The 144,179-nt window shown below is 49.4% G+C and overlaps 1 protein-coding gene across 1 annotated transcript; it reads right to left on the reverse strand.

The window, feature by feature from the left end:
* Nucleotides 1-1,098: 1,098 nt before the first annotated feature.
* Nucleotides 1,099-98,181, reverse strand: LOC145539267 (uncharacterized). Its single transcript, XM_081572984.1, has 5 exons — nt 98,130-98,181; nt 60,003-60,060; nt 19,610-19,854; nt 18,773-19,399; nt 1,099-3,100 (listed from the first exon to the last, which is right to left on the reverse strand). Exons 2-4 carry the CDS (start codon nt 60,049-60,051, stop codon nt 19,292-19,294), a joined length of 402 nt encoding a protein of 133 aa, XP_081429110.1. The 5' UTR covers nt 60,052-60,060; nt 98,130-98,181; the 3' UTR covers nt 1,099-3,100; nt 18,773-19,291.
* Nucleotides 98,182-144,179: the final 45,998 nt, after the last annotated feature.

Genomic DNA, 144,179 nt, shown 5'->3' on the forward strand with positions numbered 1-144,179 from the left:
ACCAGAAGCTCTTGCCACGTGAAGTCACTGAGAAAGACAGGCGTGTGGGAGCCAGGAGGCAGGTCCTCCCCAGACACCGAGTCTGCTGCCAGCTTGAGCGTGGACTCCCAGTTTCCAGAACTGTGGGAAATAAACGCTTGCTGTTAAAAGCCATCCAGCCTATGAAAATTTTGTTCTCGCACCCCAAACTAAGACAAAATCCAACAAATGTTTCATGAAGAATCCCTACAAAACAATATGAAAATGATAGATTGTCCAGCAGAAAAAAATGGGAGAGAAGAGGTGATGCACAAAAGGAGAAATTCAAGCAGTAGTTAAACATGTGAAGAGGTGCTCAGCACCATTCATAGTTCAGGAAATGCAGACTGCAACTACTCAGTGTCTATTCACCACAGGGTTGAAATTAAACTGACAATAATACCGAATGTTTGTGAGCACTTGGAAAAATGGGAATTCTCACACACTGTTGGAAGGGATTTAAATTGTTATAAGCACCTGAGAAAACCACTTGGTATCATCTGCTAAAGTTATACATACAGTGCTCTATGATCCAAGAATTTCACTCCTGGGTATGTTCCCTATAAACATATAAGTACATGAACCACAAAAACAGGTATAAGAATGTGACTGCGACATTATTCAACATAGTCCTGATAAGCAACAAGGACCTAATGCACAGCACAAGGAACTATACTCAATATTTCATAATCATCTGTAAGAGAAATGAATCTGAAAATGAATATATATGTTTGTATAACTGATATATATATATTCATTCATACTTATAAATGAATATATAGGTTTGTATAACTAATGCTTGTGCTGTATACCTGAAACTAACAAAACACTATAAATCAACTGTAATTCAATTTAAAAATAATAAAATAAGCCCTAAAAAAAAACCAGTCCTAAACTAGAAATAAACTTATGTCTGCCAGTAGAAAAACTGTGGCTTATTTGTATTATGAAATAATATACAATATGTAATGAATATATTATATAGTTATATGCTGCAAACTGAACCACACCAACCTTTGTTAAGGGCTATTTCCTTAAGATTATAAATTTATATGAGAAAAATGAAACTACAACACCTTAAGAAGAAATTTAGGAAAACATCTTTATGAATTTGTTGTAGGACATGATTTTTAAACATGAGAAAGAGGCACAAACATAAAGGGAAAATGGATCAATTTGATTGTGTTAAAATAAAAAATATCTGTTCATAAGACCATAAATTACACAGTGATCTAGATTAGAAACATTTAAAAACAACAAAAGGTTAGTATACAGAATATGTAAAATAATTTCAAATCAATTTTTAAAACACAAACATAATTAATTCAATAGAAAAATCGAATGCAAGTTTCACAAACATATAAAAACAGTCTTAGCTTCACTAATAATCTGGAAATGGTGGCTAGAATCACAATGAGACACACTTCATACTTATCAGTTGAGAAGAAACGAAGAAATCTTACAGTAGCAACTCCTAACAGGAAGTGGGAGAAATTGAGTTTTTGGTGGGAGTGTAATTGCTTTGAAAGCAGAGTAAGTTCTGGGGATCTAATGCACAACATGGTGATCACAGTTAATAAAACTGTGTTACACACTTGAAAGTTGCTAAGAAAGTGCATCTGAAATGTTCTCACCACCAAAAAGAAATGGTAATTATGTGACATGGCGGAGGTGTTAACTATAACCATGGCATCATTTTGCAAAACATAAATGTATCAAATCAACATTTTGTACACCTTAAACTTACCCAAAGTTATATGTCAATTATATCTCAATAGAGATGAAGGTAAAAATGGATATCAGTCGGTATTATTTCATTAACTGGAAAGAAGTACATAACTTATGCCCTGAAAAAAAACATGTATATGAATATACATAAAAGCATGTATATATGAAATGTCTGCTTTTACGTACCAAGAGACAAATTCAAAAATATTTACAGCAGTATTTTGTAACAGAAAAAGTCTGAACATAAGCCACTGACAGCAGATTGGATAAATAATCCCATCACCATTTAACAGAATGCTGTAAAGCAGTAAAAATGAACGCATTAAGATTCTTTCCATTCGTTGCCATGGATGGATCTCACAAACATAACATTAAGTAAGGAGGGAAACTACAGAAAAATGCACACAGCATGATTACAATTAAAGTCCACAATTCTGGAAAAAAGTAAGTAAAGTATTACTTAGGGATTGCTACACATGTAATAGTGAAGGACAGGAAGCCTGGTTTGCTGAGTCCGTGGGGTCACAAAAAGTCGGACGCGATTGAGAGACTGAACAACAACAAGACGTGTAATAAAAAATCAAGAGAAGCAAGGATGGTAACCACAAAACTGGACTTGGCGACGATCTTAGACAGGAGGGGAGGAAGACGCTGTGAGGGGCACGGTGGGCTTCAGAGAATCACTCATGTTCTCTCTCATAACTCGGGTGGTGAGGACATGAGACTTTGCTTCATTAGTGTTACTTTTACACACCATATATGCTATAGATCTAGTTCCATCATAAAGCGTACCCACCCTTACTCTCAATTGTCCCTTTGGTCGATCCTCGGCTACCCCGTTTCCCTGGGAGAATCCCCGATGCTGTGCGTGTCCAGCACTCAGCTCTCCCCAGCCTGTCTGCCCGGCTCCCATGAGGATGTCGCTCAGTTACCCTCGGTCAACAGAGCCCCATCAACCCCCGCCCCGCGCTGCATGGGTTCTCACGTGCTGCCGAAACCGATAATGGAGACGTCATGAATGTGAAATGACGCACTGAAGCGCGTTCAGGGAACCTTTGATTACGGGTCTCCTGGGTGTCATTCACCCTTTCGTCAAGCTACAAGCAATACCAGACGCCTCGAATGATCTCGCGGTCGACCTTGGACAACACATTTTGGATTCACGATGGCTCTGCCTTCCACAGTAGCCTCAGACGTGCACAGCAGCGAACGCTTCCATCCCCGCATGTCAGAAATGTCCACAATGGAAGGCAGAAGTCAGGCGCTGGCTCACTTCTCCACACAGGTACTCGGGGAGCCTCGATGATCCAGAATTTCTCTGAATCTCAGGGACTGCGGTGGGTGCAGTACTCTACTGAAAATCAAAATGGCCAAAGATTCAAAGATGGTGCATAGGACCCGGCCAGCAAGCAAAATAAACTCTTCCTTCTTATTACTGAAAACAGCTGGAATTCTGGAGGAATCTGGAAACACACTAGAAGAAAGGGACTGGCTAAGGACAATAACAGGGAGCTGTGGGCAGGGACGAGTGACAGCAGCTGGAGGCAGTGGGGGAGGCGCAGTGCAGGGCAAGGGGGCGGTGAAGACCCTGAGTTGTGCTTTCAGCTCACCTCAGCAAGGAGGCGGGACCCACAGCCTTCAGTGGGGGCGGGCCAGCTCTGAGGAGCAACCTGGCCCTGGAGGCATCAGCCCGGCCCACTAGAAGCCCTTGACTCTGCAGGCACCACGGTGGGGGCGAGCGTCCTGCTCGATGCAGCCACCGCCTGGGATGGCCTGGATGCCATGATGGCTCCATTCAGCAGGAAGTCTGTGAGGGCCAGTGTCTCACGTTAACCAGGCAGGAGATCGGGCCCTCCTACATCCACAGACCATCAGATGCACACACAAACCTAACTGATAGGAGGCGCTGCCTGAATTTGGCCTCCTCTTGCTGGCCAAGGGCAAACAGCTCTCTCTCGACATCTCTCCTGCAGCCTCCCTCTGCTCTACTGGCTGGAGTCTCTGAGGCCAAGCCAGGTGAAGGAGAAAATTAAAAGGATTAGAGATGTGCCCAGCAGGCTACATGGAGATCCCCTGAAAGTTTTGGGAGAGGTCTGGAGGCAGGCAGGCCTGTAGTAGAAATGGATAAGAGAAGAAGGGTCTGGGTCTCCTTGACCCATAACTTGCTTTATGAAAAATGCAAGTCAAAAACTGAAATATTTGGAAATATATTTTTTAAAGTAATTCTGAACACTGTTCTGAGATAGCTCATGAACTTGACATATTAGGTTACAGACACAATTCTAGAAAATTGAGCTTCTAATGTTATAAAAACTGTCCTAATAGCTATCTAACTAACCAACCTGAAAATCAAGTTAGAGGACTAGATCAAGTTAAGATCTGAACCAATAAAGCATAAAATACCCCTTTGCCTTCCATTTTGATTCTGATAAATCATTAAATCCTTCCTCAAGTGTCACCTTACCTTCCTCAACTAAGTCTGCAGTCTGGAAGATTCCAAGTCATTGATTAGCAGCAACGAATAACAGTTAAATAACTGGTTGGTTTCACCATCACCACCATCAGTCTATCATCACCACCATCACTGCCACCACCTCCACCACCACCACCATCATCATCATCATCATCGCTATCACCATCACCATCATCACCATCACTACCATCATCATCACCATCATCACCATTACCATCATTATCACCATCAACATCATCACCATCATCACCATCACCATCATCACCATGATCATCATCACTACCACCACCATCATCAACACCACCATCACCATCACTGTCACCATCATCACCACCACCATCATCAAAATCACCATCATCACCACCACCATCACCATCACGATCACCATCATCACCATCACGGTCACCATCATTACCACCATCACCATCGTCACTACCATTGTTGTCATTATCATCACTATCATCATCACAATGAATGTTTCCCTTTAAAAGGCTACCAATGACTCTTGTCTGTAGATGTGATTATTGTCCCTATTATTATTCCCATTTAAATTATGGGAAATTAAAATTCAGAAAGTTTAGGAAATGTCTTCAAATCATCCATCTTGTAAACGAAACTAGAATTTAAAGCTAGAATTGTCTGAGTCCAAAGCCCTCAGTCCCAACCACGGGACAAGTTGTGCGACGTCAGCTCCGCGGATGCCAGCCTCCCTTCCCCTACCTGACTGCCAGCCCCCTGGGGACACAACAGGACTCTACTGGTAACAAATCCCATGAGACTTAGCACAGAAATGGGCAAACAGATGACTCTAACTATTTTCTGATTAACGTAAGGCACTATTAGACACGTGGGGATTTTAAACCATATGGAACTGTGTTTGTTTCCTCATTACACTGACTTCATCACAAATTGATTGGTGGCACTCCTTTAGGAAGATAGATATACTTCATTAAATGCATATATTAGCTGCTGAAATTACACACACTTTATTACTCAACCTGAAAATTGCAATAATTTGTTTTTTATTTAAGCACTTTCTTGATGGAACTATTGCTCTTGAAAGGTTTGCAAATGCATCTGGTTGTAATCATTTAAATATATTCCCACTTTAAATATACTAATGTGGTAACTTTTCTCTTTTAGAAGAAACAAATCACTAAAAAGCCAATCTTTCTAAGAATTTAGACAATATGTGAAAGCTTTCTTTCTTCACAAAGGTCCACTTTTTAAATAGCCCTGGAAAATACAATATTTCAGTTTATTGAAGCCCAGTGATTGAACACAAAGCTGACCCTTTACTGTGTGAAAGGATAACAGGAAAACCAATACAGAAACACTTGTACACAGGCAGAAGGAAAGCTAACAGGCCAGCCTGGCTGAGTCCCACGTTTAGGGAGTCTAACAAAATATGATCAAAGCGCCATGAAAATTCTAGATGTAGGAGGGGACAAAACTGATGCAAAAGAAAATGAAAAATTATATAGTCTAATAACGATTGAATAAATCAGACAATGTTTTTGATTAATTAAAAATCCTCTAGTCCCAAAAAAGTTTAACTGAAGTCTTTCACATATCAGCTGTCAAGCTAAAAAATACACAGTCTAAAAGTTGAGAATCATGCCCTATTCATCAGACATATTGAGAACTGAAGCCTGGGAGGAAGCCTCTAAGATTGATCTGAGGGACTGCTCCGAAGAGAGGAGGGAGGAGCCAGGATATACAGGGCTTTTTTCTTCCAACAAAAATCAGGCAGTTGGAACATCAGAAGATTACTGTTAATTAAGGAAAAGCCAGACATCTTCAGTTAATGAACTTAGTGCTTTTCTGTGGATGGCAAGATGCAAGAGTCTGGGCTCACTGAAATCATGCCTCTGAAATGCACCTTAGCGAGACTGGGCCAGAGCCCTGCTTTCTCCACCATGACTCCCCCAAGGGTGCACCATCGGGTGGAGGCTGCAGTGGCCGCTGGCTTGATGGCCACCACACCCATGGTTTACTAACACAGCTGCCGGCATTCCTGGTCCACACAAGATGCATTAGATTCTCCGAGTTGAAAAACACTGATAATTTTCCAATTGTTCAGGCAGCACGAAACAACGGAAGTGTGATGAGTCACAGTGATGATGACGGGCAAGGAGGAGGAGGAAGGAGTAAATGGAACAAAGATCCAGAGGAGACGGCAGTGGCAGGGAGCAGGGAGGGAGGTCCCCCGGTCCCCCACTGGAGACGAGGTGTCTTCAGGGGCTGCGGGGCACAGAATTTGTAGGAGGATGAGTGCAACATCACCTGTTGTCTTAAATTCTGTCTCAGAACCAGAGCTGAGGACAGAGACACATCAAGGACTCGGGAAGCTTCACATCCCACAAGTGGTACAAACACCTGGGAGAAAGCAGGCCCTCAACCCCCCCCCCCCAGGAAGTGAGCCTGCGGCCCTGCTCAGCCCCCTCCCCTGCCCAGGCCACAGACACTGCAGCCCAGAGGTGGCCAGGGAGGGTTGAGACTTGTGCCCTCCGCCTAAGGGCGCGGGGGCTCCTTTTGGCCCCCAGGCAAAGGCTTAAAGAGATGCTGGCTCACGACATAAACAAAGGTTGAAGAAGTAAAGTCACTCAGTCATGTCCAACTCTTTGCGACCCCATGGACTGTAGCCCACCAGGCTCCTCTGTCCATAGGATTTTCCAGGCAGGATACTGGAGTGGCTTTTCTAAACGCTGGTTAACTGCCTCCTGCTCCTCCTTGAACAGGGACAGTGGCAGAGAGGAGAGTGGGGGTCAGTGGAGCCCTGGGCCGCCTCTCTGGGTGAGTGCACGCTGGGTGACGACGGGCTGGGCTCTGCTATCTTACGAGCCTCACCCAAGTGGACAGCCCCCTGTGCAAGGGGAGGCAAGGAGTGTGCAGCTCTGAGGCAGGGGGAGGGCGGAGGGAGGAGGTTCTCCAAGACATGGATGGGGGCTGGGGAGGCCCTAAGGGCACCCCCACACGTTTCACAGAGGCATCTACCTGCCAGAGGGCAGCAGTGGACACCCGCCTTTCAGAGGGCAGGTGTCAGAGAGGCAGCCAGAATCTGCAAACCACGCTGACAGCAGCAGGCGGCTGAGGACGCTGCCCCCCTCCAGCCTCGCACACCAGTGGACACAGAGCCTGGGGCCGGCGGCGGGCGGGCCAGCCTGGACCAGGCTTCTCCCCCTGAGGCTGCCCGGGGCCTCCTGCAGGCGAGGAGTAGTGAGACTGGAGCTCAAGCTGGGTTCGCTGCAGGAGGGAAAACAGAAAACAGGCGGCAACACATGCTGAAGACGGTGCTTAGAAAAGAGGAGCGCCGTTTCACGGCCGTCCTCCAGGGAGTTGGTCAGCCACATGTTAGCGCTCGGATCGCTGGTGGATGGGATCGGAAAAGAACACAGACAGACAAGTAACGTCCACCTGTGCTGGGAGCTGGGCGACCAGGGAAGCACCGAGCTGAAGACTTTGTCCAGCAAAGCTCGAAGCCCAGGTTGGACACAGAGAAGCAAATCACATGCAAGATTTCCCCGTGAATCAAAAACCACCATAGAAACAAGTTATAATCACGTCTGTTTTCTTCTAAGTGTAGTAACTCAGTTGTTTACATGCTCATGTCTAGTTTCAACTTTCCACAAGTCCGACCAGGGGTAGTTCTAACACCATCCTGTCCAAGGTATCACAAGTCCAGGTGAGTGAGGACCTCTGCAGGTGCCTGCCTGCAGCTCTGGTCTGTCCATGGGTTTGGAGACAGGACAGTTCAGCAGGCAAGTTGTTTCTGGAGCCAGATTGCTATGGTTCAAATCACACCCATCATTTACTCACTGAACGCTGAAGAAGTGATGTTTTTGAACTGTAGTGCTGGAGAAGACTCTTGGGAGTCCCTTAGACTGAAAGATCAAAGCAGTCAATCCTAAAGGAAATCAACCCTGAACATTCATTGGAACAAATGATGCTGAAGCTGAAGCTCCAATACTTTGGCCACGTGATGCAAAGAGCTGACTCATTGGAAAAGACCCTGATGCTGGGAAAGACTGAGGCAAAAAGAGAAGGGGGTGACAGGGGATGAGATGGTTGGATGGCATCACAGACTAAATGGATATGAGTTTGAGCAAGCTCTGGGCGATCCTGAAGGACAGGGAAGTGCTGCAGTCTATAGGGTCACAAAGAGCCGGACATGACTAAGCAACTGAACAGCAGCCACCCACGCACTGCAGGCCGGGACGGGCTATACACCAGCACCAGACCGCCTGTGCTCGCTCTCCCATCGTGAGTCATTACTGGCACTTTCTCAACTTCATATGAAGTTGATGCAAATGCAGCTTCGAGCCCTCACCCACTGGATCACCCCTCACACGGTGCTCAGGAGAATTCCTGGAGCTGCTAGGGACCCCAAAGTCAGGTTACACTGCAGGGGAGTGGCGGGTGGAGGGCTGAGTGCCGGAGGGGTCTTCAGCCACCTGCTTCCCCATGCAGGGCTCCCACATATCCATCTCAGTGTCTCTCCCACGTCTGCACAAGCAATTAAACTAAATGTCACTTCACCCCGCTGAGGCATCCCAATCTACGCCACATGCCAGCCTGATTAAGCTCAGAGGGCCCAGAACCCACTGGGATGACATACGTTGGGTGGGTGAGTACGCACCCACCCAAGTGAGAAGAACTACACCCTCAAAGCCGGCGACAGAGTCTGCAGACCGGCATCCATTCATCAGCTAAAGCCCGCAACGTGGAGGAAAGACAGAGAATGTTTTGCTCAATTTAGAGCCTACTTGAAATTAATGGAGAATAAATGTTCTAAATTCAAACCTTTCAAGGGACAGTTTCCATTAAGCCTGGGCTCTGCTTCATTTCTGATCCATTGTTGCAAAGAGTAACAGCTGTTTGGGGCACTATAACTGTAATCGAACCACTGAGGCCATAAACTTGAAAAAGAAAACTCTCTCTCTGATGGTCATCAGGAGAGAAGGGCAGTCAACAGCACACTGGATGAAACCCCATCCCCCGGGAGTGGCTGTCAAATCTGCTGCAGTTAAATGTCACTCTGTAGAGATGCAAATCCATCACAGGGCTTCCCATCAGTGCGGAAGGCAACACTGGCCACACAGAGGCCCAGCAAAGGAGCGCCAGCCTGGCAGGGAGGAGACACTGTCCCGACAGGTCTGGTGGGCTGGAGAAGGGCACAGAGACGGCCTCCTTCAGCTCGTCCACGTGCAGGGTCTGGCTCCTACATCCAGGACCCGGGGACACAGGTGCAAATGAGCTCATATGCTCCTTCCTGCAAGTTTACTTCACAGCAAGGGAAGCAGAGCGGAAATAAATACTTAAACACAGTAAGGTTTTCCTTTAACAGCATTCACATCTGCGAGGCATCGAATGCAGCCTTAGGGAGAGACTCTAAGGTGCAACTTACGGGAGCCAAGGAGGGCAGGGGTGGTCAACATGGAGACCTCCAGGGGGAGGGTCTCCCAAGCACAGCAGCTGGAGAGTGCAGGATTCTGGTGGGGAGTGCTGAGGGGAGGAGAGACCCTGGAGGGCGGGAAGGGCTGGAGAGTGTGGGCAGGCCGTCAGGGCGATGCCACACATCAGAGGGTTTGGGCAGGAGAGGGGCACCGTCTGGTTTGTGCTGTTAGAGACACCTCGCTGGGGTGTCCCAGGGCCCAAGAGGATGGGAGGAAAGCAGACAGGAGGTGACCAGGACGATCCAGGGGGAGCATGATTCGGGGCTCAGATAAAGGAGGATGAAGACTCCCAGGCCTAGAACTGGACTAGACGTGGGCGAGGGTTCTGGCCTCAGCTCTGCATCCTTGGTGCCCCCCGCCTCCCCCCAGAATGGGCACTCCAGGGGAGGGACAGGCTTCGCCCATGGGCTTGCTTGTTGCCAAGTTTGGGGTGATAATCATTAAGAGAGGGACGCAAGGGGAGGAGAGGGTGAGTGGAGTCTGGGAGACATGTTCAGGTTATGGTTCCTGGAGACTTTCCAGTGGCACTGTCAGGAGGCAGGTGGACGGGAGTCCGGCTTGGAGGAGGTCTGAATGGTGAGGGAAGCGTTGCTGTCACGGTGTCTGGAAGGCACAGGGAACCCTGAGGATGTCTTTTACCCACGGGAGACAAAACCAGCGAGATGAGAACAGGATTCTGCCCAGTGCCCAGTGAGGGAAGAGCAGAGGCAGGAGAGGACCAAGACAAGAGCCCTGGGAGCAGGAATCCCACTGAGAGGAGCACCATGAACTCCCCATCTAGTTCCCCCTGCGATTTCCTCCCAGCCCAGGACAGTCCACTGCCACCTGTCAGCCTCTGAGAAAGCATGGCCTTTCCTGCCTTTGATACAGCCCCTGCCCTGCACCAGGAGCACAGACACAGGGGGATGGCTGTGTCCAAGGTAGATGAGAAGTAAGATAAAGACTAAAATGTTCTTTTGGATGGAGCAACACAGAAAATACTGGTTTCCTTAAGAAGGAAGTCTGGGTGATGTGATTGCAGTAGAAGTCCACTGGAGGGGAGAAAGGATGGATACAAGGATGATTCTTTCAGAAAGTCTGGCACAATGAATCCCCCTGAGTCAGGGACTGTAACTTTTTCATTTCTATCTTCTATCAAATTACCAAGTGTATGATAGTGAAAGTTGCTCAGCCATGTCCATCTCTTTGCAACCCCATGGACCGTATCCTGCCAGGCTCCTCTGTCCATGGACTTCTCCAAGCAAGAATGCTGGAGTGAGTAGCCATTCCCTTCTCCAGGGGATCTTCCTACCCAGGATGAACTCGGGGCTCCTGCACTGCTGGCAGATTCTTTATCTCTGAGCCACCAGGGAAGCCCAGTGCATAGCAGGAGGTATGCAAATGCTTGATGGCTGAATGAATGAATGAATTTCCACATAGGCTCACAGCAGAGAGAGGTGAAAACAGGTGTCCAAGTCAGAAGGGGGTGAGAATGAGCAGCAATGTGGGCTCTGAGGGGAAAGCCCTGGGGACAATCACGGTTCCCAAAGTGGTGTGTAGAGAAGGGTAGTCCATGTGGGAGACGAGGCTGGACGCAGACTCGGTCCACACGGGTGAGACCCTGCGGCCACCCGGGGACTCGCGTACTGAACTCAGGAGGTCGTGCGGGAATGTCCAAGGCCCTGGGGCAGAAAACACCACGGTGGGGGAACACAGATAGCTCCGGTGAGAATATGAAATGGAAGACCTCAAAGCTAAAATCAGAATCTATTTCTCGTTGGTGTCCACAAATAGCACGTCACTTGTCTTCCAAGTGGAGGTAAACAAACAAGAAACGTACAGAAATCACCCTTCTAGGCCCCACAAGCAAACCACAGCAGTGGCCGAGGCTGCAACCTGAGAAACGTGGCCGCCCCGTGACTGAACCACAGGCTCCAGGGGACCCTTGGGCTCGACTCCAGGCCAGGGTCGTAATCTGGATGGAAGCCACGGAACTGGTGCTCAGACACTGAGGTGGTGGTTCAGTCACTCAGTCATGTCCGACTCTTTGCAACCCCATGGACTGTAGACCACCAGGCTCCTCTGTCACTGGGATTCTCCAGGCAAGGATACTGGAGCGGGTTGCCACCTCCTTCTCCAGGGGATCTTTGCAACCCAGGGATCAAACCCAGGTCTCCTGCATTGCAGGCAGATTGTTTACTGACTGAGCTATGCGAGAAGCCTGACGTCCCTTTGAAATAAAAATGCAAATGGCCTCATCCACAGTTTGGTCTCTAGTCAAGCCAGACATGCTGGTCTTTAAGCTGAGATGCCTTGAAGACCTGCCTGATGCCTGGACCGATGGAAATGCAGGTGGAGACTTGACCTACTTGACACCTACTGTGTCACATGGGTACCGCGCTGGGTGGGCACCCTCCACCCTTCCACTGGCTGATGGTTCTGGGAGCTTCACACAGTCCCCTAGCCTGCTCTGTCCGAGATCCCAGGAAAGAAGATGGAACCACTGTGCTCATCTCATCTGCACACTTTGCTATTAGAAACCGGTCTCAGGCTGGTAGAATCAGAAACCATCCGTGAGACTTCCTGCCACGGCGATCCTGGCATGTTAAAAAGCAGTTCACTCCAGTCAAGGGAAATCCAACTTCAGGAACGGAAATCTCAGGTCAGCTTCACTAGCTCCCCTCCAGTTTCATGTCTTCTCTTTGAAACCCAGCATCAGAAGAAAATGAAAGTGTGGCTTTTGGTTGGGCTTGAATTTGATAGAGGTAAAAATAGTTTGGTTAATTTCAAGAAATCCAGCACCAGCCAGTTCAGTCCTAGTGTCACCAACAGGAGTTTCTTTGGAGGTCCCTACAACGTAACAATGATAAGGCCAGTGGAAATACAACCAGAAGGCCTGGGAGCTGTCTCCCGGGAGCCACAGTGGGACACGGCAGGGACGATCGCGGACGTGGTCCGTCAGCCTGAGACTAGCGTCAGCACGGTCATGGCACATCGGGCGGGCTCCGTGCCCCATGTGAGGGCTGCCAAGCAGACAGGGCTTCCTGAGGCTGAGGAATTAGGAGGTGAGCCAGGGGCACAGATGGGGCCTGGGGAGGGGGTGTCCTTCATCAACCAAACGAGTCTTAACTTAAGGGAGTCAGTCTTCATGAAATTAGCCCCCAAAACTTACAACCCTGGTATGTCACACCCCCCCGTCTTGCTGAATGACTACAGGAAGAGCTAAACTTTTTAATTTTATTGGGAATGTTACTATAGCTGCCTTCCAAATTCAGCAGTAAGAGAGAAAGAAGGAGAGAGTGGTTAAAAATGCAGAAAAAGAACAGGAGTAACTGTTCAGGGAGGGGTTTCCCCCAGCCCAGTGAGACACAGCCCCCTGAGATCAGGAGGAACCAGCCAACCTACAGAGAACTACCACAAAGGAAGGGGCGAAAAGCCAGTCTCAGGCTCATGAGCTTAAAGTACTTGATTTTAGTCTTGAAAAGAGAAAGGGATCATGACTTCTGACTTCACGTGCAAATAAAGTTTTTAGGTAGAATTAGCCCATTAATACCGCAACCCACATCCTTGAGCCTTAATTCCATCACATTCTGTGTTCACAGGGCAAGAAGTGTGGGCGTAGAAGCATCCGATAAAAGTTGGGTGGACGGAGAGATGACCAGCCTCAGTGTCCACCACCCCATCCCATAGCTCAGAGCCTTTTACAAGAAGACCTGGCCATCAACTCGGCCAATTCCCGACTCTTGGGTCCAGCTGATGGAGCTCATCGGTCACCAACATCAAAGCCTCTCTCCTGGACAAGAACCATTTCTGTCCCCAGAGCAGCGTGCACTTTGACCCTCTGCTTTGGTGGGACTTGATTTGGTCACGGGTACAACACACTTAGAAGGTGTGACTGAGCTGGAACGGCCCAGGGAGCCGGCAGTTGTTTTTAAAACCCAGCTCGTGTTTGATGACATATTTAACTGAAAGGCGCGCAGAACTCGTAGATGGAACGTCTGACTCTGGAGGAAGTCGTAGTGGCGGTGGATCCCACGGGGGCACTTACAGCAGGACTCGCCGTCTGCTCCCACCAGGCCGTCGAACTCTGAGAGATGCCCCACCAGTGACGAGGCAGGAAGAGCCGCATTTTCAGAGCCCGTTTATAGTGGGTCCCCACAGGGCGTCCCCTCTCTGTCCACTGTGGAATATTTTCAAGTTTAAGTTAACCTCTACTGAGACTCCGAGTTCAATATCACGGATCAAATCTGATGATGGAAACTCAGGAGGAGTTACTGCCTTTTCAGAGCTATCCACATGAGAAATTCAGGGCAAGGTCCTGTTGCATAAACACGGTGTCTCACCCAATACAAAATCACTCAAATCAGGCAGAGGGTGGAGGCGTGCAGTGGGGAGAAGTGAGATCTTAAGAACAAGATTCCCCCTGCCCGGGACGCCCCTCACTGCCGCAGAGAGGAGTGGGTGACCCCAGGAGTCGCATCTGACCTGGGCCTGTGGCGCCACCTCCAGGAGATCCAGCCGCCGCTCAGCTCACCGGCTCCCAGCGCCCTCTGCAAGGCCCTGCGGGCCTGGAGCCCTCTCTGTGGGTCAGCCGTTGGGCCCCTGTGCCCACAGGGTTGGTGCAGAGCCGGGAGGAAAGTAGTGAAGCACCAGGGTCTGCTGAGGGCCCCCGGGGGCAGGGGTGGCGGTGAGACTTGTGTGGCCTGGGGACTGGGGTGGGCCTCCTAGGGACCCCCGATCTGTGCCTCAAATCACTGTGCTTATCCCTGCAGATCATTTGGATTAAACCTCGCTTTAAAAGTAGAAAGGAGATTTAGAAGGAAATGACAAAGAGACCTGAGCACAGCCAGAGGGGAGGAAAGTGACGGGCCCGAATCGCCACCTCTCGTCCACGCACCATCTTTGCCTCCTGACTTCTCGGCCGAGAAGTGTGAGAGTAGAGACTCACAGGGAATGGTCTCCACGTCCTTTCCAGCTTCTAAAATCTCCCCATGACCACGCTGCTCTCTGAAACGAAAACAGGATTCGTTCGTGGACTGGAAGTGGCGTTTGAAAGGCGCCATGCTTCTTTATAGCAAAAGCAGTTCTCAGTCGCTTTGGAGGAGGGTTGACAGCTCAAGGACCACCTTCTCTTCCCACAAAGCTTCGGCTTCTCCGCCAGGTGAGGGGGATCTGCAGCCCCCGGCCAGCATCCTGTCTCTGCTCAGCCTCCGTGGGGACAAATGACCGCATCCATGGCATCTGAGCTTCAGAGAACACCGTCCCAATACATTGTCAAAGGTAGTTTCACTTTTCAGAATGGGTGACAGGGTCAGGACGTTCTCAAATTCTTTTCCAAAAGAACTTATTATGGAAATAAATGCTCTTTCTACTACAACATTATCAACTTTGATTTTGAAGCAAACAGCAATCAGTTCCTGTTACCTGGGGGAGAGCAGCTTGAACTGGATGCTGCCTGCTCGCTCCCCGCGCCCTCCAAGGAGACACCTTCAACTTCAGAGTCTTGATGATGTGATTCATTTAGAAGAGCCACCTCCACTCATCAGTCTGATTGGAAATCCAGCCAAACCTCATGCGCTTTCACAGGGCAGATCCCCAAGCTGAGGTTTGCAAGCAGCCCCAACGTCCAGGGCAAACCTTGGCCTGCCCCCGAGTCAGCCCCTCCCAGCCCCTGCCTACCAGCCGCTGCACACGATGACCGGGTAGAGACAGTCCTCCTGGGATGCCCAGCTCCCTGACCGGGTAGAGGCGGTCCTGCTGGGATGCCCAGCTCCCTGACCGGGTAGAGGCGGTCCTGCTGGGATGCCCAGCTCCCTGACCGGGTAGAGGCGGTCCTGCTGGGATGCCCCGCTCCCTGAGTGAGTAGAGGCGGTCCTGCTGGGATGCCCAGCTCCCTGAGTGGGTAGAGGTGGTCCTGCTGGGGTGCCCAACTCCCTGACCGGGTAGAGGTGGTCCTGGGATGCCCAGCTCCCTACCAACCTGCTGCAGGTGTGGGGGTGCCCTGTGGGAGACGGTGCTGGTGCAGGGGCCTCCATTTTCAGACAACTCAGAAGACAGCCCAGGATCTCTGTACTTTCAGGATAGTTTGCTCTTTACACTTCTCTCAACTACAGTTAAACTACGATTCATGAATTATTTGATATAATGTCTGTCTTCTCCCACCGGATGAAGGTCTGTCGAGGCAGCAACCTGTCTCCTTAATCTCATTCTCCTCATGGGCAGAAGCTCGGCATCTGATGTAGAGCAGACATCTAAGTGAATGGACAAACCAGCGCATCGCCGAATCGGTCCGTGAATCTGGGCTCTACAGTGAGACCCATTTAAACCAGTGCATCGCCGAATCGGTCCGTGAATCTGGGCTCTACAGTGAGACCCATTTAAACCAATGCATCGCCGAATCGGTCCGTGAATCTGGGCTCTACAGTGAGACCCGTTTAAACCAGTGCATCGCCGAATCGGTCCGTGAATCTGGGCTCTACAGTGAAACCCGTTTAAACCAGTGCATCGCCGAATCGGTCCGTGAATCTGGGCTCTACAGTGAAACCCGTTTAAACCAGTGCATCGCCGAATCGGTCCGTGAATCTGGGCTCTACAGTGAAACCCATTTAAACCAGTGCATCGCCGAATCGGTCCGTGAATCTGGGCTCTACAGTGAAACCCGTTTTCTCTCTGGGCGGTCTGGAGGTGAGCATCACTGCAGTCGTCAGAAACGGCAGGGATGCGCCCTCCGTATCAGGATGAGATCGTGACAGATTCCTCCCACAATTCAGCGGGTTTGGATCCCGTGGCCGACTCACTCCCATGAGGCCCCATGATGGTGGGTCCCAGACTCATCTCACAGGAAGAATCCACACCCAGGACAGTCCCCTTCTTTGCTCATCCTGGGGATGCGGGGGGACATGTGTGCAGCCCACCTGGGCCAGTGTGGACAGGCTTCTTCTGGACTGCACCAGTCCCCTTTTGGCCTCTCAGCCCACAGGTGCCTGACACATACACACATACTCACACTCACACACACACACTCACACACACACACTCACACACACATACTCACACGTACATACACACTCACACACGCATACCCCCACACACATACACTCACACACACACAAACACACACTCACAGACACATACTCTCACACACACTCACATATACACTCACAGACACACTCTCACTCTCACACACACACACACTGTCACACACATACTCACACATGCTCACATACACACACTCACACACACTCAAACACACACACTCTCACATTCATACATTCACACACATGCACTCACACACACACTCATACAGACACACATGCACTCACAGACACGTGCTTATACACACACAGGCACTCAGACATGCACTCACACACATGTGCTCACACACACACATGAACACACAGACACTCACACACATGCTCACACACACACGCACACACACATGCTCACAGACATGTACTCACACACATCTGCTCACACACGTGTTTGCACACACACTCACACACACATGCTCACACATGTGCACTCATACACACGCGTTCACACACATGCGATCATACACACATGCACTCACACGCACGTACTCATACACATGCGTTCACACACATGCGATCATACACACATGCACTCACACGCACGTACTCATATACATGCACTCACATACACACGCACACACACACGCATTCACACACACTCACACAGATATACACACATGCATGCTTGCTTTCTTGGCAGCTTACTGCTCCTCCTGTTCACAAATCTTGGAGAAGTCACAGGTGTTTGTGGGAAGGCCAAGATGTATAGCTTAGTAACAGAAAAACGCGAAAAGACCTTCTGTTACCGAAATAGGAAACTAAATGTTAATTCTTTTCTCAAAAGAGGAAAAGTCATTTCCCAGAGGTCTCAATCCAAGTGAAAAGGTCACCTTCAGATGAGCAGCTGGAAACAGCTCCTCGTCCTGGGAGGCTCAGCAGGTGACTCTCCCCAGGTGATCGCTCTGTCACGTGGCACCTGTAGGGGCTGTTCTGCTGCTGCTGGCAAAGGACCACACCCTGGACGCATGCCCATGGGCACCTTTCACGTGCTTGGGGAGTGGGAGGAGCTGAAGAGCAAGGACTCGGCCCCAGTGTCAAGCAGGGAAAACCCCACAGCAGCTGGACGGCAGCCTGGAGCCGCAAAGCCACCCCCTCATGGCTGCGTGTGTCCCCCTGCCCTTCCTTCTGTGCCTGCGGTCATGGGCTGTCTCATTCCTGCCCCTCACCCTCTGCAGGAAGGCCGGGGCCGGCCCACGGAGACCCCAGGAGGACAAGAGACAGCCTCGGGCTGACCGCCTCCAAATGCCCTGCCCTCTGTCCATGTGACAGCTCACGCCAGAGCCTCACTCCCTGCCACCCTCGCCCAGCGGCTGGAGGCCTGCGGTTCCGTGATGCTCATAAAGAGAAAAATATGTTCTCAATAAGGGCAACACTTAATATTCACAAGTAACAAATCACAGCGCGGGTAGCACAACCGCACTGAGAACTTAATAACAGGAGGTTAATAACCATAAAATACTAGGACCGTTTTCCTGCGGGACTGGGAGGCAGCTCCAGCTGTTCACAAGAGCAGCCTGTTTGGAGAAGAAGCCTTGACGGAGTGAAGCATCTCAGTGCCCACCTTGGCACTGAAGTGTGTCCAGGTGCAGACCTCTAGTGGAGCTGTGAACAGGCACGGATTTGGGTTTTTAAGTTTTACTTCGGCTGCAAGACAGATAAAACACGAAAGATGGCAAACTAGAAGAATGCTCGTAATGTATCATAAAGTCAACCTCAAAAATGGGCTTTTGTTAAGTTGCACTATTTGCAGGTTTGTAAGTATTTTCAGCAAGAAAGTGCCTGGGGCTCTTCACCAGCCCTCTCGACGCCTTGTCTTGGGCACCAGGTGATGGAGCACAGCCATGGCCCTGACCACTGTGCTTGCCGGCCTCTGTGTACTGGAATGACGGGGGTTTCTTCCTCACTGGGGACGAGTCTTTTCAAATATTCGAGCACCAAGCCTATCCTGTCCACCCCACGCATGGAAAACTAATAATCATAATTAAAGTCAAACATGGCAACAAAGAAGCAATTGATCCGTAACAAACCTGCCAGAACGCTCATTTCCAAACCACTGACGCTCCTGAGGCGGTCGTCTGCGGAGCTGCGGTCGGGTCCTCACTGGAGGCAGATCTCATTCTCAGAGCAGGGCTAGGAGCTCCCAACTGGGTATGGACGCGAAGGAGAGTGACAGAGGTGTCAACAGCATGTGAGCTGAGTTATTGAGGCTGGGACCGGCGAGGCTGTCAATTCCTCCCAAGGTCGTTCTGGAAAGACGTTTGTAGAACGCAATGCCTCCTTCAAAATTCAAAACCTTCTTCGCTGTACGGGCTCAGGTATATTTGATGAAAATAGTCTTGTTTTGTACAGGGTCAGGAGGAAATTGTCGGGGGCAAGTTTTCTTCGCACACCCAGAGAGCTCACACACACTCCAAAGAGAAGCTCAAATCAAAGTTGCTTCCCACATGGATTCCTGCAATACTCTGGGCAGAAATTTATAGCATTTTCCTGGGAGAGCTTGCAGGAGGTTGCCCTTTGACACCCTGCCACTATATTGAAGTCTCTGTTCAAGGAGCTTGATGGGGGCAGCACTCGGATGAGTGGTTCGGAGCATCCTCTGGCCGTGAAGGAGCCTCATGGTGGCTGAGGGGACGTCCCTCGTGCAACAAACAAATCTGAGGGTAAGCAGATCATTTAATCAGGAGTTTGCCAAGCAGTGCCCAGTCCCAGGCAGGGGCAAGGCTTGGGGCCACCAGTCACCATGGCTGCAGCCACAGAATGGACACCCGGTGGTCCAGCCCAGCACTGACCCAGGAGGTGCAGACAGCGGCCCCTGGACTCACCACCGGGAATGCAGCCCACAGGCGGGCACCGTGCCCACACACCTCATTGGGCAGCGCCTCACAGACACTGCAGGGTGAGCGGACGTTCTTTGTGAGGATGGACCGTGGTATCTGGAACAGTCTCCACCACGGAAAGGAAGCGTGGCGGGGAGGAGACGGGGTGGCCACGGGCCTTCCGCAAGTCCTGTCTACAGCTTCAGGCGAGTGGACGTCTGAAGGGAGGACTAAGGGGTCTGAGCCAGCCATGCCCGGGAGCCGTGGGGCCGGGGGTCCAGGAGAGTGAGGGCCTGAGCAGCGGGAAAAAGACAGTTCCTCAGGAGGGATGCTCTGCAAAAGACCCGCCCCACACTCCTCATTAGTCAAGTCACCAAAAGTACAGAAAGACCGAGAAACTGTCACAGCTGCAGGAGCCAAGGGGGACGTGAGGCTGAATGAGTGTGGTGTCCAGGGTCGCCTCCAGGGCAGAAAAATGACGTCAGGCAAACATGAAGGAGAGCAGAGTAAAACACAATCTTTAACTGATGACGCTACATCAGCATTATGAATTAGGTGTGGCGAATGTACCCTAGGAATGTGCGATGCTAACAGCAGGGGGTTCTGGGTGTGGAGTATGCTGAATATGTCTACATAGCTTAGCCACTCTTCTGTAAATCTAAAATTATTCTAAAATAGAAAGGCTGTTCAAACTTGAAGTATAAATCCATCACGTCTGTGCCTGTTGTGGGTGGTTTGGGAGGGGCGCCTCTGACCCAGGACTCAGCCCCCAGCTCTGCCTTCTCAGTCTGGCTGAAGCCTGGTACCCACAGGGCATCCTCACCTGCCCACTCAGGGACCCCTTGGGATTTGCAAGTTGATCTCTGAAAATGTTCATTACAGGTTCCAACAGCAGAAAGGGATATAAATTCTGGCATATTATAATATAGTTTACAGTGAAACTGTTACGTCATTATTAAACACATCACATGGAATCTGAATGCCAAGGCTTACCATACCCACCATCTCCCCATCTTAAAAATTCACAGACAAGTTCTTAACAGCCAGAAATCTTTCACATGTCTGTTTGCTTCCTCTTAAACTCGTATGCCCATTCCCCGTCTCCCACGGAACTTTATCCCCACGGGGTCGACGTTTACGCTTGGAATTGTGCTGTTCCTCATCCTCTCACTCTCCTCTGCATGAGAACATTGATATGAATATAACTGTTTGTTTCCAGTGACCATGAGACTCTAATGTCAAAAATAACTTTCTTCCGGATTGAATTTTGCTACGCTGTTACGCTGTTACAAGTACGCAACTAATCAGAAGAACATAAATGTTATCCGTATCTCGATGAACACATAGCAAGCATAAAACGCATCTTTATTAGAAGTGCCTCATTGGATGAAATGGACGGGGCTGATTCTTCCACACGGTTCATTTATCCTCGGGTGACTCCATTCTGCTAGGAGGGGGCTGGGGGCAAGGACTGATTCTGCGTCCGTTGATTTCCTGTAGGTGTGTGAGCTGAGAAAGCGTGAGGATGAGCGTGGCGCTCAGACCCAGGGTCTGCTCAGCTGTGCTCCCAGTCACCTGGCCCTCACACAGCAGCTCAGGGCAGGCGAGGTGGACCCCACATACGGGTGTGGGCACACCACTGCCCCCCGCCTCCACACAGAGCACCCCCGGGAGGCAGCCTCGCTCTCTGTCACCAGAGGATCCTGGCACACACGCACCCCCTCCCAAAAGACGCAGCGCCTGTCCCACTCCCGGGAAAGAGCCCTTTGGCTGTTGGTGTCGAAAACACTGATTTTGTCAAGTTTCTCCACTCCCCAGGCAGAAACGTCAGTCCCTCCACATCCCTTCCGCACTTCGGGAGGAGACAGCCCAGAGGAGGTCAGTGCCAAACCCACTCTGTCCTGCGAAGGGCTCTCCTCACAGCCCAGGTGACCTCTGGTGCCCAGCATCCTGGAGGGGAGGGTCAGCCTCGAGGCAAACGTGGGCATCTGGAGGGCACCAGGCGGTGGGCCAGGTGTCTCTGTGGGGCGGAAGGAGTCCCAGGAAATAGGGACGGGGGTCTTCCCAACTGTGCACAGCCACGATGTCTCCGGGCACGGTCAGAGCTGCAGAGGTCAATAAGGAAACAGCATGGTCTGCCTGGACCTCTAGAACTTTCTCCCACAGGCCCTCTAGAGTAGGCCAGGCTGTGGGGAAGGGGCAGCCTGGGCTCCTGGTCCAGCGGGTGAAGGGACCATGAGTGAGGAGGCCAGGACCCTGAGAGAGGCCTCAGCAGAGGGGCTGGCAGAGGTGGTTACAGGACAGAGCGGCCGAGCCCTTACCAACCCGGGCCCTGGACCCCAGTCCAGCTCTGAGCCTCGGTGAAGGCCGATGGTGAGCCTTCCTGATCCTGGCAGCCTCAGCCCTGAATGACAGGCCCCCTGTGTAGACTTTCCAAAGACGAAACCCTGTCAGGCAGAGGCAGTGAAGGGCAGTCACAGCTGATGCCCGTGCGGCCCTCGCGGGGTGTCAGCACAGCCCAGGGCTCTCCTAGACTCACTCACCAGCCCCGGGAAGGACCCCCGCACCACCCCCCAACCCACATGGAGAGCCCGCACTGGGCAGACCGGGGACACAGCAGAAAGTCAAGTGCAACTTCACAAGGGTCCCCGACACCAGCTTAGGGCCATCGTCAGAGCAAGACGCAGGCACATGCCAGTCCCCGGGGGAAACGTCTACACCTTCTGCAGCCCTGGTGGCTGGGCCAGGAGGCAGCCACACCATACCCAGGGCAGACACGTGCCCAGGGCGCCCGAGGGTGGCCACTGCCTGCTCCCACCCTTCCAGGACACACCCAAAGCACATCCATTGGCAGAGCCCCAGGCCTCCCACCTGGAGGTCTAGAAATCCAGCTTGGGACAGAGGGCCCCAGGGGACACATTTCAAGTCCCTAGGTCTCAGTACGCCTTCTACTTTTGGTGGCAGCAAAATAATTACTCATAATAGTATTGATAGATTAGGGCTTCCCAGGTGGCTCAGTGGTAAACAACCCGTTCGCCAATGCAGGAGACGCAGATTCAATCCCTGGGTTGGGAAGATCCCCTGGAGGAGGGCATGGCAACCCACTCCAGTATTCTTCCCTGGAGAATCCCATGGACAGAGGAGCCTGGCGGGTTAGAGCCCACAGGGGTCGCAAAAGTCGGACACGACTGAGCATGCACACACACGCACACAATCACAGATCAGCAGTTCTGCCTCTGGAATCAAAGGCAGTCACGGTGCTGGCTGCGCGTGATGACAGAGCAGGCACAGTCCCGCTGGGCAGGAAGGTGCTGCGTGGAGGCTAGCACCCAGCCGGGGCCAGCCGGAGGACCATCCCCTCGCAGGCCCCGGGCACACGCTGACCTGCCTGATGCGTCCAGTGTAGCAGAGACCACAAGAACCACACGCTACAGAAACCCACCACTGACAGCAACAGCACAAGCCTCAGGGAAGTCCTGAGTAGATGGTCCACTGGGTTTTGGAAAGGCTTTTAGGCTGAGAAGTAACAGCAGCCTAATTTTTCTTACATCTGATAAGCTTATTCTTGCAATTTGAAGCAACCAAACACAGAATTGCATTTGCCATTTTAGCTGAGCTACAAATCCCATAACTGCTCCTTTAAAAGAGACTGAGGGTTTGTGATACTGCCTAAAGAATCAAAGGACAATTATTGGCAAAAAACAAAAAGCTTAAAAGCAATCCTAGGCATACCAGTCCCTTGCCACAGAGATCTCTTAAATAAAAGGAGTCAGGACAAGAGGAAACTATAGGCTTACATTTCCTTTGTCTTGGGTCCTGACTCCTCACGTATTTGCAACCTTCCGTCTGTGCCAGGGACATGGGTCTGGACTGCTAACAACGCCTGCAGCTTTGCGGGGCTCCCTTGGAGTTGAGCGTCGTAATTAAAATTCGCAGCAGATGCTACGTAATCTATGTACAGAGGGAAAACAGAGAAACAAAGAAACACACCAGCCCCAGTAAACAGCTAAAGAGAATTTCAGATAACAAAACAAACAGAAAGGGAATGGCGGAACAGAATCACCATGACAATGGAAGGAAAAGATCCGCCCGGGGGCGCCTCCAGGGTCCCCCCCTCACCCAGGCGCTGCTCAGATGGGCAGGACATGAGCCAGGGGAGATGCCACAGGTGCCACGTCTTTGTCCCTGGAAGGGACCGTGTGCCCTGAAAGGCTTGCTCTTCTGCCAACCATCAACCTAAATTCTAGAAGAAAATGGAAAGACTGGGCAATTTCCTATTTTCCGCAGTTGCCGAACAGTGGACAAGTCGCTTCCCTGACCACCAAGACCACGAGCCCCCAGCCCTGTGTTACAGGGAGAAGGACCCTGAGCCAGGCGGGGCCCCCAGGGTCTTCCTTTGAAGGCTCTGCTCACAGGGTGCCTCCTTCACGGCCCCGACCCTGATCCCTCCCCTCCCAGGCCCTTCCAGCTCAGCAAGGACATCTGCTGAGAGGGTGTGGGCAGGGTTCATGCGACGGCCTGGGAAGTGAGAAGTGAGAACCTCACAGTGGCTCAGGACAGTCGTCCATCGGCAGGCACTGGCCCAGCGGGGGGTCACCCGTTCTCCGTGCTGGAACCGTCCCCAGGGACAGGCTACTTGGAGACCCTCTCCTCCATTCCCTGGCAGCCCTGCCCCAAGGAGGGAGGCGGCAGAATGAGAGACAAGTTCGGTCCTTCAGAAAATAGCATCTGAGGGTTCTTAGCGCTTCCACCACGCCGCTTAGATGAGTGCATTCATTTGGCTTAAAGTGTAACCATGACGTTCTGCAAACATCTATTCAAATACATGCTCCAAGATCACCTTATCAAGGAGACCAGGCCCATGTTCTAGGGGAAAAAGCAGCTCCCCATATCCGGGCCCTGCCACCTGCCCCCCTCCCCTGCAGACCCTCGGCCGTGTTGGGCAGAGGACATGCTGACGGATAGGAGGCCGTGTGTCCCCATCCACCGGGGCTCTGCTGGGCTTGTCACGGGGCGCTCGGCATGGAGAACAGAGCTCAGCAAGTGTTTGTGACATGGAGGAGAAGGGGCAGCAATTACTGCTGTTCGCTGCCCCTGAATCTGCGAGGATTTAAGATGTTCAGTCCAGGTTTGCTTTAAACAAGAGCCGCGCATAGATCTTCACAGAGATACAGAGCTTCCAGGCAGCTCAAGGTCCTTCCGTGCTTTCCAGAACATAACATCGCCGATGCCACAATCCTGAAGGTCCACCAAGACGTGGAGGAGCCAGGCTCACCAAGGCTGCAGGCGAGCCGGTCCATCCAGGCCCCCGTGCCAACCCCAGGCGCTTCCCGCATGCCCAGACCCAGCGCAGAGTTGGGATCACAGCCAGTTGTTGCCCAAAGAACCACCTCAGGCTCCCAGAGGGCCTCCGCCTTGCTCTGGCTTGCTTGTAAAAAGTGATTTTTCTCAAGCAAACATCGGCCTCCTCCTCTCACTGGAGGTTGAAATAGCTCTCCTCACTTCAAAAGGCACTGTTGTTTACCACCAGTTCCTACTGCATGCAAATGTCTCTGAAAACAGAGATACAATCACAGCAGATAATTGAAATTTCAAAATACCAAGAACCTAGAGTTTTAAGGATTTGGCTTTATAACAGAAACAAACAAAGGCCCGCCATATTGGCAAATAAAAGCTGACAGTTAAGAGAATTCGATTTGCATACCAAATATTTCATATTGATTGACACTGGATTAACTGGCAGCCAAGTCTGCTCTAAGTCGGCCATAACTGGGGAGAAGGCAGGGATGGACCCATCCAGCCCTTCTCCATGCTGTGGCCATGGAGCTGAGCGCTAGCCCCCCAGAGCTCACCTGCTCAGCTGCTGAGGCAAGTGCAGAACCTGTGAAGCGCAGGGAGGCAGAGAGTGAAGCCACATCACCTACCGCCCCACCTGGGTCACGTCCACGGGGACCTGCCCCCCCACAGGTGGGTAAATTCGGGGCGTTCACACTACCACGTGGCTCCCAGGGCCACTTCAGAGCTTGGGTGATGGGGACACGGCCAGGAAACCAGGAGGATTTTACAGTAAGGGAAGGGCTTGCTTGGACGTCTCTAAGACCACAAAGCGGGGCGTCTCCTCTCGGCCACCTCCTCAGCATCCTCGCATCCTCCCCCACCCCCACTGTCCCCTCACGGGGGCAGCTGCCCGGGCCCTGAGCTCTGGGCACAGTGTGGGCTCCTGCAGGTGGTCAGCAGGGCAAGTGGCCACTGAGAAGGACTCTCCTCCCCGCAGGCTGGAGCCGATGCCACTTCCTTGCACAACCCCAGGGGGCGCCACTGTTCTCAAAGCATCCAGCACCAAGGGTCCTGCCTGGAAGAAGCCCACCCAGACAGAGGGGCAGGGCTGTGCCTGGGAGGAGTGAGGGAAAAAGCAGACCAGTCAAGCAAGTGGAGGTGGGGAAGACAGCGTCACAGAATGAGCCTCGTCTCTGCAGACATGGAATCAGAGTATATGGACTTGGGACTCCACGTAAGTGCTCTGAGCAGAGATGTGTCCTAGCCCACAGCCGCCTGAACCATCCACCCCCTCCAATCAGGAGGCAGCAAAACAGGGTTCCAGAACCATCTATGCTGCTTCCTGGTGACCTGAGCTCACATCACTCTTCCCTAAACGCGTATTTCATGCATTGGAGGGGCGGGGGGTCCTCCCCCGTCATTTACTGATTGTGGAAAGAAGGGCCTCTTCATGAGTTATTGCACCAATTCATGGACCAGGTGATTCTCTTGGGCAGAGCAGAGAAGCAGAATCCTATCTTTGTGGATTCCGTGGACAGGACGACTCTGTGGAATTCCACAGAAAGGAGAGCAGCAAGGCTTGGGCCCTGGCTGGGGGCGAGGGTGGCAATGGAAGGGAAGGGGTCCTACCAGATGCAGCCCAGAGCCCCAGGCACAGACCCCAGGGAAACTCTGAGATCAAAGAATCTAATGAAGAATAAAACTTTGCAGAGAACAGCGTGGCCACACCGCACTGAGGCTGTGCTGCTCCTGTCTGGTTTGCGGCTCCCAAGTTCTCAACGCCACAGTCCTGCTCAAAGCAAAATGTGACGTTCATGATATTAATCACCTGTCAACTTACTGCAGAGGCAATTATAACGCAGTTGATTATCGCCATCTAACACGTCTTTGAAAGATTTGGCCCATGCCAAAGTAGCCTGCGAGATTTCTCTCCATCTGATTACCTTTGAGGGCTTCCCAGGTGGTGTGAGTGGTAAGGAACCTGCCTGCCGATGCAGGAGACATAAGAGGCGCAGGTTCAATCCCTGGGTCGGGAGGATCCCCTGGAGGAGGGCATGGCAACCCGCTCCGCCTGGAGAATCCCCATGGACAGAGGAGCCTGGTGAGCTATAGTCGGTGGGGTCGCAAAGAATCAGACACAACTGAAGCAACTTAGCATGCATGCACGCAATCACTTCTGAATGCAGCCCGCAACTTCACTCCCCGGAATCCTGATGCTCTGAAGCCACCAAGTGAAACCGAGGCATAATCTTAAGAATTTCATGGAAACAGGACATGAAACCAGGATTTAGCCAAGCAAGCTCGAAATGAGCCTACTTTAATTCTCTTTTTCTGAAAAGTTCTTTAATTAAAACACACTTCCTGAAATAGTTTTAAAAAACAAATATGTTCTGAAAAAAATAAAACTTGAGCATTAATCTAACTCTTATATCTCAGAGGGAAGGAAAAGCCACGATCCCCATCACTCTAGAGAAGGGTGAAGACTGCCCACAAGACCAATCCCAGGGTGCCTCTTCCAGGAAGCCTTCCCGATTTTCCCCAGGCACAACTCCTCTTCCCAGCCCCCTCTGACCGAGACAGCATTTTGCCTTTCTGAGACATGATAGAATATGCTTTGGAAAGTATGAAGTGCTGTATGAACATCCCATGTGGTTGCCACCTGTTCCCTGCTATCCCGCTTCAGCTGAGCTCAGATAACAAGGGATATTAGCCAAGAAGAAATCTCCCCCAAAGGAGGTCAGTAATGGCAGGCAGGCTGGCACGGGGAGAGTGAGGGGCTGGAGGCCAGCGGCCCTGCCTCTGCAGCCAGTGGTCCCATGTCTGGACAAGGCGGGCAGGTGCCAGGAGCAGCGGCTGTGGCCAAGGCTGGGACATCTCTGCCGTCCACTGGATGGAGTGTTCTTGTTTAGGACAAGTGACATAAAGTGGCAGGCTCCCTCCTCCCCCCAGCTTTTCTGGAACCAGAGACAGAGAGAGGGGGTTCGGATGAGCCTCTTGGGTCAGGACGAAGGAGGGAGACCGCCTGGGGGTGAGGCGGCCTGCTGGCCCCAGTTGCACCAGCAAACGCTGTGACCCTGAGCAAGTCACAGTCCCCAGCGGGTGGGGCCACAGGAGGCCATCCCCAAGGTCCGACCCGCTTCGAGAGCGACGGATCTAAGCAGGGCCCGCAGGAGGATTCTCTCACCATAACGTATGTTGTATTTATTTGAAGTAAAGAATCAAGATAAATAATCAGCAGAGCTCTTCTCTAGGGGCAGAGAGCCGGGTGCAAGGAGGGTGCTCACAACTATTTACTACCTTTTACGCTAGGTTTTACATTCTAAATTCTATTTCCCACAGCAAGAATATTGTGGGCTTCCCTGGTGGCTCAAACAGTAAAGAATCTTCCTGCAATTCAGGAAACCCAGGTTCAATCCCTGGGTCGGAAAGAGCCCACCCCGGAGAAGGGAATGGCTACCCACTCCAGCATCCACGCGCCCCATGACCCCCCCCCCCAGATCCCTGCTCTCAGACGTCTTTGCTGGGGTTCAGGGAAAGCTCCGGAGGGCAGGCGAGGAGCAAGAACAAGGTGAAAACCTGAGCCCATGTGATCTCTGCTCAAAAGTCCAACCCCGGGCACTGCGCTCAGGCTGAAGCCCCCGGTGATGCTGCAAACTGGGGGCGCCGTGAGCGTGGTGGGCAATCTTCACGGAGCACCTAGCCGGCTGCAGGCCCAGGATAAGCGTCCAGGAGGGGATCCATCATCAGGCCCTTCAGAGACAGAGGCTCAAGCTCCCTGAACCCCCAAGAGCGTCCCCAGGGCTCAGTCTCTGGTGCTGGAGCCAGGCCAGGAGCCCACTCCCCCGCCCACAGAGGGCAGGGCTGAGAGAAAGGGCATCGGATCCATGTACCCCCTGTAACAAGTTCCTCCCTGAGTCCCACAGCGAGCGTCACCACTGCCTGGGCACGCGGACCACACCACACCCTCACAGTTTTGAGTTAAAATCTTGGCAACATGAGCTGCCAGGTCTCATGGTGCCCATGTCAAAGGACTTGGGCATTGATTCTACTGGTTTAGATGTGATGGACGCTTGCGCTGCTTTCAGGCATTTAATTCATGTTACAGGTCAGATCTGTGGTTATCGGGAGACTGTAGTTAAAAGGGTGATGAGCGATGAAAGAGCCGCAGTCAAACCAGAGAATACTTGGCTGCTTCCGAAGGTGATCAATGGGGCAATGTGTCGCTCCGTTTTCATTGTATCTAATGATGCTCTGACTTTAAGTAAACTGTCCTTGCAAATATGATCATGTAATTGGGGCATCTGTCTTGCTTGTTATTTGGCAAACGTGTCCTTTCAGCGCCAGTCCAAATGAAATTTGGGGAATTTGGCTAATCACAGTCTAACAGATGTTTTGTCCAGTTCTACACGATCTTAATTTTAACAGACACAAATCCCTCCACTCCTTGATGCTCTAACTAGCATCTCTCCACGCTGATATGGAACAGAGAAGGTGAGAAAACAAAAATTTTATCACATTGAGTCTTGATCCCGTAGCTTTAATTAATTTAACCAGGGCCCCACTAGACCTCGATAGCAGCAATTATTTGAAGTGAACCTCGAAAAACTATTTCTGTACTGTACTCAGCAGCCTCCCAAAGCCGACATTTAAATATTCTACAGCGGAAGTTCACTGCTCACCCACATGGGCTCTAATGTAAAAGTCCATGAACACACAGAAATGGGAGTTTATTCCAACACACAGGAGATGCAAAAGGCAAGCACGCTTGCAAAAGACACTCTTCTAATCCTTACCAAGGACAGCGAGAACCTCATCGAAAGGGCAGTAACATCAGAGCCCTGCTACGAAGGCTCAAGGTAAAAACCAAACATTTTAATTATCCCTTTCTGCGGGAAAATCGGTTCTCTCTGCTTCGGACTGTAATTACCCAGGCGTCACGGTCTGCCTCTCTCCCAAGTGCTGGCTCTTTACCGGAGGTGACTGGCTTCTGGAAACAGAGTTCCCACTTTGCTCTGAATAAAAGTGAGACCTTTTTAAAAGCACATGTGTGAGGGAGATTAAAGGGAGCTAATAACACCATCACATCACGAGCTGAACGGAAAAGACACATTTTGACTAAGAAAGGAGACACTTCGGGCTCTAAGAAAAGCTTCCAGCGCACATTGTCTTGGCTTATCCTGTAACAAAATTATGCCTCTTTTCATGCATAAATTGGAAGAGTTTTCTATCATTGTGCTCGAAAAAACGCACCAGTCTTCTTGGTTTCCCGATTTTTAACAACAAGAATGTCCGCCCAGCCCCACCCGGGCTCCCTGGACAACTGCAGTGACAGCCAGCGCCCAGGCCTGGAGCTCCCCCGCTGCGGACCAGCCCTGGGATGCGGGCATGTCAGTCACCTCTTGACTCCTCGTCTCTTTATCCCAAAATGGGGACAGTAGAGCACCCACCTCCGGGGGTGCTGGGAGGAGCAGACGAGCTGATGGACACTTGGGGACCAGTGGGCGTTGCGCTTATTTCCACGGAGGACCCTCCCTGGAGGAGCCGCCAGATGGGTCAGGCCAGAACCCACGGCCCTGGCCACCCCCTGCCCTGTGCGTCCCTCCCCCACCCCTCCAGTAGCCTCAGAGCCCCCGACAGTCCCCCGCCCCCCACACGCTTCCCCCACCGTCATGAATGAAGGACACCCAAGCGACCATGGCCACGGCACCAGGAAGGAAGAGCAGCAAGCTGGGGACTCCATCTCTAAGCCCCACGGGGGTGCCCCATCAGCCTCAGCCATGTCCGCCACCCTCTGGAATCGAGCACAGACAGATATTCCTCGACGTCTATGCCCCCGCAGGTCAGCCTGGTACACGGCGGCTGACCCATCAGCCCGAGACGGACACACACGCGTGTCTGCACTCCCAGGACTCTTAAAAAAAAAACAACTTTCTTGAACCACACTAAATTCATTCTGACTTTTAAAATACTGATGTGAAAGCTATCTGTGTCGATGTGTTGAGATTTCTTAGTCTGCTTTTAAGTAACTGTGAAAACACCCAATTGAAAAAGAGATTTGCTTCTGCCATGGCACCTAGGAAGCATGTAGTGCAAAGAACTCAGGCTTGGAGGCCAGAATGTGCATCCCAACAGGAGTCCGGGACCCCAGCCGACAGGGGTGCAGAGAGAAGGCCCCAGAGGCACTCTGGTGATGGCCGTGGTGCAGGGCAGAACATCAATTTTATCAATAATTGCTGACCCAGTACTTTTCAAAAAGAGAGTGTCAAGGGCACAGTAAGAAGTGACCCTGAGGGGCTTCCCTGGTGGTCTAGCAGTGAAGACTCTGCGCTTGCAATGCAGGGGGTGTTGGTTCGACCCCTGTCAGAGAATTTAGACCCCACATGCCCAGTGGCTCGGCCAAAAGAAAGAAGTGACAGTGGTGTCCACTGACCAGCCAGCTTCCAGTCCCCAACATCAGAAAGGACAAAGCAGCGTCTCAGAGGGCCTGCCGCTCACCCCCAGGCAGCACACACGAGGTCTTCAGCAGAGCCGTGCCCACCGGGCCCCAGGGGTGGGCGATCAGCTGCCCGCAGCATCCTGGACCTGCACTCCAGGAGGCCTGAGGGCCTGCGCTGGGGTGAAGGGAGGAGGCACGGCCCCCACACCCAGGTCCGAGAAGCCTGAATCCCTGGGTCCCAAACACACTTAAGCCAAATTTCATTTCTTCCATGTTCTGGACTGCAGTGAGTAAAGCAGAGAAGGTGACGAAGGGGGACCCAGCTTAGAGTCCATCTTATGACCCTGAAAGTTTCTCCAGAGCCTCTTGGGATACACAGGATCCAGCTGCAAAGCCAAGATTGAGGACCGACCTAACAGAGAACCACTATAAGCCAGCCGCACACTTCACAACCCACCGCAGACGGACGGACACTTCCAGCCTGCGGCCCTGCGTTCCCAAGCCAAATCTGAATCAGGTTCTCTCCCCTTAAGGGACACAGGAAACAGTTTGACATGTGGCTAGGAATGAAATTCTGCAGCCTGAAAGGGTGACGATCATATCCTGGGGATTGGGAAGAAAAGTCCACTGAACTGATGCTCATGACACTACAAAAATGTTTTGTAAAACATCAGACTCAGGCTACCTGAGACTCAGGCTTCCCTGGTGACTCAGACAGTAAAGCGTCTGCCTGCAATGCACAAGACCTGGGTTCGATCCCTGGGTTGGGAAGATCCCTTGGAGAAGGTAATGGCAACCCATCCCAGTACTCTTGCCTGGAGAATCCCATGGATGGAGGAGCCTGGTGGGCTACAGTCCATGGGGTCGCAAAGGGTCGGACACGACTGAACGACTTCACTTCAGGCTATCTGATCTCAATTCATGATAAAGTTATAACAATTAAAATAGTGCAATGTTGGTATAAAGATAGACAATTAGATCAACTGAACAAAATAGACTCTATAGATATATGGACAACACAACTGAATCTTGACAAAGATACAATGCAAATAAGGAGAAAAAGGCAGTCTTTTTAAAAACAGTTCTAGAACAACTGGGTAGCCAAGTACAAAAAATAAAAAGAACTTCAATCCATACAGCAAACTATATACAGAAATTAATTCAAATTGGGCAAAAGACTTAGATATAAAACCCAAAATTACAACACTTCCAAAGAAATATAAGATAAAATCTTAGTGACCTTGAGTTAGACAAAGATTTCTTAGATATGACACTATAACCGCAATCCATAAAATAATAAATCAATAAATGGGACCTCATCAAAATTTAAAGCTTCTGCTATTCAATAGACACTGTCAAGGAAATGAAAAGGCAAAGCACAGCTTGGAGAAAATACTTCAAAGTATTTGCTGTTGTTCAGTTGTTCAACTTTGTGACCCCATGGACTGCAGCACACCAGGCTTCCCTGTCCTTCACTATCTCCCGGCGTTTGCTCAAACTCATGTCCATTGAGTTGATGATGCCATCCAGCCATCTCATCCTCTGCCGCCCCCTTCTCCTCCTGCCCTCAATCTTTCCCCAAATCAGGGTCTTTTTCAATGAGTTGGCTCTTCAGATCAGGCGGCCAAAGGATTGTAGCTTTAGCATCAGTCCTTCCAATGAATATTCAGGGTTGATTTCCTTTAGGATTGACTGGTTTGATCTCCTTGCTGTCTAAGGCACTCTCAAGAATCTTCTCCAGCACCACAGTTCAAAAGCATCAATTCTTCAACACTCAGCCTTCTTTATGGTCCAACTCTTACATCCATACATGATTTCCAGAAAGACCATAGCTTTGACTAGATGAACTTTTGTCAGAGAAGTAATATCTCTGCTTCTTAATATGCTGTCCAGGTTTGTCATAGCTTCTCTGCCAAGGAACAAGCGTCTTTTAATTTCATGACTGCAGTCACAGTCCACAGTGATTTTGGAGCCCAAGAAAATAAAATCTGTCAGTGTTTCCATTGTTTCTCCATCTATTTGCCATGAAGTGATGGGACCAGATTTCCAAATTTGTTGGCATATTGAGTGCAGCACTTCAACAACACCATCTTTTAGGATTTGAAATAGGTCAGCTGGAATTCCGTTAGCTTTGTTCATAGTGATGCTTTCTAAGGCCCACTTGACTTCACACTCCAGGATGTCTGGTTCTAGGTGAGTGACCACACCATCATAGTTATCTGGGTCATTAAGACCTTTTTTGCACAGTTCTTCTGGTATTCTTACCACCCTCTTCTTATTATCTTCTGCTTCTCTTAGGTCCACACTATTTCTGTCCTTTTTTGTGCCCATCTTTGCATGAAATGTTCCCTTGATATCTCTAATTTTCTTGAAGGGATCTCTAGTCTTTCAAACTATATATCAAAAAAAGTGATTTGCATCCAGAATATATAAAGAGCTCTCAAAACTCAACAGAGAGAAAATATTTGCAAATTATGTGACTGACAGGGCATAATTTCCAAAATATACAAATAGCTCACACAACTCAACAACACAAAAAAATGAACAACCCAATCAAAAAAATGGGCAGAAGGCTTAAATAGACATTTCTTCAAATAAGACATATAGATGACCAGCAGACACATAAAAGATGCTCGACATCACTAATTATTAGATAAATTCAAATCAAAACTACAGTGAGCTATCACCTCACACTAGTTAGAAAGATCACCATCAAAAAGTACACAAGTAACAAATACTGGAGAGAGTGTGGAGGAAAAGGAGCCCTTCTACACTACTGGTAGGAATGTAAGTTGAGGCAGCCACTACAGGGCACAGTGTGGAGGTTTGCCAGAAAACTAAAAATAGAATTACAATATGATCCAGCAATCTCACTCCTGGGCATATATCCAGACAAAACTCTAGTTCAAAAAGATGCATGCGGCTCTATGTTCAGAGCAGCACTGTTCACAACAGCCGAGAAATGGGGACAACGTAAATGTTCACTGACAGATGAATGAATACAGAAGACAGGGTACACGTATACAATGGCATCCTACGCAGGCATTTAAAAAGAAAGAAAGAATGCCATTTGCAGCAGCATGGATGGACCTAGAGATTGTCATACTAAGTGAAGTAAGTCAGACAGAGAAAGACAAATATCATATGAAATCGCTTATATGTAGAATCTAAAATAGGACACAAAACTCAACCATGAAAAAAAGTGGACAGAAGATATACAGATTCTCCATCAAAGAGGAGATATTGATGGCAAATCAGCACACGAAAAGATGTTCCACACCATGGATCATTGAGGAAATACAAATTAAAACCACAGTGAGAGACACTGCAGCCTATCAGAGCCGCTGAATCAGTCAGACTGGCACTCTTAAGAGACTGTGGAGAAACGGGAATGGAAAATGGTGCAACCACTTCAGAAAACAGTTTCTTCAATGGTTAAAGTTTAAAGGTTTGGCAACCTAGGATTCAGCTGTTCCACTCACAGATGTTTTTATTCAAGAAATGAAACCACACATCCATACAAAGTCCTGTGCATGAATTTTCAGAGCCATTTTATTTGCAAGAGCCAGAAGCTGTAAACAACCCAAATATTCCTCAGCAGGTGAATGGATAAGGTAATTGTGATGTATCTATGCCATGGAGTTCAACTCAGCAATAAAAAGGATGCAGCCTCGATGCTCTCATCAGCATGGATGAACCTGAGAACAGTTAGTTTGATTGAAAGAAGCTGGACGAGAAAGAACACATACCCTCGAGTTCCATCTTTATAAATTCAGAAGATTCAAACTATGATACGGTGACAGAAAGCAGGTTGGTGGAGGCCTAGAGGCACGAGGGGGTTCAGAAAGGGGAGGGAGGGATCTCCAGGGGCACAGGAAGCTTTCAAAGGTGAGGCTGTTTTTCTTGATAGCAGTGGTGGTTTCAGGAGTACATGCACCTGCCAAACATTAATTGTGTCTGTTTACCGCGTATCAATTAGACCTCAAAAAAGCTGTGAAAACCATGCTTGTGAAAATAACAAATACTAGCTTTTAAATAACAGTCTTGTAAACTCTGCAAGAGCTTTGTAAAATGCTTATGATAAGCTGTTATAAGATGAACAGAAATTTAAATCGTATTCCTAGGTTAGTTATGTTTATGAAAGAAAAACAGCTTTGTTGGCCAAGAAATGACTTGGCCGTGCTTATATCTGTGTGGTGAGGCTGGGACAATATTTTTCCCAAATTCTGATCATGTGTTGATGCCTGTTTTAGTCCAGCAGCACCTGTTTCTCAGGAGGGGAAGGCTGGGGGAGGAGGGTGTGTTTCCACGTCTCAAACACAAGGGCCGGGTCTGTGCCCTCGGAGGTGGGCGGGGGGGGTTATGCACAGAGCACAGGAAGTCTGCAGCTCCCTGCTGATGGCTGGTGCCCATTTTTCGTGACCAGGAAAACCAGCCCCTGCCCTCCACCCCTCACCAGCCCCCACCCGCGCCTGGTCCTAACCCAGTCTGCCCTCAGCACTGCAGCCCAAACGCGCTCAGGATTTGCTTGTCAGCTGCCAGGCCTGACGTCTCAAATTTACCTCCTCACTCAGCCTTTTGAGAGATTGATGTGCTCAAGGAAAATAGAGTCTTGCCCTTCAAAACCACCATCAGCTTGAACGGTGACTTCAGACTACTGCAAACAGCTCCGCTGAGACTTCCCAGGATCCTGGAGGAGCTCAGTTAGGGTCCCAGAGGTAACAGTGTGAAAAGAGAAAAAGCAGAGCTGGTTCCCACTCAGCAACCAAAGACTAGTTCTTGCTCTTGAATAATTAAAACACACTGATTTAAAAAAAAAGGGGGGGGGTGGGAGGAAGCAATAATACTAAAAGCTCATTAATGAAGAACTTCACCCCGGGCCAGACACGGTGCTGAGCGTCTCAAGTATGTTTACCCACTGATTCTCCCCACTTGTCAAGCCCTGCATCCAGAGCCCAGAGAAGCACAGAGATGCTAACGGTCTCGGTATAGCAGCAAGGCGGGAGACAGGATGGGAGCCCTGGGAGCCTGTGTCCCTGCAAACACCCAGAACTGCCATCCGGGTGACCCAGACCACGGACAGAGGGGGCCAGCGCCTTCGCCCTACTCAGGGAGCATCAGCATAGGTTCCGCCTCCCCACCCCCCACCCTGAAATGGGCTGGGTGATGCGGGGCCCGCAAACGCCACCGGCAAGTGCCAGCTTCACGGCTCGAAGCCCGCCTGTCTGCGTTTGCCCAAGTCGCTCCCAGTTCCTTCCGCCCCCTCTCTTTCTCATGTCTCTCTTCTCCAGATCACGAGCCACGGCATACTCCCTGATGCTGATCCCCAGAACTTAAAACAGTAGCTTTAGAATCGCTAGTCCATGCTAACCCATGCCCCTGTGAGAAGCAAGCCCGCAGACGTAGAGGTCAGACGTGGCTGGTTTTTGTCTCTGTTCAGAAGTCACCTGGTGAGTCCCCCCGCGTGCCCCTCGCCCTGCCCTGATGCGGGTTGCAAAGCACATCAGTTTACTTTTTCCTGTGTTCTGTTCCAGACTGCCCCACCCGCCGTCCTTGTTGATCTGCCTGTTCCCTTACCGGAGCAGCAAAATACAACAGGGTTCCGAAGCTGGCAACAGTGAGATGGGGGTGGGGACACAGCACCCCCTGCTCCCCTTTCCTCCTGTTCTTTCAGCCAATCCCACCCACTCAGGGAGGCACCAGCCCCAGGGTCTCTGCGTTACCCTTCTTTGCCTGCGTGCGGTTGGTCTGTTTCACAAACGAACAAACGCAGGTATGTTTTCCTAATCGCCCCCTTTCTTACTTATACAAACAACAGCATACTGCATTCTTCTGCACTTTGCTTTTTCCCCACTTAATAGTATATCCTGGATATGATTCCATACCCGTTTATGGGAACCTTTCTCATTATTTTTTAAAGCTGTATAGTAAATACTTCATGGTTTGCATATGTCAGGGATTATTCAGCCACCCTCCTATGTAGGAGCATTTAGGTTGTTTTCCATATTTTATAATTGCAAACAATGATTACAGGGATTGTATTATAAATGTGTGCTTTCATATTTTTGGAAGTGTATCATCAGTGTAAATTTCTAGAATGGAGATTACTAGGGCAAAAAAAGAACACGAATTTTTTTCAGCTTTTGCTAAATTCCCTTCCATAAAAGTACAAAAATTTACATTCCCGTCAGCAAAATATGTTTCCCACAACCTCGCCAGCAGAGTGGGGATATTTATTTTCACATTTTTGTCCATCCATTAAGAGAGAAATGAGCCCCCGGTGTAGTTTTATTTTGCATTTATTGCTTTACAAGGTTGAAATCTTTTCGTATGTTTAAGGGCACAATTAATACCTCACCTCTGGTCCAATGTTGAACAGTGGTGGGGAGCGTGGGTATCTTTAACTGTTCATTTTGGGAAATCTCTCCCCATTTAGTAAGTTGCATGTTGTAGGACTAAAGCATACATATTTTATCACGTTAATAAAGTGCCTGTCAGTTTCTACTTTCTTGAGTATTTTTATCAGGGCAAGTTATTAAATTTTCTAAGACTCGTCCAGCATCTAAGGAAAAAACCATATCTTTCCCTTTTAGATCCATTAATATATATTGTGTTCTATTAACGGATTCTTCAGTATTAGACCAACATTGAATTAACGGGAAAAAGTCCCACTTAGAGTATGATGCCATTTCCTTAACGTGATACCTGACTTGGCGTATTTCTGCCTTCCTCTTCAATGTTTCATTCAATTTTTTGGTTTACTTTGTGGTTCCTTTCCTAGCTTTCTGGGAAAAAAACTAATTTATTTATTTCCATCCTTTTATTTTTATCTACAAAAATATTTAAGGCTTTCTGTTTTCCTCTGATCGTGGTTTTAAATATAAACCGAAGATTTTGATACAAAGTGTTTCCATCATCATTTTTTATGAATTTGTAATTTTGGTTTGAATTCCCCTATAATTCAAGAGTTAACTGAGTTTTGACTGCTTGATGGAAGGGCCTCTTTCTGTCTGCTAGTACTCTGTACTTTTATTTCATTGTTATCAGAGAATGCTCTTTGTGACATTCCTGCTCCATGGAACTCACTACTGTTTTCAACAGAGCCTGACAAGCGGTCAGTTTTTGTTAACATTTCACGTGCGTTTTACGTGAATATGTGTTGATGATTATAAGAGTGCAAATTACAAAACAATATATCCAAAAATCTACTGTACTGACTATGCTCTCTAGGTCCTCTGCGTTCTGAGTCATCACCTCTTTATCTCGTACTAGGAGTGACATCTCAGCATCTTCCTTTTCTATGTCAGTCTCCTTGAATCTCTTCTAGCTTTTGCCCTTTAAAGGTAGTTGTTTACCTGTTCAGAAAGTGAATATTCATAATTATTATGACTTCATTGTGAAGAGTGACTTTTAGCAGTACAATATGTTTTTGCTTACATTTAATGCTTTGTGTTTGGATTTCTTCTAGGTCTAATGACTTTATTTTTATATCCAATGACCGTACATGTCATTACTTTCATCATCCTTGAGGCTTTAGGTATGTCTCTCGCTTTCAGCTCATATTTAAGACTTTCTTTCTGAAGCAAATTGAAAATCATCTTCTCCTACATGGTGAGTTAAACCCATTCACCTGTGTTGATAAGACTGATATATTTGGTTTAAACTCTGTCATATTATTTTTAGCAGCTTTATTGAGATATAAATTGCAAATCACATATTCACACACTTGAAGTGTAAAACTCAATGACTTTTAGTGAACTTACAGCACTATCTGATGAATGCAACAATCCAATTCTCAAATATTCCCATTACCCTCAAAACTGCTCGCCCATTTGAACTCACTCACTATTTCCACCCTTAGCAGAAGCAACTCTGCTAGTGAAAGAAGAGGCTGAAGCAGCTGGCTTAAAACTCAACATTCAAAAAACTAAGATCATAGCATCCGATCCCATCACTTCATGGCAAATAGATGGGGAAACAATGGAAACACTGACAGACTTCATTTTCTTGGGCTCCAAAATCACTGCAGATGCTGACTGCAGCCATGAGATTAAAAGACACTTGCTCTTTGGAATGATAGCTATGACAAACCTAGACAGCATACTAAAAAAGCAGAGAGATTACTTTGCTGACAAAGGTCTGTGTAGTGAAAGCTATGGTTTTTCCTGTAGTCACGCGTGGATGTGAGAGTTGGACCATAAAGAAGACTGAGCGTTTTCAAACTGAGGTGTTGGAGAAGACTCTTGAGAGTCCCTTGGACAGCAAGGATATCAAACCAGTCAATCCTAAAGGAAATTAATCCTGAATATTCCTTGAAAGGACTGATGCTGAAGCTGAAGCTGAAGTTCCAATACTTTGGCTACCTTATGCGAAGAGCTGACTCATTAGAAAAGACCCTGATGCTGGGAAAGATTGAGGGCAGGAGGAGAAGGGGACGACAGAGGATGAGATGGTTGGATGGCGTCACCGACTCAATGGGCATGAGTTTGAGTGAACTCCAGGAGTTGGTGATGGACTGGGAGGCCTGGCGTGCTGCAGTCCATGGGGTCGCAAAGAGTTGGACACAAAGGAGTAACTGAAAAACGACAATAAGCAGAGGCAAGTACGGATCTACTTCCTGTCTCCACAGATTTATCTTTTCTGGATATTTCATACAAATGGGACCACACAGTATGTGTATTCTTCGCCTGTCTTTTGTAACTTAGAATAATGTTATTGAGATTCATCTATACTGTAGGAAGGACCAGTGTGTCTTTCCTCTTTCTTTTTGAACAAAGAAACATTGTACACGTATATCACACTTTACTTACCTATCCGCCAGGTGGTGGAGACGGGTCCCTAGCACTTTCTGGCTTTTATGAGTGATGCTACCAGAAACATTCACGAACAAGGCTTCGTGTGGACATACGCCACCTTTACTCCTGGACGGATACCGACGAGTAGGACTGTGGGGTCTTACAGTGAATACATGCCTGACTTTTTAACCCCCTGGCAAACCATGTTCCAAGGTAGTTACACCACTGCCCTCGCCACCGGCAGGGTGGGGCTTCCTCTGTCTTCACACCCTGTCAACGTTTGTATCATCTGCTGTACTAGCGTCCCCGCAATGCGTGTGTTTACCTACTGCTATGTTTGAGGTGACTTTATTAAAAGTCCAATTTTCAGTTCCTCTTTCATACGTTGTGTGTATGGTATTTTATCCAAGAAATCTCTGCTGAACCCAAGGTCCTGAGCACATTTCCCTTAAAATTTTCTTTCAAAAATTCTGTAATTTTAGATCTGGCATTTAGCGCTATGATCCATTTCATATTAATTGTAAATGATATGACAAAGGTCTACGTTTGCCCTCGTGCACATGGACATCCAATTGCCCCGGCACCACTTATTGAAATAATACATTATTTGAACCTCTTAATTACTGTACATACTATGTTTGTTATTTTGTTATTTAAGTGATGTGTTTTCTTTGCTCTTTTACTTCTATTTTATTTATTTTGGCAGTTATGACAGTCTACATTTTTGTTTTAGAGGTTATCTTTGCTCATATCTTTTTAGCTGGTCTTATTTTCATTGATTGTTTGAAGTCCCATGTTTTATTTCCTTTTTATAGTAGCTTTGTATAGATAAAGATTGTCTGTGCTTTCGCATTTATGAAGCCAGGGGTGAAGATTTAGAGGGTTTATAAGATACCTAGTTGGCTTTCTGTTTGCTGTCGGTGTAGTGAAGTATGGTTCTCTGCCGAACGGATTATTTTCTCTTTGTGGAGAAAGGAGTGCATGCCCTTTGTTTTTCATGCAGGATCCCAGATTACCTCGGCTTCCTTCTCTCTTCCTGTGTTGTGTTCACAGGGCACCTCTCCTTCTGTTAACCCCTCACTCTTCCCAGAGCATTTACCTTTCAAGGCTGCTTCTGCACATCCAGGGCACACTTTCAAGTCTCTTTTCTGTCGCAAGTACTTTGATCTGGCATAAAGCTTTGTATTTTCATACTGAGAGTGACTTTCTCTTTCCAGCAGTGGCTTCAGATCAAGTTCAGACCCACCACCAGGTCCCTCCGCTCTGCGACCTGTGCTTACTCTCTGCAAAAGCAGGAAGAGCGTGGGAGTCAGCTCACTGCAGTCAGGGACTCTTTCCCTAACTGCTGGGTCCTGGTATTCGAGCCCTCGCTGTCTCCTAGTCACGCTGAGGACACTGGGTTTGCACAGCTTTGTGTTTCTTACTCTTCTTCCCTTTCCTGGGCCGCTCGGGGATGCGTTGGATGGTTTCAGTTTATGCAGTCATCATTGCCTCAGCTACCCAGAATTACCCAAGAAATTTATTCTTTAAAACTCTGAAAACTTATACTGGAAAAGGAATACAGGCATTTATCTAATATGTGTGAATAAATTTAAGATTATTAAAAGTAAAAACTGTCTTTCCTAAGTAGACATTCCTCCAGAGAAAATATACAAATGGCCAACAGGCACATGAAAACATGCTCAACTCAGCATCATTAAAATAATTATTGTTGCTGTTCAGCCACTAAATCGTGTCTGACTCTTTGCCACCCCGTGGACTGCAGCACACTGGGTGCCCCTGTTCTTCACTGTCTCCCGGAATTTGCTCAGATCAGTGTCCAGTGAGTCGGTGATGCCATCCAACCATCTCATCCTCTGTTGCCCCCTTCTCCTTTTGCCTTCCATCTTTCCCAGCAACACAGTCTTTTCAAATGAGTCAGTTCTTCGCATCAGGGGGCCAAATTATTGGAGTTTCAGCTTCAGCATCAGTCCTTCCAATGAATATTCAGAACTGATTTCCTTTAGGATGCACTGGTTAGATCTCCTTGCAGTCCAAGGGACTCTCAAAAGTCTTCTCCAACACCACAGTTCAAAAGCATCAATTCTTCGGGGCTCAGCCTTCTTTATGGTCCAACTGTCATATCTGTGCATGACCACTGGGAAAATCATAACTTTGACTAGATGTACCTTTGTCAGAAAAGTGATGTGTCTGCTTTTTAATATGCTAGGTTTGATATGTCTAGGTTTGTCATGGCTTTTCATTAGAGAAATGCAAATCTAAACCATCTCACACTGATCAGAACAGCCATCATTAAAAGCACCGCAAATAACAGACGCTGGAGAGGATGTGGTGAAAGGGACCCTCCTACAGTGCTGATGGGAGTATAAATTGATGCAGTCACTATGGAGGTGCCTCAAAACACACTAAACATAGAATTACCATACAATTCAGCAGTCCTACTCCCGGGAAGACAGTCAGGCAAAATCCTAATTCAAAAAGATACGCGCACCTTTGTGTTCATAGCTGCACTATTTACAACAGTCAAGACGTGGAAGCAACTAAGCGTCCATCAGCATTGGTGTTTCCAAAAGTAGGTGTAACAGTGGAGTCGGAGGCATGATTTTTGGTCCTAAACAAATCACATTTTTTAATTGAAATATAGTTAATTTACAATGTTGTGTTAATTTCAGCTGTATAGCAAAGTGGTTCACTTACAGATGTGTGCACATCCTCCTGTATGTCCTTCTCACAATGGCTGATCATAGGACGCTGAAGGCGATTCTCTGTGCTCTACGGGAGCACCTTGTCGCTTATCCATCCTACACACGAAACGCTTACCTTTGCGAAGCCCACACTCTCAGTCCTTCCCTCCCCGCACGTCTCTTCTCTACGTCTGTGAGTCTGTTTCTGTTTTGTAGATAGATTCATTTTGTGTCATAGTTTAGATTCCACGTGTAAGTGATACCGTATGGTATTTATCTTTCTCTTTCTGAGTTTCTTCACATAGTACAATAATCTCTACCATGTTGCTGCAAATGCCATTATTTCATTCTTTTATGGCTGAGTAATATTCCATTGTGTGTGTGTGTGTGTGTGTGTGTGTGTGACATCTTCTTTATCCATTCATCTGTCAGTGGACATTTAGGTTGGTTCCATGTCTTGGGTATTGTAAGCAGTGCTGCTGTGAACACTGGGGTGCACGGATCTTTCCAAGCTAGAATGTCTGTCTCTTACAGATGTCTGCCCAGGAGTGGGATTACTGGATCATATGGCAGCTCTACTCTCAGTTTATAAAATACTGCTGTGTTTGCTCTTAATTCCTTTCTGTATCCCCAAACTCCCACCTGGTATCATTTTTCTCTGCTTGTATAATAATAGTTTGTTTTTCTTCCACTGTTGTGTCTGTTGATTTTTCATTTCTCTTAAAATCTTTATTTGCCTTCATTTTTCAAAGATGTTGTCACAGCTTACAGAAGTCTAGGAGGCAGTTATTTTTCTTGAGTACATTAAACTTTATTTTTTCCTGTTATCTGAGTTTCATCAGTTTGTTTAAAAGTCAGCTGTCAATCTTATCATTCGTTCTCTGAAAATTATGTGTTGGGAGGGGGAGGTCGTTTTTGGCTCCTTTTAAGATTTTTCTCTTTTTTTATTTTAGCAGTTTTGCTATAATGTGCTTAAGTGTGGTTGTTTTTGTATTTATCCTAAATTTGATAATGTTCCCTGAATTCATCACTCAGTGTCTTTTATTATTTCCGCTCTTGTCTCCTGAGCCCCAGTTTTAAGTATAATATTATCTTCAGCCGTGAGGAAGTGCCGATATTCAACCATTCTTTCCTCCTGTTCTCCTGTAGCTCCTCCTAATAGTTTGCCACTTTGGGGATTACTTTTTTCCACCCTTTTGTCTCTCAGTGACTAAATCTGGATGTATTCTTCTGACCTACCTCGGGGTTACTGGTTCTTTCCTCACATGTCTGATGTGCTGTTAAACTCAGCCATTGATGGTTAATTGCACTTACTGGACTTTCTGGTTCTGGAATTACTCATTTTCTCTTTTTTTAATAGTTCCTAACCCTATGTCAATTTTTTCATTCCTATCTTTTATTCATGCTAATATATTAAGTGTGGCTCTTCTAAACTTTGCATCTGATAACTCTATTTCATTTCTGATCATTCTGTTTCCTGGATACCATGGGTATCTGCTTTGTTTGCCTTCCCTTCTTCTGATTTTTCATTATGTCTTATCTCCTCATACGCTAGCTGCTCTGTGTACGTGTTTTTACTGAAATGTAAAATTCTGCATTTGAGAAAACAGCAGAGAGGATTTTAATGATGTTTTCCTTTGGAGAGCATGTCCTTTCCTTCTTCTTTAGGTGGTCATCATCGGTCACCTGATATCCAGTCAGAGGCTGAGATGGTTTAAAGCTAGTCTGTGTGGGTTCCTCTTTCTGCTTTCCCTTTTGCTTGAGTTGTAAACATTTCAGGTCTCACCCCGAAGCCCAGGGGTGGCAGGTCTCTCTGGAATGGATGCACAGCCCTATTGTTGGCTTTCTGAAAGTGAAAGTGAAGTCGCTCAGTCGTGTCCAACTCTTCGCGACCCCATGGACTATAGCCTACCAGGTTCCTCCGTCCATGGGATTTTCCAGGCAAGAGTACTGGAGTGGGGTGCCATTTCCTTCTCAGAGGGATTAAACCTGGGTCTCCCACATTGTAGGCAGATGCTTTACCATCTGAGACACCTGGGAAGTTCAATTGTTTGCTTTCCATCTGTCCTAATTCTTTCTGTATCTCATTTGTGCCACCTCTTAGATTTTTTGTGTGCTCAGCACTCAGTTGCTTGGCCATATCCAACTCTGTGTGACCCCATGGACTATAGCCTGCCAGGCTTTTCTGTCCACGGGATTTTCCAGGCAGGAATACTGGAGCGGGTCGCCATCTTCTTCTCCAGGGGATCTTCCCGACCCAGGGACTGAACCCGTATCTCTGTCTCCTGCGTTGGCAGGTGGGTTCTTTACCACTAGGGCCACCTGGGAAGTCTCATAGTTTCATCTGATACTTTCACACAACTCTTTCCGTGTTTGTCCTGGAGATCATGACTTGATCCTTCCACTATCAAAATTGAGGTTTAAGCTTTGGTTTCCCAGCCCGCAGGACCTGGTGAAAACTCACTTGGCTTCTTCCCAGCAGCTGTGACCACACATTCAGAAGCTGCAGACACCCCCGGGTCAAAGCAGCCCTAGACCGCAGGTTCATCCTTCTGGGTCTCTGTCCTCCGCTGGATGCTGACAGTACCCCAGTGCTTTCAGATGAAGTTTTCAGGTTCCTCCTCCAGCCCGCATAACTGTTCTCAGTGGTCGGTCCAAGCCTCGTCCGCCACCACCGGCTGTGGAAACGTGGTAGCAATCATTGCAGCTGCTATTTGGTTCACCTCCGAGTTTTGAGTATCGAGAACTGTATGTCTGATGGGGACTTTGGACCCCCTCCCAATAGTCGGGATTTATTAAGGTCTCGCCGTGCTGGGCGCTGACCTGACTGCTCTGCAGTGCACTTCGCTTTATCCTCACAGTAAGGCTTCGAGCCACAAGCATTAGTGGAACCGCACTGCACAAGCCATAGATTGGAGGCACAGATGAAAACCCGCCACGGCCACATGTCGGGGCTGGGCAGGGGTGACAGAGGACCTGAAGAATCTGACCCCAGAGTCTGCCCACAAGCATTACTGGAACCGCACTGCACAAGCCATAGATTGGAGGCACAGATGAAAACCCGCCACGGCCACATGTCGGGGCTGGGCAGGGGTGACAGAGGACCCGAAGAATCTGACCCCAGAGTCTGCCCACAAGCATTAGTGGAACCACACTGCACAAGCCATAGATTGGAGGCACAGATGAAAACCCGCCACGGCCACATGTCGGGGCTGGGCAGGGGTGACAGAGGACCCGAAGAATCTGACCCCAGAGTCTGCCCACAAGCATTACTGGAACCGCACTGCACAAGCCATAGATTGGAGGCACAGATGAAAACCCGCCACGGCCACATGTCGGGGCTGGGCAGGGGTGACAGAGGACCCGAAGAATCTGACCCCAGAGTCTGCCCACAAGCATTACTGGAACCGCACTGCACAAGCCATAGATTGGAGGCACAGATGAAAACCCGCCACGGCCACGTGTCGGGGCTGGGCAGGGGTGACAGAGGACCCGAAGAATCTGACCCCAGAGTCTGCCCACAAGCATTACTGGAACCGCACTGCACAAGCCATAGATTGGAGGCACAGATGAAAACCCGCCACGGCCACATGTCGGGGCTGGGCAGGGGTGACAGAGGACCCGAAGAATCTGACCCCAGAGTCTGCCCACAAGCATTAGTGGAACCGCACTGCACAAGCCATAGATTGGAGGCACAGATGAAAACCCGCCACGGCCACATGTCGGGGCTGGGCAGGGGTGACAGAGGACCCGAAGAATCTGACCCCAGAGTCTGCCCACAAGCATTAGTGGAACTGCACTGCACAAGCCATAGATTGGAGGCACAGATGAAAACCCGCCACGGCCACATGTCGGGGCTGGGCAGGGGTGACAGAGGACCCGAAGAATCTGACCCCAGAGTCTGCCCCTCTAAACTGCCACACTATATTGGTGACTTGAAAACAGTTAAAGACCCTGAAGTGCTGGGTAAATGAAGCTTGTGGTTAAGGGAGATGGGTGTGTGGTGAGCAGCCTCTGACCAGACGAGTCAAGACGCATGTTAATAAGATGGATCCTAAGGTGCTATATTTTGTGTTTCCTTAAGGTACATAAGGATGGGTCATTGTCGCTTGTCATTGACAAAATCATAAACCTGAGCTCAGAGATGGAAACTACTTCAACAGAGGGCTTGGTACTGAATGTATTATTTGGTCATTGTTAAGACAGTCACATTATTGAAATCAGTTTCCTGGTGCAAAAATAAAATAAGACGGATCCTTTCTGAATACACTGAAACTCTAAATTCTAGAAATTCTACTTGAAGAGTTCAATTGTTATCCTGCTAAAGAGCAGTAAAGCTGTATTTGTCCAGGCTTAACGCCAATGCCCTTCTCCCAGGGGGAAGGTACCACACTCCCTCCTCCAGGCAGAGAACCGCACGGCCCTGGGGGCAGGGCTAGCAGACTGGCCCTGTTGTCTGCTACCAGGAGGGGAGGACACCACCTACGCAACATCCCGGGAGGCTGTCCTTCCTTGGCCATCTAGCGGTCACCAATGTCCCGGGACGATGTCTGCTGGGTCCCTCCCCCACGGCAGCCCCGGCCAAGGCCGGCTCCCCACACCTCCTCCCACCATGAAACACAAGCACCCTGCACCCTGGAGCCCCGCAGCCCAGCCCAGCCAGGACACGCAGAAGGTCCCAAGAAGGCCGACCAGTGAACAGGAAAAAGACATTAACTGGGAACCCATCGCGGCCCCCTCAGAATCCCCAGTCCAAACTTTCCCGAAAACGTCACCAATTAATTTTGAGTCCGGTCCAACATTTGTTCCAAAGTGAACAGCTGAGAAATGAGTCCACATGCTTAAATCACAGGTGGCCAATGACCATGGCTACATTCGGCCCCTCAGCTCCTGGGACACAGCGGCGGGGTGCCTGGGGGGAAGGCCAAACAACGCCTCCTGGGCGGGGCCTAAGGATGGAGGACCTGACAAGGAGACCAGCCAAGCCCTGACCTTTGCCAAACGGAGCGGCTGCTCACAACACACAAAGGAGCCCCCACCGGGAAGGACCCAGAGCCCACCAGGGAGGAGCCTGCCACTCGGGTTTCGTCTCCTGCATCGTCCGGTTGACACCCAGGACACCCCAGCTCTCACAGCCCGGCCTCCAGAGCAGCTGGGTGACTACGGCGGGGAAGTCACACCCCAGTCCTGGCGCTTACTTTTGCACAGAACACAGAGTTGCTCCAGATGCATGCGAGAGCTGGGGGTTCAAGGGAGCCCACGGTTTGACTTGCTAACGGCTCCAGCGCAGCCGGGTCTGCTGTGGGTCAGGGCCCTTCACCGCCTGCCACGGGTGGCCCTCCGCCAAGGGCGGCCCTCCGCCAAGGGCAGAGAGCAGTGTTGCTGTTCAAACAAAAGCATGAATGCTGAGTTGAAACTGCAAATTGGAATAATCAACATAGAAGCCCTGATGGAAGCAGACAGGGCGTGCTTTTCACCCACCGATGCTAGAGAACAACACGGCCGGGCCGCTACAATTAAACAGCTGGTTAAGAGAATGGGGGCTGTTTTCTGCACTTCGTTCTTATTTTAATGCCTCACTGTTGGAAGGCGGCCCGGGAATGCTCAGAGGGCATGCTGCTGCCTTATTTGGCAGACCACAGGTGGGTCTCAGCTGGACCAGAGCTGGGGGAAGGCGCTGTGTCCGTGATTCTGGACGAGGCCAGCAGGCGCCAGGGCAGCAGACAGAGCCCCTGCCTTTCTCGGAGCCAAGCATGGGCCAGGCTCCACTCCAGATGGAGACGAAGCAGAGGCTGCAGGGCCATAAAGGAGGTGAGCCCGCGGCCCTGGTGCCGCCAGAGCGCACCTCCGGGATGGACCTCCCGGGTTTGCCGGAAGGTCCCCCCCAGGCCGGGGTCTGCAGAGACCACCCTCTGTGTGCCCACACCTCCTCCCCCCTCTCCCGCAGGACCTGCCAGCTGCCCCAGCCCCCTCACCAGCATTTGCCCGTCTGAGCTGAACTGCCCACCCTCCTTCCCTGCCCACCAAGGCCTGCAGCCTGCGAGTCCAGCCACAGCCCACGGGCCTCGCCGGGCGGGCTGATTTCATGTCTGGTTGCTCTTGTAGCGGGGAGATGGGCTGGGCTGGGGAGAGCTGTCAGTCACAAGCCCTTAAATGAAGCAAACACTGCAAAGTAAAAAGGATCAGCAGCTCCCGGTAGGTGAGCCTGTGAAATTTGACTCTATTGTTTTTAACTGAAGTGGAGTTGATTTACAAAACTGTGTCAGTGTCAGGTGTACAGCAGAGTGATTCAGGTACACACGTATATATGTATCTATTTTTTATTCTCTCCATTGTAGGTTATCACAAGACACTGAATACAGTTTCCTGTTGTGCTTTGTGCCCGGTCGATTCAGTCGTGTCTGACTCTTTGGGGCCCCATGGACTGCAACCCGCCAGGCTCCTCTGTCCAGGGGATTCTCTAGGCAAGAACATGGGCGTGGGTTGCCATGCCCTCCCCCAGGGGATCTTCCCCACCCAGGGACCGAACTCGTGTCTCTTTCCGTCTCCTGCATGGCAGGTGGGTTCTTTACCACTAGCACCATGTGGGAAGCCCCATAGTTCCCTGTGCTATACAGGGAAGCCCCTTGTTGGTCATCTATTTTGTATACAGTCACGTGCCTCTGTCAGTCACATAATCCCATAATCCTAATTTATCCCCCCCCCCCAGCACTCCCCTTTGGCAACCATAAGTTGGTTCTCTATGTCTGGAGTCTGTTTCTGTTTGATATACAGGTTCATTCGTACGATCTTTTAGATTCATAACTTACGAATCTAAGTTATTCATTCATGTCATAAGTTACGACATGTAAGTGATGTCACATGTATCTGTCTTCCTCTGCCTGACGTCCTTCCCTTAGTATGATCATCTCTAGGTCCACCCATGTGGCTGTGCCTGGCGCAAGGTCTCTGTTTTTATGGCTGAGTCATGTTCCACTGGATTACTCGGGGAGGAGAAATGCAGAAGGCTTCCTGGAGGGGCGCTCAGCTCCTCCCTCACCGGAATGCACTCTCTCACTCCTCTGCTCCACCCAAGCCTGCCCCCAGGGAGGCCAGGCCCCACCCAGGGAAAGGTGTGAGGCTGGCCTCACAAAACCACAGCCCTTCCCAGGCGCCACCCCGTGCCCTGGGAGCCTCCTCCCAGGAATCTCATCAGAAACAACTCCCTCTGCTCTCTGAGCTTCCCAGGGGGTAAAGGCACCTGCCGGTCAGGGGCAGTCAACATGCGCACCTGGGGGTCAGTCGGGAGCTCCCTGCCCCGGGCCTTGGCCCTGAGGACCAGTGGCTGGGAGGCAGAAGCACCTCCAGGACACTGGCCAGCAGTTTCCACACCTTCCACCAACCCGGGCCAAAGCAAGCGCACATTATCATCAACATTCCCGCCTCCTATATTCACAGAAGTTTTAGTATCTACAAGCCTCTTACCTTCACATAAAGCACTTCAGAAAAAGCAAATTGCCCTTGGCAGGGGAATTTTGGCTTTTGAAAAAGAGTCATCCAATAATTCAACCCCAAATAGCAGTTCAGGGCTTAAAAAAAAAACCTCACTTTTAAATATGTATTGCATTTTCGTAAAGGCTGCTTACTCTTACCAGTATTTTTAAATTATTTCTCCCTGAAGCAGGAAGAGAAATTTCACAAGATGCAAATGTCAGGACACCTGAACTCAATAAATTTTTTCATATTATTCTATTATCCTATTCCTCACTTCCTCCCCTCAGCCTGCTCATCACTCCAGCAAAGAATTAAATAAAATGAGAATCATCACTTCCTTATGCAGACTCGCTGTGGCAAGAAGCTTCTGGTAGGTCTAATGTATTATATCTTGAAAAAAAATTCTTACAAAAAGCAGCATAACCATCACAGCTGTTAAATTTTCCCCTGGAAAAGAAAAAATGCATTTCAGAGTAAATGGTGCATTTTCTTCCTTCTCTCTAACTTGAGATCTCCCTTGGTAAGAGTCAAGGGAACAGAATTCCTGCACACACATCGCTCAAGGATCAGTCAATTTTCTGGAGGCATTTTCCTCTGTAAGAGAAGACCACCATTTGCTCTAATCATTTTGGATTTTTTGCCTGACATAACACTCGTTTCCTCGGGACAAACTAAATAACCAAGTTCTACGAACTGAACGCGTTTCACAGCGCAGGAACTTGACAAGGCGGGGAAGGGAATTTAAGCCTCAGAAGCCTGGCTTCATCCATCAGCGGGTGACGTTTTAGAAGCAAACCAGGAGGAAAGGCAAAGGACACAGAGTTTACTTGGTCTATGGGAGGAATGAAGAAGGCTCTTACCAAGCAGGAATACTGTTAGTTTTAGGACATGTTTATAAAGCCTGGACTTCCCTGGTGGCTCAGATGGTAAAGCATCTGCCTACAATGTGGGAGACCTGGGTTCAACCCCTGGGTCAGGAAGATCCTCTGGAGAAGGAAATGGCAACCCACTCCAGTATTCTTGCCTAGAAAATCCCATGGACAGAGCAGCCTGGTAGGCTACACTCCATGGGGTCGCAAAGAATCGGATACGACTGAGTGACTAAACTTTATAAAGCCCAGCAAGTCTGTCCAGAGAAGCTGGGGTCTAACCCAGAGGTGGATGGGCTGAAGACCCCGGCCACTGCAGGCAGCAAAGCGTACCTCCCACCCCAGGCTCCACACAGGCCGTTCTCACGGCACCTGCAACCCTGCCAGGAAGTGACACCACCTCCACCAACCTACTGGCCAGACCTGGTCACACAGCCAAGGCTAATCTAGCCAAGGCTAATTTCCACCAACCTAGACAGCATATTAAAATGCAGAGACATTGCTTTGCCAACAAAAGTCCGTCTAGTCAAGGCTATGGTTTTTCCAGTAGTCATGTATGGATGTAAGAATTGGACTATAAAGAAAGCTGAGTGTTGAGAAATTGATGCATTCAAACTGTGGTGCTGGAGAAGACTCTTGAGAGTCCCTTGTACTGCAAGGAGATCCAACCAGTCCAGCCTAAAGGAAATCAGTCCTGAATATTCATTGGACGAACTGATGCTAAAGCTGAAACCCCAATACTTTGGCCACCTGATGTGAAGAACTGACTCATTGGAAAAGACCCTGATGTTGGGAAAGATTGAAGGCGGGAGGAGAAGGGGGCGACAGAGGATGAAATGGTTGCATGGCATCACCGACTCAATGGACATGAGTTTGAGTAAACTCCGGGAGTTGGTGATGGACAGGGAGGCCTGGCAAGCTGCAGTCACAAAGAATCGGACACGACTGAGCAACTGAAGTGAACTGAACTGAACTGAGGCTTCTCCCCTCCTCTCCCTGAGGAGGGCATGATTCCACAACATGAAGGAGACGCTCCTCCTCGAGGCTGTTTTCGCTTGGACAGAGAGGCCTGCCGTGCCACAGTGCCCAGGTCGTTCTCCGTTTCCTAGAGACCTGGGAGTGTGTTTCATCGAGGACTCTGGAAACTGTCCATCATGGTGAAAAGTTACCGAAATCCTGGGGGGAAATGTGTTCCCGACACTCGTAACGGTGTAACAGTGCCAGGTCCACTGCCTGTGAAGCGGGCTGGGGCAGTGGGTCAGCCCAGGCGGGGGGTCCAGGCAGCTGCTGCGGCCACTGCTGGCCCAGATGGCCCAGATGGCCAGCTGGGGAGCGGGTGCCTGCACGGCCCCACTGGACTAGCACACATGGGCCATCAGGAGCTGGGTTCGCTTGAATCCAGAAGAGGTGAGGTCCCGGGGAGGTCACAGGTGCCTCCACAAACCGCCCCTCATAGCGATGGACTCTGGTCACCTCTCCAGCAGTGAGACAAGCTCGGGGGGCTCCGGTCACGGCTCCAAGGGCAGAGCCCACCTGGTCCTGCTGGAGTTCTCCGCCTGCCCCAGCCACACACCCCGTCACAAGGATGACCATATCCCTAGCCCCGCCCCCCTTGGCCTCTGGTTCTCCATGTCTTGCACAGGGAGGAGAAGGACTTGGGTTTCATAATGGGGAGACAGGAAAGCCAAAAGTTAAAAAAAACCACCTTGGACTCAAGGTCCAAAAAAGGAAATCCAAGGGGGCCCACTCCTGGATTCCTCGGGTCCTGCAAGTCCCAGGCAGGTAGGGAGTGACATGAACAAGCTTGCAAGATGAGGCAGAGGATAGACAGAGCCCAGCCCAGGGCCAGTCCACGAGGCAGGTGTGGGCAGAGAGGAGGGCACGGCCCTGCCCTCACCCTCTGCCAACCCCACGTCTGGCCCCGCTCAGAGAGGTGCAGGGGGGCGGTGCCCGTGTGTCCTACCACACGGTCTGCAAGGGACCTGCTCCCCCTTGGAGACGAGGCCACCCGGCCGCAAGCTTCACCGCAATGGGGGTTCCCCATCAGCCCAGCCCCTGGGGTCCTCACCACTCTTCCAGCTCTAGAGCACTCCGCATCGACTTAGTTAAACCCCGAGAGGGTGTCCCATCATTTCCATACATCACTGGTTCAAATGGATGCCTCTCACCTCATGCCTACGCAGGTGGGGTTCTCCACCCCCCTACCCCGGGTTTTCTTTTCCTGAAAGATGTTACTCACCCCACCCTCCCCCGCCCCCCATCGCTGCACCAGACTCTCGGAGCTGCCTGTGACTCACAACACGTCACCCACAGTTTAATCACCTGCTCAGTCCCCGTCACTCCTGTGTCTGCACAGCACCTCCGACCTGGTCCTCCCTTCCTTCCCGATCTCAGCACCTCACCCGCTCCCGCCCAGCTCACTCTCCCATCCGTGCTTCCCCACTGACGTCTACCCAACCCTCACCCCCCAATCCTCCACCCGCCTTACGAATATCGCCTCACTGGGCCCTCCGTCCTGTGAAGAGTCTCCAGGCTCCCCCGCCTAGTCTCCAAGCCTTTCTCTGTTCTTCCCAGGCTCTCATCCCAGAGCAACACCAAGGGGCCCGGCCAGGTTCCCTGGATGGCCCCACACTTCAGGCTTTGCTCAAGACACCCCTGAGCCTGCAAAGTCCACCTCTGACGCCCGCCACCTCAGGTCCCTCTGCCAGCCCACCTCCAGCAGCATGGCAGGACGGGTATTAGCTCGGCCTCATCTTAGGAACACTTAAAATGGTACACTGTTTTTGTTCCTTAATTGCTAGTGAAGTGAAGTTGCTCAGTCATGTCCGACTCTTTGTGACCCAATGGACCGTAGCCCGCCAGGCTCCTCCATCATGGTTTTCCAGGCAAAAATACTGGAGTGGGTTGCCATTTCTTTCTCCAGGGAATCTTCCTGACCCACGGATCAAACCCAGGTCTCTCACATTGCAGGCAGACTCTTTACCATCTGAGCCACCAGGGAACCCCCCTTCTTTAGTCGCTAAGTGGACTTCAGTTCTTTAGCGACCCCATGGACTGTAGCCCACCAGGTTCCTCTGTCCATGGGATTTCCCAGGCAAGAATACTGGTGTTGGTTGCCATTTCCTTCTCCAGGGGATCTTCTCGACCCAGGGACTGAAGTGTCTCCTGGGTTGGCAGACGGGTTCTTTACCATTGAGCCACCAGGGAAACTCCAGAATGGTGCATAGATGATGTTATTTTGACATGTTGGCCAAATAGGCAACCCAAGGACCACTGGAGAATCTAAAGAGAGCTTCCCAGGTGAAGACAGGGCTCTGGAGGGCTCCATCCACCTTAAGTAGAAGCAAGAATCACCCTTCACATGCAGAAGACAGTGAGAGCGTACTTGTCTGCGCCCTTACATGGGGGAAGGAGAAAAATTTCCCTGAAAACTGTAAGCCAGTCTCCTTATAGGTCTGCTGTCTGAATTGCCTCTATTCTTCATCCCAAATACTTCGAGCAGGAAATTTAGATTAAGTTGGTGCCTCGCAGCAATGCTGCAGACAAGAGGAAGAGGTAAATGTGGAACCTCTTTGGAGGAAATCAATCTCGACACACCTCTCAAAGAATCCCCCAGTGTCGAGGGAGAGGAGCGCCTTGCCTTCCGAATAAGGAGGCAAATGTCATGAGTGAGAACCATCCAGACCAATGGAGGCAGGCGGGCAAAAGCTAATCATGGCTGATATTTAAAGAAATGAAAGAGAAAGACAGAAGCAAAGAGCAGAGTTGGAAAAAACAAATAGAACCCCTAGAAGTGAAAAATAGTACGATTAAAATTAAAACCTCCAGGATCTCCACATCCAAAAAGATGGAGCAGACGTGCAGGTCCTCCTGCTAAGAGCGTCCACAGTCCTGGCCACTGAGTTTGAGGCCAGGTGAGGAGGTGCCAGCGGGCAGAGGTGGCCGGTGCAGGGCTCTAGGAGATGAAGGGCACGGGGGTGATGGGCTGCAACCCCTGTTTGCTGCAGACATCCAAACTCAGCGCCAAGTGAGCCAGTCTCCTGGAAACGCCAGCCAGAGGCGACGGGGAGCCCCAGCCAGGGCTGCCCTGCAGGGAAGGGCCAGGAAGCAGGCCCCTTCAGGATGGAAGACAAACTTCTGGTCATCAGATGGGGGGGCAGCGGGGAAAGGGGTAAATGAGGGGTTTGAGATTAGCAAGTACAAACTGCTACATAAGAAACAAACAACAAGGACCTGCTATGTAGCTCATTCAGTGTCTTGTAATAACCTGTAATGGAAAAGGATCTGAAATAGAACACACACACACACACACATAGGAGGCTCCCTGGTGGCTCAGAAGGTAAAGAATCTGCCCGCAATGCAGGAGACCCAGGTTTGATCTCTGGGTTAGGAAGATCCCCCGGAGTAGGAAATGGCAACCCACTCCAGCATTCTAGCCTGGGAAATCCCATGGACATAGGATCCTGGTGGGCTACAGTCCATGGGGTTGCAAACAGTCAGACATGACTGAGCAACAAACACTTTCACTTGATTTGCGTGTGTGTAACTGAATCACTTCACTATGTACTTGAAACTAACATGACATTGTTAATCAACTACACTTCAGGTTTTTTATTTTTTAAAACAAGCAGAAAATGGTTAGACAATAACAACTCTTCTCCAAGCACAGGAAAGACCCCCCCACCTCCACCCTCACCCAAGCTAGCAAAGGCCAAGTGGGGATCAGCTTCTACCTGCCCTGGGCAGTGACCCTCCCTCCCTGCCGGGGCATCAGAGGAGACCCAGGAGAGCTGGGAACTCTGGCCAACATCCAGCAGCTACCCTCCCCCAGCCTGCGCTCCCACCCTCTGCTCTCCCCAACCGTCTGCGGTCCTCTCATGGGGACCACACAGGGAGACGTGATGAGGGTCCCCCCCACTCCACAGCTCATCTAAGGGGGCATCAGGGGACACCCAGTGGGCATCTGGAACCCCACCCCCACACCACAGTCAGAAGAAGTGGTCCCGGGGTGATGATGGAGGGGGAACCTGGGGTTCCTTCCCCTCCTAAGACAGGATAGCTCGCCCCATGGAGTTGCCCGTGGTCATTTCAACTTGACTCTTTGGAACCAAATAAGTAACCCAGCCCACACTTATGGGAAGGGGAATTAAGCTCCAGCCATTAAAAGGAAAATCAACCCTGAATATTCACTAGAAGGACTGGTGCTGAAGCTGAAGCTCCAATACTTTGGCAACCTGGGTTGGGAAGATCCCTTGGAGAATGGAATGGCAACCCACTCCAATATTCTTGCCTGGATAATCCCAGGGATAGAGGAGCCTGATGGGCTACAGTCTATGGGGTTGCAAAGAGTCAGACACAACTGAGTGACTAACACTAAGAAAAAATATAACCAAATATTCACATCTCTTGTGGGGAAAAGTATAAAACTCTATTGAAAAGAAATAAAGAAGGCTTGGGAAGTGGAGATGCAAAGCATGGCCTTAGAAAACCTCAGAGTCCCAGAAGACTCATCTCTTCAAATAGATCTACAAGTCTACCCAAAACCCCAAGAAGCCTGCCCCTAACATGGAACTTGGAGGCTTATTCTAAGTTGCATATGGAAGAATAAATGAGTAAGATGGGTAAAAACACTCCCGGAAAAGGATAATATGGTGGTCAGGAGTAGGGGAAAAGTTTATTGACCAAAGAATAAATTTTTGTTGTTCTAAGCCACCCAATTTGTAGTCATTTATTTCAGCAGCTCCAGGAAATTTATACAGGGACATGTGTGTTTTCATATCCTGCTTTGTATGTATAATATATTTTAAAATAAAATGAATCCTATGCACTCCCTCCTGCCCTTCCAGTCAGCAGCTCGAATGCCGGCCCCTCACCACCAGCAGTGCCCTGTACTCCACAATCACCTTTTAGCCCATGTTTGAAATGCCCCGATTTTGTCTTCTCCTTTGAATGTGAATAGGACTTCCCTGGTGGCTCAGACGGTAAAGCGGTAAAGCGTCTGCCTGAAGTTCGGGAGACCCAGGGTCGATCCCTGTGTTGGGAAGATCTCCTAGAGAAGGAAGTGGCAATCCACTCCAGTATTCTTGCCTGGAAAATCCCATGGGTGGAGGAGCCTGGTGGGCTACAGTCCATGGGGTTGCAAAGGGTCAGACATGACTGAGCGACTTCACTATGAATATGAATAAATGCATTTAATCTTCCCTCCTTAAAAATACTGACCAAGCCCTTGGCAGCCAACACAGCACAGAGAACAGCAGTGCTCGGTCCATATCACCGAATGAATGAATGTCAGCAAAACTCGACAAGAGCGACCCTGGGTCAGGTGAGACCCTCACACACATCTTCCAGTTGAGCCAGAGGGAAGAAGAGATGGGGGTTTTCTGGGACCCTGCCTGGCCTGGGCACCCACCTGACCCCACAGAGCAAGATTCCTCCTGGAAATTCGCAAGGTTCCCTGGGGAAACCTACTCTGGGAAATGGGCAGACCTGGGATCAAAATTACTTTCTGCTCAAATTTGGCGGCACGTTTCTTTAACCTGAAGTCACCATATGTTAACACGGGTCAGACAGTGCATCCGATTTCATGGTGAGACTGACGGGCACCATGACTTCATTTTGTAAGAGAAAAATCTCACCGACAGAAGTGGTGAAAGCTAGTCCAGCGCTCACCCCCTTTCTCTGGGAAGACGGGTCACGTGGCCCCTGCATTCCCCCTCATCTCGAATCTGCCCCAAGCTCGCGTTTGGGGTTCCAGGTGTTTCTGTCACTTGACAGTAACTGTGCTCAAACTCCGCAGGGATTTCAACAGCGAGGAGAGGCTGCATCTGGACCGCCTTAGGAGATGATCCCAAAGCTTAGTTCTGCAGCCAGCCGCCCAAGGAGCGCCGCTTTCAGGGAACTCCTGGCGGCTGCACTCCCTGCGGGTTCTGGTTTTGACCCAGTTAAAGAAAAGAGTAACAGGAGAGAAGCACGGCTGCTTCCACACAGGGAAGCGACGCCCCGGAGGTCAACGTCCGCACCGGAGATGACGATTTTTGATAACAGGGGAGAAAGAACCAGGGCACTCAGTCCACGGAGCACCCAGCGGGCAGCGGGCATCTCCTTCCAGTGCTTCACGAAATGTACCTCATTTCAGCCTCAGGAAAAACCCATGACGTGTGGGCCACTGACGTTCCCATCTTACAGCTGAGCAAACTGAGGCAGGGCAAGACAGACCCCATTCGAGGGTCTGACCCACACTGTGTGCTGCCAACAGCCAGAATACCACGTCTTTCCGACACGTCTCGGGCCCATGGCCCCTGAGAGCCCACGGCCATTGGAGTGGGAGGCAGGCCCAAGCCAGCACGGTGGCTCAGATTGGACCGTCCCCTCCTGGAGCCTGAACCGCGACTGGAGGCATCGCAGCCTCTTCTTGGACCCAGTCCCAGGGCAGCGCCTCATTCTGGACTCTTCCACTCACAGAACATCCCCAGTGGGAACCACCCATCACGGCCTCACACACGCAGACGTAACTTCTCCAAGAAAGAGAAATCCCTCCAGACCGGGGGCCAGTCCTGCTCACGGGCAACACAGACACCGCTGGACCACCGAGCTCTGACTGCAGCAGCCTCGGCTCTTACTGGTCCTGCCTGGGAGCAAAGCTCTGTCTCACTCAGCAAAAACGAGCCTTGCAAGCTTAGGACAAGTCAGCACAAAGAAGAACCTAAATTTACCATCTTGAATGAACAGGATCTCGTTAAATTCTTGCTGTATAAACAAACTATTCCACGGCTGACCAAGAGAACAGTGGAGAACAATGGAAATAGTATCTCTTTCTTCAAGATCGCTTCAGTTCAGTTCAGTTCAATCACTCAGTCTTTGCGACCCCATGGACTGCAGCACGCCAGCCTTCCCTGTCCATCACCAAGTTCCAGAGTTTAATATAAATTGAGACAAAAGCCTCAGCTGGGGGCTTCCCTGGTGGTCCGTGGTTAAGAGTCCGCCTGTCAATGCCAGGGACACAGGTTCAGTCCCTGGTCCAGGAAGATCCCACATGCCGCGGAGCACCTAAGCCGTGTGCCAGCCACTGTGCGCCGTGCCCTAGCGCCCGAGAAACACAACCGCTGAGCCCACACACCCTGGAGCCTGTGCTCTGCATCAAGAGAAGCCATCGCAATGAGAAGTCCGCCCACCGCAGCTGGAAGCAGCCCCTGTTTGCTGCAACTAGAGAAGAGCCTGCGGGCAGTGACAAATACCCAGGACAACTACAACTAAAAATAAATAAATATTTCTGAAAAGTCTCGGCCTGGCTGCGAGGCTGCCACCAGGGCAGGGCGCACAGGGTGAGTGCCAGCCGCGCATCACAGACCCTTCCTGAACCCCTTTGAAGCCCTAGGCTGGACCCAACCAGGGTTCTAAAGGCCGTGACCCCCCACAGCCTCCCAGGGTGCCTGACTCCATGCCATCCTTCATCCCATCGGAGGCCAGATCTCTGCTATACCCCCAGGATGCCCTCAGCACTTCCAGAAAAACCAGGCAATCACCCCACTGCCCACGTGCTGAGGGCGCTCACCAGCCGGTGTCCACCTGCCGGCCCTGCCGCCCTTCCACACGCCCCACGCCCCTGCCCACCCCCGCCCAGCTCAGTGCAGCCACCGCAGAAGCAGAGGCTCCCCAGGCTGGGCAGCGGCTGCCAGCCTTCCACTCCCGACACCTGCTCCTGGGTCTCTCTGAGCCACAAGGAGGAAAGGCGCTCAGATCAGCTGGGCAGAGGCAGCAACCGCTCCAGGCCCCACTTCTGCCGCAGATTTGGAAGGAACCGGGCCCCCAGCCTCCTGAAGTGGACAAGAGCCACGCGCCCTGAAGACAGCGTCCTCTGCATGGCTGACCCGGGAAGAGCAAAGTTGGGACTGAGTGCTGCGTACTCACGGTGGGCGCCTGTGTCTCCGCGGCACGGTGGGAAGTCCATGGGAGGCATCGAAGCGTCCTGCAAAAGGAAACAGAGAATTGTTGTATCATCCAAGTGAACTGCTGTCGTAAACAAATTGTAATGACCTAATACGTTTATTGAAAGCTGAATTTCCTGCCTCTTCAGTAAGCTCTCCTGCCCCTGGGATCTATCCTACGGTTCCAATGGTCTGTGTGCTGTCCGCACCAGCAACAAAGTGGTAATAGACACACATCATCGGGTTGTGTGACTGTGCAAGGGATGTGATTTACTTTGATAAGATGCCATCAATAACTCATAAAAGGTACCGTGGAACACAGTATTGCTTCAATTCCTAGACCCAAAATCTAAGGAGACTCCGAGGGAAGTTTGGGATGGCACTTTCTGGTCCACAGAGATTCTAGAATCGTGGGGGAAAGGTACAGGGGCTGAGATGTTGCAAATTGATTTTAAAAATCCCTCTTTTCCATGCAGTGTGCTAACAAAGCTATAATTCAAAGGGTTGTTTTCTAAATGAATCTGCAGAAGATGCCTTTCTCCCTCTTTACCCTCCTTGGACCACAGATGGAATGTGAGCGGGAAAGGGTCCAACACCGGCCAGCAGGCTCCTCTGAGAGCAGTGAACCTCTGCAGACAGGCCAAGACCCAAACATGAGCAAGTGGTGAATGAATGTCCAGCCAACGGAGGCCAGGGCGGCCCTGCTGGTCAGCGCCAGCAAGCTCGCGAGCCAGGCCCCGTGGCCTGTCATGAACCAAAGCCGGGGCTGCTCCCAGGGCTGGAGCCGGGCCTCAGGCCCACACCGGGTGGGAAGTGTCTGACCAGGGTGGAGTAGCCAATGAACCGGTCTTTGGATTGTTGCTGTTGGACCAGGAGAGCAGCAGCAGCTAATGGCTGGTGGTCATCGCATCTCACTGTGACACTTTCAAGCTGGGAACACCAGGAAACAGTTGATGGCGGAGCAGACGGCGTGGAGCATGTACCTAAATGGAGGGTTCACCGAGGGTCCGTCCTTTTCTGTCTGAGTCAGGGCTGCCTGCGCCAGCCCAGGGGTGGGGCTGGGTGGGCTGGCTCTGAGCAGCACACCCCTAGCCCTTCCCCTGGGCCAGGGGGCATCACACAACTACAGAGGGCCTTCAGGGCTCCTCAACCCCAGATCTAAGGATTTCAGTCCCTCCAGCAAGGAACAGCGTGAATGTGTGTGCCCACCCCCGCCCACAGGATTCCTGACAGCTGTCGGTCCGGACTCTGAATCCCACTGATCAAGGAAGAGGCTGCCCCGCCACTGCCTTCCAGAAAGTGAAGTGAAGTGAAATCTGTCAGTCGTGTCCGACTCTTTGCGACCCCATGGACTATAGCCTACCAGGCTCCCCTGTCCATGGGATTTTCCAGGCAAGGAGCGGGTTGCCATTTCCTTCTCCAAGGGTCCCTGCAAACACAGCCAGCTCGACGACAGTGCAGGGAGGCCACTGCTCCCCTGGAGAGACGACACCGAGGGTCTCAGCAGCTGAGGATGGCTGAACGCGCCCCCAGGGAGAAGGCACGGCAGGGCCTGACCACACCCAAAGGCTGATCCGGGACCCTGCTGGGCGCTGTCCCCCTGCCTGTACACGTACCCACACCATCTGACGGGCCCGAGCCACCTTGGCCTTCTCGCTGGCCCTGTGGGGACAAGCCGTGTGTTTCCCACAAACCCCCACGGGGTCCTGCTGCAGGGAAGCACTTCCAGGTAAGTGGCTGGACCCCAAGAAGCCCACCCACTAGGTCTCCATAATGCTTTGTTTGCCCTGTGGAGACGCCTGCTGCTTCAGGGGATATCAAGCTGCTGGCTGTACAGGGGCCTAAGCCCTGCCCAGGGCCTGGCACGCAGCAGGAGCTCAAGGAGCATCAGCCACACAGGCCACCCACCTGCGCAACGGGGCAGAGGCGGGGGGCAAGCTTACTCCTCCGCTGTGTTGAACATGATGACGGGAATCGAATGCAGAGAGACAGACGAGGACCACAGACCGCTGTCTCCACACTTAAATATTCAGTTGCCGTTTGTCGAAAAAGCACATTCGTCAAGTTCATAACGAGTTTGTCCTCTGGAGCCAGTCACCTGGCAAGACTGGCTAGCTCTCTGATGGCCCTGGAGAGTAACTCTGCTCCTACACGTGTGCACGCATGCATGGACACAAATTCACACATGCATACACATGCACAAATGCATGCATGTATAGACACATGCGTGCATACATAGACATGCACACGTGTACACAGATACATATCCACACACACAACAGGCATTACACAAGTATTTGTGTAATGACACACAAATACATAGACCTACATGCACGGCCACACACAAACTTGTGTATATGTGTACGTGTGCATGTGTGAACATGTGTGTGCTCATACAGCACGTGCACATGTGTGTGCACACTCCTGTGCCCTCCTAATTGTGTCCCCAGGGCTGCACACAAACACACAAGAGCCCATATGAGGGTGTGCACAAACACATGCCTACACACAGATACAAGCACACTTGTGCTCATACACATCTGCACACACATGTGCGCGCCCGAAGGCCTGTAGTAAAAGTGCCTTCTTGTGACACAACTGTTAGGATCGCACTGGACAGGCTGGAACCTAGGAGCAGATGCAGGCTCTGAGGACTCACCTCTGTCCTCCGCAAAGCCCCACGGTCAGCCCCACCCTGCAGCCTACAGAAGAAAAGCAAAGAGCACCGAGCTGTGATCCAAACTAGAAAATGCTTCTCCTTTGTTATCTCCAGGCCAGGCTCTATTTCTCCATCTCTATGATAATCTATCTCAACTCTGCTTCTTATAGAAATATTCAAACACACCTGAAAGTGGAGAAAACAGTCTAACGACACGGGCAGACCCGTCACTCGGAACCTCACCCCCTTCCCAGAGTACCCCCCTCCTACCAGGTGAGTCAGGCGGGGAGCAGAAAGCAAAGGCACCAACAGCGTCCAGGACCTCATGACATTTAATTAACAGTAATTATTAGCTGACACCTGGTCTAGACGAACCCTGGACTCCAGCTACAGCGGGCGCACAGCTGGCCCAGGCTCTGCCTCTTGCCCTCTGATCCCGTGAACAGGGGACGCAGCTCTCGTTGGCTTCGGGCACCCCACAATGCCTGGCTTCATCAGAAGCTTGAGGAACAGAATCACTGGTATTTGAACTCCAAAACATCACCCTGAAAAACAGAAACGTTCTGCAGACATCGATTTGTGAGTTGAGCGAGCAGCTCTTTGAAAAGTACCTTCCATTAAGTCTGAAAATCTCATTTTTCAAACTCTTTTTTTTTAAGCTCTGCTTTTAACTCTAAAGGACAGCATTTTGCTTCTGGAGGTGGAAGCAGCCTTGCCGCATGGGGTGGAGCATTCCCCAGCTTGCAGATGATGGACGGTCCTGCCCACCCCCGACCCCGGCCTTCCTTTCCCACCTCCCCTCCTCCCGCCAACACAGAGGAGGGGCTCTGGGGACAGGAGAGGCTGCGGGCTCCAGGACCCGGGGCCAGGAGGGGCCACGCTCCGAACTGTCACCTGCAGCCCTCTCACCCCACGCACGTCCACTCTAATAGACGGGAGGACCTGCTTTTTCCTCGAGGCCACCCGAGCTGCTCTCTCAGAACGGCCGGGCACCTGCCACGGCTGCTGGCTGAACAGGGATGTGAAGGAGGACAGCTTGCACGCAAGGGAAGCAGGGGGTCTATGGAGACCCCCAAGAGGCCATCATCTCCATGCGCGGGTCAGACACAAGCCCCCGACCCCCAGGAGGCTGGTGGTGGAGCAGTGGCAGCCCCCCATTCACAGATCAGAACCTGAGCGCCAGAGAGCACGCTTGCTGTTTACTTCCTAAGTCACGTCTGGCTGTTTCGCGACCCCATGGACTGTAGCCCGCCAGGATCCTTGGTCCACGGGGTTTCCCAGGCAAGGATGCTGGGAGTGGGTTCCCATTTCTTTCTCCAGGGGACTCCCCCAGTCTCCTGCTCTTCCCTCTCTGAGTCACACCTTCTGTGACGTTTTGCTCATCTGCATAATTTGGAAAACGACAAGGGAGTGGCTGGGACGTAGGGTGAGAAGGGCAGGGGTTTCAGTGCTCGTGGGTTAGACCAAACAAATCTCAGTGTTGTGTTTGCAGCTGCAGCCTGAGCTCTCTCTCATTCTGGGCAGGGTCAGCTTCTGCTGTCCTGGCTTTACTTATCTTAGAAAATGCTCTGCCACGTGGACGGCCCAGCCCCAACTCCGCCACCGTCTGACCTGACCCAGCCTTCCAGCATGCGCTGCTGGCACCACAAACAATTCCTCAGTCAAATTAAACATTCAACACACCCTGGGTGCCCTGAATCATAATGCTGCCCACTGCGATGGGCTTTACCTGGCTCCTAAATGGTTCCCTAACCACAAATGCATGTCGAGTGACGCATCCAATGAAATGAACATTCTCCCTGTGGCTGGAGATCACCCCTCATTCGCCACTGTGTCCCTCCACTTAATGGCATGCTTTAAAAAATGACGTCACTAGTTAAATCCATGTGGTCATTTCATCCCCAGCTCATCTCTACAGCTTTCAAAGAATGCTTAAAATTCCTTCCGCCAAGCCTCAGGCAAAATGTGAATTTTTTAGGAAAGTAAACAAAAATCATGATTTCCATCTGGGAATTAGTGAGGAATGAACAATTCACAGCTTGGTTTTAAAGTAATGGCTCAGGCACTGGGTTTGGTAGAAGCTAGAAAATGTAACCAGGGCTGACTTGGGAAAAGATGTTTTCTTTTTTTTTTGCAGATGAATCATTGGAAGCAAAGAGAGGTGTTTTGCAAAGCAAGTACCTCCTGCATCGCATGCAAGGCCTCCAGGCCGCAGGAAGACATCAGGAAGGTCCAAATGGTCCATTTAACCAGGGAGACTGGGAGGGAGAACACCCCCGTCCCCCCGCCCCGGGGACACCACTGCTCTGCACGAAAGGACATTCACCAGACCCTACAGGCAAGTCCCCAACTCAGAACATTTCCTACATGGTTATCCTTTCCTAGTGCTGTGTGCTAAGTCACTTCAGTTGTGTCCGACTCTTTGTGACCCCATGGACTGTAGCCCACCAGGCTCCTCTGTCCATGGGAATTCTCCAGGCAAGAATACTGGAGTGGGTTGCCATGCCCTCCTCCAGGGGATCTTCCTGGCCCAGGGATCAAATCTCTGTCTCCTGCATTACAGGCAGTCTTTTTACCACTAGTGCCACCAGAGGGTTAATCTTACATGACTGGTTATTTTCTTATCTTCCTCGGGTCTTCAGAGGAGCACTTCTCAGCCTGCGCGGCACACTGGAAATGGCTGGAGAGATTTAGAAAGACAGACACTCGGACTCACCACCGACATTCTGACCTAGCGGGTCTCAGGTGCGGCTGGCATCAGCACTGCCCTTCAAATGTGCAGCCCAGGAGCCCAGCGCCAGCCGAAGGCAAGAGTCCAGAAACAAAGGCCGAGGGAGGGAGGCTGGGAGAGAGGCCAGGGGAATCAGGAGAGAGAGCGAGGGGGGACCCGGCTTGTGAAGGACAGGTAGACGGCCTGGAAGGGAGCACACGCCTCCCGCGGAACGGAGAAGCTGTCCCGGGTGTGTCCTGCTTGCGAAGGACGGAACAAGAACACGAATTCAGTGGAAATAGTGACTCCAAGGCAAGATTCCGAAACAAGAAAAGAAGATGAAAATGGAAATTGCAGGCTCCAGGAAACAAATCGACCAAAAACACTGTCATTACAGAAATCCTATATAAAGTCGGAACATCAAGAAGGAGGTAACGACTCACACCGAATTTGTGACACGGAGAAAAGACTGACCAGTGAGGGAGGCAGAGGAAGCGGGGAAGGGAACAAAGATAAAACGACAGACTGAAGAGGAGAAACAGCTTGTGAATCTACAGCTCAAAATCTCATGTCGTGTTTCAGGATGAAATGACACCGAGCAATCTACGCCGAGACACGTCCTGGTCAAGGCACTGCTTTTCAGGCTTAAAGAAACGACGCTTGACCATGTAGGTAGATAACTCACCAACTCATTGAGAGCCACCAGACTGGCTCAGAGCCCTTCTCGGCCAAAACCAGCACTCGGGAGACGTGGGATCACCAGGCACAGAGCTCTCAGGGACAGAAGGCGGGGCCAGCACGGAGCTGTCCGGGGCGGAGACCAGAGGCCGACCCCCAACCTGGAAAGAACCAGGGAACGGGCCACCACCCAGCCCTTCTGGGGCACTGCTCCATCACCAAGTCCAGCCAAAGGGAAAGGTAAGGGAGAGGTCTTCATCGCTCCAACCCTGGAGGCCAGAGATGATGAGAAACCACCAAGGAGTCTCGGGGGAAGAAACGCAGCCCACCCAAGATACAGAGTGTAAACAGAGAGAGACAGACACTCCAAGCTCCCAAGACCATGGGGAATGTGACAGCGGGGTTCTTCGAGGAAAAGAATCATTGACAACACATCCAGCTGATCAGAAAACAAGTTTAAATAACCCGGAGAAGGAACAGCCTTCATGGGCAGGACCACACAGATGTGGGGGTTCCTTCCAGAGTGAATGGACGTAACAGCAGCTTTGATGACGTTAAAAGCATAGCTGATGAAAGTTTGAAGGTGGGGAAAGGAGAAAGGAAGTTCAGCACCCCATATTCCTCATCTTTCCTAACAGACGCAATTGATACACAGAAAGGTGAAAAAGTGGGCTTTCATCAAGTGACTCCAACCTTAGGAATCTCACAATTATTTAAAAATAATTGTGATGCCACCTCAGAGGCATCACTGTGTCTTTAAATCTCTTTTAATTAGAAACATTCATCTGAACCTCAGCAGTCCCTCTTATTTTACTTTTATGTATTTTATCTTCAGGCACAATTAAATTTAATACCTATTCTAATAGAAGCACGTATGGCAGAATCTGATTTCGTCACTGACACAATTGCCCTACACGAGTCACACGACTGAACACACACCCCCCTTCCTCACCTGAGCACATGTGTAGCGACCCTGAAGGCCTTCACAAGCATCCACCAGTCCCTCCAGGTAGAGGGAACAGAGGGAATGCCTTTGTGGGGTTTTTTTGTGTTTTTTTTTTTACTTTCTCATGTACCCCTTGCTTTAATGAATAAGTTTGAAAAGCGCATGTTCCAAACAAGAGAAGTCTAAAAATAAAATAAAAAACCTAACATGCTTTCCCACTGGACAAAATCTAAAAAGCCCCTGCTGCCCAGGGCGGTTCCTTGTCTCCAAGCCAAGCCTCACACTCTGCCTCTTGACCCCCTGGAGCTCACTGAAGCTCAAGAACAAACGCTGAGACAAAGACCAGAGGCTCCTGACATCCTGAGCCTTGCAGGTGCATGACACAAGCAGAAGTGACAAGTTCAGGTTTAAACACACTCACTTGGGCATCTTTACCACCTTCAGGCATCTAGTAAGAGCCCCCTGATCTGCTAGCTTGGCATAGCCGTGCTCCCCACCCCACTATGAATCAGCTCCTGTGGGGAGAGAGAGCCCAACAGATTTGTAGGGAGGCGGAGATGAGTTGGACTCCCTCCAGCCTGGAGCCTCATCCAGGAAGCCCGAGTGAATCCACTGATCCATCTGCCCAGGTTTTCCTCCAAGGCAGCGCCACTCCGCCCCCCGGAGCCCCGAGGTTTAGCTGTATCTAGGATTTGAGCAGTATCTGTGTCCTTGAAATAAATCCTCCTCCTCACGAGCTGCCTCTGCGGGTTTGTGTTTCTTGCAATCAGATAACCCTGCCCAAGAGACACCGCTCAAGCCAGGTTCTCTCTTGGGGGCGATGGCTCAGCCCTGGCCTGGTGCTGGTCAGGCACCTTTACTGAGCCTCACGCCTCCTTATGGAGGAGGTGGTGACGGGCAGCAGCCCAAGTCACTCAGTCCTGGCTGTCCTGCTTCTGCAGATCAGAGACGCCATCAGAGGGGGCGGTGTCCAGGCCAGAGAACCCAGAGATGGTGAGCCTGCCTGGACCACCGGGTGCTGTGCCTGGACCACATCTAAGTCTGGATCTCCAGTTTGCCAGTTCTCTGACAGCCACTGTGGCTGACTCTCCATAGCCGAGTGCCCCAGGGAAACGAGCCCGTTTGGAGCCCACGTGAACAGTAAGAGCAGAAAGTGCATGGGGAAGCCTGCTCACGGGGCGCCTGCACGTGTGGCCAGCACAAAGAGGCTCTGCAGTCACCCGGCCCCAGGCTGGCAGGACTCGCGAGGTGGCGTTGACTTCCTCCCAGAGGTCGTCGGTCATTGCGCAGGGCCCTTCTTCATGCCAGCCGGGCAGAGCTCTCCAAGACTGGCATGGCTCTCAGCACTGAGCCAGGGCCACCCCGCTGGCCCAGTAGCACTCGGAAAGCAGAGAGTCCCGAAGTGTCTGGGGCGGCGCTCTGAACAGTCACATGCTCTCCAGCAAAGCCTGGAGGAGAGAAAGAAGCAGGTGAGTCTAGAGCAGGAGCACCTGGCCAGGCTGCGAAGAACACAGAGGCGATTCTGCAGGACAACGGTGCAGGCGACGCCTCGGCGGCCAGCCTGGTGCCCACGGGCTGGACAGGGCCAACCCTGCTGGTGAACCCCTGCTCCCAGACACAGATCTATCAGCATCACACCTTCTGGGGCTGGGCTGGCAAGACGCCTTGACGTCTTTCTTTCCAAATGTTTCCTTTTTCCACTTCAGTCATACTTTCAGGAGACCAGCGTCTAATTCAACCAAACACTTAGTTGTCGCTCAGTCGTGTCCGACTCTGCCACCCCACGGACTGCAGCACACCAGGCCTCCCTGTCCTTCACCATCTCCCAGAGTTTGCTCAGGTTCACGTCCATCGAGTCGGTGATGCTACCTGTTTGTTCTTGAATAATCTCACTGGTGGCACGTTGGGTTTCTTCCCTGCTAGAGTCATGCCCCATGAGGACAAGGCCCACAAAACCCCGTGGTGACACCGAACTCGGAACAAAGGCAGGAAAGAAACACAGTCGGACGCAGAGCCCAGAAGGGATTTACGCAGAGGAGGTAGGGGAGGGAGGCCAGACCCCCAAGTCAGAGGGTCACTGCGGGTGAGTCACATGTCTGCCCGGTTCCCAGAGCCACAGCCACAGCCCCACAAAGGACGGGGTGGGCCTGGGACTCTCTCAGAAAACCAGTGAGACAAGAAGGCAATGCCTTCTCCCTCCTCAGCCCCATGGGAGCTCGGGCAAAGGTGCTGGGACATGGGACGGGGGTGAAGGACCCGGGCATCCGCTGAGATGAACAGTCACTCGCGTGACGTGCAGAGCCTCACAGCTGCCACCCAGAAAGAGTCCTCCCTGCGGAGCAGAAACACTCGCCGTGGTCAGCCCAAAGGGGCGCTGAGCACAGACTGCGTCATCTCATTCGGAAGCCTCCTGGGGTGGCTGTCTGTTCACGGCCCCTCGAGAGATGAAAACTCTGAGGCTCAGGATGGCCTCTGGACTTGCTTGGGTCCTGCAGACGGTCAGTGAAAACCAGGCCCCTCCCGGACCAAACCCTATCGCCACATCAGGTTAAGTCTGCAGGGGTAATTCTTGTGATCATGGCTGCAATTGCTGACTGTAAGTGTGGTTATGCTCACGTTTGGAGGGAGCGCAGTGGACGGCATGAGCTGGCAGAGTCACAGGAAATTGGACAACACAAAGTTCTGCCCTAAACCTGGCGTCAGGACGAGACCAACACGGAGGACAACCCTGCCACCTGCTGTTCCTCCTGGACCTCCCGGGCAAAGTGCTCCCACTTAGGTGAGGTTTTCTGCGTGAGATCTGGAGGTAGTATTGGGCTTCCCTGAAGACTCAGACAGTGAAGAATCTGCCTGCAATGCAGGAGACCCAGGTTCAATCCCTGGGTCGGGAAGATCCCCTGGAGGAGGGAATGGCAACTCGCTCCAGTATTCTTGCCTGGAGAATCCCATGGACAGAGGAGCCTGGTGGGCTACAGGCCATGGGGTCACAAATAGTTGGACACGACTGAGTGACTAACACTAGAGGTAGTATTGAATGAAAGAACATAATGAAGAGCAAAACAAGCCTCGAGCACTGCAGGGAGCTTTCCACATCCTTCCCCAGAGCACCCTCCCTTGGCTCAGTCTGAGAAACAGATGGTAGAGATTACCGTTTAAACCAGATCAGCAACACGTTCTCCGAGTGGCCAAGATCTAGAGCTTGATGGTGGCTTCTGTGAACATATGACTACAAGCCCCTGGAGACAGGTTTCCACACTCAGCAACAGCCGGTGCTCAAAGAAACATCATATGGAAGACAGTATGGAGGTTCCTCGAGACGCTGAAAATAGAGCTGCCATGTGCTCCCGCAGCCCCTCTCCTGGGTATTCACCCAAGGAAGGGGAAATCGGTACCTCAAAGAGACGCCTGCACTCCCGTGTTCATGCAGCATTACTCACGATAGCCAAGGTAAGGAAACAGCCCATCAGGAGGTGCTGTGGGTTCACAAGGAATATTATCCAGCCAGGAGGCAGGAGGTCCCGCCATTTGCAACATCAGGGATGAACCCGGAGGATACTGTGCTGAGATAAGCCACATACAGAAAGGAACAATCTGCTTGGTTTCACTTATATGTGGAATCTTAAAAAGTCAGATCCAGAGAACGGTAGCTACCAGGGGTAAGGAGGTGAAGGACACAGGAAGATGAGGTCAAAGGGCACAGAGCTGCAGTTCTCTGGGATGACCAGTCTAGACATTAGTGGCCAGCATGGTGACTGTGGTTGATAAAACTCTGCTGAACACGGGAAATCTCTCCAGAGACCTAGTTTCAGCTGTTCTCGCCACACACACACAAAGATAAATATTTCAGGAGAAGACTGTTCATTAGCTTGACTATGGTAATCCTTTCACTATGTATGTTTTACCAAATCATCATGTTGCAAACCTTAGATACATACATTGCTTATTAAAAATAAAAGTTAAGGGATTTCCCTGGTGGTCCTGTGGCTAAGATTCCACACTCCCAATGCAGGGACCTGGGCTCAGTCCCTGGTCAGGGAAAGAATCCCACATCCCACAACTAACCCTCCCGTGTGCTGCAACTAAGGGCCTGTGCAGCCAAGCAAATACGTAAAATAAAATTTTTTAAAAAAATTTAAGTTAAAAAAATTACCCCCCAAAAAAGAATGCATCAACCATGGCAGGTACTCACTGTATGAAGAAATGAACAGAAAGTAGAGCACTGACCCCTCCTCATGACATCATGACCACGAGGGGTCTGGCCTGAACTAAGTCAGAATCCCCAAGCATCTCCAATCCTCTCCCATAAGACTCAGCATTCTTCCTTCTCCACATTTGCTCCTAAGAGGTGAAGTCCACTGCCAGTGAGCAAATAAGAATTATTTCAACAAATCAAACCACCAAAAATAATTTGCTTCAATTCTCATCTAATACTAATAAAAATGCAAAGTATTACCATAATTCAAGATTTAAAATTAAACCAAAATAAGTTGAATAGTTCCCATTACTCATATTATTGTTCAGACTTATCTGGAAGATAATATTTACCAACTAGTAGTAATAATGAAAATTAATCTTTTAAGTACTTAATGGGCTTTCTGGTACAACTCACCCCCCCCATCCAATTATTCTCAAGCAGCTAGAATTTTAAATGCTGTCCTGACTCTAGTTAATATCAGGAACTCCTAGAAGGCGCCAAGAGGAGGAGAAGGACCTTAGGACCACTGCTGAGCAGCAGCGCTAGGGCAAGACGCTCCTCAAACAGCTGCAGGAGGCTCCCTAAGGCGGGGACATCGACTGACTTCTGAGCATCCTCCCGGCCCAGGGAAGACTCTCGTCCAGCCGTCTTCCACAGAGATGCCCCCGCTCAGCTGCAGACTACTCTGTCTCCCATGGTTGGGCGCCATCAGCACGAGCACAGGTGGGTCTTAGAACGGGTTTCCCCAAAGTAGCTCAAATTCAAAGCCACACTGCCAGAAACAGCCACGGGGTTCTCCCAGGGAAGGCACTGCCAGGGCCTGGCTGCGGGCTCGGACCTAAGACCACGTGGCAGCAACGCGATCGGCACTGCTGTCTTTGAGACCAGTTCTCCCAGAGGATCGAGTCAGGGAAAGAAGTGAGGCAATAAGACCCGGGCGCTTCCCAGGTGCCGCAGTGGTAAAGAATCCGCCTGCCAATGCAGGAGACCCAAGAGATGCAGGTTCAATCCCTGGTCCGGGAAGATCCCCGGAGGAGGGCATGGCGACCCACTCCAGTATTCTTGTCTGGAAAATCCCATGGACACAGGAGCCTAGCTGGCTACAGTCCATGGGATCACAAAGGTCCAGACGTGACTTAACAGCTAAACACACACAACAGGACCTTTAACAAGGAAAGCTAATATGTATTTTAAATTTGAATTTTCCTTCTAACATTCAATAAGCCACTAACTCTATGTGTTGCAGCAGCCCTAACTCCACACCAAATCAATCGCATTATTCAGTTGTATTGTTTTCCTCTCGATGAAGCATTGCTGACTACGGCCGGTTTCACTTAGGAGGGAAGAAAGGGTTCAAGGCCTTCCCAGCCCCAGGTGACAGCTCCAACTACACCCGACACATGAAGAGCTTCAACTCTGAAAACCCACAGTTGCTAAAATCAAAACCCAGCATGATAATGATGAAATAGCATGAATTCTAAGGGGAGGGGATTAAATTTGGCTGTGATGTCTGTGGTTTTATCCGTGCGTTTGAATAAAAGCTCAGGATCTGTTCCGGCCTTTGCCCTACTCAGGTGTTCAGCGTTTCTATCTTGTTATAGAGCCAGATACAGGCCTGTTGGATTAGAGATCAAGATGACTTTGGGGAAGTCTCCCGGGGGAAGGAGCACAGAGAAGCCTGTGGGTGGGTCCCTCCAGACGCCACCTAGGTCCCCTCCCCCTGCCCATGACCCTGCGGTCTCCTCCTGTGCTCCGTGATAACCTCCACCATGAGCGAGCTGCATGCTAGGCTGAGCCTGGCGGATCTCCAGGCACGGGAGTGGTCCCAGGGCCCCCAACACAGCCCCTTCTGCTAACCTAAGTCATCTGTGTGCCGGAGCACGCTTATTCCGGATTTTGTTCTCGGGACGGAGACGCTGAGCAGAGTTTCCCCTGGCGTGAACCTGCCAGGGGTCCTGGGGTGGACATACCCTTCGACCCGGTCACAGAGGAAAGTGGCTAGGCCAGGAGTCCTGCAGGAAAGGCAAAGCCTCTCCTCCCAGGAGCTGACCCGACCCTCAGAGGAGGAGGAGGGGGACTTGGCTTCCTCCCAGCAGGCAGCCTGGGCTGCTCACCGCCTTGGTCTTTGAGAAGGTGGCATTGATGAGAAAAGGAGACGTCGAGGGAAGGGAAGGGGCGGCGGGGGGCCCTGTGCACTTAGCAGGTGTCTGCACCCCAACCCACGTGTTGAAATCTCACCCCCAGTGGGAGGGTGTGGGGTGGTGATCCAGTGTGGCCCCCGAGGATGGAATTGGAGCCCTTGTGAGAAGAGACCCCAGAGAGGTCTTCGCCCCTTCCTCCGTGTGAAGCCCCAGCGGGCAGACGGCTGGCCGCCCTGACCCTGAGCTTCTGGCCTCCACAGCCGGGAGCTAAGTGTCTGTGCAGGTGAGCTGCCCAGTCCGTGGGGCTTTATCACAGCACCCGAGCTGCTCACTCAGGGCCAAGTCCTGGCCCGGTAAGGACAGAAACTTAAGTCAGCCCCAGGGGGAGTGGGAGGGGCTGAGGACAGACAGCCCAGAGGAGCACCGTGAAGGGACATGCGAGCCGGGAGCCAGGAGGACCAGGGCAGGGAGAGCCAGGCAGGGGCCGGGAGGAGAGGGTGGGGACGTTCCGGCGAGCCTCATCTGCTGGCTGACCTGTCGATAAACACACATCACCTGCCCCCAGCTGACTGTGTCACCTCCGGGCAGGGCCTTGCCCGGGAGATCTGCAAGTCCAGCCGGCTGACCCAGCAGCACAGCCCTGTCCAGCTGGAAGCCAGCAAGAGGACTGCAGACCGCGGGCCTCCCTGCCCGATGCACAAGGCTCGAGGGTGCCCCTCGCCACGACCCAGGACCCCGGACGTGTCAGAGACTGAACCCAGGCCACGCTTCTCCAGGTGCCTCTGAGCCCCAGGGCCGCGTCCTGCAGGTTCCTTCCTCTGCGCGGACCACATGCGGATCTGAGAACGTCTTGCCTCCTCACTGGCATCCCCACTTCCCACACGACATCTACTGGGGTCTGGATAATGGTGCGGATGAACCTTTGAAAACACATCAATTATCGCAAGTAAACCTAGACTGAGACCCCAATCACAGTGTGAAGGCCCATCTATAACCAGCCCACAGTGAAAAGATCCATCATTGGGTAGAAGATGCCACGTCTTGATTACAGAAGAGGGGGGAGTGTCAAGCACCCCTGAGTGTAACTCTCTCAGTCTCCCACTATGATGACCCCCAGAGGAGGCTTGGGCCGAAACGGGACACGGGTGTCACCTCCAACATCCAACTTCAGGTCCCCATAGTAGAAATCCCACATCAAACCCAAGGGAGCCTATACCTTCTAAGGTTCTCTGTGCTCTGTTTGCAAACAAAGAAAACCCTACAGGTGGGGAGGGGAAGGGCCTGGGATCCTCCCAGCAGGGGGTGTGGCCGAGGCCACATCTGGGATAATTGCTGGAGAGGAGGGCTGTGGTCGAGTCTGGACCAGCTGAATTTGGGTGTGCTTGGTGGAGGCTCGTTCTTTTTTAAAAAAACTTTCTATTTTATATTGGGGTATAGCCGATTGGGCTTCTCTGGTAGCTCAGATGGTAAAGCGTCCACCTGCAATGCAGGAGACCTGGGTTCGATCCCTGAGTCAGGAAGACCCCTGGAGAAAAACATGGCAACCCACTCCAGTACTCTTGCCTGGAGAATCCTACAGATGGAGGAGCCTGGTAGGCTACAGTCCATGGGGTCGCAAAGAGTCAGACACAACTGCGTGACTTCACTTTCCATAGCCAATCCAGGCTTCCTCAGTGGCTCAGCGGTAAAGAATCCAACTGCCAAAGCAGGAGACGCAGGTTCGATTCCTGGATCGGGAAGATCCCCTGGAGGAGAAAATGGCAACCCATCCCAGCATTCTTGCCTGGAGAGTTCCATGGACAGAGGAGCCTGGCGGGCTATAGTCCATGGGGTCACAAAGAGTCGGACATGACTGAGCAATGAAACAACGATAGGGGATTAACAACGCTGTGGTAGCTTCAGGTGAACAGCGAAGGGACCCAGCCAAACACACACGTGTCCCCATTCTCCCCCAAACTCCTCTCCTACCCCGGCTGTGGGGAGGCTCATTCTTAAAGCAAGAGTTGCAAAGCGTTTCTGCCCATGAGTAGGAACGGCCTGGAGAGAAATGGTTCACCTTTTCAAAAGGCAGGCCCTTGCACGTAGAGCCTGTTTATAAGTGAAACGCAGACTGTATTATCAAGCAGTGGCCTCCAGACAGGTGTCCACATGCTGAATTTTCCATGCTTTGCAATTCCTTCCTTCCTGTCTCTGTCTGCTTCATAGTTTATCAGTACGGATGGAAGGGAAGCGGGAAAACTGTGAAATGCAAAACCCACCCAGGGACTACCTCCACACCTGCCGTACAAATGAGGTGCAGGAACTTGGAAGAAGGAAGCTAGTGGGTTTAGGGTCATTGGTAATTCCCTTCTTAACTCCGAGCAATGACCACAATTTAAATGTAATCATATCTCCCTAAACCACTGAGGAGCTCACAGCTAGGGCCATAACAAGGGGAAATAATGACTCTCCCTATTAAGCACTATTCCAGAGTTGCACGACAAGGATTCTATGTTTATGTATTCAGAGTCCAAGATGGATAATTTATGGTCTCAGACAGGTACAGGTACAGAGGCGGGAACGTAATGAATTAGGACATGTCTGCAGACCCTGGTGCCAAGAGCTGATCTATTCGGAAACAGCAGGTGCATCTCCTGGGACTGAAGAGGGAAAGGCCTCCTGAGCCTTGACGGCATGGGGTTATTCTGTTATTTCACTAGAAGTGCTTCACTTCATTTTTCAATTGGAAAGTATTTATAAATATTAAACAGCACAAAAATAATCAAGCTATTGTTCCTTTAGAATGAAACGTGCATTTTCCCCCTCCGTGCTGCTTAAGAAGCCACTCTGAGAAAATAATGTGTCCGTGGTGAGAGATCCGTAGGCAAATCCAGACCCTTCCCTAAATCAACGGCCATCCCTCGGTCCTGGTGCCAGAGAGCAAGTCCAGTCTGCAGAGGGCTTGGCCGGCTCTCCTGTGTATTAGTAGACCCAGCACAGAGCTGGGCACTCAGTAGATGCTCAGTTAACCAGGAGGAGACACCGTCTTCCCTCTAAAACATGACGGTGACCTGAACTGGACAGCTCGTGCTAGTCAACTTTAAGTGGCGCTCCGTCTCCTCTTAGCATCCACCCTAGGGGACTCCCCCTGGAGGCCAAACCCCTGGAGAGCACTCCCAGGCCCTGGAGGCCCCGCCAGCTGTGTGCTTTACTCGCTGTCCCCTGCAGGCGTTCATCACGTTCAATAAACCCAGGATTTTAGGACACAGGCCCAGGGAGGGGGTGCGTGGTGGCCCTGGCGGCAGAGGGGCGTCCGTGGCTCTGACCTTTCCACCCCTCACACTGAGGGTGCTTGGCTCTGCTCTCTCTGCTCCTCTTCTGTGGAGGAGACACTTCAGTTCAGTTCAGTTCAGTCGCTCAGTCACGTCTGACTCTTTACGACCCCATGGACTGCAGCACGCCAGGCCTCCCTGTCTATCACCAACTCCCAGAGCCTACTCAAACTCATGTCCATTAAATCGGTGATGCCATCCAACCATCTCATCCTCTGTCGTCCCTTTCTCCTTCCACCTTCAATCTTTCCCAGTACCAGGGTCTTTTCCAATGAGTCAGTTCTTCGCATCAGGTGGCCAAAGTATTGGAGCTTCAGCTTCAGCATCAGTCCTTCCAATGAATATTCAGGACTGATCTCCTTTAGGATGGACTGGTTGGATCTCCTTGCAGGCCAAGGGACTCTCAAGAGTCTTCTCCAACACCACAGTTCAAAAGCATCAATTCTTCGGCACTCAGCTTTCTTTATGGTCCAACTCTCACATCCATACATGACTACTGGATGTGACTACTGGAGGAGACACTCAATGAGTCCTTTAAGCCAGCCTAGCCCTCCCCATTTTGGTCTCTGCCTCCTCGGGGAGGCTGCATCATGCTTGGAGTTGGTGAGAGAAGGCTTGGGGCTCCCCGAGGACTGCCCTGCAGAGCCTTCACCCCGGCTGTGGTGAGCTTGGTTCTCCCACCGAGGCTGGGAGCACAGTGGAGCCTCACGAGGTCCTAGGGTGATATTGCAACATGGCCCAAGGTGTGCATGTCCCAGAGAGGTAGAGGGGGGCACTCAGGCATTTCAGGGACCACCCATGGAAGGGGGACCAGCCCCGATGATCACTGCTTCCAGAAGAAATGCCAACCCCCTCAGCCATTAATGTCTCTAACACTTTACAGACTCTGACACGTCATCCTGATGAAAAAAGCCCCCGAGGTCGAACCTGGCGGCCTCGGTTCACCAGCTTTTCCCTCCGGGCATCACAAACCAACAAGAGCGGGCATCTCAGGGTGAGTCCACGGGGTCACACGTCGGCAAAGGCAACTCTGTGTCCAAGAAGCCCTCACAACTCTGAGAGCACCAGGCTGTCAGTGGGCCATGGGGCCCTCCAAGTCTACACATGAACACACATACACACACATACAACACATACAACACACACACACACACATGCACACACAGAGACTCAGGCACACATACACATGCACATACCACACAAACACACATGTACGCATGCACACACAGAGACACATGTGCACAGACACACACATTGAAATCTAAGAAGAAAAAGACGGAAAACAGTGACCCGCCTCCGGGCCATTCCTGCAAGGAGAGACGTCCGGTCATCACGACCACCCGCTGATCTGATCTGAGATAACGCATATGAAACACCTACTGCAGAACCAGGCATATGCGTTTGTTTTTCTACATCATTCATTCAAAAACACATTAGGAAATTCACATCTGTCACAGAATTAATACTTTTCCATAAGTGCTAGAATCTATTCAAATGGACTAAAGGTGTCCACCCAGCTCCGTCCCTTCCAGCACAGGACTTAATTTCCAGTGAAGCTACTCATGTTTTGCAACAATGGATAAGCTGTCTATTCCTCTAAAAGCTCTGCTCATCCTCAGAGACAGTCGCCCAGGGGCGCAGAAGGATGGAAACCTGACAAGTGGCCAAATCAGGAAATCAACAGCACCTTGGGAGGCGAGGCTGATTTTCTGCACTCGGTCAGCACAGCAGCAGGGCTGGGCGGCCGTCCACTGGAATATTCCATCGCTGTTAACGTGACCTGACAAGGTTATTTTCTTTCCCCTAGATGGGCTGCCAGGCAAATGCAAGAGACTTGACGCCACAGAGTAAGTCTGTCCACTGGAAAATGAGCATTAAATGGAGCAGAGCAAACCTTGTCTTTGGTGTTGGAGATTAAGTCTGTGGTGGAGAGAAAAGCCTTGCGGTGAAATAACTTCACGGCCACACCGTGGGGTCGGGTCCTGCTTTCTTCCCACGTGTTCGTTTGCCTTCTTTTTTCCAGATTGGGATGAAGGTGTAAACAGTGCAGAGGCAAGCCCACTGAAATAGCTCCCGACAGCTGCACGTCTCTCCTGAATATCTTCTGTTCCCTGTTTCACATCTCACACAGGGAGTAACCATGTGCCTGATTTTGGAGCAGAAAGAAAGCCCAATAAAAAGGGTGAAACTCTTGAATATCCAGAGTAACCTGGGGCAGAAAGAGAAATGCAAGCTGGTCAGTCTGCCATGTCCGGTGAGAACCTCGCCATCAAGTCCAGCTAGAAGGCGCCAGACAAAAGATTTGCTCAGTGTGAGCATCTACCAAACAGGTACTGCACGTCAGGCACAGAGGCTCCAGAGGCGGATGAAGCAGGGATCCTGCCCACAAAGAGGGAGCAGACAGAAGGGTGGGTGGAGCAGTGTCAACACTGACATGAGGCCGCGTTAGTGTTGGAGACACGCAGGAGAGGGAGCAGATGGAGGTGGGAATGAAGCAGACAGTGCAGAGCTCCTAGTGTCTAGTCTGGGTCAGACGGAAGGAGCAGAAGGGTGCCCACGAGCCCCGGAAGAACAGAGGTGCAGTGGTGAAGGCAGAGGTCAAGGCCAAGGAAGGGAGCCAGTGGGTGAAGCGCTCAGGGGTGGGCCACCAGCCTGGAACCAGAGAATGCTGTCAGTGTGGTAGGGAAGACGGCCGAAGAAGAAGTCAGGGGGAAGACAGGACATGGGACCGATTAGACGGGGAAAGAAGTTGATGGGGGAGGAGGAGAATTCAAAGATGGCATTGAGGTTGGGTCTCCTAGGGAAAGGATGCCTTCATCTGAGACAGAAAGTCAGAGGAGAAGGACGGGGTGGGGAACACAGAGTGTGAGGTGTCAGCAAAGTAGGTGGGTGTGTAAACCGGAAGCTCAGGAGGCAGCTCTCTGCCCCAGCTCAGTCCGCTGCGGTGCAGCTGCCTGGGGTCAGCAGAGAAGACGGGAGTGGCTGGGGCTCCTCGGAGCGTCTCAGGGCACTGAGGGAGGGGCAGGGTGGGCCAAGAGGAGCTGAGAAAACCAGAGATGTTTCCTCACAAATATTACAGGGAACCGAAGGGTTAGCTCGAGGCAGATAGCAGCTAGACCCCACACAACTGCCTGATTTCCCTCTAATATCACTCGAAGTCCTCTGCGAGTGAAGAGACCAGATGACTGGCTCCCTCTGGCTGGACAGTTAGCTTCTGCTACAGACGTCAGTCCACCAGGCACCATGGGGAACAAAAGACTTAGAGGTGTGGCCTCGGGCCTCAAGGACCTGCCATCTAATCGGAGATGAGATGTACAAGCGTCAACCGTGTTAATGACAAGAGCATGGTGCATATTCTAGATTATGCTAAGAATAAGTCCTTCGGAAAGGAAAACCACAACAGGTTGAAACTGGGAAGAATGTGCAGAGGAGGGGAGGTAAAGCATTTTTAAGAAAATAGCACATTAAGATCATCAGAGGAGAAAAAGAAATGCTATATGGTATAGCTATATGGTAGTTTTAAATACAACATTATGGATAACTACTTAAAATGGAAATGGTCTTTAGAAAAACAATTAGGGAACTTCCCTGGCGGTCCAGTAGTTAAGACTCTGCACTTCCAATGCAGGGGTTATGGGTTCCAACCCTGGTGAGGGAACTAAGATCCCAGATGCTGTGTGCTGGTGTCAAAAACATAAAAATAAATAAATAGGATGGCCCCCGATAATTAAAAAAAAAAAAAAAAAGATTGAATAAAGAAGCATGACCAATATATATATATTGTCCAAATAAAGATATTTTTATATGAACACTTATATCTATATATGTGTAACTATGTCTGTTTTAAATGGGTTTGTACACAATTGTGTTGAAAGTGAAAGGATATCAAAAGAGATAATATACAAACACAGATTAGAAGAAAGAAAGCTGGAGCGGCTACATTAATATCAAAGTACATTGCAGAATACTGTCTGCAACCAAGAGGGCCACTATGTAACTCAGCAAGGAGTGCAGCAACCCTAAACGTCCATGCAGGCAACAACAGAGCCTCAAAACTACATAAAGCAAAAACCAAGAGAGCAGAAAGGCAAAAATAAACAAATCTGTACACATGGTTGAAAAACTTCGACAACCGTCTTTGAGTAATTGAAAAAAACAAATAAGACAAAAAAGTCAATAAGCATATGGATGATCTAAACAACAGTTTGAACCAACAAGACCTAACCGAGATTAACAGGACACTCCATACAATGACTCCTTCTTTTTAAGAGGAAATTAGATATGCACCAGGATAGGGTATATTCTGGGCCCTAAGACAAACCTCAACAAATATAAAACAGTTGAAATCATACCAACTGTTCTCTGACCCAAATGGGGTTACAGTAGAAACCAATAGCAGAGATACCTGAAAATTGCCCCCAAATGCCAAATTAAATAAGACATTTCTAAACAACCCGTGGGGTCACAGCGAAATTAGAAAAGATGTTTAACTGAATGAAATAAAATCATAAGATATCAACATGTGTGGGATGCAGGGCAGGCAGTGCTTACGGAATAATTTTTAATAACAAGTTTTCATATTAGAAAAGAAAAAAGTTCACAAATTGAGGATCTAAGTTTCTGCTGCGAAAAATAAGAAGAACAGCTCACAGCGAAGAGAAAGAAGAAACTGATGTAGATGGAGCAAAAATCAAAGAAATTAAGACAGACACCACAGGGAGGAGTTGCTGCTGGTTTCAATCTACACCCTCATGACCGCAAGACACAGAGCTGTCCCACAGCCCGGAACAGAACCCGCAGGTCCCCCAGACCCCCAAACCCCACCTGCCCCAAACGCACGCATCTCCTCACTCCTCGCCCGCCCCCTCCCGGCCTCCCAGCACCACCCACCCCCTCACCCAAACTTGAGTCCCAGACCGTGTTCTTTCACCTGTCTCACCACCTTCCACACACAAATCGGCACCAGACCCAAGAAAAGCTGCCCCCCAAACTCCACTCAGTCTCTTCTGGGTCCCCCATTCCTATGACTTCTATCGTCATTGTTGCTGAGTCGCTAAGACACGTCCAGCTCTTTACGATCCCGTGGATCGCAGGCCGGCAGGCCCCTCTGTCCATGGGATTTCCCAAGCAAGAATACTGAAGTGGGTTGCTATTTCCTTCTCCAGGGGATCTTCCTGACCCAGGGATCGAACCCGTGTCTCCAGCATCACAGGCGAGTTCCATACCACTGAGCCACCTGGGAAGCCCCCTATGACTTCTGCTCTGGGTCAGCTCTCATCTGCCACCTTCCTCCTCCCAGCAGCCTCCTGAGTGGTCCCCGTCCAGTCGCCACTCCTCCTGCAGCCCTGGTAACCTCTAAACTAAGATTCGGTGTTTGAGAGGACAGGGTGAGACCTGCCAGAGCCAGCCAGCTCCCAGTGCGGGGCGTGGATAGCATCTCCTGCCCTGCGCTCCCACGCTGCACAGCAGAGGGTTTCCACTCCAGCACTTAGGAGAACTGCCCCCGTAACAATGCTTTATATATTCTCTTAAACCCAGTACACAGGACCCATAAATACGCCACAATATAGCAATTCCTAGCAAGGAAACCAGAAAGGAGTTTTCAGTAATTCATCTCATAGCGAGAACTTCGGGTCAGAAAAAAGTACACATAATGACATCACATCTGAAGACACCAGCTCCAAGCCCCCCCGCCCCCCGCAAGCCTGCTGACATGCTGGAGCAAAGAGCAGCAGAAGGCTGTCGTGAGCGGGATGCCCCCAGGAACACAGGGGCTGTTTTACCCCAAGCAACGGCTCACGTTCCCGTTGTTTCCTTTTGTTTTGTTAACTCAGTTAATTTGGATGTGTATCTGAATGATCCAAGGCTTTTTCCAGTTTATTCTAGTGGAGAAACAGACTTTTTACAGGTCACTTCCATGTTAGGTGGCAGACGGCAGGGATGCGGGGTCACAGGGCAGGCTGGGGTGCCACGTGACAAGTGGGGAAACCTCAACCCAAGACCCTTCAGTGTGTCCCTGAGCAGAGCAAGGTGTGCAGACGGCAGGGCCCCCCTCATCTGAACAAATGTCACAGTGACATCAATGAGCCAAGACAGGAAACCCAGGTCTAATTCCTCCATAACCGAAAGCAATTCACAGAGGAAAAGCATGCAAATCTGAAGGAAAAGAAAGACCACTTTCAAAAGAAGGTTTTATTTGGTCAACACTTAGTTGCTCTCTGCCTGCAACGCAGGAGACTCAGGTTCAATCCCTGGGTCGGGAAGATCCTCTGGAGGAGGGAATGGCAACCCACTCCAGTATGCTTGCCTGAAGAATTCCATGAGCAGGGGATCCTGGCAGGCTACAGCCATGGGTGTCGCAGAGTCGGACGCAACTGAGCGACTAACGCTTTTCACTTTTCACCCGTTGCTCTTACCTTCGTACTCAGGTGCCTGCCCTTAATGGGACCTGTCTCTCGAAACTGAAACTGCTGCACTTAGAGGCACTGTTACCTCATCACAGTGACCATCATTGTCTTCAACTCCAAGAGGCACAGCCCTCAGGGAAAAGCCAGCTTGGAGGAGCCCCTCCAGAGGCGTGTCTACTCCCCCAGAAGACCCAGGCCAGGCCGGACCTCCTCTCCCAGGCCACGCGCGGGCACTGCCAGCCTTCAGCCTCCAGACGGCCCTCAACCTCTGTGCTCGATGGCTTCACTGCAGCACCAGCTACAGGTGGAGGAGGTGGTGACACTGTCCGTCTGTCTCCAGCCTCCTCCCAGGCCAGCGGGAGGGAAGAGACTGTCTTGGTGTGCGTTTCCACAGCATGGCAGGAGCCGCAGCAAAGGTCAAGGTCCAGGCAGAAATGTCCTCCAAGGAGTCTGAAATCTCCCGGAGTCGACCTGGACCACAGCGGAAACTAAAAACAACTGTATTTGAACACAGCAGTTTCACAGTCGGAAGACGCCCATAAGTCCAGGGCAGAGATGCCCCAAGGTTATACTGCGCCTTTTCAGGAATGAAGTGGGAAGCAGACGTCTTGGAGAAGCTGAGGTGCCACAGACAGAGTCAAGCCCACTGAGGCCTCGAACCTTCCTGCTGCACAAAATCCCCCTGACACGTTCCTCATCTCCTCCCACCTCACGCCTGCAGGATTACAGGTGGCGGGTGGAGTTGGCTGGGAGTAGGGGGTGCAGGAGAAGTGGGGGTCTCTCCTCGCAGACTCACCCTCAGAAGGGTGCGGTAAGAGCTGCATCCCAAAGGACCCCACACACCGCCCGCCTGGCATCAGAGACAAGAGAGTGACTTTTGAGAAGAGAAGCGAAAAGGCAGTCTACACTTCCATCCATCCCTAGACACAAGGCTCAGGACTTTAGCCCAAAGGGATGCCACCCAGTTCCTGAACAAGAAAACACCAACGTGTTGAGGGAACAAGAAGCATTGATTGTTTTGGCAAAATGCTAGATTGCACTTTTCAAAGACTCATGCTTTGGAAATAGTCTCTGTATTATGTTGTCTTGATGTTAATACCTGTCCAAGATCAGTGGTTCTCCTTGCATTATTATTCAATTACAATTTCATAAACCTGTATCTAAAAGTAACTCAAACCAGGTTTCCCATAGAGCTCAACATTCAACTCCAAACACATTTTTTTCTGAGAACACGACATCCAGAAAGAAGGTCTTCAGCAGCCTGGCGGGTGCTGTCCGCTGACCCCAGCCCACAATGGGGCACTATCAACACAAATGGAGAACAGATGGAACATTTTATTCAAAATAAATGAAAACCCTTCCCCCTGTTCTCTCTCTGCCCACCCAGCAGAGGGCAGCCCTGACCCCATCAGTCCCTGCAGAGGAGAGGTGATCAGGCGGGCGTTAGCACGGGGACAGCCCAGGAAGACAAGGACGCCTCCCTCTCCGGAAGGGGCCAGGCAGCAAGAATGTCCTAACAGTTCACTTGACTCAGCTACAGAGGGGACCCCACTGGGGGTCTGAGGAGCTCCGCAGAGGGCTGACTCAGGTGAGTCTGTCTGTCTCATCCGTCTGCCACGAACACCTCGGAAAACAGCTTCAGGGCTTCCGATAACTGAGGACAGTGATGACCGCTGAGTGTCTGCTGTGTGCCCGTCACTGGGCTGGGCGATTCCCACACGTCCTGGACTGGAAGCCCCGCCACCCTGGGAAGAGGCACCCTCCCCTTCTTCACAGATGAGGGAAGGTTCAGCCGCTCACCTGACATCAGCCACTCGGCTCGCATCTATCTGAGCAGGGCTCTGACCAGGTGACTTCTAAGGTCCCTCCTAAATCTAAGCTCCTGAGCGTGCAGCCACCACCAGGGGAGGGGGGAGGCTGGCACCCACTCCGTGGTCCTGAGTGCAGTCATCGCCAGGGGAGCGGGGGGAGGCTGGTACCCCCTCTGTGGTCCTGAGTGCAGTCATCGCCAGGGGAGCGGGGGGAGGCTGGCACCCCCTCTGTGGTCCTGAGTGCAGTCATCGCCAGGGGAGCGGGGGGAGGCTGGCACCCACTCCGTGCTCCTGAGTGCAGTCATCGCCAGGGGGGCGGGGGGAGGCTGGCACCCCCTCTGTGCCTGTGTCCCCTCCATCATGGAGGGGAGGACCTGGTGCCTATGTTGGCCTCTGCGCTTCCCCACCACGGCAGCTGAGACTGCGCAAAGCCCTGGGCTTCAACCTCATCTATCAGCTGCTCCCAGATGACCTCATCTACCCACCTCTGTGCCAGAGCCTCCCAAACAGCCTGACTTGTGCACAGTCCAGACCTACATTTCCAACCACCAACTTGATGCCTCACACATGCCCCAGACCCAACCTGTTGGAAGATAACTCACCTTCCTCCCCAAACCTGCCCCTCACCCTCACCATCCATCCACCACCCCAGCCAGGAGCAGGACTCATGTACTCGCACAATCACACACTCATACAATCACACACACACACACACACACACACAATTAGATCAAGCTCCTCATGCAAGGAGCAGATACAGAAGCTGCCCCTTAGTGACGCTCAAGTCCCCCCAGCTGGGGTTGGAGGGAGAGGCCCACAGACGGTGCGGACACTGTCTCCACAAACTGGCAAATCTGGGTCTTATAGACCAAAGAAGTTAGTTCTTCTGGGACCAAGGTTCTTTTATGCTGGCAGGTTTACATCAGTGATCATGGAGGACTTAATGCAAGTCGTCTCTGCCCTTCATGGGAAATTCCCACGGACATCAAATATCATCACGGCTCCCAAGGTTCATCAAGTCCTGCAGCTCCTCTCAAGGACCCGGGACCGTGTCAGCGCCCAGGTGTCTTTAAACAGCAGCCCCAGCCTCCCACAAAGCCTGCTGGGTCCCGTGGGTCCCAGCACCTTATTTAACACTCATTGGCCGGGCGGTTTGGACGTGGAATTTTCACCATGACCACATTCATAACTTCCTTCTCTGTTCCCCCCCAGACCCCGATGGTGGTCACATATCAAGGAATCGCGGGTCACAGATGTATAGGTTCTATAATTTGGAACTGATCAATACTCCCATTAGGCTTCCCTAGTGGCTCAGCAGTAAAGAATCTGCCTGTCAATGCAGGAGACGTGAGTTTGATCCCTGGGTTGGGAAGATCCCCTGGAGAAGGAAATGACTACCCACTCCAGTATTCTTGCCTGGAAGAATTCCATGGACAGAAGAGTCTAGCAGGCTATAGTCCATGGGGTTGCAAAAGAGTTGGACATGATTTAGCGACTAAACAACAGCAAAATATTCCCATCAGTCTCTATGAGCTTTTTCTAACACACGTCCTACATTTGTCCCTTTTTTGAGCTTCATTCTGGATTTACAGCCCTTTACAAACTCAGCTGTCAGCACAGAGGTCTGTTTCTGAGGTTCAAACTGGAACACATCGGCAGGCAATGTCCCCTCTGGTCTGGCTTGCTGTCCCCACCTCCCCAAGGATTGCAGGCACCCTTGTCTCCTCAGGAGGTGTTGCAGGCCTGTCTTCAGTTTTTCTGCTCCAAATGTGGGACCCAAGGCCCTCCCAGCAGCCCTGGTGCCCTGCAGGGGAGAATGGCCTGCCGACTCCAGAAGGGCCCTGCAAGCTTCAGAGCTGTTGACAAGAGCACCGGCCCCCGCTGGTACCTCCACCTGCCGGCACCATCCCAGCACACACAGGAGGCTCCCATCTCTCCCCTCTGGTCGGCTTTCCCCCGTCTTTGCCTCTGTCACTGGCTTGGGGACCCTGCGCACAGTCTCACAGAGGGCTGGGATTGCACCACTGTGATCCCAGCGTATCGCTGATCCTGTTTGTAATACTGGTTGTCTCACTGTTCACACTGTCCACACCGTTCGCTGAACCCAGGATAGGCAAGGCGCGAGCTAAGAACCTGGGAGGAGACTCGAGGAGCCGTAGGAACCTCAGACACGTGTAGTCTCTCCTGGCTGACGCAGCAGCCGTAGCAGCGCCAGAATAAAGCCAGAACATGACTTTGGGTAGCAGAATCACGGGCTCGCTCCAATGTAACCCCAAATGCAGCAGCAGCCAGGGCTTTCATGGTGAAGCTCACACAGCGGTACTGCACACACAGTGACTCCTGACCAAGCGGCTTCCTCGTGACCCGCGTGCGCAGTGCTGTACATGGTCTCAGTTGTGACATAACCACGCTAAGTCATTGTTTACAGAACATGGGGCGAGAGGGCATGAGAGCGTGGGGGGAGAGAGCCTGGCAGGCACCAGCCTGTTAATTTCCCCACACCCAGCGAGTGTGCCAGGCCCCACGTGCTTCCCCTCTCTGGATTCCTGGGTCAGGCAGCCTGGACTGAATTTCAGAACATGCTCCTAGACAGCCTCCCGCCCCCACAGCCCACGTTCTAACTGAAAAGGACAACCCCCGCCCCCTCTGGAGACAGAGGATTCAGAAAGAATTCCAGGCACTTAGGAAGCAATGATATGGAAAGGAAAACTGCAAACAACACAAAGTTCCCCATGGACTCTCCATTTCCATGAGCAGTGATGCCATTATGCATCTTTCATTTCATGTAGGCTGGCACAGACTTGAATCTCTTTTAGCCGTTGGATAAATACAAATATTTGACAGGTCCATCATCTCAAAAGAAAATGAACACTTAGATAAACCTTGAGGACATTATGCTAAGTGAAATCAGCCAGCTACAAAAAAAAAAAAAAGATAGATATTGTCTGATTCCATCTCTATGAGGGCCCCAAGAGCAGTCAGACTCAGAGACAGAGAAAGCTGTTTGCCGGAAGCTGGAGGAGTGGGGATGGGGAGTTAGTGAAGGACAGAGTTTCAGCTTCACACAATGAAAAGTTACAGAGATGGATAGGGTTGATACTGCATAACATTTTAGGTGCATTTTACACTGAACTGTACACTTAAAGGGGCTTCCCTGGTGGCTCAGCTGATAAAGAATCCACCTGCAATGTGGCAGACCTGGGTTCGATCCCTGGGTTGGGAAGATCCCCTGGAGAAGGGAAAGGCTACCCACTCCAGCATTATGGCCTGGAGAATCCCATGGACTGTATAGCCCATGAGGTCACTTAAAAATAATGAAGATGATTGATTTTATGTTGGAAATGCTTAAGAGAAACAATTTCTAGAAGCCATGTAATTTGCACAATAATGTCTGAGTTCCATAAGAACCAGCTATCAAAGATACCTCAGCATATCTGTATTACAACATCTTTAATTTTTGTTCACATTACCTTTGCATAACCTCTGACACCAACTCGAGTAGAGGTATAGTTTGGTTTTTCTGACAGAAACTTTGGAATGTTACAGCCCCAGAAAATGATTGTGCAAAATACCCAAGTAAGTCATTGAAGTGAAATGTACTAGTCTGTACCCCTAATTTTATGTTCTTTGATGACTGCACAACAATGATAGAAATAAGACCCATCTAGGGGCGCCCATGGGTCGAATTCAGTAAAACCCCAAACAGGGTTCAGACGGGCCCAAGTCCCAGGCAGACAAGTGGGCCTGTGATTTCCTCTTGAATCAAGAGGGGAAGGGGCCACCAGTGTGTCCCCAACTCCCGACATGCTCCTGCTGGCTCCCCACCCCCCAGGCTCGCCTGGATGGCACTGCTCCCTATTGGCCACCTGCTTGGGGCAGGCAGCAAGGAGACTCCACTACGTGTTACAGGAGCCAGACGGCAGGTGCCTGCAGCCTGGATTTGCTGCCATGTCCTCCCCAGAAGGAGCCACGACTCTCAAACATCCAGCCAGGATCTTTCCTTCCCGAGAATTAGGGATTTGCTTTCCAGCTGGAGGAAACGTGTGGGTTTCATTGGTCCTCAACCTCCCTGCAATCATTCTCAACATGGTGAGTATAAAATAAGTGCATTTCCTGGGAGGAGGGTCAAAAACGGACACATGTCTATGTATGACTGAGTCCCTTCCCTGTTCACCTGAAACTATAATATCACAGCAGTGTTAATCGGCTATACTCCAATATAAAATTAAAAAATAAATAAAATATCCTTATCTTTAAAACCAAGAAAAAAGACAAAGCAGCTACCATGACAGAGAGGTATGTGGTGGAGTGGGGTGGTTTGGTTTCAGACTATAAGGAAGTCATTTTGTCTTTTCCCCACCAAGCGAACATGCAATATTTAATTTAGTCAAAGGCAAACAACAAAATGTTTAAAGCAACAGCAACATAACAAACCCTGTGGCACGCCTGCAACATTTTAGAATTTAACACGGCTTTGTTCTCCTGCCGCTGCACAAGAATAACAACTTGGCACTTAGGAAACCCCGTCGAGATGTGAATATTAAGGCTTGTGCTGAAGCGCACAGCTCCGTGGTTCAGCTTCTCTGGGAGAATCGGGGCTTTGTGCAGCCACGAGAACAGAAAGCGCCAGGAGCCCCAGGCACTTCGGAAATCGCAGCGGTTTTCTGCACCCGTGGCCTGGCTCAGAAGCCAGGCCGTCGCAGGGCCGCAGCCAGAGGCTGCCAACGTGGCTTCTTAAGAGCTGCCTCCTCTGATATATTATTCAGCAACTGAAACCCCAGGAACAAACATCTATCTTTTTGTTCCCGCTTCATGCAGGAGGGGCCCAGGAACCTTGAGAGGGAGGCATCCTCTGAGCCGGACCTTGTCCAGTGAAGGCTGTGGTTGGGAGGCCCGTGAAACCAGACTCCGGAGCTGGGCCCTACCCTGGGCCCCTGCCTGAGGGCCTCACTCCAGACGGCAGGAGCCACCCCTGCCCGGTCTCAGGAGGAGCAGCAGGGAGCCCCCTTCCCAGGCGCTGCTGCCCACCTGGAACCCCAATTCCAGCGTCCCACCAGGACCCCGCCCCTATCAGTGAGGACTCCTGGAGCCCAGAGATTCTAGCCTCAGCCATGCAGAGTAATTTATTCAAATGTGTCACTTCTGGATCCATGAAATCAAAGCAGACAGAGCCAGGCATGGAGACAGGGCTGGTGAAGCCACGGGTTATCTTGCTGTGTGACACCCATTGGCCTCTGTCAGGCAGTGGCTCGGCCACCCCTGGACACAACAGCCCCCCGCAGAGCCAACCACTCTGGCACAAGCATCCAGGGAGCCTCTGTCACCAGGTGTGTGACAGGTGGACGGAGCTGGAGCACACCCCCTTCCCCTCTAACAATCGCCATCTGTCTGGGGAAGGCGCATGGGTCAGAGCACATGGCAGCTGGCAGAGCCGCCTGACCGCACAGACCAGGAGTTGGGGACCCGGGTAGCGAGGGCTCCCCCAGCCCACACGGCCCCTTGACCACAAAGGAGAGCAAAGAGGACGCTCTGGGAGGCACGGTGCTGAGCAGTGTCCACGATGCTTAGAGGCCGAGCAACGGTAAGAGCCTCAGCCCAGGGGACAAAGGGAGGGACGACAGAGCATGGGTGGCAGCCTCTGCCAGGAGGGCCCTGCTGCGGTTGGTGCCTTGTCTCCAGGATGGCTCGTGGTGGGAATCATTACCAGTGAGGTTATCAGGTTACAGGTAAGGAAGCCGGCTGGGCGCGGTCTGCTGGCCGGACATCAGGCTGCCAGTGCCTAGCAACACTGGCATTTGCCCGGCGTGGTCCAGCTCCAGCTCACTACCGGCGGTGCAGCCCCCGTGAAAGCTGAAAGCTCCGATGGTTGCCCCCTGCAGCAAAGCGACTCTGTGCACTAGGGACCAAGGCAGGAGGACAGGGCAGATGCGGGGAAAGACACACAGACACTCATCCAAGGCTTGGAACCGTGAGGAAGGAGCATGAAACGGGGCAGACGAACAGGGGAGAATGCTCCATGTTGAGATTCACTGGAAAAGACCCTGATGCTGGGACGGATTCAGGGCAGGAGGAGAGGATGAGATGGTTGAATGGCATCACCGACTCAATGGACATGAGTTTGAGTAAACTCCAGGAGTTGATGATGGACAGGGAGGCCTGGTGTGCTGCAGTCCACAGGGTCGCAAAGAGTAGGACTTGACTTAGCGACTGAACAACGACTCCGTGTTGATGGTACTGTAACTGAGCTTGGTTGAGCAGGGAGAGCAGGGGTTTTGGAGAGAGAGGACGACTCTGAAGCTGCATGAGAGGAAAGGGAACAAGGCTTTAGGGGGTGGGATGCAGAGCCCCCTGGAAGGCCTGGCCTCAGATGGCAAGACAGCACCGCCTGTATCTTGACAGGAGCAAGAGAGAACGGATGCGTGTGGGTGCAGAGAAGTTTGTAGGAAAAAGAGGCTGTTCCTGAAGGCAGTTTCTCTTTTCTGTAAGGAGTTGAAGGTGAGGGTTCAGCTCAGAGAGAGTGTGGGAGCTGGAGGCTCTGAGAGTCGAGGAGGATGCGAAGGGGTGAAAGAGCCTCCACAGGCCCAGGGGACCACCTGCCCGAGGGTCACGCTGTCACGACAGCAGCCCCGACGGCCCGGGTGCGGCTAGAGACCCTGGGTTTACCGTGAGCTGATCATTGACAGGACCAACCGCCATAAAGATTCAAAACAGCCACAGTGAGAAGCCCAAATACAGCCAACGTTTAGCGCGAGAACAAGAAAGTGAGGAGTAGGGGAAGGATGGAGAGGATTCTATCAGCAAATAGCACAACATGGAGCATGACTTCACTGCCATAGAGTGCTGTTTTCAAAAAATAGCCTTCTGTAATTTGTCTCTTTTTATCCCATGGTTGAAGCGGGACGATTAACTGCCTACAACCTACTTGGAACAAAAGTTTGACGTCTTGTTTATTATCTGTTTTTTCCCTATGAATGTATTATGAACTAATTACCCTTTTAATTGGAGAAGGAACTGGCAACCCACTCCAGGATTCTTGCCTGGAGAATCTCAAAGACAGAGGAGCCTGGTGGGCCACAGCCCATGGAGTCGCAAAGAGTCGGACATGACAGAGTGACTATCGTTCCCCGTTTAATAGATTCGTGCCAATAAGTATACTTCTATAACTTTAGTTAAAAATCTATATAGATTTTAACTAATCCCTTGGTTGAATATTTAGATTATTTCTTTTAAAATAAGTTTTATTTATTTCTTTGGGGCCGTGCTGCCTCCTCGTTGCTGCACAGGCTTTCTCTAGTTGCAGCGAGCAGGGGACACTCTTGGTTGCAGATTCTTGTTGCGGATCATGGGCTCTGGGGTGTTCGGGTCTCAGCAGTTGTGGAGCATGGGCTTAGTTGCTCCATGGCGTATGGGATCTTCCTGGACCAGGGATCAAACCCATGTCTCCTGCACTGGCAGGAGTATCCTTTACAACTGAGCCACTAGGGAAACCCTAGAATATTTTTTAAACATATTTTAGCCAATGTTATGTCTTTATGATAAGTCCTTAGAGATGGAATAAGAAAATAAAGACTTTGAAATGCTTTTTCATTATCTCTCTTTCTTAGAGAGTGTTTAGATTGGCTGGCACCATTTTTATGAAGTCCTTTTCCTTAATCTATTAGACAAGACTTAGATACCTTCCTGCTTTATTGTATATTTGTTTTCCTACCTCACAGAAAAGTGGACTCCACTTGTGATTGAGAACAATGCCTATGTACATAAATACTGCTAATATAGCCATTGCTAGTCAACAGGTTTTCTGTCTCTGCTACAGGCTGCTATAAACACTGTATGGATGTGTTTCTCTTTTCTGTTGGTTGGCTAGCTGTTTTCATTTCTTACCAAGCAACACTTGAGCTGTCCTTAAATATTCTGTTCTACTATCCTTGCTGTTGCCTCCCCTACTTTCACTGATAGATAAGTGGCTGGTAATTGTGAGAGAGAGATTGAGAGAGGAGATATCTAGACAAGTTTGTCCTCAAGCCTAGGTGGTTGTTTGACTCCCCTGGATTGCTTCCTTCAATTAAAGATTTCCTCAGTCTCTTAATCTGTGGTACAAGATGTGTAAAGGATTTAGAAAAGCACCGAGAATGTAGGAAATTAGCAAGCAATACTGGCAGCTGTCATTGCACAGTTATTGATATCAACACCATCTTCATCAAGATCATCACCATCATCGTCACCATCATCGTCATCATATCATCACCACCATCATCACTATCGTCATCAGTAAAGCCATAATAAAGCTGTTTTAAAACCAATGAAAACAGAGTGTTTGTTGCTAGAAGGTCCATACTACATGGAACAATAAAAGAAGTTTTTAATGGCAGGGGAAAAAGCATCCCAGATGCACACACAGAAACACATTAAACAATGAAGAGCATCACCAGGGAGGAATGTGTGAGTGAAAACACAAGCATATTAACTGTCTGATAGAAGAAACACAAATACGCTACTTACACTGACTATAGATAGAATATGCACTTCAACTGAAAGACAAAGATTGTCAGACTACATGAGAAGATTAAACCCAATTATGTGCTTTTTACAAGATGCACATTTTAAATATGACACCCTTAAGGGCAGGACCCAGCCTGGCTTTGCAGTGTTGGAGACGAAGATTTATGATATTAAGAATTCTGCCCGAGAGAACAGGAATGTGGAACAAGTGTACCCACAGAAAAGGTCTCAGAAAGCCTCAGTCTCCCTAACAGGACTGATAAAAGGCATTTCTCCCTCTAAGCCAGTCAGTAAAGACTAGAGGAGGCAACTGCTTCTTCAAATGCCAAGACAGTAACACAGGGTTTCAAGGAACATGAAAAGTTAAGGAAATATGACACCACCAAAGGTACACAATAATTTTTCAGTAACCATCCCCAAAGAAATGGAGATCTACAATTTGCCTGAGAAAGAATTTAAAATAGTTGTTTAAAGAGAGCTCAGTGAGCCACAAGGAAACGGAGAAAGCTTGACAAAATCAGGAAAAATATTAAGTAACGAAAGGAAAACCTTAACAGAGATAGAAATCATTAAAATGAGCCAAACAAATCATGAAACTGAGGAATACACTGAATGAAAGAGAAAATGCAGTAGAGACCATCAACATCAAATTCGACCCAGCAGGAGAAAGAATGTGAACCCAAAGACAGGTCATTTGAAATAATCCAGTCAGAGGAGTACAAAGAAAAAAAGAATGAAAAAGAGTGAAGAAAGCCTATGTGCATGTGGACACAATTAAGAGCAGCCTACAATTTATTGCAGTCAGAGAAGAAGAAAAGAGGGAGAAAGGGGAGGAAAGCTTATCTGAAAAATAATGGCTGGGAGCTTGTAAACCTAGAGAGATTTGAACACCAAAATTCATGAATTTCATAGGTCTCTCTGATTTTCTAAACTCAAAAAGATCTTCTCCAAGATACATTATAATAAAACTATCTAAAATCCAATAAAGAGAGAAGTTTAAAAACATCAAGAGAAAGCATCCCTCATGTACAAGGGAACCCCTTAAGGCTATCAGCAGTTTCTCTCAGCAGGAATCTTGCAGGCCAGCAGAGAGTGGGCTGATATATTCAAAGTGCTGAAAGTAAAAACTTCCAACCGAGAATACTTTACAGAAAAACTGTCCTTCAGAAGCAAAGGAGAGATAAAAGATTTCCCAGACAAACAAAAGCTAAGAAAGTTCATCACCTCTAGAACTGCATTACAAGAAATGCTGAAAGGATTTCTTCAAGCTTGAATTAAAGGACACTAATTGAAAAAGCAAAAAAATTAGAGGAATATAGAAGATTTGAACATGATTTACGAACAGTACATAATTGGCAAGAAATAGAGGAAAACAACAGAATGGGAAAGACTAGAGATCTCTTCAAGAAAATTAGAGATACCAAGGGAAAATTTCATGCAAAGATGGGCACAATAAAGGACAGAAGTGGTATGGACCTAACAGAAGTGGAAGATATTAAGAAGAGATGGCAAGAATGCACAGAAGAACTGTACAAAAAAGATCTTCATGACCCAGATAACCACGATGGTGTGATCACTCACCTAGAGCCAGATATCCTGGAGTGTGAAGTCAAGTAGGCCTTAGGAAGCATCACTATAAACAAAAATAGTGGAGGTGGTGGAATTCCAGTTGAGCTATTTCAAATCCTAAAAGATGATGCTGTGCAAGTGCTGCACTCAATATGGCAGCAAACCTGGAAAACTCAGCAGTGGCCACAGGACTGGAAAAGGTCAGTTTTCATTCCAATCTCAAAGAAAGGCAAAGCCAAAGAATGCTCAAACTACCACACAATTGCACTCATCTCACACGCTAGCAAATTAATGCTCAAAATTCTCCAGGCCAGGCTTCAACAATACATAAACCATGAACTTCCAGATGTTCAAGATGGATTTTGAAAAGGCAGAGGAACAAAAGATCAAATTGCCAACATCTGTTGGATCATTGAAAAAGCAAGAGAGTTCCAGAAAAACTTGTAATTCTGCTTTATTGACTACAACATAGTGTAGTAGATTACAACAAACTATGGAAAATTCTTCAAGAGATGGGAATACCAGACCACCTGACCTGCCTCCTGAGAAATCTGTATGCAGGCTAAGAAGCAACAGTTAGAACTGGACATGGAAAAACAGACTGGTTCTAAATAGGGAAAGGAGTATGTCAAGGTTGCATATTGTCACCCTGCTTATTTAACTTATATGCAGAGTACATCAGGAGAAACGCTGGACTGGATGAAGCACAAGCTGCAATCAAGATTCCCAGGAGAAATACAAATAACCTCAGATATGCAGATGACACCACCCTTATGGTAGAAAGCAAAGAAGAATTAAAGAGCTTCTTGATGAAAGTGAAAGAGGAGAGTGAAAAAGTTGGCTAAAAACTCAACATTCAGAAAACTAAGATCATGACATCTGGTCCCATCACTTCATGGCAAATAGATGGGGAACCAGTGGAAACAGTGGCTGACTTTATTTTAGGGGGCTCCAAAATCACTGCAGATGGTGACTGCAGCCATGAAATTAAAAGACATTTGCTCCTTGGAAGAAAAGTTATGACCAATCTAGACAGCATATTAAAAAGCAGAGACATTACTTTGCCAACAAAGGTCCATCTAGTCAAGGCTATGGTTTCTCCAGTGGTCATGTATGGATGTGAGAGTTGGACCATAAAGAAAGCTGAGCGCAGAAGAATTGATGCTTTTGAACTGTGGTGCTGGAGAAGACTCTTGAGAGTCCCTTGGACAGCAAGGAGATCCAACCAGTCCATCCTAAAGGGAATCAGTCCTGAATATTCATTGGAAGGACTGATGCTGAAGCTGAAACTCCGATACTTTGGCCACCTGATGTGAAGAACTGACTCATTTGAAAAGACTTTGTTGCTGGGAAGGATTGAAGGCAGGAGGAGAAGGGGACGACAGAGGATGAGATGGTTGGGTGGCATCACCGACTCGACGGACGTGAGTTTGAGTAAATTCTTGGAGTTGGTGATGGACAGGGAGGCCTGGCGTGCTGCAGTCCATGGGGTCGCAAAGAGTCGGACACGACTGAGCGACTGAGCTGAACTGAACGCTGCACACACAGTGACAGAGTACGTACTCCGCGTGACTGTGTGCGGGACACTCACCAAACTAAATCAACCTTCTGGGTCGAGAAAAGCTTTTCTCAACAAATTTCAAATAATTATAGCCATACTGAGCTGTTCTCCAATGACAATGAAACGAACTAAACAAATTACAAAGTTTATAGGAAAGCACACAAATATTTAAATCAAATGAAATGTTTGAACAAAAACCCATAGGTGAAGACTAAGTTACAAAGGGAAATATTTTGAATGGGACAATAATGAAAATATGAATATTACAAATTGTGAATAAGTTAAATAGTGCATAGAGAAGAATTTATAAGAAATTTACATATAGAAAGAAATGGAAAAAATGATTAACATTCATTATCTAAATTTCCATCTCAAAAAGTCTAGAATAACAAATGAAAGTTGAAGAAAATAAATAACAAAGACAAGAGGAAAAGTCAATGAAACAAAAAGCAGATTTACAATATGGAAAATCAAAGCCAAAGTATGTTATTTAAAATATTAATAAAACTGAAAATCCCCTTTCAAAATGACAAGACAAAATCAGAGGAAAAAAATGACCACCATCACGAATGAAAAGGGAACATCACCAGGATCGTATAGTCCTATAGAAGAAAATAAAGGATATTATGAAAATAAATCTTATGCTAAGGAATTTGTAAACTTAGATGAAAAGAACAAGTCTGTTTTTAAGAGCACAGCATAAAATAGTGGGATGAAGAAAAATAGACCATTTAAATAACCTTATACCTGTTTAAATGTTATATCAACAGTTAGAAACTTCCCATAAAGAAAACTTTAGTCCAGGTAGAGTCACGATTTCTCTAAACCATTAAAAATAATAATATCCATCTGGAAAATATTCTTCCAGAGACAAGAAGAAAGAGGAATACTTGCCAATTAATTTTATGAGTACAATAGGACTCTGATGCCAAAAAATGACAGACACTAAAAAATGAACCTATAGGTCACACCTTTCATGAGCCTAGATGCTAAAACCTTATGTATGTACACATACCTACCTACATAATTAGAGAAACAGATACATCCTTACATACAAAGATATATAGGTAGGTAGGTAGATAAAAGATATAAAAATTGTCAAGATTCACAGATGACATAAATGCATAGACCATCCAAAATAATTACAAATAAGCTCTTACAATTAATAGGTAAATTTAGAAAAGTCACTGGATATATCAATTTAAAGAGCCCATTTTGTTTCTAAATACTAACAACAAAAATTGGAAGAAATTTTTCAAATGCTGTTTAATATAACATCAAAAAATCATATTACCTATGAATAAGTTTATTTTTTTCAAATGTAAGACGTCTACATAGAAAGCTATAGAACATTACTAAAATAAGTTAAAGAAGACATAAGGAAGAGATATTCCTTATTTATGAGTTTGAAAATTCTTCATTTGAAAAAAAAAGTCAATTCGTCTCAAACTCATCTCTGGATTCGGTGCAAGCCCAATTGAAATCCCAGCAGGCATTTTTTGAGTAAGTCAACAATCCAATTCTAAAATTTACATGGAAATACAAAGAACCTAGAATAGTCCAGAGAGTCTTCAGGAAGAGCAAAAATAGTTTGGAGACAGAGTGTCAGACAGCAAGACTTACCGTAAAGCAACAGCAATGCGGGCGCTCTGGTATCTCTTCGGTGATGGATAAATACGCAATGACAGAGAGCAGGAAACTCAGAAACAGACGTGCGTGTACAGTCACCTCCTTTGGAAAAAGCACGTCTAATTCAGTGGGGAGAAGACAAGCTCTTGAATACATGGTAATCAAGCAACAGAAAAAAGCACACTTCTATCCTACTCCACATCCAAAAATCAACTCAAGAATGATTATAAGTCTAAATGCAAAAGACTAAACAACAAAGTTTCAAAAAGAAAGCACAGGAACATTATTTTTTCATCATCTTGAATTGAGAAATATTTCTTAACATGACACAAAAGAAGTAAGAGAAAAGAAAAAACTTGATAAAATTAAGAACTCATGTTCAGTTAGACCAATTATCATGGAAGGAAAGTTTGCTAAACATATATCCAAGAATGAACTCACATCCAGCATATTAAGAATTCTCACAAATCAATAACAAAAATCTACCTTATTTTTTAAAGGGTCAAAGACTTGAATAGGCAAAACACAAAAGAGAATGTTCAAGTCACTAATACGCCTATGAAAAGTTTCCAGCATAAGTCTTTATCAGAAAAAAAGTGCGTATTACAATCATAATTAAGTACCTTCACAGACCCACCGTAATGACTAAAATTGAAAAGAAACTTGTGAGGATATGAAATGATCATTTTAAAACTCTTTAGTAGTATTTGTTAAAGATAATCACATATGCATTTTACAACAAGAAATATTTCTCCTAGAGTATTGATTTAGGAGAAACGAGTGTATACATCTCCCAAAAGGTATACACAAACACAGCCCTATACCTTTGTTCCTAATGACCAAGAACTGCAAAGCAACCCAAATGTCCACAAACAGGAGACAGGCTGTGGCATGTTTGTATGATGGAGTGTGACTGCACAATTAAGAAGAAGTACCAGTCAATCCTACAGGAAATCAACCCTGAATATTAATTGGAAGGACTCATGCTGAAGCTGAAGCTCCAATACTTTGGCTGCCTGATGTGAAGAGACGACTCATTGGAAAAGACCCTGATGCTGGGAAACATTGAAAGCAAAAGGAAAAGAGGGCAACAGAGGATGAGACAGTTAGATAGCATCACCAACGCAGTAGACATGAATTTTGAACAAACTATGGGAGATAGTGAAGGACAGAAGAGCCCAGCGTGCTGTCGTCCATGGGGTCAAAAAAGTCAGACATGACTTAGCAACTAAACGACAACTACTACTACTTTTATATACAAAATCATGAGTGAATGCCACATTTCTTTCAGAAAAGTCTGCATGGTGATTCCATAAATCTGAAACTCTAGAAGGCAAAGCTGCTTCCAGTGTGAAGTCAGTACCGCAATCACCACATTCAATGTCCTCTTGTCTCTCCTGAAAAGGGCTTGAATAGGAGGGATTTGGGGGCTTCCCCGGTAGCTCAGCTGGTAAAGAATCTACCTGCAGTGCAAGAGACATGGGTTCGATCCCTGGGTTGGGAAGATCCCCTGGAGGAGGGCGTGGAAACCCACTCCAGTATTGCTGCCTGGAGAATTCCCATGGACATAGGAGCCTGGTGGACTGCAGTCCATGGGGTCGAAAGAGTCGGATGTGACTGAGTGACTCAGCGCAGCGCAGGAGGGATTCTTGCCTTGATCTGGTTGGTGGTTACGTGGGTATATATCTACGTAAAAGTTTGTAAGTTGTACACGGAAGATTAGTGTACTTTAGCATAGTTCAGTTAAAACGGGGGGGAAATTATGCAACTAGGGAAGCCCATATGTATAGACACATACATATAAAGTCTGGAAGAATATACATTATAAAACAGCAATGTTTGGTTGACTTCAGGTGCTCGCTTTATGGGTGATTTTTATTCAATTTTCTTTTCTTTTACTTTTTGGCCGCGCAGTGTGGCATGTGGGAGCTGTTTCCCACTCGCTCTCCCTACACTGGAAGGGTGAGTCTTAACCACTGGGAAGTCCCTTTATTCCTATTTAAAGTATTTGTATATTCTTGTCTTGAATTCTATGAAGAACTCAAACATTACTTGTGTGATATTCATGAAATATTCAAAAAGAAGCCCTGTAAAAGCTCTGTAAAGCCATTTTCTATTCAATCCACACCCTGAGATGAGACCCTGGGTGCCAGGTCCAGCATGCCACTCCGTTCGCTGTAGGTGTGGGGAAACTGACTCTGTAATTAATGCTGCTTGAAGCCAGAGCTGGTTCTAAATCTCCAGTGCAGCTGGTGGCTGCTGTGGGCCGGGGAGCATGACGTGTCTGTGATCCAAGTCCCAGTCCTCAGCGGGTGCAGAAGGGCAGGCGTGCTCCATCCCCTGGAGCCCAGCCCCCGCGCCACACCTCCTCCGTCTTTAAACGCACATCCTTCAGAGCAGAGCAGAAGGAACCGCCGGGCGACCGTGTGCGCCTTGGAGGTCACGTCATTAAACATGGTGTCAGTTTTATGGCCAAGAACAAAGAGAGCCCGTTTTATTGCCGCTGGCTGGCAGCCTGTCTCCTCTCCTTGTGCGTGGCTCACAGTTTATCCTCCATGCGGGAGATGCTATCATGCTGGTGAGTTACGGCCACTTCACCTTTACTAGTGCAGATAATTCTTATATCTCACAACCTATTTACTTCATGTGGATCAGCATGATTTCATAGACTTCTTCTCAAAGCCGGGGGCAATTATTTCTACATTTTTCCCTTTACGATGTACTGTTAAGGGACTCGAAGCCATCTTCTGACCTGTGGAACTGGAAACAGTATTCTTAGGCTGGGAATTCAGATAGGGTTACAGACTGTTCACGTCCGAGGGGGAGAATTATCCTGAGGGTTTCCGGTTTAGGTTACTGAATTATGCATTTTCTGAATCATTTCAACCAGAAAATTTACCCTGTAATGTACATTTGAGTTTGAATGGAAGACTGAAATACCCGAAGTCTCACTGGAGTCAAAGAACTGTATTTATTGACTTTCTATAAAGTACCAAAAAGCCAATGAATCAGTCCCTCTGATCTTATTAAAACATAAAATTTAGGATCCGGGCTTTCTTTATAGAAAGTCTAGTTGCAGAACCTCATAAATCTTTAAAGAAGTCATCCATTAAGCCTTTTTTTTTCAAATGTATTTATGGGGTTGCAGATGTTTTCAGAGACACAGCTCAAGAAACAGCAGCCCTGCCTGGAGCTTTGGCGCGAGTCAAAAAGAGGGAAAAAGCACCACTACTGAAGGAGCCCAAGAGCCTTGCGAACCGCCCTTCGCTGGTCTGGGGTGGGATGAAGGAGGCGTCATTGCCATTCCAGAGGCAGCAGCACCGTCTGGGGCCACTCACGCCACACCGAGAGTTAAGATAAATTTAAAACCAAAGAAAGCAGACACCTACCGACAAATGCTTCGCACTCGATCAAGCCTGCAGTTCATCATTGCTGCCTCAAAAGCTACTTCATTATCGGAACTGAGGGAACCAGAGCACAATTATACAGTTTAAAAGGTTTCCATCAGAATGATGGACGGTGGTCTTCGGGTAGCTTATTAACATGTGTAGACACTTATTTGTTTGTTTGTTTTCTCAAGAGAAAGAAAAAGTGAAAGTTCAGCCCACCTTTAAAGACTTTGGGTTGGAAATGTCCAGCAACGTGTGTCCCATTCAGTCGGCTCTCAAAACGGCCTGGGTAGGACCAGAATTCAGAGGGAAGAGGGCCCCGGGCTATCCAAGCTGACCCCTCGTTTTACAGAAGAGGGGCCGGGACCCAGGCAGGGGTGTGACTGGACCAGGTCACAGGGGCCCGGTGGCAGCCTGGACACCCGCCCCTCACTTCCTCTCTGAAACCTTCTGGTCAGCATCTCGTTAATTGAAATGAAAGCAACACACTGGCCGCAAATAAGAGACACGCTGAGACAGAAAATAAAAAAGACAAGAGAAACACAAAACTGCAAAGTACCCTTTCAAGCAAAGGTATGTGTTCTGTCTTCCACTGGGAGTTTCAGGGCCCTGAGAAAGGATGCCTTCAAAAGGTCAAAATACAGCTTTGATTCTCTTGTTTCTCACTTTTTCCCTGCACCTTTGAAACAGATGATAGAGTGACATACTTATATTTTTTCCTTTAAACACATCACGAAATCTTCACGAAAGGAAGTGAATGGGAACCTTTAAGCTTCCATTTAATAGTGTTTTACAATGATGCTACAGTTGTTAGTCAACGGCTGCTCTTAGCCAAAATTGCTCCATGCACACGAGGATTCAGCCTCGTGCATCAAAAGAAATAAATGGTCCTCATTTCAGCAGAGGTACCAGGCTAGCTTCCTATTGCTGCTCTAGCAAATGGGCACAAACTCAGTGGCTTAAAGAAAGCGCACACACACATTTCTTCTCTCCCAGTTCTGGAGGTGCGGACGCTAACATCCTGGTGCGGGGAAGGCTGCACTTCTCCTGGAGGCTCCAGGGGAGAATCTGCTTCCCGGCCGTCTCCGGTTTCTGGGGGCGCCTGCATTTCTTGGCTCCTGGCCCCCTCCTCCCTTCCAAGTGCATCACTGCAGCCTGAAGGAGCTTCGGTCTGGTCACTACACCTCTGCTCCTGCCTCTGACCCTCTGGGCTCCCTCTTAAAGGACCCTGTGTTCACACTGGGGCCACCCAGGTAATCCAGAGTAATCTCCACATGTGTGCCCAATCGCTCAGTCACGTCCAACTCTTTGCAACCCCATGGACTATGGCCCACCAGGCTACTCTGTCCACGGGATTCTCCAGGCAAGAACACTGGAGTCGGTTGCCATGCCCTCCTCCAGGGTATCTTCCTGACCCAGGGACTGAACCTGCATCTCCTGTGTCTCCTGCATTGGCAGGCAGATTCTTTACCACTGAACCACCTGGGAAGCCCCATCATAAACTTGCGTTTGTTTTAAAAGGTTCTTTTTATGAGCCTTCTTGAAAGTCTTCTTTTTGTGAAAGGGAAGTCGCTCAGTCGTGTCCGACTCTTTGCGACCCCGTGGACTGTAGCGTACCAGGCTCCTCCGTCCATGGGATTCTCCAGGCAAGAATACTGGAGTGGTTTGCCATTTCCTTCTCCAGGGGATCTTCCTGACCCAGGGATCTAACCCAGGTCTCCCGCATTGGAGGCAGACGCTTTAACCTCTGAGCCAAAAAGCAATGCAAAATTATGATAGTCTACAAAGGACAAAACTAAAAATAGCATGGTAAACGATTTGAGTACAACTCAATTACCAGGCAACTTGGATATTTCTGCCACATATAACATCTTAGGATAATAACTAGAATTTTGACTGATAACATTATATCAGGACATATCAGATGTTAGGGATTCCACATAAATTTTGGAATATTTATATTAATGACATACATCTATACATGACAACCTAAGTTCAGTTGCTCAGCTGTGTCTGACTCTTTGTGACCCCATGAACCACAGCACACCAGGCCTTTCTGTCTATCACCAACTCCCGGAGTTTACTCAAACTCATGTCCATTGAGTCAGTGATGCCATCCAACTATCTCACCCTCTGTCGTCCCCTTCTCCTCCCACCTTCAATCTTTCCAAGCATCAGGGTCTTTTCCAATGAGTCAGTTCTTCGCATCAGGTGGCCAAAGTTTTGGAGTTTCAGCTTCAGCAGCAGTCCTTCCAATGAACATTCAGGACTGATTTCCTTTAGGATGGACTGGTTGGATCTCCTTGAAGTCCAAGAGACTCTCAAGAGTGTTCTCCAACACGACAGTTCAAAAGCATTAATTCTTCAGCACTCAGCTTTTTTATAGTCTGACTCTCACATCCATACATGACCTAAAGTTTACCTTTAATTACTTGACAATGGTTTTGAATCTCCCTGTATCAAGATATTTAATTCAGTCCCATCTGAAGAGTCCCTTTCACCATGTGAGGTGACATAGTCACAGGTTTCAGGAATAAGAGTGTGGAAATACTTGGGGAGCCTTTATTCTGTCCACGGCAGGTGCAGTTCTAGGTAAATCCACATTAACCAGAAACCAAGCCTAAACCATGTGCCATGAGAAAAAGGTGCTCAAGGAATTCCCAAAAGAGGGCAGGTGAGGGCTGAGCAGAGACAAACGGAATCTCAAACAGACCCTTAGGTGAGGGGGCACCCTGCCAACGCTAATACCTTCCAGTATTTAATAATGTAATAATTTAGTACGTAATAATATTTACGTACTTAATAATGTAATGACGGCCAGCCTCCTCTTTTCTCTTGCAAGGGGTCCAACCAAGTGCCAGACGAACCTGAGCATGGCACAATCAAGAAACAGCCATCTCCATGTGCACCCCACCCCGTCCGTCAGAAGGACAGAAGCAGCCATATCTATCCGTAAGTCTAAAGAAGGCATGAAGCCATTATCTGCATGGATCTGCAAGGCAGCCGAAAGAGAAGCTTACTGGATCCAGAAGGTCTGGGAGTCAGGGTAACGTGTTTTCATTTCCAAAATGGCCTCACTCTGGCTCTAGTAATTAACAGTAATGGTGCTAAGCGGGTGAAAATCCAATTCAGAGACCTTCCCAACACAGGGGCCTCTCCTGCTCATGACGACTGCACGATGCACCCACAACTAACAATTAATTACCCGGGCTGCAGGCAATTACACAGCACTGTCAAGTGGGAAACGAGGATGGAGACAGGAGAAAATGAAGTCGACGCTGAAGTCAGCCGCTGGATACAAGGCCACACGTGACAACACACGTGACAACCTGCCCCGCCAGGTTACAAGGCCGAGCCCCCATTCTCCAGAGTGAGGGGAGTCCAGGGAGGCTGAGCACAAGAGGACCAGGCAGCCTCCAGAGAGCCAGGACTACAGGATGCAGGGCGACTGTCCTGCCCACGGGTTACACAGCCAGTTCCCAGAGACGCCCCCTTGCTGCAACGAAATCACGGCCCCCAGTTACATGCCCCTGAACTGCTCGCCATCATGGACACACTGCAGGGATAGACACAGGCCCAGCAGTCTTCCAGACGTGTGGTTCCAAGAACCAGAACATCCCAGGGCACACCTGGACTTGATATCACCCATTCCTGATGGACTCAGCTGGAAAATTCTAACTCAAGTCCCAGATAATCAGGACCATCTGTTGTGATGTGTTGTGACAGGTGTCCTGTTTCTGAACTCGGCATGGTGACCCACATAGATGCTAAGTTGGGATGCCCTTATTTTGGAATTCCAACACAAGCCCCCTCGGCTCCTTTCCATCCACGGTCCTCAACTGATTGAAGTTTGAAAGCTCTTGGCTTGAAGAGGTGAGGGCTCAACAACGTGTGCAGGCTGGGGTGGGTCTAAAGAAAACAGCCAGGCAGCAACCACAGGCTTCTTGGCTTCTTTTCATTAAGCAAAGCAAATTGCACTTCAGAATTTGTTTCTGCGAGTGATTTTGTAAAGCTACGCTGCCTGTCTCAAAATTCATAAGTTCAGAAGATGCCATGAAATGTCTCTCCATTAACTACTGTCACCAAGAGAGGCATGAACAAGATAAATTCATTTCTGCTCCAAACAGAGCTTTGTGAGGCATAGAGTATCAATGCATGCCTTCTGTGGAGACAGTCCACGAGGTCCTGGGAAGACCACCCTGGGTATCGCTTGACCCCAGTTCTCAGGGGGAGTTAAGTTCACACCAGGGCTCATGAAAAGGCAAGATCCAAACTGTACAAAATGCTGATTAGCTCTGCCTGACAATCCTGCAAAACAGGCTTTGGGAGTGATAGTAACAAATGAGCCCCCTCACAAGATCTTCACTTTCAAACAAGCACTTTCCCAGGCACGCTTTCCCCTCCAGAGGCACCGGCCCAACACTCAGATGAGGACATCTGACCTTGGAGAAGGGGGGACTCCCAGACCCCCAAGCTGGGGGACAGCAGTAGCCCCTGGGCCCTGGCTTCCAAGCCCAGCTCTTACCCCACAGCCGACACAGCCACCACCATCATGGTCACTGTGATGAAGCAGGAAGCAATGGCCGTTTGAACCCACGTGTATGTGCACAGGGGACCCACACTGCCTTGGGAGCACATGCACAGCCCCTCCCCAAGCCTCGTCCCAGCTACCCCCCACCTGGTGAAGTCAGCAGAACTCAAGCACGGTCCCCTGGGGTCTCACCAAGAGGTTAATCCCCACCCATCCCCTCCAGAAGGCTTCTCTTGATGCACATCCCTGGTGGAGACGACATGCCTCCAGAAATGCCGGGGAGACTGCAGAAGCTCACACAGATGAAGACAGCTCAGAGGGGCAGGGCTGGGGGTCTCCTGCCCCCTGCCAGTTACCCTCAGCTTTAGCCGGTCACGGGGCAGTGGGGTTCCCTTAACTGATCCCAAACTCACAGGCTGTGTCCCTTACTTGCAGCCCTGGCACAGGACTGGTCCAGAAGTGCCAGAACCAGACTTGGCCCGAGGTGAGCATCTGCCCCAGCCAGCCACCGCGACCTTCTCTACCCTCAAAGCAAGTTCCCCCTCGTAAAATCATCTCTGCCCACCGGTCACATGTCCCTCACACTCTGAGATGTTCTAATGACATTGAGCCTAAAAGGGGGAAGGAGATGGGCTCTGCATTGCCTTCATTCCCTTTCTCTGGGGGTCTTCTGGGCTCAGAGGCAAACTGCTGACCCAAAGTCCCTACATCCTCAACAACCCCTGAGGTCTGGGATGGAACAGAGGGTGGGATGAATCAGGGGACAAGCCTCGCAACCACGACTGCCCATCATTGCCTGTGTGACTGAGTAGCCGCCCTGCCGGGCTCTGCAATAAAGTAACTGCAAAAGTATGGCCAAGGTCAGCCAGAGGAGGTCAACTCCAGCAGCTGGTTTTCCAATGTGTCAGAACGAAGAGGTTGTTTCTAGGAGGGAAAACATCACCGTGCACCTACAGATAACCGCAGTCAACCACTTACCCTCTGCAAGGGGTGATCCCATTAAGCCTAATTGCCTTGCACAGATACGAGTGTTCCAAGCTGGGAACAAATGAACTGCAATTTAGCCTTGGGGTATTTTTTTAACTGGTCTTATCTGGAGTGTTTAAGGAGGTGACCCCACAGGCTCCTTGGGGAGCAGGCAGAGGTGCCTTGAGAAAGCCTGGGGGGAGTATCTAGCGAACAACAGCAGGTGCACGTTTGAGGTCAGGAATGGGGGATTGGAGGGGGGAGATGCCTGTCTTCCCTTTAGGGGATGGTAGTACATGATTTTATCCTAAATCCTCCTTTTGGCGCACCAGTTTCCAAGCGGGAATAGTGATGGATTTCGTTCTCAGGGTCCCTGCAGATATGATGGTGGGCAGCGCAGAGAGGGCTGTCTCTGGGCAGCAGGGACAGAGAGAGCAGAGCCCCAGAGATTTAAATGGATGCATTTAGAAGAAAAACAAACATTATTTTGAAAGACGAAAGAAGCAGAGAAAGAGTGAAGAACATCCAGCCCATCACAAACTCAGACATGCAGGACGTAACAGCTAACACTCTGGGGTCGGCCCAACACCACTGACTGCATCGGGCTGGTTGGAAATTCCACATGAAGCAACTGCTGGGGCCTTTTGCTTTCTACCATTCCCTTGTTGTTAAGGTTCCAGGAACCTCATCAGCACCTGGCACGGCAGGTTCGTTAGTTTCCCGGGCTGCTGTTGCTGCTGCTGCTGCTAAGTCGCTTCAGTCGTGTCCGACTCTGTGCGACCCCGTAGATGGCAGCCCACCAGGCTCCTCTGTCCCTGGGATTCTCCAGGCAAGAATACTGGAGTGAGTTGCCATTTTCTTCTCCACGGGCTGCTGTTACAAAGCACCAAAAACTGTGTGACTTACAACAACAGAAATTCATTCTCTCTACAGGTCTGGAGGCCAGGAGTCCAACGTCAAGGTGTCAGCAGGGCTGAGCTTCCTCCGAGGCTGCAGGGGAGGGTCCCTCCTGTCTCTTCCAGCTCCCGGTGACTCCTTGGCTTGTGTGAAGCCTCACTTCAGTCTCTGCCTCCCACGTCTTGACCCCCTGCTTCCCAGCTGCTCCCAGGCACGAGGCAGAAGGCTCTGCACACACAGCAGGCAGCACCACCGATACTACTCTGACGCCCGGGAGCCCATCCAGCCCGACCGACACCACAGCTCCACCACTCCCACGAGCTCAGGGGAGGGCAACTGCAGGCCCTGGAGGCGGCACTCATGTGTGTAGAAAGCTCCTCCGTCCTCCCCTTTGAAGTAGGCACCTCCAGGCAGGGATCGCTCAGAAGGCAGTTATGTTGCCACGTGGGCTGCAATTTTATGTGACTGAAAACACTGTGAGTGAGGAGGGGCCAGCCTCCAGACATCGGTCCTATCAGTGACATAAGGTAGATTTGACTTGCTCTAATAATGTGGCTAATTACTAGCATTTCAAATTTAATTAAGAAAGATGCTCCTGGCATTATTTGTATTGAGCTTCATATCTCTTTGCATCTAATATCTCAGGATTAACAAGAAAAGAAACTATTTACATAGAATCTTTAGGACATCCAAGGAGCATAGTGCTGGATCTCTCCAGACACTGTTTAGACACCAAACCAGTCCATCTCTGACTACAAACACTGCTGCAGTGCAGACTGCTTGGGTAGTCCCAGGGGCCACAGATTCAAAGGTGAACATGGTACTTCCCCGCCTAGGGCAGGAGGGGGTTACTAGGCTCCAAGTGTGAAGGACCAGCCCCCAGTGAAGGGGAACTAGGCAGGGCTTCTGGATGAGGTGGTATGAGACTGGGCTTCAAGGCAGGGCAGGGGGACCAGATGGGAGGGAGTAGGGAAGAAGAAGGATTCCAGGTAGAGGGAAAATTCTCTGTAGGAGCATAGAAATGATTGAAAGCTATTTATCTGGTGCCTTAGGTTACCAAATAATAAGATGGAGGTTGTTTAGCGGGAAAAATTGTAAGGAGTTTCATCAGCCATATGACACTGAGGATAAACCATGTGAATGACTGTGACTGGCATGAATCCTTAGCATTTTAACTTTCACAAGTATTGTGTTGGTCCTCATAGTATGATTTCTTGTCCAGTTACCTCCTCGTTCTGCTGCCCATGTTCCCACAAGAATTCAACTAACGAGAGGGCCAGTGGGAGATTCCTGGCATTTATTTCTAAGGGAGAATCCAGGAGCTCCCTGGGATCACCAGTTTACTATGAGACTGAGAGATAGTGAGTCACTGAAATTCTGCCTATTCATGGAGCTGGAGGATGCAGCCTGGAGCAGAAGTATAACACAGCAATTAGCCAGATGACTAATGGAATAAAAACCTAGCCATTCTGTGAACTGATATCCAATGCATTCCCACTAGTGTCGATACCAGGTTTGAAGTCTGAGTTTAAAGAAAGAGAGAAGGAAAGGGGAAAGGGGGCCTCAACTAAAGACATGAAATGAAAAATAAAAGGCTGGGACAGGCAAAGAGGGGAAAAGCCAGAGGAGTCAAACAATGATGGATGGAGATGGCTAGAGAGGGACAAGGAGGCACTGGGTGCGTGCTGGTGAATGAGGGGTACACGGGGCTGGGAGGGCATCCGGCGAGCGTGGTTTCAGGCATGCTGATTGTGAAGCAAGATCAGGGCGCACACAGCCATATCAGCTGCAAACACAAGTGAAACAGAAGTTCGCTGCTGCAGGGGAAGAGCCACAGGATCTGCCTCGAGCTACAGCTCTGCCCTACTACTCCGCAGCTTCCGTTTTTCCCTTTTAAAAATGGAGACGTAATACCGGTGCCTCGAGACCATAGTGAGGATTAAAGACTCTGAGTCCTCATAATTGGGAGATGTTATTGTTGTCAGCACAGATCTGGGATGTACTGAGAGCGGAGGTTCAAGAGTCATCACACAGAGGAAAGCCAGTATACGAGGAGGATGCAGGCCGGTCAGCCCCTTGGAGAGCGCCTCCGGAGGGTGTAGATGGAAAGGGGCCGGGACCAATGCCCTTCAGGCAGTGAGAACACGAAGGCGGGCCGGTCAGCATCTCGGAGAGCGCCTCCGGAAGGCGTAGATGGAAAGGGGCGGGGACCAAGGCCCCTTCAGGCAGTGAGAACACGAAGGCGGGCCGGTCAGCACCTTGGAGAGCGCCTCGTAGATGGTTGGGGCGGGGACCAATGCCCCTTCATGCAGTCCCTTCATGCGGTGAGAACAGGAAGGCAGAAGGCAGAGAAGCCTCATTAGGGAAGTGCAGTGGTGACCTGGGGCAGAGGAAGGAATGGACATGGGGCTGCCTGAGATGGGGAGAAGTACCAGGCGGGGTTACCCTGGCAACTGCATCCACCAGCTTCCCCTCTGGGATGCCTCGTACCCCGGCTCTCACTGAGACGCGAGTCCATAGCAGCCTTTTCCAGAGCTACCCACTGGTCTCAAGTGATCAGGCTGGTGGAGATGAATTGCCAGGAGCTGAGCCCATGCACAGGTCTCACAGCTCATTTCCAAACCTGGCACCATCTGCATCAAAAGGGAGCTGGCAGAGACGGACTGGCATGACCTGCTGGCAGTACCAGCTTAGAGCAGAAGTTGTCAAACTGAACTGAAAGCCCCTGTTTGGAGAAACCACCCCTCTGTCTGGATAAAATACCAAATGCCCCAGTCCAGGGGATGCGCCGGAAGAGGAGCGTGGTCAGCTGACTTGGTGGGGTGAGCAGGGATGTACCCTCACGTCTCACTGCAGTAAATGTGCAACCTCCGCTGAGTTCTAGCAGTAATAGTAGAGAGCACTTAATGAGCACTTACAGCATGCCAGGGCTTCCCTCATAGCTCAGTTGGTAAAGAACCCGCCTGCAATGTAGGAGACTCCAGTTTGATTCCTGGGTTGGGAAGATCCCCTGGAGAAGGGATAGGCTACCCACTCCAGTATTCTTGGGCTTCCCCTGTGGCTCAGCTGGTAAAGAATCCACCTGCAATGTGGGAGACCTGGGTTCAATCCCTGGGTTGGGAAGATCCCCTGGAGAAGGAAAAGGCTACCCTCTCCAGTATTCTGGTCTGGAAAATTCCATGGACTGTAGAGTCCATGGGGTCGCAAAGAGTTGGACACAATGGAGCGAATTTCACTTTCACTCACACTTTCACTTTACAGCATGCCAGGCCCTGCTCTCAATGCTCGACAGAGACCATCTCATTTAACCTTCTATCATGCCTAAAACACCTGCTGCATGGAGAGGCTACCATCCCCACCCCACAGATGACAAAGCAGAAGTGCAGAGTCAGCACCCCTATTTCAGCCAGACCCAAGAGATGACCCTGACCATGGAGCCCATGGAGCCCATGGAGCCCATGGAGCCAGGACTTTAGGCTGCCCCACATCTCCGAGCTCTGGCCCACTGCTCCCTCCTGCACTCAGGTAGGATAGGGCCTCCAAACACTGCACTGAGGCTTGGGGAAGTGGTTGCATTCTCGGAAAGGAATTGGCCTGCTCTCTGAATCGGTGGGGACCTCCTCGTGTGTTAGTTGCTCAGGCACGTTTGACTCTTTGCAACTCCATGGACTGTAGCCCACCAGGCTCCTCTGTCCATGGGATTTCCCAGGCAAGAATACTGAAGTGGGTAGCCATTTCTTTCTCCAGGGGATCTTCCTGACCCAGGGATAGAACCTGGGTTTCCCGCACTGCAGGGAAATTCTTTCCCATCTGAGCCACCAGGGAAGACCAGTGACCTCCTTACTCCTTTTTAAAGAGCTTACATCCCATTTGCATGACCTTTAAAATCTCTCTTGCAGCTTTAAAAATAAGTACAGATGACAAACATTTGGTACCAACTCAGTGCATCCCGGGGGTGAGGGGAAGGTCAAGACAGATCGTGAACACTGTACTTGAGGTCCCCATCTGCATGCGGCCTTTTCCTCAGGATCTCCAATGAGATTTTCATTTGGCCCCAGCAGTGTCTTCTGTCCAGGGGCTTGTATGAGACTGATATTGATTTTGTATCAAAATTCACATAAAAAATTGAAAGATTATTCTGTCTTCAGATATTCTACAGACTCTCTCAGCACACGGACACTCTCCCTGAGACCCGGCCAGTAAACAATCAGAGAACAGTCCAGCAAGGTAATAACTTTCAGAAAGTTCTGGAGCCTCTGGCTGGGGAGACCAGCCTGTTCTAGAAGCAAACAGCCCTTGGAGAGGAGGAGGCACGTAGGCCCTCCAGGGCAATTTCTCATACAGTCAGCTGCTCAAACTTCAAGGTAGATGTGAACTTCCAAATCAAAGGCTTAAGGTTGTTTAAATTATTGAGGTGGTTTGTTCTTTCCGCATATTCTATAGCCCACAAGGTCTCTTGCTTTGCTGAGGTATCCTTTCAGATTTGGATCAAATATTATGTTCACTTTCCTGGCCAGCTCACATTGATTTTTCCCTGAATCCCCAAGCATTGAGGGCCTGGGCGCTGAGCACTGGAGCTCAGCCTCCTGGACACTCACATGTTTGGACTTAGCTGGGAACGTTGCAGGAAGGGATACGGGATTCTGGTGCACAGACCTTGGGCATCGCAGTTAAGGGATTTTCAAGAAAGCTGAGGCCTCTTGCCCTGCAGTCACCCCCCGCCCCACCTCCCAGCCGGCTAACATTCCAACCAGCTTGGAGCTCCGGATCCTGCAGTCACCACCCCCGCAGCCGCTAACATTCCCCCCAGCTGGGGTCTCCGGATGCCCCACTGCCCTGTGTGTGTCTCTGCAGGGCTGCAAGTGCGGAGGCCTTGGGTGTGAGTGGGAGCAGCTTTGCCTCTGTCCGTCCTTCCACCTAACTTTCTCTTCTTCGGTGGTCTGATTAACCATCTGCTCTGGCTGGAAACCTCCTCCACGCACATCAACAGAACTGCAGTTGCAGCTGCCTACACACTGGCTCAAAAGCCATCGATTGCCGAGCCCTGATTACAGTGATCAGCACTAAGCCTGTAACACACATATCTGGAGATAAGGGGAGTGATCGCATTCATTACTTAAAACGATGGAATCAGATTTTGCAGAAAATCAATACCCTGAATAAACTTCTATTTTTTTTCCTAAAGTAGGACACACAAATTTATTCAATATTGTGCACGAAACACAGAAAATATAGGACAGAATCAATATTACAATCCCAAAGTTTTTCCTTGAACTTAATTTGGAGTGGACCTTCCCTGATGTGTCTCATGAATCACACTCATCAACCACACATGCAACGCACACCTAACCCCCGGTGATGGAGACTGCGGTGCCAGGGAACAGGAGTGGCCAGAACGGGGGCCCTGCCCTCCAGGAGACCATGGCTTGGTGAGGAGAGCACCATCCGGGGCAGGCAGGTCTCTATGATGTGGTGGACTCTACCAGGATGGGAACAGATGTTCAGAGGCAGGAGAGGCTCAGCTACTAGAGTTCAAACTCTGCTGAGTTGAACATTGAGGGGTAACTCCACTGGATCATAGATTTTGTAGCCAGTAAGTCATGTGCCGATGCCCTGAGATAAAGTGTTGCCTGAGGTCCAAAGCCAATGCATAGAGTCATAGACTGACTTTGGAAGGGCCCCTGCCATCTCCCTTTGCAGGTCACCAGCCTCCCTCCCCACTGAGTAGGAGTAGCCACTCTCCTGCAGCATCCCTGCCTCGGTCCTTGCCTCCTCACCCTAAAGGCCACCTCATCTCCTCCCAGGGACCACGTCTGACCTCCCAGCTCCCTGTGGCTCCCCACCCAGGATACCTTGGACCTGGGTTCAGATGATTCCTCCTGAGGGTGGCTGGGCCACATCTCACCCTTCTCAACCCCTCATGATGCTGCTCTTTCCAAGGGGATGAGGACTCTCTGCCTGACCTTCAGAGCCTGGCTCCATCCACCCCCAGTCTACCCGGCAGGACACATGGGTGTCCATCACACAGCCCAGCTTTCCCTCTCCTGCCCCTCACCCTCTGCCTCTTCCAAATGCACCCACCTCCCAAGGTCAGTACAAATGCCACCTCCTTGAAGTCCTCCCTGATTTCACTGCCACTGTCTCCCCAAATCAATCTCTCTTGCTCTGAGAAATCAGTGTCCACTCCGCGTGCTGTGTTAAGACCTGGTGCTGCCCACCACGGCTCTTCTCCACCTGCTGCCCCCATGGCTCCCGCCCTCCTCTGGGACACAGTCAGGTCTGTGTCACACAGAGGGCGCCTTCGTGCATCCTCTCACTCCTTCCACCAGCACCCAGCACAGGCCTGGAACCAAGCAGACCTTCCACACAAATGCAGATTACTGCATGAACTCAACTCAACTCGGATTTGAGAGGAGTTTCCTCAGTTCTGCTGCTCAGCACAATATACAAAAGACAGCAAACAGCAGGCAGAAAATACCAGATGTTCAACATTTGTTTTATGGAGGATGAGCACTTACTAACATGCCACATGCTCAGTCACTCAATCGTGTCCGACACTTTGTGACCCCACGGACTGTAGCCCACCAGGCTCCTCTGTCCGTGGAATTTCCCAGGCAGGAATACTGGAGTGGGTTGCCATTTCCTCCTCCAGGGTATCTTCCTGACCCAGGGGTCAAACCCACGTCTCCTGCATTGGCAGGCAGATTCTTTACCACTGGGCTACCTAGGAAGTCCCTTAATTCATAGAAAAACAAAGGTTAAAATGGTATACCAGGTCTCCTTTTGGGGGAAAAGGACACAAATAGCTATTTCTCTAATGGCTAGGCATCCTTTGGCTCACTCATTCACGAGGTGTCCTGAATGCCATCCACACAACTGGCCTATGTCAGGCACTGGGTCCCCACGAGGAGCCACAGTCACCACCCTGGCTCAGTGAAGGGACAGTCATGTATAGCATATAAATCCCCCCCTACACCCTCCCCACAGATTCCACTAGGAACACAAAACCACCCAAACTCCGGTGGTCTGGAGTCATCTGGTACAGAGACAGGTTCTGCATATCTTAACAGCTTGCAGGTACCACCACCCAAACATTGCACAGCGAGATGGCCATTACAACTGTGAGTCACCAAACAAGGGCACTTTACATTTGATACAGCCCCAAAGACCTAAAACTGTGACATTTGATTTAGAAAGCTATCTTTCGAAAACTGGTCTTTAAAAACAGTTGAATTTTAAGAGAAACTGCATTTTGGCCTGTGATTCAGATCTCACGAAATGACACTTGTTCTGGGACACATCTGCCAGGGGGACCCTTGGAGGTGGTGTGAGGCCAAGGCCCCTGACATACAGCAGGGTCCCCCGAAGGACTGGGAACTGAGGATAAGCCACAGGCCAGTCTCTCCCCTGGGCACAGCCTGGAGCTTGGCTGTTGCCTGCAGTCAGAGCCCCAGATGTGAACACATGGGCTACAACCCCTTCCCCAGAGGACAGACGACTGTTTAGAAACCTGTGGTCCCTACTGGGGCTGAAGTCCTGAAACAACACCAGTGAGCCCTGCACTCAGCAAGAGTCTCTAAGGATGCTGAGCACAGGGCCTCGGGGCTCATCACTCTCTCCCACCTCTGATCCAGGCAGGACCACCGAGGTGTGTGTGCCCGGGGACTCCACAGCCAGCAGCAGGACCACAGACAGCTCCTACATGGATTCACTCTAGTCCTGGCCCTGATCCTCGCCTGGGGAAGGGAATGCCAGATGTCTCGCCAAGCCCACCTCCTCTAACCTGTAAGGAAATTCTCAATGAGTGCTTTTAACCAAAACAAAAAGGAGGAGGGGAAGTTCTCTAGTGGCTTAGTTGTTAGGATTCCGGGTTTTCACTGCCACAGCCCAGGTTCAATCCCGAGTTAGGGAACTGAGATCCTGCAAGCCCAACAGTGTGTGGAAAAAAGAAAGAGATATCTGGAACATGACCTGTAGCTATTAAAGCTCAACATTCCCGTGAATCCTCAAATTATAGGATTTTAATTGTTTCATTACATTCTATTGGTCATGCATCACCCATTTTCAAGATGATCCCAGAAAAAAAGCAGATAAAAGACACAGTACTAAATTCAGAACCTCTTTCCTGATCAACTCCATTGGTTGGCAGAGAAGTGTCACCCTCCCACGCCCGACCAGGGCCAACCCAGCCAGGCAGGAACGGCTCCCAGGCAGGGACCCCAGCAGTCATCCTGTACCTCGGGTCCTGACCCACCTGGCACATGGAGATGCCCAAGAAGTGATCAGCAAATGGAAGGACGGCACAATCTCAGGCAAAAAGGATCTCTTTCTTAAATTTTTACCCTAAAATACACCCCCAGAGATTACCGACCAAAGTCTTAAACTGTATTAAAAACCATGGGGATTCTACACTCCCCCTTACTATGTGTTCTTGGGGGCTTTAATTTGACCTGATTTAAATGACTGCACCTCAATAAAATCAGTCATCGGTCCTGTGACCCCACTGCCCGCTCTGTAGCCCACTCATGGGCATGGCCCCTCTGGTCTGAAGGCTTAGGAATGTGGGCACAGAGCATCAAATGTGGTAGGTTTGTAGTTTTCCAACTACCTCTGCCAAGAAACACTTGACATTTCTAAAATTTATATCTAAATAATTATATGAGGCAATCAAAAGCGTTCAAAAGCATGCTATATGCCAAATAGTTGATTAAAAATATAAAAAGCATGCAAACACAAACACATCACCAGTTAAGTAGATTCAGTTGCAGGCTGCCATCAATCCTGCCAGGGCCAGCAGGCTGACAGACACACAAGGAAAAGGCTCCCTGTCCCATCCATTCAGTGAGTGGGGATTTGAGAGGGGTAAGCTGGGGTGGGGAAGACTGCAGAGCTGGGGGCCGGGAGGAAGCAGAAGCCGCTGCCTTGTGTGGCCCCAGGTGAATCTGTCAGTGCTGTGTCCATTTCCTGGTGATATCAGGACAAGCTACCATGAGTCTGGTGTCTTACAACAACAGAAATTCATTCTCTCACAGTCCCGGAGGCTGGAAACCCCAAATCAAGCTGATGCTGGGGTGGGGCTCTCTCCCAGGCCCCTCCCCTACCTTGCAGCTGCGGCCGGCCACCCTCAGCATCCCTTGGCTTGTGGCAGCATCACCCTGGTCTCTGCCTCTGTCATCACATGGTGGTCTCTTCTGTCTGCTCTCGTGTCCTTATAAGGACACCAGTTGTGGGATTTAGGGCCACCTGAGGGCGCACCTACTCCAGGATGACCATGACTTAATTTAACTGATTACACCTGCAATGACCCCATTTTCAAACAAGGTCACAGTCTGAGTTCTGGGTGGACGTGAATTTTGGGGAAGGACACTATTCAAGCCCTTGCAGGCAGAGAGGGCCTCAAGATTTAGGCAGACGCCCCAGAGGTACAGCTCCTCCTCCCACGAGAGGACGGTGGTGGGCTAGAGCCGCAGGTGGCGGCCACATCCACAGCCCAGCATCCTCCCGGGTCACACACAGGCTGCACCAGCTCAGCGGAGCAGACCTCAGGGTGCTCCCTGCTCCTCGGAACTTGACTCTGTCTCTGGTCTCCTCACTCAGAAGAGCGCAGGTCATGTATCCAAACGTTCTCCACCCACCAGACCACTGTGAGCTTCTGGTTCTTCAGGCAGACACAGCTTCCTGGTGGTGTCTGTCTTTCCCAGAATGGGCATCGCCCATAAAATGCTGGCATGCCACCCAGGGACTCCCCGGGAATGCGACACACTCTCCAGGCCCCTCCCCGCCATCCAGCCAAGCTCAGTGGTCACTCATGTAAACCACAGCTCCCACCATAAGGAGAACCACACTGGGTTTTCCGGAGGGCTTGCAGAAGGAGCATTGCCTGAAATGCCCTTTAGGTAGAATGCAGAACCTTCAGCAGCAGGAGCTGCATGGATGCAGGAAGGTGGGGAGTGCAGGGCATACAGGAGACCCCGAAATAGCCCCGTGTGGGTGAGGCTGGGTGTGTGAAGGGGCGGAGACGGACAGGATGCAGACAGAGGCAGGTGTCAGGGGACGTGGGCCAAGGCTTCGCTCCTAAATCCTGCTGACGGGGGCCCGTGGCCCTCACTGTACTTCAGGAAGATTCAAGGCTGCAGGACGAGGCCCCATCAAAGTGGCTGAGGAAGAAGACGCAACAGCCTGCTCCTACAGGGGTGAGGGTCTTACACTTTAAGCCAGGGCTTTGGCCATTTGGCAAAGCCTAGGGCCTCTTCTCAGAGCAGTGATTGCTAAAGGCATAGAATAATCACCCAAGTGCAAAGGAAATCAATCATAATGCAGCAGCGCTACCAAACAGTTTTTAGAAAACATGCACGATATGGTAACAGGTTCCTTACCCACGACTAGCTGGCAAGCCCTCAAACAGCAGGTCCAACTCTGCATCTCAGAACTGGAGCGGGACAAGCAGGAATGAATATCCAGCTGTCTGCAATGACTGGATGTGGCTGGGAAACACCCGTGGAGCTTCATGAAGTTCAAGGCTTCAGGTGTCAGGAACGTCATACGTACAAGAGCGCTCCCCCAAAAGCAGAGCCTGTATTATGGACAAAGTCCCTGGAAATTGTGAAATAGCACAATTATGTGTGCATTCATAGTGGAAGGAAATGCTAAACTTCAGTAAGAGGTTAATGAACATGAAGATGTCATTTATTTTCCCCACCTAGTTCAAAGATCCCCTGGATTCTGCCCTGATTAGAACATGACTGCTAGTGTCAACGAGGAAATGTCGGCCTGGAAGAGGGCGGGGTGGGAGGAGGTGAGGATAGAGAAAAGAGGATGAAGAGGAAAAAAATGACACAGCAGGACAGCTGGGGCAGGGCAGCCCCGGTGAAGGGAGCGCTGAGCCCAGACACGCAGAGCCGCCCTCCAATTCCTGGAGGGAGACAGCGCCACCTTCAGGAGAGGGACCCCAGAAGGAGTGGCTGTGTCCTAGAAAGGTGACAGGCTTCCGTGATCACGTGGTAGGAACGCAGCATCCATCCGTGATAGAAACATTCCATCCAGGAGCAACCATCCACCGATCCTGAAACGGCCGGGAATGGACAGAGTGACACCCATACTCGGGACGCTCCATCTTTGGTTCACCTCAGTCTAGGATAGTTAGAGTGTTTTACTTTCCAAGTGATATGATAATGTCTATAATTGCGTGTGTGCCTGCTAAGTCATTTCAGTCATGTCTGACTCTTTTGCAACCCCATGGACTGTAGACCACCAGACTCCTCTGTCTGTGAGATTTCCCAAGCAATGCCTTCCTCCAGGGGATCTTCCCGACCTAGGAGTCAAACCTGCATCTCTTACATCTCCTGCATTGGCAGGTGGGTTTTTTACCACTAGCACCACCTGGGAAGCCCAATATCTATAGTTATCAGATACTTACAAGTAAAAATTTTAGAAAATTCTCTGGAATACATTAAAATTCCTTCCATGTTGTGTGAGCAATTACATGATTTTCTGACAATTTTTTTTTCCAGTTTTACTGAGGCACGACTGATAAGTAAAATGTATATATATTATGATGCTTTGATAGATGTATACACTGATAAATGATCATAACAATTAAGTGAATTAACACATCTATCACCTCATATAGTTACTTTGCAGTAAAACCATTTAAAAACCATTCTTTTAGCAAATTTCTTGTGTGTACTTAGTTGCTTCAGTCTTGTCCGACTCTTTGTGGCCCCATGGACTGTAGCCCACCAGGCTCCTCTGTTCATGGGGATTCTCCAGGTAAGGATACTTGAGTGGGTTGCCATGCCCTTCTCCAGGGGATATTCCTGACCCAGGGATCTAACCTGAGTGTCCTGCATTGCAGGCAGATGCTTTACCATCTGAGCCACCAGGGAAGCCCAATTTCAAGTATCAGTTCAGTTCAGTCACTCAGTTGTGTCCAACTCTTTGCAACCCCATGGACAGCAGCGCTCCAGGCTCCCCTCAAGGAACATGCGAATACAGATATCTCTTCAAGATTTTGTTGTTGTTCAGCTACCAAGGCATGTCCAACTCTTTGTGACCCCATGGACTGCAGCATGCCAGGCTTCCCTGTCCTTCACCTTCCCCTGGAGTTTACTCAAACTCATGTCCATTGAGTTGATGATGCCATCCAACCATCTCATCCTCTGTCGTCCCCTTCTCCTCCTGCCCTCAATCTTTCCCAGCATCAGGGTCTTTTCCAACGAGTCGGCTCTTCTCATCAGGTGGCCAAACTATTGGAACTTCAGCTTCAGCAACAGTCCTTCCAATGAATACTCAGAGTTGATTCCTTTAGGATTGACAAGTTTGATCTCCTTGCTGTCCAAGGGACTCTCAGGAGTCTTCTCCAGCACCATAAATCAAAAGCATCAATTCTTCAGTGCTCAGCCTTCTTTATGGTCCAGCTCTCACATCTGTACATGACTACCGGAAAACCATAGCTTTGTTACACAGAACTTTGTCAACAAAGTAACACCTCTGCTTTTTAATATGCCGTCTAGGTTTGTCAAAGCTTTCTGGATATATACCCAGAGCTGGGGTTGTTGAATCATACGTCGGTTCAGTTTTTCATCTTTTGAGTCATTTCCATAACATTTTCCATAGTGACTGTTCCAATTTACACCAACAGGGCACAAGGGTTCCCTGTCCTCCACCTTCTGGCCAATGTGTGTCATCTCCTGTGTTATTGATAACTGCCATCCTAACCGCTGTTAGGTGCTTCTAACCTACAATTTGGTTTTTGTTATTGAGTTGTATGAGTTCCTTATATATTTTGAATATTTACCCTTTATCATGTAGATGGTTTCCAAACATTTTCCCTCATTTCATAGATTGCCTTTGCATTTTGTTGATGGTTTGTAGTGATTTGATATAGTCTCATTAGTTTATTTCTGGTTTTGTTGCCTGTGCTTCTGACATCATATCCAAAAACTTATTGCCAAGACCAACATCAAGGAGCTTTTTTCCTATGTTTTCTTGTAGAGGTTTACAGTTTCAGGTCTTACATTTGAGTCTATCATTTCAAGTTGATGTTGTGAGTAGACTAGGGGTTGAGTTTCATTCTTTTGCATGTGAATGTCCGGTTTTCCCAGCACCATTTATTGAAGAGACCATTCCTCTTCCTCTGTGTATTCTTGGATCTCTTGCCAAAGACCAGTCAATTACATTTGGTTCACTTCTGAACTCTTGATTCTGTTCCATTGGTCTGTGTATCTGTTTTGTTTTTTGTTTTTTTTTTTAATATTTAGGACTTTAAGTCTAGAAATTTTTATTTCAAATACTACTGTTGCTTTATATTTCAGAAACAAATTTATTTTTATGCTGCAGAAAAGTACTGCTCACCTAGAAACAAACTTACAGTTATCAAAGGGGAAGAGGGGGATACACTGAATATAGTATGTGTGTGTGTGTATATATATACAAATCACTTTGCCGTATATCTGAAACACATTGAAATTATGTATATATAAAACCAAATCACTTTGCTGTATATCTGAAACTAACACATTGAAATTAACTATTTTTAAAAGAAAAAAATGTGCTGCTGAAGTTTCCCACAAAATGCAAGCAAATATAAAATTCATATAAGGTTACATAGACAAGTGTTGTAGAATATATACAACCTTTTGCATTCTCATGTTGTGCCACAATCTCCATGCTTCCTTTATAGTATCCCATTTAATTAAATAAACGTGAAACCAATTCATACTAAGTTCACATTTAAAGTAATACGATAAAAGACATAGGTCTGCTCTTTTTCCATTATTCATTTTTGAGCTGTGTATCTGTTTTTATGCAAGTAGCATATTGTTTTGATTATCATAGCTTTGTAACATCATTTGAAATAAGGATTTGTGATGCCTCCAGCTTTTATTGCTTTGGCTATTCAAAGTCATTTGTAGTCCCATACAAATTTTGCTTTGGCTATTCAAAGTCATTTGTAGTCCCATACAAATTTTAGAATATTTTTCTATTTTAGTGAAAAATGTCATTGGAATTTTGATAGGGATTGCATTAAACCTGTAGATCACTTTGGATAGTTTGAAGATTTTAACAGTACTAATTCTTCCAATCCATGGACACAAGGAATTTTCCCACTTATTTGTGTCTTCCTCAATTTCCTTTCTCAATGCCTCATAGTTTTCAGTGCCCAGGTCTTTCACCATCTGGTTAAATTTATTCCTAAGCATTTTACTCTTTCTGATGTATTGTAACTGGAATTGTTTTCTTAGTTTCTCTTTCTGAGAGCTCATTGTTAGTGTATAAAAAAGCAACTGACTTTTCTATTTTGATTTTACAAATTCATTTATTAGTTCTAACCGATATTTATTAGTTTACAAATTCATTTATTAGTTCTAACAGATATTTGATGGAGTCTTGAGGATTTTCTTTACACAAGATAATTTCATCTGCAGGCAGAGACAATGAATGTTACTTCTTTCTGGTTTGGACACCTTTTATTTCTTTTTCTTCCTAATTGTCCTGGCTAGGACCTTCAGCACCATGTTGAATGAGGTAGCCATAGTGGACATCCTTGTTCCATTTCCTGGCCTCAGAGAAAAATCTTTCATCTTTTACCATTGTGTTTTCTGCTGAGAAATGGATTGATAGCCTTATGGGAGCTCCCTGTATGTAATGAGTTCCTTTTCTCTTGCTGCTGTCAGGATTCTTTCCTTTGCCTTGGATTTTTGACAGTTTTATAATAATATGTTTCAGTGAAGTCTTCTTTGGATTGAATCTGTTTGGGCACCTATAAGCTTCATGTAGCTGTATGAATATGTCTCTCTCCAGATTTGAATCATTTTCAGCCGTTATTTTCTTAAATAAGTTTTCTGCCCTTCCTCTCCCCCCCACGCTCCCATCTCCATCTCCTCCTCTCCCTCCTCCTTCTCCTCACATTCCCACAATATGGACATTGTATCACTTGATAATATTCAATAATTCACATGGGTTTTCTTTACTCTTTTTCATTCTTATGTCTTTTTTCCTCCAACTGGGTAAATCCAAATGACCTGTTTTGGAGTTTACAGCATCTCTCATCAGCTTGATCAAGTGTATGGTTGATGCTTTCCACACTATTCATTCAGTCATTCAGTCATTTGCCACATTATTTCAGCTCTAGAATCTGTGTGGTTATTTTTTCATGGATTCTCTCTCTCTGTTGGACTTCCCACTGTGTTCACATGTTATCTTCCTGGCTTCATTGTGTTGTCTCTCTATGCTGTCTTACAGCTCGCTGAGCTCCCTTAAAACAATTATTTTGAATTCTCTGTCAGGCAGTTCCTAGATCTCTATTTATTTGGGGTCAGTTAGTGGGAAATTAGTGGGAAATTTGGAGCAGGAAATGGCAACCCACTCCAGTGTTCTTGCCTGGAGAATCCCAGGGACGGCGGAGCCTGGTGGGCTGCCGTCTGTGGGGTCGCACAGAGTCGGACACGACTTGAAGCGACTTAGCAGCAGCAGTGGGAAATTATTGTGTTCCACGGGTGGCATCATGTTTCCTTGATTTTTCCTTGAGGTCCTTGTTGCTTTCTTCACATATAAAAGAAGCAGTCACTTCATCCAGGCTTTCCCGACTGGCTCTAGGAAACGCCTGCAGCAGCCACTCTGGCCATGGATTCTGAGGTTTTCTCGGACTTTTGGATATGCCTGCTCCACATCGCTTATTCCCCTTCGGGAATAAGATTGTTGGCCTTCTCTCTTTGCTACAAAGCCAGGTCTAGTGCTGAGACCCTCCTGTTTCCCCTAACACCGTACCCTGAAATGCTCAAGCCTGGAGCATTCTCCCAAGCCTTCAGAGCCAGGCTGGCTTCTCGTGTGAGCTAACCAGTGGTCTGCTCACACTCACCCTTGCTTCCCTCGGGGTGCACACGGGGAGCCTGTCCAGGAAGGGAGGGGATAGGTGAGATACGGAGCCTTGGGCCAGCTGTACTTGTTACCACTGTCCAGGAGCCATTGGGGGGTTTGCAGATGAGGGGCCCCCAGAAGCTCATGGTGGCCTTCCTGCTGAAGTCCATGAAGGATTAGGAGGACAGACCCCCAAATGGTTAGTGGCATCTCTTTGATGAGTTTGAAATGGCAGCTGCTGTGCCCCAAGCTTCCCCACACACACACACTCAGCCATGCCCATCACCTTAGTGTTCTGGGCAGGGAGAGAAGCAGGTGTGCCTTGGATGGTGTCCCACACAGCTGGCCAAGCTAAGCCCTGACGCATCCCTATACACTCTCCCTTCCCCTGTGGGAGAGTCACGTGACAGAGACTCTGCCCCAGACCCCCTCCCTCATCTTCTGGGGGTTGTTGGCCATCTCTGATCCTCCTCGGCTTGTAAACGCATCACTGCAGTCCTCTGCCTTCACGTGGAGTTCTCCTGTGTTTTCACATCATCTTCTCTCTAACGATGTCTTCTCTGAATTTAACTTTCCCCGTTTTTTAAGATCAGCAGTCATAGTGGATATGAGTTCCCCCATGACTTCATTTTAACTTGCTAACCTCTATAAAGACCTTATCTCCAAATAAAGTCACATTCTGAAATACAGGAGGTCAGGACTTCAGCACATGAATTTAGGGGAGAGGGTGACACAGTTCAACTCACAGTGGGGAGAGAAGGCATAGAAATCCTTGAGAAAGGCCAGTGAGCAGCAGCTTCCAGCAGATGGTTTATGATGAGGCCTCCCTGGGGGTGTGGGAAGTAGATGAAAGCCATGCACACAATCCGTTTTTGCTTCCATAGTCTAGGCTTCTAGGCTGAGCGGGCTTCATGAAAGCCTTCACTTCTTAGACAGGCAGGGCATGTGGGGCCATAAGTAATGCCTTAGGGGTGCTGTTGGCAGCCTGGGGACTCTGCAACCCCCACCCTCTTCGGTCCCCAGCATGTTTGAGTCCTTGAATCTGTAGTGGGCAATCAGGTACCTCCACCACCCTCCAGACTAGAAGTCTCCTGACCCGGCCTGCCCAGAGTGTCAGTGGGCACCAAGAACCTCAGGGACAAATGACAGTGTTGAGTCATGACCAGCCCCCAGACACTGCTTGTTATCCATCTATTTGGGGGACCCATTGGAGCAAATGTCAAGTGATAAAGAAGCACAGAATGTGTCTTAATCTCCTGGTTCTTCTAATGCTGATATGTAAGCACTCTGGTAAATACTCCATCCCCCATGTGTTCAGAATCAGGCTCAGAATCTGATGTGCAAGCTTACAGATCACACCTGTGCGTTAGTTTAAAGACGTATTGCTAATAAACTGTTTTCCTCTTTAGAAATGGCATAAATGTCATTAGAAACTAACCTGAGCTTACTGGCTTTATTTAACTCTTGACAAGTATAGAATATAACATTAAAAATGCAATCAACTTGGGCAGTGGGGGAGAAACAAACCCATCAGATGGATGTCTTCGGAGTAAGGAGAGATATTTACATCTCATAAATCAAAACTTTTATAGTCATATCCCAAAATAGGACTATGGCTCCTTATTATTGCAAATTTCTCAGCTCTCAGAAGTAAGTTATTAGTTGGATGTTACCAAGGATTAGACAGAAAAACAAAGACTCTCGTCAGACTAAACCATCTCGCAGTAAAATAGATTGGGAGTCAAGAGAAGTTTGGCCGGTCAACCTATCAGAAAAACACCACACTGTCTGTGATGGTGAATGTGAATTTTATGCACCAACCGGCCTGGATGCCCTGGCATCTTGTCAAACTTTATTCTGGACTTATGTGAGGATGTTTCTCAACGAGATTAACATTTGAATCTGTGAACTGAGTAAAGCAGAGTCTTCCCCCCAGCGTGGTGGGCCTCTCCAATCAGTTAAAGACCTGAAAAGAACAAAAAGCTGATCTTCCAATAAGTAAAAGGGAATTTTCTCCTGCTGGACCCGCCTTCAGCCAGGACACTGGGTGTTTCGCTTGTTGTTTTGTTTTGTTTTACTGTCATGGGATTCAAACAGAAACTCTGGCTCTTCCTGGGTCTTGAGCCTGCCAGCTTTGGACTGGAATTTACACCACCAGCTCTTCTGAGTCTGTGGCTTGGGTTTACAGATCTTAAGAGTGTCAAGGTCCATATCATGTGATATATATATGGGCTTCTCTGGTGGCACAGTGGTAAAGAACTTGCCTGCCAATGCAGGAGATATAGGAGGTGTAGGTTTGATTCCTGGGTTGGGAAGATCCCTTGGAGAAGGAAATGGCAACCTACCCCAGTATTCTTACCTGGAAAATCCCATGGATAGAGGAGCCTGGCCAGCTACAGTCCATAGGGTCGCAAAGTCAGACAGAATTGAAGCGACTTAGCATGTACTACATTTCTTCTATTTCTCTGGAGAACCCAGACTGATATACTCTCTCTGCATTATTATTCATCCAGTGACTTAATTATTTGCTGGACACCACGGTAAACTGCTGTTTTTACCCTTAGCATTGGTTATGCATTCTTATGACTTTCTCTGGAGGCCAAGTCCTCTGTCACCCTCAGTCTATGCGGTCTCTGACCCCACCTGCCTTGCACCACAAGCACATCACCCGTACCCAGCACATTCACACACCCCACCCTGCGGCTGTGATGACTGGTTCAAGGGTGGGCACGTGACCCAAGATCACGCAAAAGTGAACAATCCCAGGACTTCAACTTCAAAAGCATCAAACGAGACACTCTTCCTGCTGGAATTTTAGATGAAAACACTGCTAATGCTGCAGCTGTTCCGTGGGGCTGGCTCCCAGGGATCCAGCCACCAGTGGAATCAGAGACCACACCTGGATGAGCTCAGCAGGGACCCTGACTCTCCAGTCTCTTGAATTCTACATGCAAATGAACGTTTTGTTTGCCACTGAGAGAGGGGGTGTCTGCCACTTGTACCCAAAGGGCCCCTCTTTGTGCCAGGGGCCTGGAAATACTTCACTCCGGGCTAAGAAATGAAAGTAACTTTCTGGGTATTAGTGAAGCTGACTTTAAAGATAAAAGCAAAGGGGTCTCTATGTCTGCATCTTCACTGTTGCCCTGAAAACAGGTTCATCAGTACCATCTTTCTAGATTCCATATTCAGTTCAGTTTAGTTGCTCAGTCATGTCCGACTCTTTGCAACCCCATGAACTACAGTACACCAGGCCTCCCTGTCCATCACCAATTCTTAGAGTTTACTCAAACTCACGTCCACTGAGTTGGTGATACCATCCAACCATCTCATCTTCTGTCGTCCTCTTCTCCTCCCACCTTCAATCTTTCCCAGAATCAGGGTCTTTTCCAGTGAGTCAGTTCTTTGCATCACATGGCCAAAGGATTGGAGCTTCAGCTTCAACATCAGTTCTTCCAATGAATATTCAGGACTGATTTCCTTAGGTTGGACTTGTTGGATCTCCATGCAGTCCAAGGGACTCTCAAGAGTCTCCTCCAACAACACCACAGTTCAAAAGCATCAATTCTTTGGTGCTCAGCTTTCTTTATAGTCCAAATCTCACATCCATACATGACCACTGGAAAAAACATAGCTTTGACTAGATGGACCTTTGTTGGCAAAGTAATGTCTCTGCTTTTAATATGCTGTCTAGGTTGGTCAAAACTTTTCTTCCAAGGAGGAAGTGTCTTTTTAATTTCATGGCTGCAGTCACCATCTGCAGTGATTTGAAAGCCCCCCCAAAATAAACTCTGTCACTGTTTCCATTGTTTCCCCATCTATTTGCCATGAAGTGATGGGACCAGATGCCATGATCTTAGTTTTCTGAATGTTGAATTTTAAGCCAGCCTTTTCACTCTCCTCTTTCACTTTCATCAAGAGGCTCTTTAGTTCTTCTTCGCTTTCTGCCATAAGGGTGGTGTCATCTGCATATCTGAGGTTATTGATATTTCTCCCAGCAATCTTGATTCCAGTTTGTGCTTCATCCAGCCCAGCATTTCACATGATATACTCTGCATATAAGTTAAATAAGCAGGACAATATATAGCCCTGACATAGTCCTTTCCCGATTTGGAACCAGTCTACTGTTCCATGTTATGATTTTTTTTTCTCTTTCTGACTTAACTGCACTCTGTATAATAGAACAGAAACAGAACCATGTGTAAAATAGATAACCAATCGGAATTTGCTATATGACTCAGGGAACTCAAACCGGGGCTCTGTAACAACCTTGGGGTGGGGAAAGGGCGGGAGGTGGGAGGGGAGCGTCACGGGCACTCCTGTAAGTCAGAGGCCACACAATACTGGGAGGATTTCCTTCAGTTAAAAATAAATAACCTTGAGGGGGAAAGAGTGAATGGATTTTTCACTCTGCACCACACAGAAATCTGAGACACCGCAGACCACCCCGTCTACCCCCCTTTCAGATAAGGACACCGTGAGTGTGTCACGTGGCCAGCTTATCCAGGGGCAGGGGAAGTTCTCGCCCCCAGGATCAGGAAAGGCCGGGGACAGTAAGACCACTGTCAGGAGAAACGTCTGGGGTCTAAACAAGGAGCCTGGTGCCTGCCAGACCCTGGATCCAGCTGGAGCAACTCTGTTCGCCTTTAGGGGAAAACGGGAGATAGTTTATACCTGTTCATCCTGAAACATGTACGTCTCCTGCCACCAGCTGTGACAGTCACTCCTCATAGCCTGTCAACCTGATTTTCTTCTCCCCTCTCCCGTTTCACTGACATAACAGGATGGGAGAAGTCACCGTGCCCGGCACGGACACCCGTGAAAGTCAGGGAGGAGAAAGCGACGGCCCAGCGCAGGCCGGATCTCTTTACGCCTGCCTGGATGTCTTCAAGGACACAAGCGTCTAACTCACACTTAATTTCACGGGTATGTAGCTGATACGGCCCCTCTACCAGCTCAGACTGCATAATGAGCTCACACACCTTTTAACAGTCAAATTAATAATCCTGTGTGTCCAAGCTGCTCTTGGGACAAGGCTCCCCTTCCTTCAGCTAGGAACCCCCTTTTCACAAGCTGCAGAGACCCCACAGGTGAGAAAGCAGGCAGAGGGCAGGGTCTGCAGGACCCGACTGTGACTGTGGTTGCTGAGGCAGCCGTTTGACCAAGCTGTGCCCGAGGCTCCAGGCCAGGCCCCTGCACAGGGCCCACAAGGGGGTCTCACCGCTGCCCCAGCACCGGTGTCTCTGCGTCAGGAGTCAGACTCCTCTCCCCAGTGCTGGGCTCACCACTCCAGGCTTAGGTCCAATGCCCAGTCCTTCAGGGTCAGTTCTCTTAATTAATACATGCACAAGTGCAAGCACACACACACACACACACACACACACACACACACACACACATTCATGCAATTTTCCTACAGCAATCCAAGGTGCTAGACTGCTGAGTCAGAAGCTCCCCCTTCCGCCACACACACGCACGATGTCTGCACATGGGCATAGCTCTCCTCTAAGATCTTAGGGATGGATCACTTCCTCAGTGCCCAATGCTGAGGTCATTTGCCAAAGTTCATCGCTGCAAATCAATGCCACCACGCTACCAGTAGTCCGAGAAGGAGAGGGGTGGACAGGGGCTGAGCGGTACCCTAGACCTGGACTCACAAGCCCTCCCCACACAGACACGCGCAGGGCTTCTGCGAGACCTCCCACGGCACCCTCATCCTGCCCCAGGGAAACCGGAAATAGCTGCGGTGTCTCCAAGGCCCCGAAAGGCAATCACAAATATGAAACCGGCAGCGCAAGAGGTAAAGAACCTGCCAATGAAGGAGACATAGAACACGCGAGTTCGATCCTTGGGTCAAGAAGATCTCCTGGAGGAGGGCACGGCAACCCACTCCAGTGTTCTTGCCTGGAGAATCCCGTGGACAGAGGAGCCTGGCGGGCTACAGTCCGTGGGGTCGCAAAGAGTCGGACACGACTGAAGCAGCTGGGCATGGCACAGCCGTCAGCCCACAGCCCAGAGGCCAGGCTGGCCATGCCCAGCAGAGTCACACCTTGCTCGCCAGCACCGTGTGCTCAGGTCTCTGACACACGCAAAGCTCAGCACCAATCAGGGCTAATTGCAGGTCTCTGTGCCACCCTCCTGGCTCAGCTGTTTAGCAAAAATTACATTTCATTACTTTTTTTTACTAATCAGCTTCAAGAGCAGAGTGCAAAATTAACTTGAAATAATTTCATGCTTTCAAGCAACCTTTATTTTTTAAATTGTGGTGCTTTGCCATAACTATTTCATCCTACTCTATAGTAACAGCGTTCTTTGTGTGAGGGTAGAGCACTTATATAACAGCTGCTATCTTAATCAAGTATCAATAGCTCATCTTTATTTCAACATTAAGTCAATAGCACATGCCATTTGTTACTTCATAAACCTCAACACCATAAGTATTATCGGTTAAATAAGTGTTCTCTAAAGTGTAGTTTAATGAATCAGAACCAATTTAAAACACTCTGGATTGAAATACTGAAATCTGCCAAATTTAAGACTTCTATGAAACATTGAACTCTTCAGGTAACCAAATGTTCAGCTATATTTTGAACACACAGCCTCTCCTAACAAGTGTTCACATACTGTGGTTTCACTTAAAATATAAGTTAGCATATTTATGCTGAAGACTCAACCAACCGCAAGCCAAGCTTCTGTGTTTCTATTTGTCCTCTGTCCTAATACATTTTTAACACACACTTGTCCAACCTTGTCCCCCGGAAGCCAATACTGAAGCAAAGAAATATGCTTGCTGTAGCTTAACCATCATGAATGTAAATAAGATTCGGGGGCTCCCCGAATCTGCAAACTCCTGGCAGAAAAGAGAACACAGACATCAAAAAGGGCCAGAGCAATCCTGAGCAGCGTTAACAGGACCATGGTGCCTCGGAAGCTGAAGGTGACAGCCACACCCTGTAACTGGAACTCTCCTGGAAGGTCACATTCAAATATGAGCCCCCTCACTTGGAAAGAAAAGAGGCGACAGAATGACCTAGATGGAATCAGGCCCCGAGACACACGGAGGAAGGTTGGTCAGAGGATTTGCACACATGTCACAGGGGCAGGGCCAGGATGAACCAGTAGAAATAATCAGCTAGGAGGGCTGTCTACACTCACAGCTGCTCAGCTGTGGAACGAGCCACTTACAGGACAACTAACTGAAGTTCTCTCATTCCCAAGGTGACGGAAAACTACAGAGAGAAAACCCAACAGGTGGGCTCTTTGTATTTGCCTTCAGTTCAGTTCAGTTCAGTTCAGTCGCTTAGTTGTGTCCAACTCGTTGTGATCCCATGAATTGCAGCACACCAGGCCTCCCTGTCCATCACCAACTCCCGGAGTCTACTCAAACCCATGTCCATCGAGTCAGTGATGCCATCCAACCATCTCATCCTCTGTCATCCCCTTCTCCTCCTGCCCCCAATCCTTCCCAGCATTAGGGTCTTTTCCAATGAGTCAACACTTTGCATGAGGTGGCCAAAGTATTGGAGTTTCAGCTTCAACATCAGTCCTTCCAATGAACACCCAGGACTGATCTCCTTTAGGATGGACTGGTTGAATCTCCTTGCAGTCCAAGGAACTCTCAAGAGTCTTCTCCAACACCACAGTTCAAAAGCATCAATTCTTCAGTGCTCAGCTTTCTTCACCGTCCAACTCTCACATCCATACATGACTACTAGAAAAACCATAGCCTTGACTAGACGGACCTTTGTTGGCAAAGCTGGGCAGAGGTCAGAGGTCTCCTTGAGTTGAGGAGACAGAGCTGGGACTCCATGAGAGCCCAAGAGGCTGAAGGTCACAGCGTACGGGGGAGGAGAGGGCAGCCCCTGAGAGCTCCAGAGACCCTCAGCCAGTGCATGCCTGCAGAAAAGCTCCCCAAGTCCAGGAAGAGGACTGCCAGGAGGGTTACAGGGGCCACTCATCAAAGCTCACACGGGGCCGAGAATGGGGCCCATCCCCACCAGCCAGAGCAGAAAACCTTAAAGCACAAGGAAGAGCGTAAGTCTCTCTAAAGAGCTGTGCGCAGAAGTGGAGTAACTCATAACCCTAGGCTAAAAATCGCTCTGTTCCCATCTAAGAAGCACAAAGGAAAAACCTGGAAGGATCAAACTGTTTCTGAGGAACTAAGCCATGGTGTAGAGCAAAGCTCAAGAATATTTATGGGAATAGAAAAATATCCACTGTTCAAGGTAAAAATCACAATGCCTGGCTTTTCACCAAAGATTGCTCAGCATACTAAAACAAGAAAATAACACCCACAATAAGGAGAAAAAGCAAGCAAACAAAAGTGACCCAGCGTTGACAGAGATGATAAAATTAGCAGAAAAGGACGTAGGACAGTTAGGATAACTGTTGCATAGGCTCCAGAGCACAGGGGAGAGATTATGCGTGTTAGGAAGAGCAGTGTATGCTGAGTCGCTCAGTCGTGTCCAACCATTTGTGACCCCAGGCTCCTCTGTCCGTGGGATTCTCCGGGCAAGGATACTGGAGTGTGTTGCCCTTCCCTTCTCTATAGGAAGAGCTATAGAGAACAATTAAAAAAAAGACCCAAATTGAAGTTTTAGGAATGAAAACTAGAGGGTATGAGATTAAAATAAATGTGACAGATGGAATGAACAACAGGTTCAACTCCGTGGAAGAAAAACGTGGTGAACTTGAAGACACAGCAATAGATGAAATTAAACACAGAAATGGGGAAATGGCTCCAAAAATCGAACAGAGCATCAGAGTGGGTCGTATGGGACAACTTTGGCCAAATACAGTGGAATAGGAGCTCAAAAAAGAGAGGAAGGTTGGGGATAGCACAGCCAAAATTGTCTAAAGTTGATGAAAACATAAACCCATCAGTCAAAAAACTCATCAAACCTCAAGTACAATAAACATGAAGAAAACCACACAGAGGCACATTACAGTCAGTCCCCTACATAAGAACCTTCAAGCTATAAACTTTCAAAGATGCGAACATGCATTCCACCAGTGCCAGGCATGAATGAGACGGCAGCTGGCCCTCTGTCTCCTGTTGCTGACGACCCTTCAGTTCCACCATCTCCCACCTCCTCGCCCTCCTCCAGTATAACTCTTCTTGCCTCTTCACTCAGTTCCAGCCCCTGTATGCCAGCTTTTCAAGGTACTGTACTATAAGATTTAAAATGCTTTCTTTATTTTTTGTATTTGTTTTCTATGTATTATTTGTGTGAAAAGTATTATAAACTTACTACAGCTCAGTACTATATAGCCAATTGTGTTAGTTGGGTTAACACAAGTTAGTTAGTTACCCAGGCTAACTTAGTTGGACTTACAAGTGCGCTGTCAGAACGGAACTCATCCAAATGTTGGGAACTTACTGAACCTTCAAACTGTTCAAAGGATAAAAAAATCTTGAAGGCAGCCAGAAAAAAAGGGTCACATTACCTGGAGAGGAAAATAAATGAAGGTAACAGCAGACATCTCAACGAGAAGCGTGCCAGATGAAAGGCGAGAGCACAGCTTTAAATTATTGAAAAACACTGTCAACCCAGAAGACTTTACCCTATAAAAATAGCTTTAAAAATAAAGGCAAAATAAACAGCTTTCATACATGCAAAAGCTGAAAACGGTATCACCAGTGAAACTTCCCTACAGGAAAGGAAGTTTCTCAAGCAAAGGGGAAATGAGAGCAGATATAAATCTCTACACAAGGTAATAAAGAATCTGGGAATGGTAACTATACGGGTAAAGACAATTATGTAATAAAGAATATTGGAAATGGTAACTATATGGGTAAAGATAATTATTATTTAAATCACTTTAAAATATAGTTGACTGTTTAAATCAAAATTAATAACAGTTCATTGTCTGGTTTGTAATATACATAAAAATAATATGTCTGGAAACAATAAGGCAAAGACTAGGAGACTCTGTGAATGGGAAAGGAAGACAAGAGAGGTATTACCAAGGGGGCAATAAGTGAGAAAACTCAGTCCACTGCTGGCTTGAAGATGGAGGAGAGGGAGCCTCTAGAAGCAGGAAAGGTAAGGAGCCTCCGGAAGGAACAAAGCCCTCCGGAAACCTTGATTTTAGCCTCGAGAGACCTGTCAGATGTCTGACCTCCACAACTATGAGATAATAGAGATGCATTGTTTTGTTTTTCTCTTTTTTTTTAATTAATTAATTTATTTTAGTTGGAGGCTAATTATTTTACAATATTGTAGTGGTTTTTGCCATACATTGATATGAATCAGCCATGGGTTTACATGTGTTCCCCATCCTGAACCCCCTTCCCACCTCCCACCCCATCCCATCCCTCTGGGTCATCCCAGTGCACCAGCCCTGAGCACTTGTCTCGTTCACAAGTGGTGCTGGGAAAACTGGTCAACCACTTGTAAAAGAATGAAACTAGAACACTTTCTAACACCATACACAAAAATAAACTCAAAATGGATTAAAGATCTAAACATAGGACCAGAAACTATAAAACTCCTAGAGGAAAACATAGGCAAAGCACTCTCCGACATAAACCACAGCAGGATCCTCTATGACCCACCTCCCAGAATATTGGAAATAAAAGCAAAAATAAACAAATGGGACCTAATTAAACGTAAAAGCTTTTGCACAACAAAGGAAACTATAAGCAAGGTGAAAAGACAGCCTTCAGAATGGGAGAAAATAATAGCAAACGAAACAGCTGACAAAGAATTCATCTCAAACATATACAAGCAACTCCTGCAGCTCAATTCCAGAAAAATAAATGACCCAATCAAAAAATGGGCCAAAGAACTAAATAGACATTTCTCTAAAGAAGAAATACAGATGGCTAACAAACACATGAAAAGATGCTCAACATCACTCATTATCAGAGAAATGCAAATCAAAACCACAATGAGGTACCATCTCACGCCAGTCAGAATGGCTGCTATCCAAAAGTCTACAAGCAATAAATGCTGGAGAGGGTGTGGAGAAAAGGGAACCCTCTTACACTGTTGGTGGGAACGCAAACTAGTACAGCCACTATGGCAAACAGTGTGGAGATTTCTTAAAAGACTGGAACTAGAACTGCCATATGACCCAGCAATCCCACTACTGGGCATACACACCGAGGAAACCAGAATTGAAAGAGACACATGTACTCCAATGTTCATCTCAGCACTGTTTATAATAGCCAGGACATGGAAGCAACCTAGATGTCCATCAGCAGACGAATGGATAAGAAAGCTGTGGTACATATACACAATGGAATATTACTCAGCCATTAAAAAAAATACATTTGAATCGGCTCTAATGAGGTGGATGAAACTGGAGCCCATTATACAGAGTGAAGTAAACCAGAAAGAAAAATACCAATACAGTATACTAACGCATATATATGGAATTTAGAAGGATGATAATGATAACCCTACATGCGGACAGAAAAAGAGACACAGATGTATAAAATAGTCTTCTGGACTCTGTGGGAGAAGGCGAGGGTGGGATGGTCTGAGAGAATAGCATTGAAACATGTATATTATCATGTGTGAAACAGATAGCCAGTCCAGGTGCATTGTTTCAAATCACAAAATCTGTGATCATTTATAACAGCAGTCACAGGAAACTCATACATTCAATTCAATGAGTGAATGATAGGATGGATGGATGGATGAACAGATAGATGGATGGATGAACAGATGGGTGGGTAGGTGGGTGAATGAATGGATGAACAGATGGGTGGATGAACAGATGGATGAGTGGATGAATAGATGGACAAATGGATGGATAGACGGATGGATGAACAGATGGGTGGGTAGGTGGGTGGATGAATGGATGAACAGATGGGTGGATGAACAGATGGATGAGTGGATGAATAGATGGACAAATGGATGGATAGACGGATGGATGAACAGATGGGTGGATGGATGGAGAGAGGGAGGGAGGATGGATGGATAGATAGACAGATGACTAGATGGGTAGAAGTACGGATGGATAGATGGATGGATGAATAGATGGGTGAATGAGTAGTGCCTGCTGCCACCACACTCCTGACTTCTATGTCATGCATTTGTCATTCTTCCTCATCTCAGCATTGATTCCATCTGGTAATAGCACCTCAGTTTGGCTTTGGAAAATCACCCTTCTCTCATCTTCTGTCCATGTGGTTCAGGTGAGGTCAACATGAGTGTCCAACAATAGGGGTGGCCCAGGGCCTGAGCTGTTGAATAGAACACGCATCCTTCTGGTCAGTGATGGCCAGCACCGAACACATGGCCACACGGGGGCTTCTGCTGCAAAGTTTGGAAAACAAAGCTCTTTCCTCCCGGAGAAGGGGAGCCCAGCTAGTAGGGTCTGCATCCGGAGCTCTCGTGGCTATTTCTGTCAGCCTGTGGGAAGAGTCTGCCTGAGAATGAAGATGACTTGGAGGAAACTACAGTGGAAAAGTGGTGACTGATTCTTAACTGTGTCATTCGAAAGCTTGAATCCAGCCGTGCCAGTTATGCAGGCCAGTTCACTCTCCCCAGAGCTTTAGCAAGTCAGGCCTCCTACCTTGAAGTAAAAAGGAAATATAGTCTCCCACTTCTAGTTTCTTCGTTCAAGCCGCTCCCTCAACCTAGGACATGTGTGCCCATCCTGGAGAGCTCAGCTAAACCCCCAGTGCGCATGGAAAGCGTCTCTGACCCCCAGATGATGCCCATCAGTCCTGACATCCCCAGAGTACAATGTCCATTCATGCTGAGAACCTGCGTCTACAGTCCTTGGGCTGTGGTCATAGCCAACATATTCATCAATCCTCTTAGCATGGAAGGGCCTTGCCCTTGGGCTGTGCCTTGCTCACCTCTACACCCCTCCCACCACCAGCCTGTGGTCAATAAATAATTTTACATAGAGATGCCCCACAACTCTGAAATAATTATGACATTAATTATTTGACAATATTCCTTATTTATCTTTTAGTGCCTTTAGGATCTGTAATGACTCCCTCTCTCAATCCTGATACTGACAAATTGTGTCCTCTCTGTTTTTATCTTGACAAGTCTGATTAAAGGTTTATCAAATGTATTGATCTTTTCCAAGAACCAGCTTTTGGTTTTATCAATTTTCTCTACTTTTCTGTTTTCAGTCTCATTGGTTTCTGCTCTTATCTTTGGTATTTTCTTTCTTATGTTTGCTTTGTGATTGGTTAGTTCTTTTTCCAGTTAAAAAAAACTGGAAAAAGAAACAGATTCTTGATCTTAAACTGTTCTTATTTTAAATACAAATATTTAAAGTCATGCTTTCCTGACAGCTCAGTGGGTAAAGAATCCATCTGCAATGCAGGACACCCTGGTTCGATTCCTGGGTTGGGAAGATCCTTTGGAGACGGGATACCCACTCCAATACTCTTGGGCTTCCCTGTGGCTCAGCTGGTAAAGAATCTGCCTGCAATGCAGGAGACCCATAAGAGTCTCTCAAAACACTGCTTTAGTTGTGTCCCACACATGTTCATATCTCCAATATATCTTACATAATTTAATTATTTTAGGTATGTCAAGGTATTGAAGCTCACCGTATGGCCCAGCACATGGTCTATTCTGGTGACAGTTTCACCTGCAGTTGGAAAGAATGAATAGTCTGCTCTTTTGGGGAGACTCATTCTGAGTCACTAAGATCAAGCTGAAAGAGAATGCTGCCCTGGTCTCCCAAATCCTTGCTGATTTTTCTGTTTCCTTGTTCCTTTGATTACACAGAGAGAATTACAGCTTCCAACTCTAATCATGGATCTGTCTGTCTCCCTTGTCAATCCAATCCGTTTTTGCTTCACAAATTTTAAAGTTCTTTTATTAGTTTCACACACATTCAGGATTATGTCTTTTGATTCACTGACCTTTTATCTGAATGTAATGTCCCTCTTCGTCCCTGATAACAGTCCCGTTCTGAGGTCTACTTTGGTAGATACTAGTTCAATTAATTTTTGCACGATACAGCTTCTCTCATTTTTATATTTTTACACCAACTATGTCTTCATATGTAAAGTGGGTCTCTTATAACTTATCATGCATATTGATGGGCCTTGCGTCTTTATCTGATCTGATAATCTTGGCTTTAAAATTGCTTTAAAATATTTACGATGTTTAGGACATTTGCATTTAATACAACTATTGATTCCCTTGGATTAAACCTATCATTTTGCTAGTGATTTTCTTTTTTGTTCCAATGAGACTTCATTCCCTTTTTCCTCTTTTTCTGACTATTCCTGGGTTATTTGAGTGTTTTTTATTATTTCGTTTTGTCTCCACTGCTAGCTTATTAGTTATACCTCTTTTTAAATTGCTTTGAGGATGGCTCGGCTTTAAAAATATTCAGTGAAGAGGGATCTAGATTGCTGCAAGAGGATGTGGAAGGTAACTGTTTACTTATGGAAAAACCCTCTATTTCGGAGAACAGATCCACTAGGGACTCCAAACTCTAATCATCTCCACCAACGCGCTTGGCAGGGTTCAATTTGCACATAAAACTGACAACCAGCTTTCCAGCATGACGCCTGCATTTCCACACCAACCCCGGGGCAGTGACAGAGTGGGGCTTTCAGGACCGGCCTCAGCCTGAGTCTCTGGGGGTCTCCCAGCCCTTTTCAGCAGCCCCTCCCTAGGGCAGCCCCCCAACGGCAGGACAGACCCTGCCCAGGAAGAGCCTGGACGTGGCAGGTCTCCTGTCTGTCTCTCTCCTCCCTCTCCCTGAGCATCCAGCTGTGACCACAAGGAGAGGCACCCCAGAGACTCCATCTCTGCCCAAAGGGAGCAGGGTCCCCAGGAAGAGCCATGGGGCTGCTTCATCGCACAGAAATCTCCAAGGATGAGTCAGGCCAGCTTGAGCCACTCCCCAACGTCAGTGAGCCGAACTCAGACTCACATGATAACGCTCACCTGATCTGAGCAGCCAAGTATTCAAAAAGTGGATAAAATTCTCAAAGACAAGGAAAAAGATAATTTCCCAACTTCCAATTAATCAGCCAAGGCAGGTTCTTTCTACTTTGTTGCCAGACCACTGAGCAATCAGGGGGCTGCACAGAAGCATCTGAAAACAGATATCCTTCCCGTACGACAGAGAGAATGGGGCCTCAATCACCCACCTAATCAAAGCCCATTAAGAACATGATCCATCACCCGAAACTCTGAAACCAGACTCCTCAGATGCTCTCCCTTTCAGCGACACCCTCTCCCACTGCTAATATTCCGATGCCGCTCCAAGGCCATGAGGTCCCAAGGATGATGTCATCAGCACATCCCTGAAGGCAGCCCTCTAGGGCCTGGCCTGGCGCTCTTCCAGCTGCTGGGACCGAGCCGCCTCCCACCCCCGAGGGCTCGTTCACAGCAGATGAAGGCGTCACCCGTGCGGCCAGGCATTGGCCACGGAAGGGGGCCGGGCCAGTCAGGGGCTCCCCGAATGTAACTTTTGGATCTAATGGCCAAAAACTGGTCCCGCCTGACTGAGAGACTGAGAAGCCCCCACCCCCCGATTCTCAGATGTGCCCAGACAGCTGTCCTCCCAAGGCTGCTCCGTTAATGAAATAGCAGCCGGAACAGACAACAGGTGGCAGGTAACTGACTTTCTGGGAAAGGAGGGACAGTTTTCCTGGTCATCAAGCTGAGCTGGAGGAGAGAAGGGACCTCATTCCTATTCTGGGACGGGAACGGCGGGTCCACAGGCCCAACACCAGAACCGCTCTTGGGGCTGTCTGCTGGGCCCCCTGGCCCGGTGCCCAACGCTGGTACCTGCTACGAAAGAACATGACGCCTGGGAGGGAGCTGGCTGCCCCTGCTGCACTGACCAGCATGAGACAAGGCCCCCTCAAATCCCTCCCTTCTCACCCCACACGAGGACCGGGCCCCAGGAACGCCCCGTGGCCATGCTCAGAGAATCTCGTCTCCCCTGTGGGCTGAGCTGAGGTCAGCGGAAAACCAGATGCAGTTTGTTTGGGTGGCTAGATTCCAGCAGCTTCTAAATTCACGTCCTCACCAGGGTTCTCCCAAAAGGGAGACTGGGCTGGAAAGAGCAGGGCACCAGTCACTGCAAGGGTGTGATTCCGGAGTCTTCAGAGACCCCAACCTGCCCTGACATGCTCTAAATCCAGGGACTGATTTCTGCAGACATGAGGTTTTTCAAGCTGTTGTTGCTTAGTTGCTGAGGCGTGTCTGACTCTGCGACCTCACAGACTGTTGCCCGCCAGGCTCCTCTGTCCACGGGATTCTCCAGGCAGGAATACGGGGGTGGGTAGCCGTTTCCTCTTCTAGGGGGCCTTCTCCATCCAGTGATCGAACCCGCATCTCCTGGATTGGCAGGCGGGTTCTTCACCACTGAGCAACCAGGGAAGCCCTTTCTCAGATTATTAGAACCTAAACCAATCTGGAAAACTCAGGCCCTTAGGGAATTCATCAGAAGCCTATGAAAGAAGTTCACAGACTCAAAGAAGCGGCCGGGGAACCAGGCACAGAAAGACAGAAACCAGGCAGCTCCAGAGAGCCTCGGGCCACAAAGCTGACGTGCCCAGTGCCTCCGTGGGGGAAGCACCTCCAGCCACCTTAACCTTTCCGTCCCTTCATGCAGGACTCAGGGTCTTCAGAGGGACCTGCTGACCGCCCTGCTGGGGTGGGGCGCCCCCTCCTCCCGAGGAATGCAGCCCCTTAATCTAGGTCCCACGAGACTCTGTCCAGTGGGATGGGTGGGTCCCCAAAAGGGAAGTAGCAGATGACACCCCCAAAGGGAAGCAGAGGGGATATCAGGCAGAGGGTCAGCTTGAAGGGCTCTCACCAATCCGGGCCTGGCATCCGGGGCTCTCGGCAGGAAACGGCCAGTGTGTCGGCAGCTGAAGCCCCCGCCTGCCATCTGTGGTCTGGAGTTCAGCTCACCCTGGAGGTGCCGTCCAAGGCCCGAAGCCACGTTCAGACCAAATGATCTGAGCAGTCACACATGCTCAGAACAGAAGCATCATGGAAGGCACTGTTTTAACTTCCGGGTGTCCTTGCTATTGTTACAAAGCCGCCCTGTGTCCTGCTGTCCATCAAGCGGCCCTCACTTGAGCGTCGGCCCTCACTTGAGCGTCAGTCCCACAGGCCATGGCAGAGTCTCACTGGAGCCCCAGGCTCCAGTGCAGGCTGCCTCATGGTTCTGCCCGAGGCTGAGGGGTCTTCAGTCTTAAATCCTGAAGAGTCCCAAGAACACCATCTCCATTTGCCCGGGACTGAAAGTGTTCCTGGCACACAGGACTGTCAGTCTTAAAATCAGGGGTGCTCTGGGCCACCTGCGCGCTCCACCTGATCACCCCACCCTGGGCAACGCGAGCCCCCAGCGCCTCCTACGAGGACCTGGGGCCCCTGAGGACCCAGCTGGCCCACCCCAGTGCACGGCACACGTTCCAGGGCATCAAAGCTTGGACCTGACGCTCGAGGCGTTACAAGCTGTCTGAGTGCAGCAAACTCCCTGAAATCCCGAAGTGCACAGCCAGCCTTTCTGTAACCCCAGCCCCCTCACAGGCGGCATGTGCTTTGATGTGACCGCGGCTGCTGCCTTGTCCCCTGGGTTTCAACTGACAATGTCCATCTGCACAGACACTGTCTGGATGGCACGGGCCCTGGCAGGCGAGCAGTGGGCAGTGGGATGCCTGGACCCCCGAGGGCCAGGCCAGTGTCTGTTTGCTATGGAGCAGAATAGCAGGGGTTCATTTTTGCACTCCAAAAAGAAATATAATAATTACAGCGTCATCAACACTAGCATTTAGGTATGAAATATTATGGCACCGATGCCTAATTAACATAGTAATTAGACATATTAATATATTTCCTTCTTCATTTCAAATCCATAATCTACACTAATTGCTTGTAATGTACTCATTTTGGATGGATGCTGATATTTTCGAGTGTGAAATTATAACTTATCCCATTAACCAAACACCAGCGGCAGCGCAGTTGTCCCCAAAGCATTCACACTCCTTGTCTCTGTTGTCACCAGCCGTCGGCCCAGAGAGACAGGGAGACGTTCATTTGCAAATTACCGGAGCAGGACATGGCGATTAGGACACAGGATTAGCAATTCTCTCCCGCACTCCAGAACCACAGAGAGATGGATCCCAGAGAAAGCCACGGGCAGTGCTCCGTCAGCGCTGACAGAAGCGACTCAGGACACCAAGTGTGGGTGTTGTCAACTGGAAAACAGTGCCAACCTAAAATCTGAGAGTCACATTTCACTCGGCAGACGTGCTGAGGATGCAAGGCTGGAGGCAGCCTCTCAGAGCCCTTGGAGGGACCACTCGGTAGAGGTAGGGGGTGGGGAGCCAGGAGAGACAGGGGTTTGCAGCACAGCCCAGGTAGTCAGAACATCAAAAGATTACTGTTAATTAAAGAAAACCCAGACATCTCAAGCCAATGAATTTAGCGCTTTCCTGTGTATGGGAAGGTGCAAGAGTCTGGGCTCATTGAAATTGCTTCTTTTGATGTGTCCCTCAGCTACCTGGGGCCAGTGTCCTGCTTTCTGTATCCTGACTCCTCTCCAGGGGCACACTCAGGGCGGCTGCAGGGGCCGAGGGTCGATGGCCGCAACGTCCTTTGTTTGCTCATAAACCTCGTGTGCTTGCTTGCTTGCTTGTGTGCTCAGGCGTGTCCGACTCTGTGTGACCCCCTGGACTGTAGCCCACCAGGCTCCTCTGTCCGTGGGACTTCCCAGGCAAGAATACTGGAGTGGGTTGCCACGCCCTCCTCTAGGGGATCTTCCGACCCAGGGATCCAACCCAGGTCTCTTGTGTCTCCTGCACTGGCAGGCAGGTTCTTTACCACTGAGCCACCTGGGAAGCCCTACTAATCTGGCAGCAACATTCTTTGTCCACAGATTTGTTCAGATGCAGTCGTTTTTTGCTCCATATTCACAGAAAACAAGGGGGCAGAGCCCAGGATCCTCCCGACTCATTTCAGGGAAGGCCCCCGCAGGCCTTAAAAGAAGGTGGTGCTCTTGAGCAGACTGTAACCTGGGATGTCCAGACGGCGACCAGTTGGCTGAGCAAGCCTGCCCTTTTCGGGGGCCTCCATAACCTTCCTCGTCATCGCAAACACTCAAGCTGCTCTGGCACCCAGCCATGCACACCCCACCTCCATTCCCCCTGCCCCCATCCCTCTGCACACCTGCAGAGGCCAGTCCTGATGCTCCAGGCTCCCTCCGCCTGCTCTGTGCCTGCACTTAGCAGTCCTGGGGGATGGCGAGGCCACCTTCGTGGACAGAGGGTCCAGCAGACAAGCGCTCTGGACCCTGCATTTAGTGGGGACAGTGTGCACTGAGGCTATCTCACCCCTGGCCAGCCACACCTGTCTCTCCTTCCTCCTGAACAACCTTGGAAAAACACATTTGGAGAGAAGTTGCCACCCCACAGCTAGGCAGGTGGGCCTCACGACTTCAGAGCCCAGAGTCATTTGTGGACAATGAAGACCTGACCCCCCTCCCCCAGGATGATGATCTTGCAGGGAGAGCAGAAGGGGATGGCAGTGCCCAGGTACACCCTGGCCTCTACTCCTGACCACCAACCAGGACATGCAAGTCACTTTCCTCTGATTCTCAGTCTGCTCATCTGAAAAGAGGAGAGGTGGACACAGAGGCCTGAAAATCCTGTGACCCCCACCCCAAATTGAATGCTGGTTCAAAGGTCAATCAAACTGTGCCTTCTTTCCTGATGACCAGGGCACCCATACAGGGGAAGTAACCACCCCCTTCATGTCAGCTTTGAGCACCTGCCTAAGGCGGATGTGTTAGGGAACTGTGGATGGAGAGCGCCGCCTCGGCCAAGCCCGTGCGCCTGAGCTGTCGCACAGCTGGAGGTCCTGATCAGGAACACCATGCTGCCTCGGAGAACTAACCGGGAGAATTCAGGAGCGGCCAAGAGAGAGAAGGCTTCCCCGATGGCTCAGCAGGAAATAACCTGCCTGCCAATGCAAGAGACACAGGAGATGAGGGTTAGATCCCTGGGTTGGGAAAACCCCATGGGGTAGGAAATAGCAGCCCACTCCAGTACTCTTGCCTGGAAAATTCCACAGACAGAAGAGCCTGGCGGGCCACAGTCCTTGGAGTCACAAGAGTCAGACACGGCTGAGCACACACAAGAGACGAGGGACACACCAGCCCGTAGTGTCCTAACAACCCCTAGAGTCCTTCACGCTGGAATCCCTCTTGGCTGAGATGTGCGTGAGAAGTGGAATATTTCCTGCCGTATCAGTAAACAAAGGATGTCACAGTCATCAGCAACCACAGCCCCTGCCAGCAGGCAGCCAGTGAGCCCTGCGGAAACTCAGGAAGGAAAGAACCCCTGCAATCTGGTAGCCGTCAGACTGCAGCCACTCCCCAGGGTGAGCCCCGAGGAACTGAGGATGTGAACACACAGGATGCTGGCCCTGGACAGCTGAGGTACAT

Source organism: Giraffa tippelskirchi, chromosome 2, assembly GCF_054371585.1.
Source record: "Giraffa tippelskirchi isolate mGirTip1 chromosome 2, T2T-mGirTip1v1.2.pri, whole genome shotgun sequence".
NCBI classification, from domain to species: Eukaryota; Metazoa; Chordata; class Mammalia; order Artiodactyla; family Giraffidae; genus Giraffa; species Giraffa tippelskirchi.

Coding starts and splice junctions, on each gene's coding strand:
- LOC145539267 (XM_081572984.1), bottom strand. CDS start 60,051: ATGCCTCCCATGGACTTCCCACCGTGCCGCGGAGACACAGGCGCCCAC. Junction 19,855..60,002: donor CGGAGACACAGGCGCCCACC/GTGAGTACGCAG, acceptor CCCGCTGCTCAG/GCCCTCACTCTCCTGGACCC. Junction 19,400..19,609: donor GTGAGGCGCTGCCCAATGAG/GTGTGTGGGCAC, acceptor GCTTACCCTCAG/ATTTGTTTGTTGCACGAGGG.